Raw genomic sequence first — 144179 nt, forward strand, 5'->3', positions numbered from 1 at the left:
CAGCCTGTAAATGTCAACAACAAAAGGAGTGTGTAAAACATGTATATTGTAGTGATGGCAGTATACTGTGTATATTTATACTGGCAGTATGGAAAATGATTATTTGGAAATGCTTAAAATGGAAATGATCATTTACTGTGAGGTGAGGTGTGGTTGGGGTGTGGACAGTGGTTGTGCTTTTGTAACGTTGAAATACGGACAGCTACAGACTGAAGCCTCAGTCCTGCCTGTTCACATTTTTTTCTGTAAAAACTAAATTTTCACTGCTTTTATGACCTTTTTAGTGGGGAGAACATAGCTAGGATTGAATGATTTAACAAATCTTTTAAATCCTTTGTCCTCCACAATGCTAAATAGCTGTGAGTCCTCAATCACCATGCTGACCAGGTCTTCATCTATTTGAGATTGTTCTCCTGAGGAAAGACAATAAAGACAAAGCACAAATATAAATATCACATGTAACTTATTACAGTTGTATAATATTGTTATATCATTTAGTAACATTACTGCATGCTGTATTATCATTGCATTTGATGGCTCACCTGGTCTTGCTCCACAATCGGTGTTCCCCTTATTCTCATGCAAAGCTCTGTAGTGCCTAAGCACGGATGAGGTGTTGTTGTTATATCCCAGCTCCCTGGCACATAGCAAACACTTCACCTTGTACAAAAGTAAAGACAGCTTAACACAAATTATATTGCACCATCAGTATTATGAAAATACATCTTCTGTAGAAATTAACATACCTTGTTGGGAGGAATAAGATCAAAATGTTCCCACACAGGGGAGGACATCCTCCTCTTCTTAGCTGGCTCCATTCTCTCCTGACTTTCTCTCCTCACTCTCATAAACCTCCAAACTCTCACTAACCGCAGCTCTCCATCAAACACCCACATTTTGAATGAAGTCTGAGGGGTTTATATTGCTGTCATAGCTCGCGGCAAAGTTCGAACCACTTCCTGAACCAGTCACGTGGTACAGCCGGACAGCGAGGCTTCGGACGTCATCATTTTCAGCTCCTCCCATAAATGAAGCAAGCCTCGTTACGCGCATCGCGGAAACGCCCCCTCCATTACTCGACACAAGCTTTGAAGCCTCGATACAGAACGTCACATCACTAATAAAACCCCCTCTTTTTTGAATTAAACACCTGTGTCCTTTATGCTTTACTGCTTGGTCCCTGACATCGAGACTCATCAGACCAGGAAACATTTTTTTTTCAATCATCCGATTTTGGTGTGCTTGTTCAATTCTACCATCACTCCTGTTCTTAGTTGATAGGATGGGAACCCAGTGTAGTTCTGCTGCTGTAGCACACGAGGTTCAACGTCTTGTGCATACACTAGCTGTAACAAGTGGTGATTATTTGAGTTACTGTTGCCTTGAGCTCAAAGCATTCTGGTCATGGACACCCTATGTCCTTGTGTGATTGCACGTTTTTCCCAGCGAATAAAAAAAAATACTATAGCTGTCAGGGATATTGTGGATTTCATGGTGATAATTTCAACATCATGAGATCAAAGTCTGTATGTATCCATTGTGCCTTGAACAAACAATGATCCCATTCCCCTTGATGTGTTTCTTTTACGGCTCTATAGGTCGGCCTCTGTTCAAACAAACAAGCATAGCTTATGAGGAGCCATAAAAGCTGGTTCATGTCTTTGATATTGTCGCCACCCCCAATCGGACCCTGAACAAGTGGAAAGATGGATGGATGGATGATAAAAATAACAGCTGTGTTTTTAGGCCACAGATTTTCCCATAAGTCTAAATTCCCTTGCAAATGTAAACTCTCTTAATGAAATCAAACAAAGCCACACCTTTAAATGACAAAATGTCACACCAGCTCCTTAGAGCGAAGCAGTTCAGCTTACAGACGATAACTTTGTTTACACACTTGGACATTTGTTTACAGTGTTTGATATGGTTTACTTTATCAAGTCCGCTTGGTTACATAAGACTCTGTGCTCTGATGTGTGTTTGACTACGTTCAGCCCTGTGCTTCTTTCTCTGTTTGACAGAGAAGGAAATAATTTTTCTTAGTCACCCAATGTTCACAGGTCTAAGTATAAGGGGTTATGAAAAACACTGAACAGGGTTTGCCTTTATCCCAATGGAAACCACTGGGAAATCATTTGTGTTTAACACTTGACATTTGACTTTGCTAGATCATTTCATTGGATCATTTGCTAGGTCATATTTGTAAGACAGATGTATCTGAAACTGATATCAGTGAAACAAGGTTTAGTTAAAAATAATAATAATAAAAAAAACAGACAATGAAGTATAATACAATTATATATCAAATTGAGGCAGACAGATTGAGTTTATTTAGTATTAATTTACTGACAACATTACTGAGTACAAAAGATTCTGGTGTTCATCATTTCACACAAGACAGAGTTTTATTGTTAGTCTTGTAAAGCACATGTATACACTTACCAGCCACTTCATTAGGTACACCTATTCAGTTCTTAATTAATGCAAATATTTAATCTGCTAACTCAATGGCAGCAACTAAATGTATTTAGGTGTGCAGATATCATCAAGGTGACCAGTTGAAGTTAAAACTGAGTATCAGAATGAGGAAGAAAGGTGATTTAAGTGACTTTGAACGTGGCATTGTTGTTGGTGCCAGATGGGCTGGTCTGAATATTTCAGAAACTACTGATCTACTGTGATTTTCCCAGAAAATCATCTCTAGGTTTTTAGAAACTAGTCTAAAAAAAGAGAAAATATCCAGTGGCAAAAATGTCTTGTTGATGCCAGAGGTCAGAGAAGAATGCTTTGAGCTCAAGGCAGCAATAACTCAAATAGTCATCACTTGTTACAGCTAGTGTATGCACAAGACGTTGAACCTCGTGTGCTACAGCAGCAGAACTACACTGGGTTCCCATCCTATCAACTAAGAACAGGAGTGATGGTAGAATTGAACAAGCACACCAAAATCGGAAAACAGATGATTGAGAAAAAAATGTTTCCTGGTCTGATGAGTCTAAATTCTGACCCTACCAAATGTTACAGAAGAAATCAAGTGTAGACAACATAAATGCCAAATAGCCCATCTTTGCTTGTATGAGTGGTTCAGGTTTTTGTTGGCGGTGTAATGGTGTGGGGGATATTTTCAAGACACACTTTGGGCCTAGCATTTGCCACCAACTGAGTGTCGTTTAAAGCCACAGCTTACCTGAGTACTGCTGCTGGCCATTTCTGTACTTTTATGTCCACAGTGTACCCATCTTCCAGCATGATAAGATGCAGTGTCACAAAGATCAAATCAACCCAGACTAGTTGAACATGTTACTGAGTTCACCGTACTCAAATGGCTTCTATAGTCACAAGATCTCAATTCATTAGCACACTTTTGGAATGTGGTGGAACGGGATATTGTCATCATGGAAGACCAGCTGGCTCATCTGCATAAACTTGTCAAATCTGTGTCACAATAAAGTCAGGTATGAGGGAAAAAGTGGGTCCAATCTCGTATTTGCAATGTTGTAGTAAGTAAGGAATGTGTTATTTATATATCACCTTTCAAGAGAAAGATCCCAACAAAATACCAGAGCGTTAAAAAAAAGAAAAAAATAAGAGTACAGTGAGTCTTTCTGTGTTTTGTAGGCCCAAGCAGATCACATTTTTTGCTGTCTGCAACCCAGGATTATGGAAATAGTTTTATCTGAGTTAACTCACATTATATCAGTTCGTGGTAGGGTATCTTATTTGGATGTGATGTCTCACCAAAGCACCGCCCAACCTTCCTAGAAAAAAATGTGTGTGTGCATGCATATGCATGGGTGTATTCAAATAAGGAAAATATGTATGGGAAATTCCAAAGTGTTCGCTCACAGGGTGTCGCTTTATGGTTGGGATTTTCTCCAGAATATTGTAGGGTCTTTAACTTACAGTATAAAACACATTGAGGAGATTGCGGTTGTGATTTGGTGCTATATACAATAAATAATCCTGAATTGAACTGAACTAAATACTATGTATGCATGTACAGCAATTGTTAGTTTTGCTGGAGATGAGGAAGATGTGTCTACATGTCTCCACGCTTTTATTAATATGCATCAGTCTAGTGGAATTGAGCAACATATTAGTAAGAGAAATATGGAAAAGTAGCTGTAGGCTCTATGACTAGAAACAAAGTATTCCACCTGGCAGGGAAGCTGGCCAGAGGCTGACAGAAACATGGAGATAGGATGTCAGGGCAATTAAAAAGTCCACTCAAGCATCAGCTGTGGAAGAAGAAAGGGTTAACTTCTAGGTAGAAGGCACAGCCAGAGAACCAACAGGTTGTTGACAAGAAGAAATCCATGCCTTCCTTCTAACATCAGGAGATATGTTGGGGTTAATGGAGCAAAGAATTAATGAATGGTCGTCCCAGGCTGACAATGCAGTATGTCTGCCAGAGGCTAGTTGTCTGATTGGTGGAGGAGTGAAGATCAGAGAGTCTCAGGCTGAAAACTCTCTTTTGCTAGATATTAAAATGGTTAAACACGCTCAGACTCTCTTTCCCCTCCAAACATTCAAATAGATTTTTCTGCTGATGAATAATATCAGACACTTACAAAAAACACACTGTTGTCAATTTCTCATCAGGATTATGAACGCATGCTTTAGAAGATGTCAAACAGGTCTGTGTCAATAAAAGATGAATAGGTGTTTTAAACAAACAGACAATGGGAGTCTATTGTCTCTCCTTCAGTGGGGAGGAAACACACTCACTGTTTTCACAAGGAACACTGTGATCATCTAAGCATGTGTTGCTGACGTATGTTTCTAAAAACCCATGTGAAATTTATCTACTGATCCACGTCCTGCATGTAACAGTAGTTAGTTAATGTATAACTTGACTTGTCAATACCTTTCCTATTTGCTGTGGTTAAAGGGCACACAGATGTAAAATCCTTAAAATGTTGTATTAGGACCTGTATCACATTATTGCAAAAATATAAAACTCAATTTGTGATTTATAGTGTGTGTGTGTGTGTGTGGGGCGGGGGTCACATGTATGAATTATTCCTTATCAACATATGACACCTAACCCTAAGGCTCTTAGACGAGGATAACTCATTAAAAAGACCTCAGCTAGCCATTATTTTTCTGTCTTTACCCTTAAGGAGAGACAGATTCTAGTTTATCACTTTCTCTTCCGGGATGGATTTGAATGCCTTAAGGGCAGAAACACAGAACAGCAGCAAAGAGGTGTGGCCACACAGCTCCAATGACAGGTAGACACAAGGAGGAGCTACATTACCTGTGCAGAGCTGGCGGCCAGTGCACAGGGAACAGTACACCTGTTGTACTTCCCAGGCTCTAGCTCTTTTTTTTGTTTGTTTATTTTTTTTCGCTCTGTTTCCTTGTGTCTCTTTCTTTCCTTGCCTTTTTTTGATTTTAGTCTAATAGCAAAGCCTCATGATGGATCCCAAGGAGGGCGGTGGAAGTGAGAAGGAAAAGGAAAAGGAGAAAGTGATTAAAAGGAGGAACCGGCCTGTGTTCCTGCGTTACCTGGAGAGGAGAAAGACGGACACAATCGTAGCTGATGACACGGACAAAGGTGACATCAACCTGGGGACGCTGGTGAGGAGGAGTCAGTCTGACAAGACAGAGTACAGCGCCAAACTTAAAGGTACAGCAACTAATGATGTCCCTCAGGGATCAAAACTATGGCAACAACTTATACGCGCAACTGTCCTTCTGAAAAGTCTCTGCATTTCAAACATGGTGATAAAATGCTGTGTGGGAGAAGTTCAGACAAATAGATCTGAATGTAGACGGGCTGTAGGAGCAGCATCGATGGCTTTCGGGCAAATAGTGATCACACACACATACGCACACACAAAAGTGTGGGCCGCTCTGCACCCTGAACCTGTTGTGTTAATATGTGTTGAGCAGGCGATACTCCCACAGGGATGAAGCCACATATGCAAAGTGTGCTCCAAACTCAGGCACAGAGGAGTGGCTTAAAATTGTTCCAGGCCAGCTTGTAAACAAGGCCAGTGTTGTGCGATGGGGGGGACTTTGGATCTTTTTTTTTTTTTAATTTAAAATGTTGGGTCTTAGTTTTGATCACAGTGGCCGTAGCATTTAAACCAAAAACCATGGGAGGCATAAGCCAGCTGCAATAGGAAATGAGCTGTGAGAAACAATTGTCAATTCAGCTGTGTGTTGCCTCATTACTACTGCTGACACAGTCTTTTCATTCTAACACATAGTAGTAAGTAAAACTGGATTCCCCTGTCCTTAAAGTGCAGTCAGTGCCTGGGAATGCTCCCTGCCGATGACATCAATCATCAGCAGGGGGTTGATATGAAAGATTAGGTAAGTATGTAGGCTTTCCTGTGCCACTTGTTCTTTGTCTTCTTTTTCATTGAACAATGCTCATCACATGACAACATGACTGCACCGTGGTTCAAATAACTGTCTAATAGTGCAGTCTAACCTAGTTCCATCTTGGTGTTTTGTGGATAACAACACCTTTCACACACACACACACACACACACTTTTGTCTTTTCAGAAGATGTTAAGTTTATATGAGACATAACCACTCTTCATCCCTTTGTACTTTCTACTTTCAGAACCTGCATCATGGCAGGCTGAGTTGTACAAAAAACACTGTGATGTTTTGAGTAAACTATTTACCCGCGCCTTTTGACTTCACCCTCAGGGAAACCAGCAGCATTACATATTTACACCAATGCAAATATTGACAGAACGATGACTTCACTGAAAGAGGAAACATATGACTTGCTGCTAGAAAGTCTCTTCTCATATGCTTGCCAGACAGGTTGGTCAAGCCATAGAGCCATGGCAACAATGACATCAATATGTCTAATTATTTACCGCAACTAAATAAAATACTTCCAACAATGATTTACCAGCAAAAAACGCCACAGGACAGTAATGGAACAGATAAAACTACCTATTTGTTTGTAGTTTCTGAAGTCTTTCTCGCCTGTTTTCTAACTTTCAAATAACTTCAGGCATTTAAAAAACAATTTAATTTATTGTGTCCAAAGTATTTCTCCTTCCCACTGATTGCCACAGGGGCCTGTGCTATGCGGATAAGTCTGTCATGTCATTTTTCTTGATGGTGATACATGATACACTGTGGCCTTCATTCTTTCCTGTCCACTCTATTGGATCCCTTTCACTGGACTGAGCAGTTAAAAACGCCCTGTATTTGCTTTCATGAGAACTCCGATCCTAGTAACCATACCTCACCAAACATAATGCCGGCAGAAGGATAAGTTGAAATGTCCCGCCTATTCTTGATCCATGTTTTTTTTTTTTAAACTCTGTGGAGGGAACCTTTCAAGGTCAAGTTTGAATGAGACAGACGACGTGTTCAGTTCAAAGCTCTGGAAAGGAACCGGGATTCATTTAACACATTAAAACCTTTTACAGTGGCAGGAAAATATCTATTTATGACTATAATATATATATATATATATATATATATATATATATATATAGTATATGCTATACCATGTAATGACCAGGTGAGGTGGCTTCAGTATAGTTACTGTGCAAGTAGAGCCTTCACAAAGACAACCACATTTTAACCACATGTTAAAATATACTAAAATACTATAAAATACTTAAAGTATTTTAGGAAGGAAGAACTTTGTATTCCAATTAATTATATTCCTTCAGTGACTCTTATGTCACTGAAGGAATATAACTGAAGGAATTGTGTGAAGCTCTTGTTGAATTGGCAAAAAAATCAGTCAAATAAATCATGACTAACCACTGCAGATTCATTTTACAGTTTCACAAGGCTGGGAAGCAAGGTGAAACTGTACGCAGCAGATCTCTGGAGTCACTCACCGATGCTGAACACTGCTCCCATTCATAAGAGAGCAAGTACCGGCCAGAAACACAAGATGCATTCTGCGTAGCTTCAATAAAGGGCATCTGTTTCGTCATCTTCAGTCTGCACCAGGAGGCAATGGCCATGTTACTCAAGCTGCTGATATATAGATGTAGTCATCTTTTGCAAATGGTTCCTTGGATGCCCCCCCCCCCCCCCCCCCCCCCAAAATACAAGAAGCTTTTGGTAATATTTGGACACTAAGATGAACTTCAACTTTTTAGAGTTTGCAGTGTTTACTCTTGTGTGTGTAATGCGTAACCTGAGGCTGACGGAATACATTTGTTTAAATGTGCATGCGTGACTGTGTGTGTGTTTGTTCACCAAAAACATGTGAATCAGTGCTGATGTGTGTGTTGGTGTATTTGTACGTGTGTACTCATAACTACACCCCCCCCCCACACACACACACACACACGCAGCAGATGGAATGCCTGAGCACGCTGTAGGATTACATCAGTGGCACGATTAGTTTTGCAACCTGACACAGGTCTTGCAGCCTTCTGTCTCTCCCCCCCCTCTTTTCATCGTGCTCTCGCAGCAGAGGAGGAAGCAGTGTGTGGTGTCGATTAGGCAGCAAGGAAGCATCCCTCTTCCCTGAGCAGACACTCCTGCCTGCCATGCAAAGCACAGAGCAGCCACAGACTGATTAGGCAGCAGAGCAGTTAAAAAAAGAAGCAGAAGTCAGCCTGACTGGCATGTTAAGTGAAGTCTCTTGGCATTCAAGTCAAAATAATTAGATCACTGTGAAATAAAGAATGCTGCTTAGGCATCAAGAGGATGTGTTACAGTTTTTTCAAAGCATCGCACAGCTTATGGCGCCAGGGTATTTACCCAGATTTTAGAAAATGTCACATAGATGGCTTAAAATGGTAGAAAACATATAAAATTAGCTCATTAATGTTGTATAATCTGTGTGACTCATTAGGACAGATGCTACGATTGTGATGTCAAATAAAAACCTTTCGAAATTTTAACGTTTGACTGTCTTTTACTTTTAGAGAAAATGACACCACGTGGTCTGTCCCCAATCCCATCTCCGGCCGTTGACCCAGAGGAGTTGCGTGCGAGGAAGATGAAGCGCAGGGCAAAAGTCATTCAGGAACTTGTTCAGACTGAAAAGGACTTCCTCACTGACCTGGAGCTGTGCATTAGAGAAGTGGTGCAGCCTCTGCGAAATCTCATGGTAGGTGCTTTTTACGATCCTCACTAAAATCTCTTGTAACCTTACCGCTGACAGATATCCATATACGCTCATTGGCCGCTTTGTTAGGCACACCTGTTTAAGTCCTTGCTCGGGCATATAGCTAATCAGCCAATCAAATGGCAGGAATTCAGTGTGTTTAGACATGAGATATGGAGAATCAGAATAGAGAAGAAAAGTGATTTAAGAGACTTTGATTGTGGCATGGTTGTTGGTGCCAGTAGCAGGCCTGGTCTGAGTAATTCAAAAACTGCTGATCTATTGGGATTTCCCCACACAACCATCTCTAGGGTTAACTTAGACTTGTCCCAAAAACAAAATATTTTCAGTGAACAGCAGTTTTGAGTAAATAACATGGCCAGAGAATGGCCAGTCTGCTCTCAGCTGACTGGAACGCATCGATAACTCACATAACCACTCATTACAACCAAGAAGAGCATCTCTGAATGCACAGCGCATTCAACCTTAGAGCAAATGGGCTGCAGCATCAGAAGACCACACTGGGTGTCAACTAAAACAATTTTCAATAGACGAAATGAGTGTCAATTTCTGCTGCGATATTCAGATGATAGAGTAAGAATTAGGTGTAAATAACATGAAAGCATGGATATATCCTGCATTGTTTCAGTGGTTCAGGTTGGTGGTTGTGATATCAGTGTGGGGGAAATACTTTGGCTCACTTTGGGCTCCTTACTACCAGTTGAGCATTGTTTAAACACCACAACCTACCTCAGTGTCTACCAATTTATGACAACAGTGCATCCATCTTATGATCATGTCATTATGAATGTTTCCAGCACCTTGTAGAATCTACGCCAAAAAGAATAAAACACATTATTAAGGCTAAAGGGGATATTAGCAAGGTATACCAAAAAACCTGTCTGGTGTATGCGACAACAACAATGAAAATCAGTGCCAATGTAAACCTCAGTTCAAATTCTTAAACTATACGCTGAGCATTTGATAGAAGGTCATGAATCTCTGCTTAAATGTCAAAACAAAGCAAAGCCTGGTCATTTAAATAACATCAACCTTTGGTTTAACAATACTCAGTTTAACTGACGTGTGGGTAGAAAATGCACTTGTACATTTTGAGTCTGCTGGGTTGCAGGTTGTGGATGTGGATCGACTGTTCACCAACATGGAGACGGTGTGTGAGGTCTCTGCAGCACTCCTTCACAGACTGCACGAGGCCATGGCTGACCCTGATCCAGAAGCCGTTGTCATAGGTAACGCTAGTCTAGTTTCTGAGTGACTGACAAGCTGTCTGACTGAAGCAGTTTTGTCTTTGGCGATTGTTGCTGGTCACATCAGTAGTAAATGAAACATGTTGTCTCCCATTTTAATTTAAAGGAGACGTATTTATCCAGGCAAAGGCAGCTTTAGAAGATGTATATAAGATTTACTGTTACCATCATGATGAGGCTAACGCATCCCTCAAATCCTATGAGAAAGATGAAGAAATCAAGCAACATTTTACCACATGTGTATTAGCACTGAAGTAAGTTAAGCTACTTTCTCTAAATGATTTTCACCTTTATTATTTTTTTTTATGTTTATTATTATGTATTCCAAAAATTATCCTTTTCTGTTTGTAATCTTCTTTCTTTTCCTTTCAGGAAAATCTATGATAAAGAGTAAGTGTAGTTACTGGCAAAATTTTTGCACTATGTATTTTTTGTTATTACTTTAGCTTTGATAGCTGATTATTGGCTATTATGCACATTTGCACAGAGGGAAACCTAATTTGTTGGATATGGGTTCACTGCTCATCAAACCCGTTCAGAGGATCATGAAGTACCCATTGCTTCTTGGGGAGCTGTGGCACGCCACGCCTGAAGACCACACCGACTATCAGCCGACGCAGGAGGCATTCACAGCTGCCAAGATCATAAATATTAACATCAATGAATTCAAAAGACGCAAGGACATAGGTGAGATTTCATTCACACTGACATACGTGAGGCAATTTTTATTCATAATGTGTGTTTGTAAAAAAATGCATCTATATGAACGGCTTTAGCAAAACTGCAAATTTATTTTGTGTACCGGTATGTGTGTTTTATACACGATCCATACCAAATATATCCATACCAAATCTGATCAGACCTGTTCCCCGGCTTTTTGTTGATTCTCAGTTATGAAGTACAAGAGGTTGGAGGATGACGGCACACTGAGGGGAAAATTAAACAAGTTTAACATCCACTCCATCAGGAAGAAGGGAGACAGGTTTGCCGGTTATCTCAAAATCCTCGCGGGTGCTGATACACAGGTAAAACAAAGTGACAGCAAACTTTTTCCAGTTCATTCTCCACTCTTTATAGCTAATATGAGCTATACAGAGGAATAATTGGCTATTAGTATGTTTATGTGTAAGTGATGTGTTATTTCCGTAGGTGAGAGATGAAGTGTTTGACAGAGAGGAGAAGCTTTTCAGGAGTTTAGAGAAAGCTGCGAGGCAACTGGTCAAAAACGTTCAATGTTACCTGCAGTACACTCAGGTAAGTACATGTTTGACCATTTTCTTTTGCAAAATATGCATAATATATAATTTGGCTTATTTTAAGGTTTGTTTTTCCATGTTTCCTGCAGGAGATGGTGTCTGTAGCTGTTCAGAGTGTGCAGGATGTGAAGAACATAGTCAAGGATTCAAACAAAAATGATGGCAATGGTTTGGTCCACGACAATGGCTACGATCCCTATAAGGTCTTTGTAAGTGTGCTATTTGTTGTCCTTCAGTGCAAAAATGTTTCCAGTTTGCTTTTATATTTGTATCACTGCATGATATTCTGTGCCAGTGTCAAAGTACACTCTTCATCTCCACTTTGAGAAAACTGCTGGGCCTCAAAGATGCGTCATAGAAAAAGATTTTGCAAAAAGATCTCTCTCTTTTTATTTTTAAGGAGATGCTCACAAAACAAAACTGTTTATATGTACAAATTAAATAAGTATGTTATGAGCTACACAAACTAATCTTCATTTCTTTCCTTTTGCCATGTTTTTCCCCCAGAGAGACAATTTGGAGCACTTGGTGCTCACCCCCCTCTCCTCTCTGCACGGCATGTTCACAGCCCCTCAGAAGCTCATCCAAAAACGCTATGACAAATTACTAGATTACTGCAGTCGCCTGGAGCGCTCTTCCTCTTTTTCATCCTCTTCTTCCACCACTTCTTCCTCTCTTTCACCGGCATCAGAAGACCCACCAGGTCCAGCCAAGAGAGACTACGAAGCTCTCAATGCTTTGCTAGTGGAAGAACTGCAGAGGTTCAACACAGCTGCATACACTATCCTGACTAACAGTGTGGTGTTTCTAGTGGCGCTACTTAGAGGGCTGATGAATAATGCACTGATGGGTGCTCCATCAGTGCACCAGCTACCAGTAAGGATACATCTACAAATATCCCATTTGGAAGACTTTAAAGGTTTTTTTTTAAATAAAAGAACAATAAAGCTAACCTGTGTTATGTTTGCCTTTTCAGCCTCCGCTGTCAAACATTGCTGAGGTCCAGAACAGCATCATGGATGAGCTGAATAATCTGACTTTTGTCAAGGACAATGCACAGAAGTTAATGGAGCGAAAAGTCAGCTTTGAAAAACGAGACAGGAAAACTGCGGTAAGAAAGCTGAACAGACTAATCTCACCTTTACGTAAAGCCTCAAGTGTGTGATTTTAAAACCTCTGGTCTGAGGATTTTTCCATTCGTCACTGATCACAGGTTAAAACAAATGTGCCATAGTCTTCAGTTTTGAGAAAATTCAAAAAGACCTTTGTTTTTCCAAATTCTGACAAAATCAGTCGCAAGGCATAAATGCTCAGTTATACGCATCACAGATCCCAGGCTATGATGAAGCTAAGTACTTGATTCAGGAGATAGGCATCAGTCTCATTTGCAGGATTGTGTAAGTGTGTTGACCCAACCATCATTTCTCTATAATTTGCTTCAGAAGACCAGACTTTCTTTTTAAAGTGCTCTTGAGCAAAAGTTCTCCAGGCTTCTTACGGTCTTTCAAAGTTTTTCTTTGGGCATTGGCTGCTTTTTCCCTTTTTCCCTGCTATTTCAATTTGAGTGTAGTTCTTGTACCTGATCTTTTATTTTTTGCATGTTTACTCAGCAAAGACTGAACTTTGCGTCATTCAAGCATAAAAAACAAAACAAGTAAAAGGATGCACCAGCGTTGTGTCTGTTACCAGATCTAAATGGGGCTTGGGAGCACTTTTTTATTAGCAGCCTTTCACAAAAACACATCATTAGTTCCCATTTCTTTAGCCAACTCTATGAAATTGTCAAATGTAGCACAGTTTTACAGGCATAAAATGGTATTTTTGCACCAACAAGGTGATTTCCAAAAACTATTAGCCCAAAACTTGGCATATCTTGGGATGGTGTGCACTGTATCCCCAAAAACTTGAGGAAATTAAACAAATAGAATACAATAGAAGAAGTGACAGGACTAAAAAACGAAGTCAGTGAAAGTCATGTCCTTAAGAAATGGATGCCAAGAAGCCATTCTTACAGAAGGGAAACAGGGAAAAAAGGCTGAGGTATTCTAAATTACATAAGAATTGGGCTGAAAATCTGTAACAATTAGTCTTATTGGGGGAAGTATCCAAATTTTACAATACGTACAGAGGAGGTCATGAGAGAGATACAGCCATCAGTAAAACACTGTGGAGGCTCAAGACTTTTGCACAGTACTGTATATTGGCATGCTCATTGGTCTGCATACGCATATACACTAAAACATCTGCACCTATATTAGAAGGCTCTTTTTCTTGAGCACGTGAATAGATGTGTTTGAACGTCCTAGCTCCAGGATCATATTACCATTCACCCTCCCTAGATTACCCTTGTGTACTGTTACCTAACACTCCTACGTAAACCTGCACACCACATACCCGCTTCAAATATTTACGGCAACACTTCGTGTTGTGCTGTCCTTCAGGTGCCGGAGGTGCAGCATCAGACCGAGGAACAGCGTGCCTGGCTGCTGGCAGAATACCCAGTGAACCGACTGTACCAGTTGAAGAGGAAGTGCAATGGCTGCCAGGAGCAGGACCTGAGCCTGCTGGAGGGAGAGCTGGTAGCTCTGATTGAGGACACAGATCCGATGGGCAGCAGCAGCCGCTGGCTGGTACACACTGGAGGCAAGTGTGTGTGTGTGCGCGCGTGTAGTACTGTTAGTAAGACACACACCGTGGATTAAGTTATCACACTGGATCATCTGCAAGTATGGGTGCCACAGGTTTTATCTAATGCATTTTTCTCTGTGAAAACACTCACACCAAACTTTACTTTCTGGCCTTGATAAGTCAGCAGATGAGAATTTGTCCCAGGAGCTCCTGTGCTGTCATGGTTGCTGGTTGCCTCTGGAGATCGTTGCCTCACAACAATGCCGGCTCCATAGCTTGTCTCTATCTCTGCTTTGCGTCTCATAGAGGCACCTGAGATCCCAGCATCTTGCTTGGAACAAACTGCTGTACGCAGTTGTATGCAGTGTTACTTAGAGTACAAAGACTTTTCCCCTGGGGATTCAGAGACAAGGATGAAGAGATATCACTGGTGCTCATCTTTGTACTCTGAAATAACAAGTTCTTTTTTAAGAACACTAGAAAAAAAATAGTGTGTGTATGTTTCTTGGCGTAAAGTACATTCTTCACAGGCTTGTCTTTTCCTCAGGGATAACAAGCATTCCCAGGAAGTTGTTGTTCTTCCTTCTGTTGATATCAACACTATGAATATGCGGGCCTCATATTTACACACTCTTCAGTAACTCACTGGAACTGGATTCGAGACTTGTGTAAGCAAGTGCTCTGTGGCCTCTGGATGAAGCCCCTTAACACTCACTGTCATACATCTCTAAGATTGCTGCTTTGATCCCATTGTGATTTGAATGGATTATTTTCTTGTGCCAATCAAAAAATATGAATGAAAGACAAATGAAAAAAATCACAGTGGCTTTAAAAGATTACGTTTCTGGCAGAAGATGCCATATTGATATTTTTCTATAACATCCATAATAATCTGCAGGGCTACATATAAAGAGAGATTAAGCTTTTTTTTTTTTTTTTTTTAAATAAAGCTTAAAAAAAAAAAAAAAAGCTTAATTTTAGTGAACCTGACAAACTATCTCTGTGTCCCTTGTCAGGTATGCAAGGCTATGTCTACTCCACCTTCCTGAAGCAGTACAACCCTCTGAGGGACTCGCAGCGGGCAGGCCAGATGGCCAAAGAGCAGCCCCAGCAGCAGCCACCTGCTACGGTGGATGAGGACTTTGATGACCTGAGTCTGTTCGTGTCAGGAAGCGGCAGCAGCAGCCTGCGCAGCTTCAAGCTCAGCGCCACTGACAGTTGCTCAATTCTCTCGGGCCTGCAGGGGGAGCTGGAGAGCACTGAGGACACGGAGGACACAGTGGACTCGGAGGCTCAGCAGGTGTGTGTGGTGGTCTGCCAGCTGATCAGTACTGCTCTCACAGTGTCATATTAACATATCGCACTACTTAGCTCCATAGAGGATAACCTAACAGTTAAGGTCAGAGTAGCTGTATACACTGAAGTTAGAAAAAAAAAAAAGAAGACTGAAATTCAAGGTCAGAAATAAAACAACAACAACAACAACAACAACAAAACACACATCACATAGACCTTAAAAAAACTGATAAAAAAAAAAAAAAAAAAAAAAAAGGCTCAGCCAATAATAACTAATGGTTTACCCGAGCCACAGCTGTGAATTATGGGTTATTGCAGCGCGTAGGTAAACGAGGACCGCAGGTATATAGACTCGATCAGCAGAAGATGAGTCACTCTAAAATCACGTCTAATGGCTTCACCCTGTCTGCTGACATTAAATTTAATTGTTTTTAAAATAGCATTACATGGTGAGATTGCTGTCACTCAGCAGCACTCGTAGGGTTCGTCCTTGGGGCCTTTGACTGAAATACATCTCTGATCATCATCGAGTTAAAAGGTCTTGAAATACATAAAAGATTATAAATAAAAACTGACATAGGTTAATGGATCGCAGCGAGTGAGAATCAGTATTGGTGTTACTGCTGTGTTTTGCCAGGAAGCTTAACACTGCCACCTTCTGGATTAACAGGAGTGCCTACATATTCCTTCATGATGCCTTTTGTTTTAGGTTTTTGGATTGAATCTTAGCTTTTTGCTTTTAACACATTTTAAAAGCGATAATTGCATCTGCCTTTGCTCACACCTAAACTGGGTCTGTTTCCACAGTATTACGCCGTGTATGCATTTCAAGCCCGATGCGAACAGGAACTGACCCTGCAGGAGCACCAGCACGTTCGCATCCTTCAATTCTGTGACCTGGGAGGTAACAAGGAGTGGTGGTTGGCTGAGGCTAACGGACAAAAAGGATACGTCCCGGCCAACTACCTCGGCAGGATGTCCTACGCCTAAAACACCCAATTCTGAGCATCAGTTTACCGTTTTAACAAAATGTAATTGAACCAAGCTACATTTCTGCTTGGCGAGCATCCCAACAGATATTATTATCATACCATAGTGTTGATGTTGAACCTGCTTGGCCTTCAGAAGATAACAAGAGAGCTCACTAATGGAGCTTGACCAGTGATCTGTGATGAATGTGGAGAATTATAAAAGCACAGGGCACTGTGCTGAGCACTTTTTATACTTCAGTGTTGTCGAGTTCATATGAATAATGAAGTGATTTATTAATGAAGTACATTTTTATATATAAAAATATATGACGTGATTTATAGATAGAGTATATGTTTTATGTGAAATGATTTATATGAAGTTTTATTCACCGTTTGCCCTGAAATGAAGAAATACGTTCAAAGTCGTTGATAACGTTATGAATAAAAACTGCCTCTGTGGTTATTGCTGTTCTGGTTTATTCTCCATTCTCCGTTTCTCCCAATAAAACTGAATGACTGAATTGAGACAGTCACAATAAAGTCAAAGCTACTGCGAGTATGTAAGAACAGGATATTTAATGACACTAACTGATAAAAAGTGACATGACACTTTTTTCACTGGTTAGATTTGTAAGGACAGGATGAGGCACACGAGTCTAGCAGCATTTAAACAAAGTGAAATTCAAGTATTTAACTCAATGGTGTTACTTGATGTACAACTGCTCTTGAAATAGAAACGTAATGCTCTGGCACTCAACCGGCCCTCTTTGAACATTTATTTTCCCCTTTCCTCACAACTCTTCCTCCTTTCACTCAGTCCTCACTCACTTCTTCAGTTTCTTCTGCGCTGCTTTCTTCTTCACCATTTGTAACCGCTTCATGGCGTTAAGCTGGGACTCTTGGGTTGTAGGTAGTTTGTCCCCAGGTGCAGCCTTTGACCCATTCCCATTGTTTCCATTACCTCCTCCGTTACTGCCTCCATTGCCTCCAGTCTGGGAGCTGTTAGGAGAGCCGGCCCCTGACGAAGAGCTGCCTTTGCTTTGGCCTTCACCGCTCGATGACCTATTCAACGGCTGCTTACCCAGAGTCAGAGGTGGAGGCGGTTTCAGGTTTGCCTGACTGGAGCCGTTTCCATTGCCGCTCCCAGATATCTTTGCACTCCCAAGCCCCGACTTTCCTCCAGCTAGCCCAGATAACCCAACAGGCTTCTGTCCAGAAGGAGTTGTCAAGGTCTTGCTGCTCCCACTTGGGCCTGAGGAACCTAGTTTGGTGCTAGCAGGAAGAGATGGGCTCGTTTTGGCGCCAAATGCAGCCCAGCCGGTAAGACCGCTGCCCGAGGAGGAGGAGCTGCTGCTGGTGGGATTGGCTGAAGTGGCTGGTGGCTGCATGGGAAAAGGTTACTGTCATTATTAGAGTGTAATACTGACTAATAACAAACTACTAACTACTTGGATTTTCTTTTCATCTCTTTCATTTATGTTTTATTATTTGAGAACAAGTCCCTGTTGCTCCCACTTGGGCCTGAAGAACCTAGTTTGGAGCTTTAGTTTTCAAAAAACCCATTTGTCCTTCAGTGGCCACCATAGCTAAGATTATACAGTTGAATTAGGAGGGTTAGGAAAACAGTATTCAGCTGAATACAATCCATTTTTAACTGACGCTTTTGTACAGGACTTGAAGGCTTCATTGTCTATCGATGATGTGCTTGGGTCACCCCTATTCTTGTCACATCAATGCACTTTTGGCCCAATTCAGGAAGAGCTTCTCTGTTAAGAAAACTAGTTGTCCAAATGCATGCAGGGTTGTGTTTATGGTTCCCAACAGTCAGAGCTGACTGATTATTGTGAATAGTCCTGTGCCTCAAAATACAATTTTGGGGAAGAAGTCACAATGCCTTTATCTAACTAACTCCAAAAGACCATTCATCTATCTAGGACACCCAAGGCCAACAGTTTGGTAACAATGACATGACTGGAGCTTGTGCTATTTGACTGCTGGCGGCAGAGCTGACCACCAGACAAGTTGGCAGAGCAATGAACCCTGATTGCAACTCAACGAAAACACTGGGAGTTGAGTGACAGAGAGGTCACTTCTTTAGACCGAAGAAGTCACTTGGATGGGTGACAGAAACATTTCTCCTACTGAAAACGCTACGTCCAGATGAACAGAATCAACTTCCTGGGTGATCTTTTAACTGCTCCCAAAATCTGATCCAAGTACGCTTGAGGTGCTTTCAATTATTGTGGTCCTAATCTTGGGAACAAGCAGCCTGCTGACTCAAGTTCAATTACATCTGTGTGCAGATTCAAAAACGGACTCAAAACCTTTCTCTGCACACAGGCCTACAGTTAATATGCGTTATTCTTTTTTTTGTTCTCTTAAGCATTTTTCACTGATTTATGGTGTTAAGTCTTCTTTTTCTGTATTAAACACACTGAGCTTTAATATAATGAAATGTACTATATAAATAAAATTGTCGTTGTCACTGGTGCGTTAGTAAATTTATTACCAATAATCTCTGCAGGCACTTTTTGTGAGTTTCAACCTTCTTGTACTCAATTATAATGTGACTGAACATATATTAAAGAAGTTTGCTGGAGGCAGAAGGTGAACAGATGATTACAAAAATGAAAATGACCTATAAATGCAAGAAAAGGTTCTTTGCATCAGTCTGTGAACTGCAAAGCAGAAGCATCAAATTACCAGCCTCTGCTTTGTTACGGCATCTGATTAAAAATAAAAGCCTATAAGCAGGAAAAACAACAACAACATACAGCGCAGTTGCAGTTTCTTAAATATCAAGTAAAAATGTGATTCCTCAGCTACTCACGCCGCGTCCTGCTTGCCTGAGCAATACTTTTGCTGCAAACTATGAAAACTCTTACACCTCACGGTAGAAGTATTAACATAATCAAATCTGTGACTACAGGGTATCATGTTTGCTATCAAAATAACTTTTTGGTGAACTCCATTAAGTGAAAGCGCTCTGAAAAGTTTTAAACCCATTCCCTCTGGAGAAATGGCACCGTGCTGGAACGCTGATCCTTGAAAATAAGTTTACACTTTCTGCTCATTTTCCTCTGCGGGGATTTATGCAGACTTCCTTTCACAGCAGCTTTGCACTCTGACTGCAACTGCTGTTCTCTCCCTTGCAGTCCCAAGTAATTTACGGATGTGAAATCATAACTTTTTCTTGTCTGAGAAGGAGGAGAACGTGAGACGACACAAAGGCTGTGTATAAACATTCGCATTAACAATGCACGTCGATGGAAGCCATAACGAGTTAACACATACCTTCACTTCTGTTCTTTTGAATGCTTGGAAGGTGCTGGCTGTGTCAGTTTTGGGTTTAAGCTCCGTCTTTTTCACTAGTGTGTCTTTTACAACAGGTGCTGAAGATGCAGACGCAGGGGACGGCTTCTGTGGAGGTTTCTGGGCCTTGTGGACAAAAACAAACAAACAACTTTTCACTTAAAAACAAACCAAGCTCGCTGAATCCAAATACAAAGCTGATACTGGAAGATAATTTACTTTCCTCACCATACGCTTCATTTGCCTGGTACATCGGGCGCAGTACCACACAAGCCGTGGGTCATTGACTTCTTTGTCGGTCACCTGGGGCTTGTGGCAGTCCTGGTGGTACAGGTTATGGCATTCTTGGCACTCGACCAGCTGGTTCCCCATGGTCACGGTCATTTGTCTTAAGGAATAAAAACAGCAGGAAAGTAAAGACATATGGCAGGGACACATAATTAATTTGCTAACACGTTTACCTGTTTAGGTTGACGATGGAGTAAAATGAATCTCAATAATTTAAAGTGGAAAAAGTTCCAAGTACAATTTTTTTTCATATGCTATAATCCTACTGGATTTCTGATATGCTGTTGTTGTAATTAGCATTTATTCTATTTATCTATTTTGTATGTGGATTTTTTTAGGTTGGTATCTGTTGTGGACAGGAAAAGCAAGAATTTCATTGGCTCACTTTGGGACAGAAAAAACATGTTTCTTTACTCGGCATATGATAATAAAAGGTTAAAAAAAAATAAAACTTGGGACGGCAACTCAAAAATTTACCATATCTACAAATATTCAATATGTACCTGCAAACCACACAAGCCAGGCCCATTTCCATGGCGAAGTCATCGGCGCTGGTCTCATCATCATTTATGTTTGGCAGCAGGTCTTTGCTCGTCTGCACAGTGATCGGAGAAGAGCGATTCTCCTGTTTCTCCAAACGAGGCTTTTTCGGGGGGTCCACCTCACCCAAGTCAACCCTGATCTATTTTTTCAGGAAGACAGAAAGAGCACATTTTAGACATGGCATGTTGGCATCACTGACAAACATTTTCAAACTGGATCTACTTCACTGTAACACTAGTACTCTTCTATGTAATAGTACATACGTATGCTTCTCAGATTTGCAGGAAATTTCTGAACTCAAATTTATTTAACATGTAAGTAGCTCTGACCTACTCTGAGCTGGTTCTCTACCTTGATTGATTGATTACTCCTCCACTTTTCACCATAAAAAAAGGTTCATTGTTTTACTAAAATATCTATTCATTCCTTTTCCCCCCTCAGTATAAGGAGAGAAGCTCCCTTTGATTTGCCCGCTACAGCCATGCACTGAACTAAAAATAAATTTAAAAAGACCTGGTAGCCTGTCTGGCCTGAGAGTACACGTGCTTAAGGTCCAAAACAAATACTTATTCACAGGAGCCAAACAGGACTAGGACACAGCCGACTAAAGAAAGATTCATGTTAGGCATCTGGCATGCTGCTAAGCTGGAGTGAGAGCAGCTATTTGACTTGGCCTGTCACGACTTATTGACCTCTCCATCCTGAAAAGCTCTTTAGCCGTTTAGCTGCACGTTTACGATCATCAGAGAATATCAAAAGTGTCTGCAAAATGATTAAATAATGTTAAATATGAAGAAAAGACTGCTTAAATCGCAGAGTGTTCTTGACTTACTTATGTTTTCCCTTCTTTTTTTTCTTTTTTCACTACTTCACCTTACAAGAAGGATTGTATGGTCCAACGCAACACCTTTTGCGTTGGACTACCAGGTTGTCGAGATCTTCTAGTAGTTTTGCAAAATTCACACAGTACCTTCTCAGATGGTCTCTTCTCACTGTCTTTCTTGCTCTTCTCAGGTTTACTACTTCCACTGCTGCTACTTGAAGATGAAGAACTTGAAGACTTGGAGTCTTGCTTACTTAAAGTCATTTTTGACACAGTCCCCTTTGATACCTCTATGTCCTGAGGACACATGACAATAATAATAATGATGATAATAATAATAATAATAATAATAATAACTTTTAGTTTGAGAAAGGGAAATTAAGGTTTAACAACAATGAGATACAGCATAAAGAGACTGTATAAACATGTACGTCTCCAGTTTCTTACTTTTTGTAATGAACGGTATGATGAGTCACTTCCTCTTGCAAGGGATTCATCAAGGAGAGCTTTCAGTTTCTCAGCTGAGTCTTTACTTTTGGAGTGTAAATAACTCAGTGCCTTTAGAAAGATGGGATCCAACTCCAAACTGACAGGTCCAGCCATGATGGAAACTGAGGATCAGAAAATACAGTTTTTCGGGCTTCGGGGAACAAATAACATCCCTCTACTGAGTAAATCATGTGCAGTTAAACAAGTTTAGTTAAACTAAGGACAACAAAGGATAGTAAGAGTAAAAAAATTGTTGGTTTTTTCCCCCCATTTATTAGGGAAAAAGGCTATCCAAATCGACCTGACCCCATGTGAAAAAGCAGTTGCCACCAGATTACTGTCAGACACGTTAAATCAAGAAATCCCTTAAATAGAACCTGTTTAACAAAGTGAAGTAGGCTAAAACAATCAGCCCCAGACTGCAATCTAAAGAAAGTGACAAAAAGCAGAGAAACAAAGTCAAAGACATTTATCAATCTGGAAAGGGTCACAAAGCCAATTCTAAGGCATTGGGACTCTAGTGAACCACTGCGAGAGCCACTCCCAGGAGTGACCGACCTACCAAAATCATCCAGGTCACAAAAGAACCCAAAACGACAACTAAAGAACAGCAGGTCTCACTTGCCTCAGTTAAGGTCAGAGTTAATGATTCAACAATAAGATATTTATATTTATTTATGTTATCGTTAAAATTTGTTTCTTGAACAGAAACTTAAGTGCTAAAAATGTGAACAATTCAGGAAGGGGCAAATACCTTTTCACAACACTTTAAGTAACATGTTCTTTAAATTCCTTGAAACATCATGCATCTATTTCTGGTGCTCTTAACATTAATTATGCATAAGTCAATATTTTAGTAAGACTTAAATATTTAGTGAAAACTGTTTCCCATGAGTAAAAGCTCTGTCACAATAAACATCTTTATTACTAAACGAAGGGCACTTGAAGGGGAGACGACAGATCTCCGGGAAAACTAGGATTAATGGTGCGTTCCAGATTAAGTCGAAAATCTGAATTTCCTTGTTCCCAGTCAATCTGTAGATTCCAGTTAATCTGGAACATCTCCTCAACTCAGGTTCCCCACTCGGAACAGACCCATCAACCCCGAGTTAACTATCCAAGATGGCGGCAGTGAACGTAAACAGCAGTAAAACTGTAAAATGTATAATCTGTACTGTCACTTTTGTGTATTTATGATTCGCTAAATAAGCCATGCAGAGAGCACTGGTCAGATTCTACCCATGAATGTGCTGCGACGGTCATTTTAAGATTAAAAAACAAATACGATGCTGTACTGCTAGTAATAGCTAAACGGCTCTACCTTGCTAAGAACCGAAATAAATCATATTTTGCGCTTTTTTTTTTTTACCATTTTTGTTAGCACCGACTTCCAAGGTAAATGACATGCGTTTTTGTTTTGTGATACGTCATGTGCTTTTTTTTTCTGTGGGTTAAAACAAATATTTATTATTATCTTCCTTCTCACGTTTGTAGATTGAGTCCCAAATGTCTCAATTCCGTCTGTCGGGTGTAATATTTAAAAGTTCACACAAATTAAAAAAAGATTAACTTCGGCTGCTGCGTAACATATTCAGTCCGGACTAGCAGCAACACAAGGGACCATAATAGCACCACAACGGTAAAAGTTCTCGTTACTCGAAGCTGTCAGTTAGAAATTAGGATTTACGAATGAAATCGTTAAACTGGAATACCATACCTCACACTCTGCTTCTCGTAAGCTTGTCTCTCCTCAATCCGGTCTTTTCGATTTCATGGGGAAACTGACGGCAGAACAACACTTCCTACAAAGAAGCCGTTTCCTCTAACCTGTGCAACACTCAAATATGTCCGCAAGATATAAGCGCGGAACCTTATGAAGCAACTTGTGTTACTCCAGAATATTTCACATTACGGCTTCTTCGTTGAATAGTAAATTTTTTTTAAAAGAACCAGTTTTATGGAGCGGGCATATAATATATTATACAGTTTTACATGTATTTTTCCAGTGACACATCGTGTGTTGTTTATTCGTAAGTAGAAAACAGGTGAAGCTGTGGTAGCTTTAGCACAGGGGAAGAAGAAGAAGCAGCCCACACCATAACAACAACGTGGTTTTATAGAAGCTACTGCTGCTGTAAGTATCACTCATAGTGACATTTAACGTGTTAGATACAGCTGTTTTTCCATTTACAAACCCCACCTCGGAACACCTTACCGAGGCTACTTTTTAAACCTTCACATGTGTTTCACCCCGCAGTGCTGACTTTATTTACAATGAAGCAACAGCCCGAAAACCAGCAGCAGCCCTCTCTCTATTTAGAAGTTTGCTTTCAAAACGAGGAGCCGCGCCTTCCCCTGCACACCTCCATCGTCCTATTCCTCCTTTCTTACTGCGAGTGCAAGTTTTTTAAAGTTTACCTGGTCTTCAAGAAACCCAGCAGCTCCGAGTCTCTGAGAAGTCAGCTGCCAGAGCATCTGGACTCCTCTGATGTTCAGTCAGAGGCTCTGCCTCAGCTGGTTAGGGACTGTCGCCTCCCTGCTGTTTTGGATGAGACTGGGCAGCTCTGCAGGGCAGGACTGGCAGTGGTCCTTAGACATATTATCAACAAAACCATCGAAGCTGACCCCTCCAGAAATGATGTACTGGCTCTGCTGGGTTTCAAGAAGACTTGTCTGAAAGCCTGCGCTGAGGTTAGTGGAAAAAAGGGAAGCAAACGACAAAAATGCACAAAAGAAAATAAACAAGTGATAAGGTTGAAAAAAAAACTGGTAATTCTTTGTTTTTACATTCATCGGGCCCCAATATGCCCGAATATCAAAAAGAAATTAAAAATGCATGTTGTGGAAGAGTTCGGGTTTTAGGAGGTTAAATATGTCTAAAAGTAAGCACACAGTTACAAATCAGTTATAGTTAGCTGAAACCAAAGTATCCTTAGGCAAGAAATTGAACCCCAAGTTACTCTCCCGAGGCAGTAATTGGAATATGAATGTGTGTGAATGTTAGATAGAAAGCACTTTGGTAGAGAACGCATTGAAAAAAAAGACCTTGTGTGAATGACTGAATGAGGCATGCTTTTTAAAGTGCTTTGACCATTTAGTGACTTCAGGAACAAACTGAAAGCTGTTGTGAAGCAGTGTAATGCTCTCTCCATAAGTAATGATTTGCTGAAATCAAAAAGAACCATTAAATCTTTGAATGAAAGGAAAACCGAACCAACTTAATGCAAACAAAACCCCAAAACTCAGTCATTACAAAAAGTGACAGTTAACAAAAAATAAAGACCATCTGCAAATCTACAAAATCAAGTAAACCAAATAAATGCAAAATCTTAGAGATCATCATTAGAAATCACACAATTAACAACTTTTAAAAAGTATTATAAGTAAATAATGAACTAATTCTTAGTTTGCTTTAAAGTTTGCATGGTTTCAGATCTAGGAAAGCTCTTATACCTCACAACTTTGACCGTCTATTGTTCCCCATCAGGGTCCCAGAAGGTTATTTATAATAGATTTGAGCAAATGGTGGTTCCCAGTTGGCTAATGAAATTTAAAGCACTCTGTGGTAAACTAGATGTATTTCACATATACACATATTCCACTTGTGATCCTTTCACTCTTCAATCCAAAAGGGAACAACGACAAAAGGAACTGCCAAAAAGTCAAAAACTGGACAAAAACAAATTCTGACACCAAAACTTTTTTTCTCCTTTTTTTGTTTTGGAAATATGTAGCAAAGTTATGTTTTTTGTGTTTTTAATTACAAATAAATATCTGACAACTGCACAAGTTGTGCACAGTGCTATGATAAGGACTTGTATTTCAGCCTTTTTATTTTGAGTGCATTTACGGACAGACCTCAAACACCATGTTTTCCTCACTCTTAGGTGAGCCGGTGGACTAGATTGTGTGAAATTGAAATCCCCTCTGCTGTTGAAGAACATCTCCAGAATCCTGCAAATGATGATCAACAGGTGCCCCTCTCCATTCTCACTCTTGAGCGAAGGCTCGCGGAGCCTGTCAGAGTCCACAACGATGACAAAATACGAAGGCGGAAACTCCAGGAGCAGAGACGTGAAGAGTCTGCTGAAAGCCAAGAGAACCTGGACTCCGAGTCCGGGCTTGGACAGTCGTCTCAGGCCTGTGATGGACTTGAGCTTAGAGCAGCTTTGGCCAAACTGTCTGTGGATTCAGTACCAGCTTTAGCCACCAGAGAGAACTCTGAGATCAGGAAAGTGAAGACAGCAGATTTGCCTCCGTTGGAGCATGTGTTTGCCGAGGGACTGTACTTCACTCTGACTGATGTGGTGCTGCTCCCGTGCATCTATCAGTATCTGGTAAGGGCTTTTTGACATGTAATGAATTTTTGAGTGGTGTCAACAACCTCATTCTGATTGTTACTGTCTAATTAAGAATGGCACATACACATCAAAGCACAATTAATTTTATTAGCCCTTTTTTGTCAGTTTAAGCCTGTCGCTTTTATTTCACTGACACACTTTCTTTACAAATGCTCTTTCAATAATACACCTGTTACACAAACAGTCAAGTGCTGATAGGAAAGGCTTTGTCTCCGTGGATACAAAAGTGGCGCTGATGTCAGACTGAATGCTTTCATGCAGACCGGAGCGTGCAGTTACATGAATTTGCTGGCTCTTTAATACTTTTATTATGATGACTTGTCAAATTATGCATGATGTGTGGTTTTGACACTCTGGTCAGGGTGAACAGGTAGTACACCCAGTTCCCTTTTTTAAATCCAGCCAGGCAGAAACTTGGGTTAAGAAGACTCGCTGCATCAGACTTGGCACAGTTTTTGCTCTCAAAGGTGGTCTGGAGCCACCTGGCAAAGGCTGATAACACTGTACGGGGAGGGTTTTTATTCAAATGCAGCAGGTTGAAATACATTTTACTGACTTTACTTTGGGAACAGCTGACGGAGTTGGCAGGTTGTTATGTTGACCTAAAAAAACAAACTCCTAACTTGAAAATCTTTGAAGAATTTAGAAGCTCAAGTGCTCACTGAATATTCATTACGCCTCATTGTTTGTGATGAATTTGGTAGCAACTGCAGCGGCGAACCGAGAGCTGTAAAGTTCAGGCTTATGCTGTTATTGATCAGGAATGCTGCATTGTCTGGCAGTGGAGTGGGTCTCATTTCACCTTTCAGCTGTCTCCAGCTATTCCTCGACTGTGGGAAAGAACTGAAGTTCTCACAATGAGGCTTTTAGTAGTCAGCTGTGCCCCAGTGGTTTCCAGTTTCACACTCAGCCTAGCGTGTCTCCTCTTAACGGCCATCACTGTCCACAACACATGCAGCCACAGTGAATCCTTTCCACTCCACCCTCTTGTCGTGCTGCGGAGTGCCCCTTCTGCCTCCGTGCACCACTCTGTGTCCAAACACACACAAACACACACACTCTGTGCCCTTATGCTTCGTCTCAGATCATGTCTCTGTTTGTTTCTTCACCCTCTCCTCCTGCCAGCTCTGTTTAGATTTTTTTTTTTTTGCCAGTCTGTCGCACAAGTGTTCACCAGCGTGATGTGTGAATTCTGGTGGAACGTGGCATCTCGCTCCGCTGGCAGTAACATGTCAGTCGAGTCACTTAATCAATATTTCCTTGTTGTTTTCCTCTTTCTCTTTCATCCTTTCATCCTTTTCTTGGTCTTTAATAGTGTTCCCTCCAAGCACGCGCTGCCGCCACTCTACATCATCTCCCCCACCTACTGCGCTGGTACGGCCGTGTCCAGGAGGTACCGGGGGTGCTTCGGGCAGCCAAGGCTTGTGGGCTACTTCTGTCCATACCCCAGGCTCCCACGTCTGGACTCCCAATTCTCTCAGCAGAGGACAACCCAACCAGTCTACCGGTGGAAGAGGAAGAAGGCCGGGAGATGGCCCCAGAGGTTCCTTTTGTCGGCGGCCCAAGGCCCACAATGACTAAACTCAAAGTAAATGATTACTTTCCTTTACTTAATCCCCAGCATGCTTTGCAGCTATATGTTAACCAAACATGTTTTGTTCCAACACTTCCATCCTGACCTAATATCAAGGGATCTGCCTCCCATTGTCCCCTAACAGCACAGATTCGCAGCCTCCAGAGTGGTTGTTAAGTATTATCCCTGTAATTTCATGCCTCCATTTTCTGTTGATTGCACCTTCAAGAGTGTAGCTCTGAGTTAATGTTTCGGTTTCTGGCAGACTTTTGTAATTGTTGGATATTTAGTTTTTCTGCCAGATATTTAACAGTGATTGCTGTCACTCATAAAATTAACATTTTAAGTGGTCTTAAAAAAAAAAGAAAGGAATTCAAAGCTGTTATCGATGCATATTATTTTGCTCTTGTAGACATTACAAAAAAACAAGCTTTTTTTTTTAAGACTAACAATCTGTTTATGAGAAAAAACACTGTATTTGCCTGGGGTGCTTTTTTTAAATGCACATTTCAGTATTCTCAGTGGATCCTGTTACCACTTGCAGGAGTGCAGACAGTGCACATTCAGCTTATCTTCATTTCAGGTGCAATAAAAACAGTGAATCTGGTCCAAAACAAAAATGTTATAGCTTTACTTAGTTTATAGTTATGGCTAAAAATCTACATGTGCACAGGCAAGATACACGACCCAATGCAGGTCCCTTAGGAAGGATTGTCGAGAGACTTGCTCATTCGCACACGTTTATAGATTTCTTTGCTCCATATATTACCTCTGCAACAGCAGGAGATAAGCAGGCCCAGCTGTTTTAAAGGAGACTGTCTCCTCAACCCTGACTAACCTCTCGCCACTGAGCCCTCAGACTGTTTACTTGGCTTTTTTTGCTCTGCTCTCTTAGGAAAGATATTTCTGTGATTTCCTGCTGGCTACATTTCTATAACAATGTGAGCGAGGCGAGGAGAAAAAAAAACAAGAGGTTTGGAAAATTCTGATGAGGGTGAGTGAGCTGGGTGGTCAGGATGGGATGTGTCTTTTAGATGTGCTGTGTTGCCGGATGAAATTTAGTCAGGCCCACATGTGTGTAAATGACAGTTTTGCTGGCAGGTTAAAATCCGACATTAAAACCGAGAGGAATGCGTGAACACACACAGACAAACACACAATGGCCACCATTCTCTGCCTAGAGGGATTACAAGGATGGCTACATGTCGCCATCATCATGTCTGCAGTGCAGCTGTTGCGCTGGGTAATGTGCCTGTCTGTTTGCGTCTGTGTGCGCATATATGTCCTCTGTGTGTGTCCCACCAAGGTATAAACACACAGTCTGCCGTCTCACATGGTGACAGTCGATCCTTCACGGCGGCTAACCAGAGGCAGTGGGCTCATCTCGCAACACCATTCACATTACAAATGGCTCATAAACTCTGCCCCTTTATCACTCCAGTTAACACACACTCATGCATACTGTTCAAGCTCCCCATGCAGTGATCTGTGGAGCCCCAGCCTGTGATCTGTATCTATGGTAAACAAGCAGGCATCCCGACACCAGAAATTAAGACCCGGTATTATCACTGCCTAACAAAAGCTAACACAACTTGGATATCAAAAATAGAGTTTTTTTTAAAAGGAGAATTACTGGGTTTGCAGGAAGGAAGTTAAGTCTTTGATTTTATGTCTGATGAATTGGGTTCATAGGGGAGCTGTTGTTCCAGAAACAGCGATTGAAGACAGTCTGTGTGTGTTCCCATGAAAAACTCCTCACTGAAATCAACGAGCATTATGGCAGGATAATAACGCAGTCTTGTATTATTACCTATTATTTGTCATTTGGGTTTAAAGTTTGACCAGACATCCTTGTTGCAGGTGAACTATCAAACTTAAGAATATGATTTAATAGAAGAAATAGAGCTTTAAACAGAATCACCTTTTCATATTCAAAATTATTAAAGCTTTAAGGTGCATGTTTCCTTAGTGTATTTTGAGGTACCTCAAACATATTTACCCAGTGACCAAAAATGACCTTATCAGCATTTGCACTACAAGTTTGTGTTACTGTGGAGAGTGAATATAATTGGTTTTGGCACAGACTTTTTGAGCTTGAGGTTTGCAGTGTTGTAGACTTTGATTGGTTTGTATTATATAGTAGTATGTGTTTATATAAAGATGAATAAAACAAAATATTAGAATATTTTAATATGGCAGCGAGACATTGTTCAACCCCAGTGTATAACACACAGATCAGTTAGTGTCAACAGAACTAAGGGTTTTTAGTAATATAGTCTTAATTGCAGTGCTTTTATTGCATCATAGTGATGCACCTCACAGTGTATGTATTTTTCTGATGTCATTGTACATGATAGTCAAGTCTTTATTCATGAAACACATTTAAATGTAACAGACGGTGACCATAGTGTTGCACTAGGGCTGCACGATTAATCGTTAGAAAATCGCGATCTCGATTCATACTTATGTGCGATCTCATTTCCAAGTGACAACGATTTAAAAGAAAAGAAAAAGAAAAAGACGACGACGATTGTACCGCATTTTGATCCGGGACGTAATCTGCATGAAAACAAGCGCTCACTCTTCCTGCTCAACAAATGACAAGGGCGGAGCCTTATACCACGTGATACAGAAGCTGTGCCGTGTGATGCTAAAATTAGCAGGGAAAAAACAACGGAGAGCACGTCAGGGATGACGAGAAAGTGACAGGAGAAAATCCGTCCCGGTCAACCACCCAAACATTAATAACAGGAACCTTATACAGCGCTTCCCTATACACGTCGAACTCCCGCAGGCACAAAGAAATTACAGAGGCTATCACTTATCACCTGACCAAAGATATGGCTCCCATCAACACTGTGCAAAACGAGGGATTTAGGAAAATGATCAACACCCTAGACAAACCCTACACAGTGCCCTCCCGCAACTATTTTTCTATTGTTGCACTACCTGCTCTATACACGCAGCGTCGAGCAACGGTGGAGACGGAATTTCAAGCAGTACAACATTTTGCGGCAACGACAAAATGTGAGACATTTGTTGTTTTTATGTTTATTTATTGTTTTTATGTTCAGTCTCAACTGTTACGAAGTTGATGTGCAGTTAATAAGTGCAATAAATATTTATACTGGAAAAGAGAATCGTGAGAGAATCGTGATCTCAATTCTAAGCCAAAAAATCGTGATTCTCATTTTATGCAAAATCGTGCAGCCCTATGTTGCACATATTTAATGTTCCATGTTAGACCTTCTATTAAAAGGGTGTCATATTATAGTAAGATGAGCTTTTTTCCTCTTTATATGGGAAACAGCTCCAGGGATTTACTGAAACAAGTGCAAACGTCTATGTAAATACAGACAGTACAAAAGATGGACATAGCTACCGTGATGTCGTCCACTGATTTCTGAATTCGGTGAAACCTCTGCATGAGTGTTTCCATCTACGCTGTCCTGGTTGCATAAAATATTTTATTTAATATGACCCAAATTTCTTTGGATCTTGGCTGCCTTTTGTTCTTTTCTGTCAAAATGATCTAACACAGCTCTGAGGAAGCCAATCCATGATTGATAGAGTTTCATTTTTCATTTTTTTGTATCCACATGTGCTTTTACTGCATTGACAGTGAGTTCGGGATCATTGTCTTGCTGAAAAATTAAGGCTTTACCAATAGAGGCTATTGCATGATTGAGAATATGCCTTTCACGTTTCATTTTAAAACACCATTCAGATCGCTCATTCTACCATGCCTGTATACCTGCGGTTTCAGTCAATTTCAGAGTCTGTAGCAAATGAGCTGTTGCTACCCCAGACGCTGTGGTGAGAAACACGGCAGGAAAGGAGAACTGAGAACACAGCCTCATCAGGAGCTTCTAAATAGCGCTGCCTTCTAGCAACAAATATTGCATCTATCTAGACAAACTTTAGCAAAGCTAGTTAAATACATAGTTAGCCCTGCTGTCATCATGGAGAGAACTAAAAAAAAGTTTACCATGGTTTCCCTGGTTCTCTTGCTATTGTAGTTAATTGTACTAGATGTGCTGGAGTATGTTCTGTACTGGTGAAGCAATGTTCTGTCTTGAAAATTTAATAAGAGTTGTATTGTGTGCAAGGTAGCAGAGGGCTTGTACAAAATAAGTCACTCGATTACAACAAAGGCTGTAGGTTTCTATAGTAACTTGTATTTGTATATTTGTGTGTGTGTGTGTTTTCATGTGTGTGTTCTTCCCTAAGGAAAATGGCATCGAGGCAGTCTTCACTCCTCATCCTTGCCCTTCCTGGACCCTCCCATGGGAAAGCTTACCAGGAGCGATCAACCCTACTGAAGGTAAACTCTAATCTTGCCTCGAGGCTGTGCTCTTTGCTGGCTCCATTTTATTTTTGCCCTCCTGCCCTTGCACTTTTATCATTGCCCCTTTGGTTTGTTTTATTTTTATTTTCTTGTATTTATTTGATGTCTTCATCTCTCTTTGTCCTCCTTTCACTATTTTTACTTCCCTCATGTTTTGTAAGCCTGTATGCCTCTGCAACACTCCACAGCCTCTTTCTCCCACCTTATTTCTGGGTTGACTTCAAAAAACACAAATGTTACTATATATGGAGCGAGGAACATGAATAAATATTTGCATTATACCTTTCGGTACTACTGTGGCTGTTGGTGATTTATAGCTGCACCTAATGCTAACACATTTTATGTTAATCTGCAGGTGGATGCGGTTCCCCTTGAGGGTCCCCTAATGATTTTTAATCTACATGTGCTATCCTGCTGATGTTGTAGGGTGAAAGTGTGAAATAGGTCTGTGGTAGAACAAGAGTCAAAAACAATAAAAACACCTAAAAAGGTTCAAAGACAACTTGTACAGTGTCCCACTTGTCTTAGTGGATACTTCTTGCTGTGAGAGTAGTTTGTGATAGACAATGGGGGAGGTTTGTTGATTGCTGCCCCAGGTGGCATTGGAGCAACAGAGAGAGGGGAAAAATCTGTTTCTTTGCCTCTTTTCCTCACCTGCATTGTTTCTCTTTTTAGTGAGATGTCTTTGTTGTTAGCAACGCTAAATGATGCACATGCATCACTCCCAACATATAAGTGTTATTCCATCCATCCATCTCAATCCGATACATTTGAATCCGTCCATCCATAGAGAGATAGACAACCATTCACACTCACATTCCCATCTTTGGCCATTTTTGGAATAGACGTGCATGTTTATAGACTGTGGGAGAAAGCTGGAGCCCGGAGAGACCACCCCCACAGACACAGGGAGAACATGTAAACTCCACAGTCTGGCTTTGGTGGGACCTTCTTGCTGTGAGGTGAGGGCACTTGCTGCCATACGGTCACGTTGCCGCTTCAGTGTTATTGACACAAGAAATTGGGGAAGGTAGATGAAGGCACATGCTTCATGCATGTGATTGTTTAAATATTTCAATTTTCTTTAATATTGTGTAGCGCACTCGTTTCTTTCTTCCTTTCATTTTTGCTTATTTGGGAAATTGTTACAAGCAGGAGTTCATGCAGTGCCTATTTCCTCCAACAAAGAAAATGAGAAAAGGAAAAAAAACACCTTAATTTAAGATCTCTACCTCTTTTCAGCTTTTGTTTTGTGTAGGTCAAATTTCCACTTCATTACCATGATATTAAGCTTTTTTTTTTTCCACTCCAAGCAACTTGAATAGTAAATTGATTTTATCCATATCCAAACCAAACAGGTTTACAAAATGATACATTACCATACAATACAACAAAAACCCCGCAGGGAATGAGCAAACACGCTAAATAAACAGATAAACGAGCTGTTGAGTGATTTTGTTTATTTTGCGTCCTGAAGCCTTTGCTCTGTGATCCATCTTTTAACTTGCGCTACTTTGAAGCGTATTTTCCCGATGTATTTATTCCTACTTTTACTGATTCAACAGAAACTTTGATAACAAACGGTGTTTTGATTTGCTCATTGTTATTTTCTGTTTGTGTGAATATTCCAGGCAGTCAGTATGACACTCATCTAAATTGATGTGTTGCCCAAATAAGGGCCTGTTAGCACATTGACATATTTCTATTATCTGTCATAATTTTGAGATAAAAAATTAAAAAAATGTGTTTTAATATTTGGTCTTTACTTTCAAATTGTTTTCATTTGAAGCTGTATACAAATGTGCAGTGTAGGATTTATAAAAACATAAAGGTTAAAAATGAGCAAAATAAAAAAGCACCCAATCTGGACCTGTACATATATTCACAATTCTGGCAGCTGGGCAGTAGCAGATTTCAATAACTGTAGTATGTTTTTTTTTTCTTTTTCATTTATTTCTCTCATTATGCCAGCGAAATAAATACTTAATTATGAATATGTAACTTTAAAAGTCTCTCAACTCCTCATTACGTACTTTAAATATTGTAAAATTGAAGTAAAGTCATGATGCTAATTATTGTTTATTGACACTTACTTACTTGGCTTAGTTGGTTTGAGGCTCTTGCCATTAAAACAACAAGCATTAAAACCAATGGATCTTTGCTACTAAAAACCTGATTTAAGATCACTGAGTTCCTGATGCAGGCTATCTGTTGTTTTAGAATCCAAGAAGATGTTTGCCCTCCTTAATGCAATTTACATGATTGATGCTTAGTTACCACATTTAGACACCACACTACCTTTGCTTTCATCTAGGTGTAGACCCGAGTGTCGTCCATTGATCTGTTGCTGTTTGATAGTATCAAGATAAGGTTGGAAGAGTAGTGGGGAGGGGAGGTTAGACCAGACTTAGGAAATATCCGACTTCTGTTAGCGGGTCAGCTTTTTGTATTCGGCGCTCTCATTGTATGGGACTTCATTTACTTGGGTGTTTGTATCAAGTTTGATGACTGATTTAAGACTGAAGTGCACAGATAGTCTGTCATGTTCTTCACATGGGCAAAAAATGTAAATACAGTTTTTCTCATGTTTGTTAAGAAATTTTGATGAGAAATAATTCAAAATGTGTTGAGATATTTATTTAAAGAAAACAAGGTTGAGGTATAGGAAAGTCAAGGCATCTCCTAAATTAGAAGAGTTCATTGTATGTTAAATAAATCTTTACAAAATTTCTTTTCATGGCACAGATTAACCAAAAAAACATTATAGGGATCTCACCATCACTAAAGTCATCCTGGAAACTTGGATATCTTGTCTGTATGTTTGTTCAGCTCCATTGTCCTAAAATTGGGGGATTGTATAAAAAGAAGTTCCACACTGAACTCATTTTTGGCAGTTTGACTCCAGTAAAGTAAAAAACAGAACGAAGTCTCAAAGTTGCCAAAATGTCTGGGGGTGGAGCAGAGTTAGCAGATGGCTGATTGTAACTTTGGACAATGTTTTCAGAACATCCTGGATTAGGTGGAGATGCAGAAGAGGAAAGATGGACTTGGAAGGCAAACTGACATAATTAGCGTTGAGTTTTAAAGAGGGGATATGAGACCAATTGACTCGGTGAAGACGGCCAAAAAGATGATTGCATCAGAGGAGTAATGACAAAGCTGAGAGTGAGGAGAGTTTGGCAGCGTGGGAAAGCAAAAAAACAACAAAACGAATAGAGCAGCAGGAACAGTCCCAATACTCAGAGGTGCAGGCACAAAAAGCAGGAAACCTTTTTGAACCCACACGAAACGTCATTAGAAGATTATCGAAGCACTTTAACTGCATAGTCAATGTTTCATTGTTGGTCTGTTGTGCTGAATTAGAGCCAAATAAAACTGAGCTCATGTCATTATCCTTTTACTTTTGACTGCACTGTACTGGTTATATTGGGTCTCACTGATTTTTAGCTTATTAATGTGGTTCCACAGTGAAACTTTAGCATCAATTTCTAGCCTAAACCTCAGTGACATCTAGAATGCTCTTCCCTAAAACTCCACTGATACCTGAACTGAAGTACTCTATGTGATGTAGGCGGGGTGTCTATACCAAGAGTGAAAATCATGTAGAGATACTAAATTTCAGCTGTTCCACTTTTGTCAGCACTCTGCATGATAAACGGTGCTCTTGATGTCTGCTCCTGCAGAATTATCCTTGCATGCAGGTAGCCCCTGTGATTCTGTACTGTGTAATTAAAGAGGAGCAGAGACGAAAGGCACACAATTTGTACAGAACTCCAGCGCATGAGCCTCCCCATCTATCTATTCCTTTTGTGCGCACAAATGGCTCCACACATGTACACACGTACAGTACTACAGGGAAAATTTCAGTGTTTTCCCCTTACGTGTGCATAAATATTTCCATGTGTGCAAAACTAATATATAACACCCACAAGCCTTTGAAACATGAAATTTTGAAATGGGGTTATTTCTGCTCTGTACTCTAGAGCAATGGATTTGAAATTAATAAATGAGAGTTTGCCTTCATCCATTTTTTCTATTTTTATCCATTTCCAAGGTCGGGTACAATTTAGGTCTTACAGTATACATGGAAAAACCTCCAAGCGTCTGACTGCTAAAAAATAAACAATTGTCAAATAATAATCATGCTAGCACATCTCCATAAACTGTTTTGCTTTATATACGGACCTATTTGCATTCATTGATTAAAAAATTGTACACACAGGCTCCCAGGTGTGCATAATATGTAGAACAACAAAGTTGTCCTGCTTGTATGGAGGCGCTGATTCACTACGTTTAGTCAGGGTTTGTCTGCAAACAGATAAACAGCAATGTGAATAGAGGGGCCATTGTGTTAGAACAGCCAGTGGCTTGTCTCCAGCACTTCACTTAATAGATGGAGGAGAGGAGGTGCAAATAAAGCATGGTAGAATGATGGAGTGGGTGACAGTGGGAGATTGAGATAGGGGTGAGACAGCATGAGGGGAGACAAGGGTTATCAGTAGAAAACAAGGCAGGAACGAGGGGGTGAACAAGACAACGAGCCATTAAAGGGGAGAGCTGGTGAAGAACTGCAAAGTTGTCATGCTTGAGACATGGCGCTATTAGATCCTTCGGGGTTGTTTTGGTACACGCAGATGAGACGAGTTCCTTTGTTTTTTGTCGTAGGTTACAACAGCATGGCAGAAGTTGAACTGCTTGAATGAAAGCTGGCTCCATTTGTCTCCGGCTCCCTGCTTCTACTGCAAGAGAGATGTGATTGAGATTCCCCAAACTCCGCAGCTGACTGTGTATATTTCTTGAAAAGTACGCATAGATTAATAGAAAAAATGAGGAAGAGATTTGCTTTTACTGGAATTAGGAACTTGGTTATGTGGGTAATTTAACTGGATGCAGATCATGTAGAATATTTTGTTTTGTACATTAATAACTTGGCTTGTGTGTACTTAAAGGTGCTGTTTCAGATATTTTGAACAACTGAGTGCTGCACTAGAACACAATAACCTCACAACGTGCCTCATGACCTTTCTCCATTGAAGGGCTGTGTATGCAATAGCTAAAATACATTTTAAAAAGTAAGAAGAAAAATCCAGTCATTGTGGTACAGTAGCACTTTTTCCTGCTGGGTTCTCTTATTTTACCCCAGGTTTTAATCTAAAATTGTTTTTTTTAATATAAATACTCCGTTATCACCTAGTTGCTCATTGTTGACTAGTTGCTCTTTGCTGCTGCATCAGAAAGAGCACAGAGACTGAAGCAAAACAGTAAACCTGAGGTTGTTAAACCAAATCGGTGAGCTAAAAATGCTAAGTAGTCATTAAAGCTCGAAGGAAAGCTGCAGGCTTTGTATTAATTCTCTGTAGGTTCATGATTACCAATGGCCTCTGTCACGAATACGCCACTTGATTCATTTTTTGATGTAAAAGTTTTGATTTGCTTCTAAATCTGCCCATTAGTTTAGATATACTGGGGGAAAAAACAGTTTTGTTAATGTGGTGAACTTGTGATACTTCCCAGCCCGCGGGGCTGCTGATGCGGTGTTGTCAGGGTCGATCTGTAATGGCTTTTCAGTATTATAATATCCACGCAGTGTTAAGTAGTTTCACAATATTCCGAGGCAACATTAAACACATTAAACGATTTGAAATGGTGTTTGCAGCTGAGCTGGAACTTCCTATTCCCATAACTGACATCTTCCTGCATCACCCTCTTCTTTTTAATTTAAATCCCACTGGAAATATTAGCTTCATCAGAAGTTGTGACCCTTGCACAATTTTCAGTGCTTTGCTTGTTTTCTCCACACTGAGCTTTTAAACATCTGTCATGTTTAGCTTCCAGGTAAAATTCAGATGTTTAACATATGTGTTTGTGAGCTGGAAGACTTGCCTGTAAGATGTGAGATGGAATGTCCAAATTACAAGTGTCATTTATTTTATTATGTGGGTGGATTAATTTCTTTTTGTTTCCTGCTCTGCTTTTCCAGTGACTTGGATTAAGGTTGTAATATGTGCACATACCAGATTTGTTCCACTGTTAAATCAGTTTGGCTGCCTTTCATGGGTGTCGTTTTCCCTCAGGCATGTCATTTTACTATTAATGAACTTACTAGAAGATAATTAGCTGTATTTGATTGAAGTCTAGATTCATGAACTTGACTTTTTCTCATTAAAAAAAACAACAGATATTGGCTGGATACCCTGAGGGCATAATACTAATTCTTAAAGTAGAACTTCACTCTTTTGGATTATCATAAACTATAAAAAAAATAAAATAAATACTGTATGACAATTATTTCATCTTCCAAATGAAATCTTGCATCTCTGTGAAAGTTCAGTTTTTCTTCCTTTAGGTTATAGAAAAGTGAATCTTCTTATATTCAGTGTAAGTTATTTAAAATAATTATCATTGTCAATATGTGCTGGGTCCATGCAAACCAGGTTACTAATTCTGGCCAAGATGAGTGGTTAAAATTGGCCAGAATTTGGCCAGAAGCTTGTTGATGGCTAGTAAATTAGTGGGCATGCATGCATATGTGTTTGAGCCTTTATGCATAATTTTGACGCTACAAGCAGAACTTCCTCTTAACATTAGAGAAAATACGTTTTTGTTTTCAAAATCATTCCATCCTGGAAAAGGAACAGTTGAAAAAACTTGTTCAAAGCTTAAACTCAAACTTCCACTTTTAGTCACTTATTTTGCTGTCCAGCCATCGGGCTGAATGATGCTCTGCTGAGAGATTTACATCAGGTTCAGACACAAATGTATTTAACCGTTGATTTGTGCATTAACATATCAGCTTATTCTGAAGATCACATTGTTGACTCTCTGCCCGTGTTTAGTTTGTTTTTTCTGGAAACCATTAGTGTTTGGTCTGAGTTCAGTAATAGTAACGAGGGAAAGTTAAGGAATGGGGCTAAATGTGTTTTTTTCTGCCTGGCTGTCAGATAGTTGTCAAAAGGTGCTTAGCATCCTTAGGCTTTTGACAGACAAATGTCAAGGGTAATCTATTTGGAATTTTACTGAGTTGATGTATCCTTCAGACACTTGCCATGTATACAGATTTCTCTTTCAACTAACCCTGGATATCAGGCTAATTAAAATCTCCATCCAGTTTCCCAGCACTAAATGTAACTTACTGATCTTGACACCATTCAGAACTTCAACTCTCCAAATGCTTGTAATAAATCAAATATTCCTCCTGAGTCCAAAGTGTTTAATCTAAGAATCTCAAAGTTATTAACCCTCAGTAGGACCTACAGCCATTTTTCATCCACAGCGTTTTTTAATATTAGGCCATTTTCACTGTGTTGAATAGAATATAGCCAAACCTTCCAACCCTTTTTTTTTTTTCTTTAGAATTGCCGTCTCCGTTTATTCGATTAGCTTAAGGTGGCTAAGCTAAAAACCGCCATCCACATGAGGCGCTAGAGCCATAAATCGCCCCATTGAAACCCATTATAAACGCTATTTTTCACTGCAGGATTTATACCGTAAGCATCTCGGCGATGGCTTAAGTTTCATTTCCGTTTTGGAGAAGAGGCCTTAGAGTTGTAATTTTTTTATTTGGCCACCGGGTGGCGCCCTTGCTTCACATTTGACGACTGCTGGAAAACAGCGGGCTGCCTTAACAGACCTGCGGGAAAAGAAGACTCATTTGAGGCTTGCAGCACCGGCTTCGCCCGCTGATCGGGCGGGACCATTTTCTGTCCCCAGGTCGTTGAGAGGGTGCAAATTTTTTTTTGACTCAACCGGAAATGACGTATTTGTTGTCACGTGGTACCGGACGTGTGTGCTGGAGAAATGCGTTCCACGAAAAAATGCCCCGGTTCTTCGTCGCGACTTAGCCGGGAAGATGCACCTCTGTCGGCCTAGAGAAGGAGCATTGGCCGCCTGGAGAACATTTCCGGCTCCGGAAAAAAAAATTGTAAGTGGATCGAAATTAATTTTGGTGCCGATCTTTAGTCCATCTAAAGGCCTAATTATAATAACAAACGAATATTACTTCAAATGGGGTTTTTTTGAAAATATTTACTTTTTTGTTTTTTGGGGCTAAAAAAACGGCGCTCCTGTAATAAACCTGGGATTTAAAGGGTTAAAACAACGAAAATATAATTAAAACTTCATATGTATATTTCAAGGAGAAGTAGGTCTAAAATATTGGCTAATTTGAAATGGAAAAATATTAATGTATAATCTTTTTATAGCACTTTTTATGGCGTGGTCGATTTTTGCCTCTAGGACCTCATAAGGGGTACTTTTTTTTTAGACTTACCAAGGGTTAAGGTTGCAGGGAGGCAGAAGCCTATCCCAGCTCTTCTAGGACAAGAAGCGGGATTATACGAGATGTTACTAAATGTTATAGGAAATGAACATATTTTTGTTTTTAAGATCAAGTAACTATATGAGTAGTATGGTCACTTTTCCATAGACTTCTCTCAGACTCTTTTTCTTTTTCAAACCACAGGAGTCACCACTGCTGGTGTTAGAGGGCAAGTTTAAAACCGTTTCTCACTAGTGTTGCCTCAGACCTGGAATTCGATTCAATTCAATTCAATTTTATTTATAAAGCGCCAAATCACAACAACTGTCACCTCAAGGCACTTTATACTGTAAGGTAGACCCGACAATGATACATACAGAGAAAAACCCAACAATCATATGACCCCTATGTCGTTAAAATGAGAGATTGTAGTTTCTTTGTAGAGAATATTTTGATACAAATATAAATATACAGTATGCATGTGTTTTTAAATGATCTTATTATTTTAAGTGAGGATATATTTGAACTGTATCCCTACATTTGGTTAACATGCATCCCCGTGGGCTTACAACTCCAAACAGCAGGCTGTGACTCCCAAATCACTCCTCTCATTCTCAATTAATTGAACTCATTAGAGCCTTTAAATTGCAGATTTAAAGATATGCCGTAAACATGGGAGCCAGCACAACAGGCAGCTAGCTTTTTTATTCGTAATTAGAGGGATAATTGGCACTTTATTTCTACAATTCAGGTTCAAACACATCTAGACTCCCTGGAGGCTTACTACAGAGTTTCACTATTTGCAGTGATGTTTGAATTGTGCCCATTTAAATGCAGAGCCACTGACTGCCTCCACGATGAGCTCCTTGCAAATGTCATATCATGAATATTCATTTGTCTCCCCAGTTTTGTTTTACTCAATAATCTCTGGTGAGGGATTGCAGTGTGGGTATTGAGGAGGAAGACAATTTGCCTTACCTTCAGCTAGTTTTCAATGAGTTTTGGATTACATGTTTCTAACGCAGTTTCACTGCACTCGTAATTAATTAGTGATTAGTCTGTTCAGCCTGCGCAATCTCGTCTCTGCAGGCCATTCCTGTGGAGCATAGTTTAGACTATTGTATGTGGGGAAAAAATATCTTTTCCTTTAGTTACCACTATATTTTTCCATTGTAGACATTATAGTGTAATTAAATGATTAAATAATTTTTATGAAGTCTAAAATATTTGGACTTTTTACTTTAGTAGTTGTTTTTCTCCAATATTCAGAAGTCATATTTGTTATCATACAAAATAATCAGAAGCCATATATTCAATTTATTTGTTAAGTAATTATATTCTTTTATTCTTAATATTCTTTTCTAGAGACTGCAGTCTTGTTCATCCACACTTATGTGGATATTTTTTTTTTTTTATCATTTTTGTTAACAGTTTGGAAATGGTTTGACTAGAAATCCCCCCCCCTTTTTTTTTTTCTTTCAAATTTTAACAGTCCATCTATTTTATTTTATTTTTTTTACCCCTATGGTTGGACATTCCTGTCAGTCTCCCCCTCTACTCTTCCCCCACTTGCAAACAAGACCCCAAGCTACTGGAACTCCTCTGAGACCGCACCTTATCTCCAGCCCTATTGGACAATTCATCCTTTCCAAGATGACCACCATCACTGTAGATTTGGAGGTGCTAATTTTTATTCTAGCTGTTGATTGCAAGACCGACCATGTTCAAGCTGGTTAAGACATAACCAAGAAAAAAAAAGCCAATAAAGCCAAAAACCAGAATAGTCTGTAACAATAATCCATAATAATCTTGAAGAACTCCTCACAGGACAGCATGAAGTTATACAGTCATATGAATTCTCTAAATCAGGGGTGCCCAATCCCGGTCCTCGAGAGCTACCGTCCTGCAGCTTTTAGATGCATCCTTGTTCCCACACACCCGAATCAAATGAATGGCTTGTTATCAGGCCTTTGCCAAACATGATGGCATGCTGAAGAGGTAATCAAACCATTTGATTCAGCTGTGTTGGAGTAGGGATGCATCTAAAAGCTGCAGGATAGTAGCTCTCGAGGACTGGGATTGGGCAGCCCTGGTCTAAATCCATAAAACTCATATAGACCGGTTGGGCAAACCCTGTGCCCAACCGGTCTATATGTAGCTAGAGTAAGACAGACAAGATGTAGATAAGGTGAAGAGCTCGTCCAGTGTACAAAAAGACAAAGTCAAAACTGTTACATATCAGTTTGGAAGTTTTTACCATTGGTGTTGGTCCACAGCCACGTTCAGGTCGCTCCAGAGATACTAATCTGGATTTAGGTCCAGAGGTTTCCTGAAGCAACGGTTTCCTTTGTGACTTTTGAGATCCTTTGTACTTTAGAAAAGGTTTTGTCAAAGGATTGCTCGATATTTTCCTGCATCCATTTTTCCTTTTGTCCTTGTCCCAGACACTGTCAAAGAAAAACATTCCCACAGCATGATGTGACAGCCATTTATTTTAAACTGTAGCATTGCTCTGAGAAAAAGATTTAGTTTCTCGTAGTCTGGAAGCTATTTTTTGGCAATCTCCCAGTGGACTGTCATGATCTTTTTTTGGGAGAAATGGCTTCTGTTTGGCCAATCGACCATATGGTTACCTGCGTGACCAAAGTCTTTCGTCCCAAATTAGTCAGCTTGGCAGGTGGCACAGATCTAGGAGAGGTTTTTCTCTTGAAGAATAATGGAGGTCAACATGTTCATGTGCACGTTCAGTTCAGTAAAAATGTTCTTTTCTTCTTCATGGCATGGGATGTTTTCAGTCTTTCTTATTTTTAACAAATTAGCTAAACACTCCTTACAGTCTTTATTTGATTTGCCTTGATTAAGTTTTGTGTATTGATTAGTAAGGGGTGAGAAAGAATTGATTCCACATTAAAACACTGAACATAACAAAATGAGCAATGCTTAAATACTTTACCACCTTATGAGGATGTTTTGATGGTTTCCTTTGACTCAACATGTACGTCCACTACAAACATTTCACATATTATTATAAAATGTTGCATTCCACTGTGTTAATTTATAATTACAAGTGGAAACGAGGAGATGCTAATCTGGTTACCTTTATTTTGGGTTATGTGTGGAAAGCAGAGCCTCCAAAAATGAATGAATGTCACATAATTAATTGATTACTAATATTTTCCATAGCAGTCTTGAACTAATTGAGTAACTTAAATTAGCAATGGAGAGCTGAAATCTGCAGCTTGATACTTCATTCTTAAATATGGCATGCATCTGTCTTGTTGATTTACTATGTGAGCTGGCACATTTTGCAGTATGCACGCTCTCTCCTTCTGTCTGTTTTTCTTTTTCCATGTTTCTCCCTTTTCGCTTTTGTTTCTGTTCAGAGCCTCTATAATTTCAGGTCATAAGCATTGCTTTGACACAAAGGACATGTTTTCAACTTTATTTTCACAAACTCCTGACAGCAAAATTAAAGTATTTTGCTGTTCCCATCATTATGTGTCACCTCACTGGAATTTCTGTCTTTGTAAGCACGGGCTCAAAGAAAAGCTCAAACCTTTTTATTCAGTTCTGTATCGATTGAACTATAATAGATGATGTGTCATATTTGGTTTTAGTGAGTACCATAAAATGTGCTCTTTATATAGGAGGGACCTCCCCCATTGCCCACATCTAATTTGGCTCAAAGCAAGGTTGTGGATAGACTTTGGCATGCATGTCTCAGTTGCTTTTGTTCAACACCTTGTTGTTAGTTGTGTTTTCCCTTGTGTATTTTAGACCCTCATGGTGTAGGATTACACTGATAAAGGCGAGAATTGTCTTTTATGCACGTGTTTTGTCTGTTTCTGTGTCTGCAGATCTTTTTACAATAAACATATATCACCTAGGCTGCAGGAGCGACCTACCTTGATATTTTGATAACTGTAGATTCTTTTATCTACACTAATGTGTATCAGGCTATTTTTGGTTTGGAATTTGTGAGAAGAGGTTTGAGACTGAGTTTAACATCAGTGTTCGCACGATTTGTGCCTTTAGTATGCAGACAGCTCCGTAAGACAGAATAATGACTCGTAAATCCTCCTCTAATTATCCAAAGGGCACGTGTGGTGTTTGTGGCCAGTCTGTAATCCCTTGATTCTTGTCCCACATTCCTAAATAGGAATGTCTGTGTAGCGCCAACACATTTGTGGATATAACGAGGACGCAGATAAATATTGAGACAAAGTGTCTGCTTTCTATCACTTAATTAAAATGTGAGCTGGAGAGCCAAAGAAAGCTAAAGGAGCAATGATTTTTATTCCATCAAAACAGAGTATTTGTTGTTAAAATCTTGCTTTTAAGCTCCAGGAGTGTGTTTGTTTCTGCAGTGACAATAATAAGGTTACATTTCTCTATTTCTCTATTCAGAGGGGCCCTGCCTTTGACAACCCAATATTTCTGTAAGGACACAGAGAGCAAAAGGGACACCAGTTGGCTGGTGTCCAACTAGCCTTTATTTATACTTGAGTTAGCACTGCAAAACTAGGGCTAAAAGCCATTCTGGCTGGAAGATTTTACAAAGGTTGCAGGCCAAAAGACATTGACACAGCCCCCCAACGATGCCAGCTTTATGCCATATACTCCCTGACTTTGACAGCTCTGGCAGAGTGTAGAGTGCTGAGAGTGTGCGCTGAATAAAAACAAACTACTTAGTTTAAATGTACAACTGTGGAGGAAGACTTTGAGGAGCCGTAACAGAAAGAACAGGTGAAATTAAGCATTTTCTAGACTTAACATACTTGTAGCTCTTTGTAGCCTGAAGAAATGTTAAAAAAGTGTTTTTTATTTAATCTATTTTCCTCACGTCTTGAAAGTGCAGTTTTGAAGAACACAATCATTTTATTACATTTCATTTAAATGTGTTTCTATGTTGTTTTCAATATTGTAACGATGTATAGTGTTAGATGCTGTTACTGATAATAAGCTATTTTTTAAACAAAAGATTCCTACTTTCAAAGTCAAAATTCCCAAAATCGTTTTTTAACCATTCTGTTTACTAAAGTTTTCAATTAAATAAAAGCATTTGAATCATCTTCCCTTAATTACATTGTTCTATTCTCATTTACACAGCTCTCAAAATTCTTTAATCTACAGAAGTTTATTGTAGTGCTTTCTTTCCTTGAAAAACTCATAACATGTGACCTTCTTTAGGTTCCAGTACCTCATGAAATGGGACAGATTGATTTGCTGTGGTAAAAATATATATAAAAAACACATTTCAAGTACACAAACGGTGTGTTCCTTGTGAAGATAGTTTACCAGCGTGTCAGCCTTTGGATGGCCTCAGGTTATTTGTTTCTCTGAGCTGTGAATGTGCTGGTCCAGATTACAGCTCTGTGGTCATTGAATCTTCTGCAACAATGTGCTTGTGGCTATTACAGGATGGATCGATTACGAACGATCCGAGTTTTAAAGCAAAAGAATGTAGGAGTTTTTCCCCTGCCACATCCACTTTAAACAGGGCAGCGAACGGTGCCCAGGAGACCGACTGCAAGCCAACATTTAGACTATGCAATCAATGGGAGCCGAAAGGAGAGTTATTGATCTGTCTTCTTTGACGTGCCATTATTAAAATGTCACATTGTTATAATGATGGCTAAGATATTCAATGCTATCTCCATAAGTGTTGAAATGATACAGTAGCTAAGCTTGTCGTGGTGTTGCTTTTGTCTCTCTTTAACCATCCAGAAATCTTTGAGAATAAGCACTATGTATACTTTCAAAATATCAATATTCAAAACACACTTTCTTTGATGTGAATGGAAGTGATGTCAAGCCCAACGAGCAATGTCAGAAGGCTGAAATTACCTACAAATCACTACAGGATAGTTTAGTTTCTTATTGCCAATAAAGGCAAACTTTTCGTGTTTTCCTGTTTTTATGAAATCAATATTTTACTATTGGATAAATGTAATTCTGTCAATTTAGTCTGCCTCACTGTAGTTTCAGTTCTGCGTCCCTGATGCACCTTTCCCTTTTTAGAAGTTAAAGAAAACAGAAGAGAGCTTTTTTTTTTTTTATCTGAAGCTTTGATTTTAAATTGGAATAATAATTGGTAGAGATACTAGTTTATCTCCACTCATTTTTGTTTAATTTGGCATGGGTGATTGTCAGCAAGAGATCGCGTTGTGTGTGGGCTGAACATGGTGAAGATAAGCTATTTTATATATACAAAAGCTGATTGAGCAAGTTAGTAAAACTGTGAGGATACAAAAACTCAAACACCAGGAAAATGTTCTAACATTATTTAACACACAGCATTGGTTATGGAGGGTGGATAGCACCACTATAACAAATGGATGATACCGGCTGCAGTGGTGCGGGTTACTCATGGGAGGAGAACAGATCACCTAACCCCATATGCAGCCCACTTAATTTTACAGGCAGCTCATTTATAAAGCAGACTTAGGTCAGTTTTCATCCCAGTTATGGCATAAAAAGAACAATATGTGTAATTAAAAAAGTTATGATGTGGAAGTAACTGTAGCAAAGCAAAGTCTAGACACATGACTGGTGGTATGAAGTGTTTGTGCTCTGGTGCTGTGTTTGATTTGTGCCACATGTAGTGCTGTGCATTATGGCCAAATCCGACATTAGATCTAAATTGTGTCTACAGAGACAGTGATTTTTTTTATTGCTAAGGAAAAAGGAAAACAATAGATTGGAATTTATACATTTTTGCCAATTACTAATTTTTCAGTTGTAATTTATTAATAAATGGTTCCAACATAATTTCAGATGATAACTGGTGTATTTCAGGAAACACGTTTGTTATGTCTGGTTGAACGCTCATATTGAAGCAAGGCATTGCACACAGATTGGGAATGTGTCACGACCTGTTGGAGGGACAAAAGGAGTTCCATAATTTTCCCAACCTCTCGCCTACAGCTACGCGTACAGCTAGGTCATGTTTTGATAGACATTCCAGCACTGCTTAAGGATGCACAATGAGAAGTTTTTTCCTCGTGTTTATTTTCATTACCTTTTGTTTTTCTTGTCACTACAGTCTTACACAGATGTGCTGAAAAATCTTTGAGTGACGCCAGGATATTTTTTTCTTTGACAGCTTGACAACAATTGAAGCTTTCAGTGATCGTCAGTAAGATTTTATATCTTTACTGCTCAGCGTTTCTCCTCATAGCTTCAAACCTCTTGGCATGTGTTGTTAAAGCTTTCAGGATTTCCCCCATATTATTTACACAATGACTGGCAAACCTGTCCACCTCCACCTTTAACTTCCCATTATAGGCTCCAGTCTCCTTGCCCTTCTAAAGGATACGTGTGAATATATGGCGTGATAATTACACTGTTGGCTGAATTTGGATTTTTTGCCTGTCATTAATAACCAACATTCAACACGCTGCAAAGACATGCCAGAGCTCATTTCCTCATTCATTAGCTAGCAGATTTCCATAATGATGAACATATGGCCAAATGCACCAGTGCGTAAACTTATAAATGCCAACAATATGTTCAGCTTTTGAATTAGGGAAAAGAAGTTGACAAGCTAACAATTCTACCTGCCATATACAGAAACATTGGGTTCCTGACAGAATAAAAATATGTTGAATGTCCCTTTAACTCCACAGAAATTAATATTAGGGATGCAAATCTAACACTGGAGAGAGAACCCGTATTTGTGCAAAGGTTTTCCACCTTCCTCACCAGTCTCCTTCTGATGTCATAATTATAGATCGCAATGAACGGCAGCTACAAGTGCACGTGTCAGCAAACTGCACGAAAAAAGAACAAGTTAACAAAGACTTAGTTTGTGCTTTAAGGGGGACCTGCTTGGTGCTTCGGCGTTGTTAAGACATTACAACATGATGAAATATTTCCCTTTTAGAGGGAGGGTGTTTGCTGACAGGCAAAGAGCAAATGTGTAATTAGCTTTGTGAAATTAGAGTTTTAATTAGCTAAGTGACAAATGCCTTACATGAACAAAATATTTGGCGTATTTTCATTAGTTGCAGTGGAATGGCCATTTAAAGTAGACATTGAATTTTAATTACTATGATCATAAAGTCATCAATGATGTGGTTTTGAAAAAAGTACATGCAGGACATGTTTTTCTTACCCCGTGTGCTTTTATGCCTTTCATATCCTGGCAGGCATTTGTCAAAGTCTTTCTAATCCATTTTTACTTTAGTGACTGAGCTCCAGGCAGTTCATTTATTAAGTGGTCAGAAGCACTCTTTATTTGGGTCTGTGTGTGCAAGTCACACTCTTCTAGTACCATGTCGTGCCTGCAATATAGCTTGTTTTCTGTCACCCAGCAATGAAACAGGAGCTGTGGTTACATCAGCCAGTCTTTCACTGGTATGAGGCGCACAGACCTTTTTATTGTTATTATTATTTATAGAGCATTTTTGGCCTAGACAGTGAAAGAATTGAATATTTTATTCAGCAGTTATGACAGGCTGAGCTGCAGGACTTGGTGTTTACAGGTTACGGCTTCATATTAGTTTTTTTTTTTTTTTAAGGATCTTCGGTTTTGGCACTTCCAACTACCACAAGATCTGTTAACTTGTTTTTATGACACACACACACACACACACACACACACACACACACACACACACACACACACACACACACACACACACACACACACACACACACACTGTTGTGAGCAGCTGCCAAGGCAAGAAAACATTGATATTGTTTCTTTGCAAAACTTCCGCAATCAAACTTATCAATTGACACTCTGCCGTATTCATGGCTACTTAAGCCGGATCCAGGCGTTCACAGCACGTTCAGAAGAACTGCCGAAGTGGTTGTGAAGATGATCCACACTGTTGCCATTTCATTTTCTGAAACACTTGAGCACATTGGGTCTCCCTGTGCTTATATCAACAGATATATAACTATATCGGTACTTGGATATGACTTCATTATTCGATTTATAGTTATGCAAACATGTATTCAGTTGAATGCAACAGTTCCCTCTTCAAACTTCAGCCTTTCTTATTTCAAAATCAATATGTGCATTTCTCTTTTCACCCTGGTGACCATCATAAAGTCTCTCCTTTGTTTGTCTGTACTTTTCTGTGTTTGTTTCCTTCCAGTAGACTGTATGGTATGAAAAATATACAACATATATTTTAACTGAATGCAGTATTTAAGTTTCCTTCCATAGTTACCATGTCAAAGAATAAACCAGTGTTTTATTTACTTTATATGTACTGACACATAAATTACTCGTCTCAGACCATTAAACACCATTTACAGTCAATATTATAACATTTGTTCCTATATATTTAAAAAATAATCTCATCCTGTTATTACATACAGCTGCCCCAAATCATATTGTCAAAGCATTATTGTACATAAGCCTAATGGAGATAATGACTCTAAAATTGCCCATGCACTTTGCAGCACCTCTGTCAGATAAAGACTATTTAAAAATGGAAAACACTGAACCCACACAGAGATTTATATTTACATAATTTAGTATGCTTAGGTAAATATTTATATTTATTGCAACAATATCTAAATGTACATTCACTGCCACAATATTAAAGACATACAAAATACTGTATTCTATTCTTTATAGTTCTTTTTAGCCATATGCTTGCATGCCATGGAAAGCTGTCCATATGTGATTCGCATAATGAGTTTCTCTGGAAGTTGTCGCTTTTCTGGCTCGCCATCTTTTCACATGACATCCTGTGACTTCATATTTCGTGGTTGTAAATGGATTACTCTGTCAGGGAACATTGTTGCAGACATGCTCCACTCTTGGAAATTCATTTCCTCTATAGCAGCAGAACCAATAGCGTCATCCAGCAGATAGCTCCTGTAGGTTTTGGTACACGTCTGAGGCTGAGTTACTCTGGCATGTGCACGTTACGTGAACATATGGAAACTTTCTATCCCAATGGTGTTAGGGATTAAATGGAGCAGGATCTCTATGTAAAAGGTGGTACTTTTAACAGTTGATGGCATGCATGGGTATTTCTGGGCACACAAATGCGCTGTCCTAAATTCAAATGCAAATCAGACTCTGGGAAATAAAAAAGAGTTGGAGAATTTTTTTTGTTTTCCAAAGAGAACATTCTCCTACATTTTTGCCACTCTGGCAGTAAATAGTTAGCAATTTCTCCAAACAAACATGGAATCCAAAAATGTAAAATATTGAAGTCAAACATTAAATAATCTCAACTTTAAATCTCAAACCAGCCCCTTCTTATATTTGCTTTTTAAACCAGCATGTCCTCTTAGAGATGGTAGTTGGATCCTGCAGAATACAGAGGTCCCGTGTGCCACAGAAATGTGTTTACATTCTAATCTGTGTGATGGACCTCCCTGATAAGGAAGGCAGTTCTGCAGCATCAGGGGAAAAAGGCAGTAGATCGGGGCTCAGTGCCAGCAGCAGAAGTGCTAGGCACCTTTTAGCAGCAGAGGACACACATATTAATGGATCCTGTGTCTCCCTCCAGTGATGCTGCCACAGCATGTTTTCTCCTCTCTGAGCTTTGGGAGATGTCAAAGCAGAGTCAGCCTCCTACGAAAACAGAAAACTTGTTTCTGTGATAACAAGCCTCTTACTAGGTTTGTCATCTCTGGCTTTGTGCCTGGAGTTATCTGGGTGGGATGGCGTCCGTGCACCTGTTCATAACCTCCGCCAACATCAGTGTGCTTGCTTTCAGCTCGCATTCGCCTGTGGAAGGAGGTTAAACACAAAACTCTTTGAGAAGAAAACACCTGAACCCCATCAGATTCCAACCAAAGGAACATGTCAGCAGAATATACTGAGAGGTCAAGGAAACATAATCCGGAACAAAGAAGTAATTACGTTTCTCAACCGGAGACTGGGATTGTGGTTGTGTAGTATAACCAATGAATAAATATTTTCTCCCATGTAGACAGGTAAAGCAGAAAATCCAAAATTATTGTTTTGGTCTTACATTGTATTTAAGCATATATACAGTGTGTAAGCTATGGATAGCAGAGTGATTATAAATCCATCAATTAAACTTGCATTTATGTTTTGCCCGATTATACTGATTTTAGACATCAATCAGGCATTATGACACTGTTTATGACTTCACCTTGACATCTGTTAGTGAAGCAAACGCTGGCCTGTGTGGTCAAGACGAGCTGCCGTAGCTCAAACTGCCAAAGAGGTTCATGTTGGTTCTGATAGAAAAGTGTCAGAATACACAACGCATCACACTTTGTTGCACCAACAATGAGTAGGCGAGCATCAGAACTGAACCACAGAGCAATGGAAGGAGGTGGCCTAGTCAAATGAATCATGTTTTCTTTTATTTCACGTTGATGGCCGGGTGTGTGTGCATTGCTTACCAAGGGAAGACCGCACCATAATGAACTATAGGAAGAAGGCAAACCAGCTGAGGCAGTTTTGATGCTTGCAATGTTCTGCTGGGAAACCTTAGGTCCTACCATCCATGTGGATGATACTTTAACACGGACCTACCTGAGCATTGTTGCGGGCTATGTACACCCTTTCATGGGACCAGTATTCCTTGAAGGCTGTGGCCTCTTGTTTCAGGAATGGTTTGACAAGTTCGAGGTGTTGACTTGTTCCGCAGTTTCCCCAGATCTCAGTCCAATTGAGCATCTGTGAGATGCGCTGGGCAAAAAAAGTCTGATCCATGGGAACTTAAGGAAGCTGTGTCTGAAATCTTGGTGCCAGATACTACAGCACACCTTCAGCGGTCTAGTGGAGTCCATGCCTCAATGGGTCAGGACTGTTTTGGCAGCAAAAGGGAGACCAACACAATATCAGGCCGTAAAGTTATGCCCAATCAGTTATGATGTGTTTTTCTTCTTGTTTTAAGAAAACATGACATTCTTAATGAATATCTGTAAATGTGACAATTGTTTGTCTACAACAAGCCATGTTTCAGCGTTTTCGCCAAGCTTCTTTTTTTTAAACTCTAATTTCCTGTTTCAGGTGAATAGATTCAGTCCTTGCTGTCAGTCTTCTACCCATAAAAGATAATTTATGCATGGTTTTCTAATTACTTGGCATAATGCTGTAAAGGACAGTGCCTAACTAATGGCTGAAATGTTGGGTTAGTAATGATAGAGGAGAGTTGAGTTAATGTGTACCTGTCAAACAGCTCTGCTTGCAAGTGGATCATTTGGGCTGAGCTAGGTGGTAGTGGCAGGCAGTTTCTGTCATACTTGTGATTGCTCCAGCTGGTTTCACTTTATAAGTAAAGTGACTGAGGGATAGAACATCTAGTTGGGATGCATGAGGGGGGGAAAAGTGGAGAAGAAAAAAAATCTCTGTAGATGGGTCCTTCTCAGAGTGAGCTTTGTGTGAATTACATGGTTTGTGATTGGTTTTCTTTTGTAAGTTAGGGTTTGGATAAGACCTTTGAGGCTTCTGTGTCACAATTGCTATATTTTATTTGACCAAGCTTTATTCGGGCACAGTGGTTGTATTCACTACCCTTTATGTTATTATTCCTTAGCTAGCAACCCTGGCATCATGTCGTGATGTACTTGTGAAACTATTCATTCAAGCAGAGGGCCCAACCTCAACCCTCCTGTTTGATAAATAAGCCTCTGTATTCAATATAAGATGGTTGTTACAGAGCAGAGGTAGAGCTTTAAATCAGAATCTGAAACCTTTTGTTGTCATTAAACATCAGATGTTTGATTAAATTAGAATTATGTATTAATAAATGTATATGTAGAAGAAAGGTCAAATGAAAAATACACTGTTTATTCTAATGTGGTGGGGCGTGGTTTGCGGTGCCGTGCAGGGAGGGCGGACGCACCTGCACGGCATCCTTAATCACGCCCGCCTAGTTAAAAACACGGGGACTCATGGGTTTGGGGTGTTGTGGTGTGACGTGAATTAAATAAAGATGGCTCTGAACGTTGCTCTGTGGTCCCGCCGTGCCTTATTCACGCCACATCTATTCTACAGGGTTACATATAAGGATATAAAAAAAAAAAACTTAAAATGTGGTAAATACACCCCGAGATGCATTGTGATTATTTATAAAACACAAACCAAAGCAAAAAAAAAGCAGAAGCAGTGTGTAAAAAATTAAGTACACCCCTTGATTTAGTGGCTTGTAGAACCATCTTTAGCAGCAATAACTTGAAGTAATGGTTTTTAGACTTTATCAGACTCACAGAGTGTGAGAGTCTAAAAGTGTTGCTTCAGCACATTGAGATTTGTGGGCATTTGTTTATGTGCAGCTCTCTTAAGGTCCCACCACAGCATTTCAGTCAGATTGGGGTCTAAACTTTGACTTTTGACATTGACTGTTTTCTTTTTCAGCCATTTGCTGCTGTGAGTGGGATTATTGATGCATTTCAGGACTGCCAGTCCTCACATTTGACTCTAGAATACTTTGGTATACATAGAGGAGTTCAATAAACTCCTTGACTCGATGTGTTATGGGTGTTTTTGTTGCATAGTTTATAGTTTGGCCACCACTCTGCAGCATCCCTGCTGGAAACACATGTTTGGAAAGTATCAACCAGTGCAAGCAGAGTCAGGCATACTGTAAACAAGCATTTAACTACATATAGCATATTTTGTGTGTCTGAAAAGAAATTGTCCAATATATTGAAATGTTGTTGTTGTTGTTTTTTTTTTTTTTTGTAACCAAACCTTTGGCGTGCCATGGTCATGGTAAAAGTCTGCCTGTGTCTGTGCTAAACGCCACCTTGCACGTCCCTCACAGGCTCAGAGAGGTAGCGAGAGAGGCATCATAGATTAATGCCTTAATCTTATCGCAAATTAGAAACAGAGTCGATAAGATAAAATGCCAATGTGTTCATGTTATTGCTGTTAAGGGGATTCTCTAATGAGCTGAGCACCTCACAAACATGCACAAGAGGCATGCGCAGTCGTAAACTGGTGAGAGCCTGAGAGTTAACGTGACTGTATGCAGTCACACTCGTATCATGTTGAAACCAGTACTCGGTCTGACCTGGTGAGATTTCCATCAAGACTTTTGTGGGAAAGTGAAGTGCTAAGTGAAGTGCGTCTTCAGACTTGAAGCACACGGGCTGTCGGATTAATGGAAAGGTCTGTCAAAATGGGCCAAGCTTGTCTTATCAGCTTTATCAGTAAAGATAAGCTGGTGATGTTTTAAAGCTCCCGTGTCCTGCGTCTTTCACATCAAACATTACACACAGCTAATCTGCACTGCATTTTTGCATCCCTGGCATACCTAGTGACGCCCCAGACATCCATTCCTGCACCGTCAAATCTTATCATGCTTTGCATGTTAATTTAAAATTAAAATCTAGTTCTGTTCACAGCCTTCAGAAACCTTCTATTTTAAGGCCTTTTTGGAGTTGAGCTGTGCATATATAGAAATATCTGTAGCTGTGTAAATTACCCATCCAAACGAAGAGCAGTCTTCTCAGTATCCTGCCGATGTTTCTCTGTATTCACTTATGGTTTGTGCTCTCCCTATAACTGTGATCAGCTCAGTAACAGCCAGTGCGAGAGGCTGAATGGCTCCTTTGTGAAATTTCCCATTTGTGGCAGAATGAATTTTTTCTCCTCTCCTGTTATTGTATATGAAGCAACGTGAGCTAGATATGAGTATAGGAGTATTTTGATTTTGCTATACCAGTCGTCTGATTATGAGGGTGTGACTCAGGGGTAAATGAAACACTCATCACTCTAGATTTATGGACCAGAGATGGTGTCCTCACAGCGTGTCAACGGCTCACTGCCGACGTGACGTGCTGGAAAACGGAAGATGCAGGAGGCTGCAGTGCGCTTTGAGTTAATGAGGTACACACTGCTCGCACAGCAGCAGAAAACTCTGCCACCAACGAGGGGACATTTGAATTTGGCTGGAAGGTCCGCTTTTTATGATGTTGAAAGATTGTTCGCGGTCCCTGTTGGCCAGAAACATGCTGATGAGAGAGTGGAGGCCTTTTCATCTGTGTGCTATAACCATTACCTGAAATAGCTGGCTGTAAATCATAATTTGAGCAGTTGCGGGAAAAGCCCGTTTGTTCCCTGACAGCAGAAAGAAAGACGGCATTACAATAATGAAAAATGTGCTTTATTCGAAAGTCTTGTGCTTATTGTAAACGGCTAATGTTGACTCAGATCAACTAAGCTATAAAGAAGGCTTTTCTAATCCTCACAAAATGTAATTCATGTTTGATAGCTGTCGTCTCCGGGAGTGTAAAAACAAAAAAAATCCTTTAATTGTTTTTTGGGGGGTTTTGGATGAATTTGATGTTAAAGTCTATTTTTTCCCACTTTATGCTCAAATGAAATGAGTGTTTTGGTTTTTGGGTTTTTTTGCAGGGAAAATGTCAAATATCCGTGCAGTCAGGAAGATGCAACAGCTGAATAACTTGGTTGCCATGGTTACAGAGCTCGCCAGGCCAGGATACACCATCGTGGATTTCTGCAGCGGAACGGTACGAGTATTCATCCATCAGTCCGGCTCAGCATGCATATTTATCACTATACCTGACCACGGCTGCATTCGATAGATGCTCCATTAGGGACCAGCTGAAAGGAACCAGCCCTCACTCCCTCGCGTTTTTCTTCCCTTTTTAAACGCCTTTTGTTGCTGGCCGGTGCGCACAAGCAGACTGGTAATTGTGCTAATGAAAATGCAGGCCCGGAGCAGTGGCGCAGCACGGGTCAGGGCTGGAAAGGGAGACACTAATCATAACTCTGTCGATGCCCTCTTTGATGTGTGCTGTTTTCTTTTCATGCGTTTTCATATTTTTATTCTTTGTGCTCTTTCTCAGGGCCACGTAGGGATTGTTCTTGCTCACACACTTCCAGACTGCCAGGTAACATGTATGAAGATGTTGTGTGTGTGTGTGTGTGTGTCTGTGTGTCTGTGTGTTAGCTGCGTGTTAAGTAGAGTTCGTGAGTGGTATGTGGTGACTTTTGGCAGGCATTTTTAAAAATGTTAGGGATGGGAATCGATTCCGATTCCATTATAAATATCACTTATCAATTTGACTCCTTATCGATTCTCTGTTATCGATTCTCATTAGGATCTCGTTAGGATTATAATTAAAACAACAACAACGTGCAGTTTTGATGGTGCTAATTTTATCACATGCAGCAAATGATCCTATCGGAATACAGGACACACTCGAGTCGCTGCTTGATGACATTCATTTAATTTCGCCTCAGTCATTTTACTCTCCTGTTAATATTAATCTCAATTTTAGTTACATTTTAATGATATAGTGCCAAATAATAACAACAGTTGCCTCAAGGCACTTTATATTGTAAGGTAAAGATCCTACAGTAGTAGAGAAAACCCGAACAATCAGACAACGCCTTATGAGCAAGCACTTTATGACAGTGTGAAGAAAAAACTCCAGCAGGACCAGGCTCAGGGAGGAGCAGCCAGCCACCATGACCGGTTTGGGGGGAGGGGAGGAAGACACGTCAAAAGACACAAGATCAACCAGCTAAACCCTCAGGCAGCTGCCCAGCTGGGAAACCGCTGGGCTGGCTGTGTGCACTGGGGGCTACTGAGCCTTTGGAGCCCATATGGGCCTGACGAGTGCAAAGCTTTCCAGAAGCTCCAGAAGAAGTCAACTAGCACATGCAGCAGGGAAAGACCCGGTCCTGAGTGGACCACTTCCCTGCCTTAATGAAAAGGCTAGCTAAACATCTGCGAGACTCTGATCCAGCCTCTAAGACAAGCAGAATAGCAATTCCGAGGAATTGAACTACTGAAAGAAGCAAAAGCGGGTACTTTACAAGAACCCCCTCCCGCTTCTCCATTCCCATCCCTCTCTGTTATTATGTGTTATTATTCCTAATAATTAAATGCATCTCCATGAAATGCTTTAGTTTTTCACAAAGCATATGGTTTGTTTAAGAATTTTTAATATTTGTGATGTGTTTTAATATTGTTAAGGATATGTAGACGGATAAGTTTAAATGCATTTGTGCTTGTTTCAGGTTTTTTTAAAAAGAAGCAGCTACTCACAGTGGGGATTTTTCTGTCATTGCTTAAGGTCATCCTCATAGAGAACAAAGAAGAGTCCTTGGTCAGGGCTCAGAGTCGCAGTGCTGAGCTCGGTCTGAAAAATATCGGCTTCATTCAGGCCAATCTGGATTACTTCACTGGACCTTTTCACATCGGGGTGAGCATAGCAAGTTACAAAAATCGTTTTTGCACAATTTCTTTCATTTATTTGCATGATGATCTAAAGAGTACAGTACTGTAGACCAGCGGTCCCCAACCTTTAATGCCCGACATTATTTTCACGGACCGGCCTTTAAGGTGTCGCGGATAAATACAACAAAATAAAACCAGTACCGGTGCCGAAAAAAAGAAGATTTATTCATAACACACGTGAAAAGACCAAGGAAAACCGAGTTAACGATAAAAACGATAACAAAATAACGCTGAGAACCAATAAAAACCCTGAAAACCATACATTTCACACCTGAGCCTCAACTCTTGCGGCCCGGTACCAAACGACTCACGGACCGGTACCGGGCCGAGGCCCGGGGGTTGGAGACCGCTGCTGTAGACAGTGTGGTTAACACTTCAGATTCCCAGTGTGTGAAAAACAGAAACCAAAAATGCAGCAAGCGCATGTGATGTCAAATCTATTTGTCATGGTAAAAGTCACTAAATTACACCAGAGCCATGAAATTAAACCCATTAAGAGCAATTATTATATTATCTGTTCTGCAGTTTTATTGTATTGTAAATTGTAATTACTGTAATATTGCAATCACAGTATCATGAATCATAATGGGGTTTTTCAAAATACCTCTTAAAGCTAATTGTTTTTCTCACAGCTTAGCTTTCTAAGAGAATCTTAAAAATGTGGAGAATTTAATCAGTAATAACATTTGGGATAGAAACTTTTCTCTTATAGAAATATAAATAATCAGTGCACAGATAATTGTCCCACTGCTTCTCTTGTTGCACTATCCTGCAAAGGAAATGTGATATTCTGTCTTTGACTGAATTAAAAATTCAAACATTTTAATTATGCAATAACTGACAGAACTGTAGCATCAAAACAATTGTTGTTATCTGGCTTTTTGACAAAATGTGCATACGTACAGTGCTGTGCAAAAGTCTTGAGCCAGTCCTCACGTTAATATGTTTTCCTTCCACTGAGCCTGACGTTTTTGTAATTTTTTAAAAGTGGTCTTGAGCAATAACTCCCCAGGATTTTTGAAGGTCTTTCAAACTTTTTTTGGTGACACTGGCTGCTGTTCACTCATTTTTAGTCCACTCTTTGTATCTGATCATTTTCAGCTAAATGTATTTTTTTCTGGAAGGCCAAAAAAACAACTCTCTGCAGCAGATGAACAGTATCTAAAAGCGATGTCCTTAAAAAATGAGGTGAAAAAAATGCAGCATTGACCTGATACAAGACCTTAAAGATGCATCTGGCCTGTAGGTTCATCCATTTACTATTGACTAAAGGCTCATCAGAAATGGTCTCAAGGAAGGGAAACAGGGAGGAAAGGCTGAGGTATGGAACAAAAGGGAGCCAGAATCCATAGAAGAGCTTTGAATGTCCTTCAGCCTGGAGAACTACTCCCAATTAGAGATTATTTAAAGAAATTAGAAGAAACCTGCCTACTAAGACAGTTCAGACTGTGTTGAAGAATTAAAATGGTAATACCAAATACTGACGTTCTTTTTATTGAATTGTGCACGCTCTTTTTTGTCTTATTTTACTGTATTTCCATGTATGTTTACATGTGCTGCACTCACTTCCCACTTTCCTATCTAAATATAGAGAAATGAGGGGTAGCTCAAGACTTTTGCACAGTACTGTACATTGACAGGGGTACGACCTGACCTTTTCTGTGGAAGAGAGTGTATTAGTTCTCTACTGATGGACTGAAATTGAAACATAAGGATTAACGCTGCATAAACAAAGTGCGATTTTCCACTTTGCCACAATCACCTCTTCGCTTTAAGGTGTCTGATCGCTGTATTTTTATCGCATCACATTGAGAAATGTGTCATTCATCTCTTCACTGAGCTTGAAAATGTCAACTTGAAGTTATTTTTGTTAGAGCAACCAAAATAACTGTTCATTTCCTGAAGTGGAGCTTTTAATCAGAACAGGGTACGTCGGTGCTCCCTGATTATCAGGAAGCCAAAAGGTAGTTTCATCCAGGAAATTTAGGACTTTGAGTTTAGAGATCTCTTCAGTGAGGACTGGTAATTTCTTGCTTTTCTTTCTTTGTTCTCATTTTCTGTATCCAACAATGCTTTTCATTTGCTTTATACTCTGAGTTTCACAGAAGGAATCATGTTTGGAAGGGAAAGTATAATCATTGGAAAGTGTTTTCTGCCAATTCAATTTAATTTATGTTTCTTGTACAAGAATCTTGACTGGCAATATCTCCTTTTGAATTCCTAATGGACACTGCATTTCTCCAACTTGTGTTTAAGCCTAAAGATTAAACACAGTAAATGTTTTAAGTAAAACTAAATATTTAACTGGCTGTCAAACTTTATGCTAAATGGGGTTAAAACAAACAAAAAAAATCATTACTGAGGAGGACTCTCCACCAAAACCCTTGTCAGTCCTGTTTAACACCCACCTCCATCTGCAGAGCTCTTGACTTCTCGATGCGATAATTATCAATTTAGCGCAAATAGGTACTTAGCTGTGGACGTGCACTGGATGTCTGAATTTTTCAAACAAGCGGAACAAAAGCACACAAGTTAAAACTTTTCTTCTTCTTGCCTTATTTAGGCTCTCTGAGCAGCCTGAGCTAGATCAGTGATCTGTCTTACTCTTCTGTGTTAAAGCTCTGTGGTCACAGCTGTCAGAAAAACCAGCTGTTCTTGTAGCCTCACATTAACTTCCACCGAGACAAATAGAAAAATATACGTACCTCCTGTAATTAGAAGTAGCTTTTGTTCCAGCATCCTCACTCCACTGAGACTCGTTCCACTTGGCAAGAAACAAACAGCACAGATTATTCATCTGCTCGATATCTGAGTGTCTTTTGCAGGGTAGCCTGAATCTTTCCTCACACACACACGCACAGATTCATTTCACCTGATGCATTAATTTACAATATATTTATGTATAGAACAATTTTTATGCTTGTAATTTTCTGCCCCGCTTGAGTTTCTTACTGTGGCTAAGCTTCTTCCTGTATAACAAAGCAATTACTACCTGTTGGAGCCACACATCACATCAGTTTTAATCCTGCTATGTATAATACATGGTCCCATTTTTAGGCACACTCACTTAATCAGGCTAATTAAGTTGAGGTGTCCCTGATGTTAGTCAGTGTCTGCTCACTTTATGGCCTCGGTGTTAAACTTAAACCAACCTCTGTATGACGTGTCTTATCAGACGTTCTTCAGTCTACAGACTATAGAGGCATGAAAAGTTGTGGAGCTTGAAGCAGGTTTTAATTTTATTGGATGCAAGTCCGTTATTGGTTCTGCTAAAGAGTCTGATTGTTTGCAGTTGATTCTTTCATTTGCCTCTATGTTTGCATGTAGAAAAATGCACTAGCTGGTCTTACTTTGGGCTTCATGTAAAAAATCAGTATTGATTAAGTGCCAAGTGTCTTTATCTGGTGCAGCTCTAATACTAATGGTGTATTAGGACTATTTTCTACTCTCCTTATAGTCTTGGTTGTTTTCAAAAGAGTGAGTTAAGATTGAGTTTGATCACCTCAGGTAAAAGGCATCATTACATCCACCTTTGAGAGGAAAACAACTCTTTGGTTCGGTGTAATCATACTTAATATAGGTTGGTCGACACATCTAAGCATTCATTTGTCCACATGTAATAAAATTAGTGAAACAGACAAACCTGAGCATTTAAAACTGCACCGTATTGAGAAAAAGTTCCCAAAACTATTGCACAGGCTTGCAGCACAATTTTGCAAATGCGTATGATGTTGATTAAGTATTAATTAGCTGTATTGCAGGAACTTGCTCTGTCTCAGGCCCAGATAGACCTGGAGAGGGATACAATTTCTGGAATAAGAGTGAATAATGAAACCTCGTTATTTCTGTGATGCGATTGTTGAGAGAATAATGCAGCCAGAAACAGCTTTCTCTCTCCAGAAATGATAGCTCAGTATGAACATAGTTTTACTTGTGCGCATTAATTTAGGGTTTCTTCTTCCAGACTGTGTCTTGAGGCAAAGCTCAGCAGGATATGCATGTAATTCGGTAGGACTGTGAGATTTAAATTGGCCTCGTGTTCATTTTCACCTTTCATTATGCATTTCTAATCAGCTGCACTCAGAATGTGAACATGTTAAGTTGGGTCCATGCTTTGTCAATACCACAGTTATAAAGCAGAGATGACTGTGTCATCAGAACTTGTAAATACAGCATTAGCTACGAAGACATATCACAATGTGTTTCATTCCAGTTGTGTGTTTTTTATTTAATTGATTGGCTTTGTGTTTGCGGTAAATGGAGGCTAAAGGTTATAAAATGTAATTAGGATTTAATACAGCATGACTAATGTACAGCATTAAGAAGCTAGGAATGAGTGATAGTGTTATTTTGGTAATTATTTTTGCCTTAGATGTGAGGAGGTGTAACATCGTGTAATTTCTGATAGCAACCCTTCCTCCTAATCATCAGTCTAAAACATGCTGTTAAGAAAAGCATAAAGCTTTTTCCCTGACGGCATGAATAAAATGGAAGATTAGCTGTCAAATGGATACAAGGTAATGGACGTAATTGAAGTTATTCTTTTAAATCGCAGAGTCTCATTTAATGGGTTCACGTTTAAATCGATACAGATCTTAATGGGCGTGAATCTTTTTTTAATCAAACACGCAAAAGTTCAGTTTCTAGAAAAACGTAAAGCCGCTGTAAGAAATATACCCTCCGTTCAAAACCTTCACTGACCTTATGGGTGGGTGGAGGTTTGGCTCAGAGCGTCTGTATGTTCTGCTCTTTGTGTGTGGTGGTGCCAACAGTTCTGGCTCAATTCTGTCCTGATCAGCTCTGACCTTCTGCTTTGTGGCACTGCTGTCAAGGCAACATGCAGTTAATTCAGACTCACAGACGCCAAGTGACAACTTCTTGGAAAACACAAATAGACTTTGGAGCTCGCTGCTTGAGTCGAATGGGGTTCATTCCAGAGAGTTCAGGAGCTATTGGGACATCAGGCTGTTTAAAAAGGATTTTATTTGGGCCATTAACATGGCATGTGGTTTGTCACTGTACATATGAGAGGAAGTTATGTCACGTCTGGATATTAAACTCGTTGTCCTTGAGAAATCATAATGCATTTTTGCAGATGGACAGGGCCAGGAATGATGGATATTGGGTCTCTTAGTACCATTCTGCAATCCAATATATAACCACACCATTACTAATGCATAGCTAGGTGTTCATCACCACGCACAGTTTACCCTGTCAATAGGAATCCTGATGCATCCGTGCCTGCACTCTAAACGCACTGATATATTTTGTTTGCTGCTACTCCCGGCGTCTGCACCTTTGAGAGCATAGATTTATTTAATAGCAGTGGCCATTATGAAGTAATCAATGGAATTGAGTGCATGCTCTCAGTTTTGGTTTTTGCTGTTGGAAATCTGAGGGTTTCAAGATCATTTTGTTGGTGAAAGTAACACTTTTTTGTGTTTTCTTTCTTTTTCTGTTCTAATGCAGGTCGCCCTTCATGCATGTGGCGTTGCAACAGATATGGTAATGGAGCATTGCATCCAGGCCGGAGCCGCCTTTGCTATTAGTCCTTGCTGCTACGGCTTCATCCAGAATGCTGTGAAGTTCAGCTTCCCCAAGAGGTGTGTGATCCAGTGTCACGTCTGTGGGTTACTGCTTTTAAAAATGTCGTTCTAACCATGATGTTTTCTTGTTAGATAGATGTTGCTTCCCTTCGTTCCTGTTCCCTCGCCTTTCAGTCTTTATGAGTCACTTTCTCCATTAGTTTCTCATCTCGTCGTCACTCACAAACACACAGTCTATATCTCTTAACTACATTCTGTTTGCCTCCTTTGACTGCTCATAACCATTTGCCAATTCGGGGCAGCAGCATCGCATCACCTTCTCGAGATGGTCCGCCAGTCACAGTGTGTTGTTATGTGAACTGAGAATTTGGTTCTTAATTTAGACACTGGAAGGAATGTGTCAGACAGATAGGCTGGCTGGAAAATTTAGAACGAAATGTCAGCGACGACTTTATTATGTGGGGTACGAGGAAATTAACCATTTAATCCAAACGTCTGGTGATCATGCAAGCCGTGACACGGTGCTGTTTGAATACAGATGGAAAACAGGGTGGAGGGAGACGCTGTTGATTCTGTTGCTATGCTCACTAATGGTACATAAGATGCAGCAGTTTGCTACTAAAACAACTTTTGGTGACTGATTGCTGCAAAACAAGGCTGTTACGCAGAGTTGCTGTTGTAGCAACAAGTCTGGTCACCAGCAAGTGAAGCTGGAGATTTTATTTGTTTTGTTGTTAGGCCAAGTCTGTTCAAGTCTTCAGGTTGGCGAAATTATAGTGTAGAGTGTTTACAGATCCTATCATTTGCTCTTCTGCTTTATTCGTTGTCCAGTGTCCATCCGCTTTAAATCTTGTTTAAACGTTGCACGATAAATCATCAGATTTGTTTGTAGCTACTCTAAAATGGGAAGCAAACAAGAAAAAATTATGCTGTGTGACCTAGAGTTATATTACAGCTATCAGGATATCAGATTTTCAGGTGCTCAGCTGGAGCTCAGTTACCTCCTGCTTTACATGCAAAGTCTTTCTTGCCCTTAATGCACTCTTCAGTGTTCTATAGCACAGCGGTCTCCAACCTTTTTTGCGCCACGGACCGGTTTATGCCCGACAATATTTTCATGGACCGGCCTTTAAGGTGTCGCGGATAAATACAACAAAATAAAACCAGTACCGGTACCGAAAAAAAGAAGATTTATTCATAACACACGTGAAAAGACCAAGGAAAACCGAGTTAACGATAAAAACGATAAAAACGATAACAAAATAACGCTGAAAACCAATAAAAACCCTGAAAACCATACATTTCACACCTGAGCCTCAACTCTCGCGGCCCGGTACCAAACGACTCACGGACCGGTACCGGTCCAAGGCCCGGGGGTTGGGGACCGCTGCTATAGTGAGTAAGGCTTCCTTGATACAGCCTCAAAACCATGTGTGATATTTCAAGGAAATGTGCAATAATGATATTTCTGATGATATTAATTAAATACTGAACAGTGTTTTATTGGTGATTGTAGCTTGCAGGCAGCATTTATTGACGCAAACAAAATGAAGGGCATTTGCTGTCCTTCTTTTCCAGTGAGCTGCTTTCATTGATGACACACTGTGTCAGTCGATTGATATAAGGGGCTACAAGACGGAGCATTATAGCATAATAGTAATAGTAATGTGTTTTTGTTGGAAGTTTTAAGTTTAAGTGTAAGATAAGTGCATTACTATTGAGCTTTACCATGAAATAATAATATAATGTAATATAACCTTTGAAATCTTCTGAAACCTGCAAAATATTGTTACATAATAAAATTTAAATAGAGACATATTTTATTAAGTTGAGTTTCCTAAACCTGCCTAATCCTGTACCTTCATGTAACTGCATCAAGGACTTCCAGCCACTGTTTTCTCTTCTTGAGTCATTTTTTGTAACATTTAGTTTGCACATCGTCAGCTGCTAGCATCTCCTCCTTCTGTGTTTTTGTACCCTGCTTGTGCTTGACATTGTATTTATGACTGAAGTGGTGAAACGAGTTTGTTGTTTCCACTTTTAGCGGGCGCAGCAGTTCTTTATTGGGCGTTTGACAAGCTGCTCTCGCTCTTTTTTTTTTTTTTTTTTTTTTTTTTTTTAATATATCAAGTAAAATTGTATTCCAGTGTTATCTTGGATGGTATTGTCTGATGACGGCACGGCCGTGTTCCATAGCAACATAGCATTTCGTCCTGCGTGTTGTTGTGTCACTTTATATTTTGAAGAGAATCGTACAAGAATCACAGGCTGCCAACCGAGTGTTGTCTCCGTGTTTACTGTGATTCACACGAAGCTTCTTCAAGTCTCTCAATTCATTATAACACTCTTTCTTAAAATAGCTTTCATGTGAGAGATGAGCAGCATATTCTCATGTAGGTTTTCATTAACGTAACCTCTTGTATCCAGGAATGCCGACTGATAATGCCACAGAAGACTGTAAATACGCAGGTTTTCCATTTTGCTTTTATCTCACGCACAAAGATGCACAGACAGGAGTATGCAGGAGATGCGGCGCACATACTTGTAGATGGTATCACCATTAGTGAAAAGAAAGGAAATGTAGCAATGGATCATAAGGCAAGGTAGAACAAGTCTGCAAGAAAAATACAATCAGCGTGGTTTTTAAAATATTTACAAAACATTTTATGCTTGATTTATGGGGAAGAAAACTCATTAAATCTTAATAGGCACTCTAAATGTTTTGATTTTTATCATATGTAAATGTAAGTACTTGGAAAGCACAGTTCCTCCTTTTAAATAATCTGTTGGATATTGCTAATTATTTTGTAAATATTGCTATCATGATTATTTTGCAGTAAACTTTGATTTTAGACCACTTGTTAAAGTTTTTAGGTTGCTCTCTTATGCACTGTTTAGCAGCACAATTACATGCTTTTCCCACGCTCTCCTGCCAAGAAAGATGCTTCATTTTGTAAAACTGACTCTACATGTCAGTCTTTAAATTGACTGTTCTTGTTCTCCACTTCCTCCCCAATGTAAGTTGGGATATGCACATAACAATGTGGAAAGTCCAATATTTTAGATGTTTTTAATCGTCACTAACCAAATGAAGATATTTGCACGACGTTGCTGTTGTTGGGCTTTAAGGAATTTGCACTGATGTAGAGCAACGATTAAACGGTTGACTCCTGCTATGTGATTTTCAGTGTACGACATAAATATTTTACATTTTTCACATTTCCCGTGACATTTCAACCCTCCCAAGTCCTCATAAAATATTAAAGAATGACACTAAAAATGACTTTGCAGCTGTGATAGATAACAAGAAGCTTTGTTTCTGCGGGGTATAAATGTGAGGAGGACTAGCCCACCTGACTCTGTCAATCTTCATCTTGCTACTTTTAGAGTTTTGCCCTCAGGTCGTGTTCCAGGTACTCGTGGATATTTTGCAGGTGAAGACATTCCAAGCAGTCTGTGGGTTTATGAGCTGTGAAGCTCTAAACTGCCCGTTTCATTAAGGCCATGAAAGTTTGTGCTAAACTTTTCTCCATGTGACCGCACTGGCCCCTAACCCTTGAACTGTTTCATGTTGATTTTTAATTAGCATGAAGCAAACCAAACCATGTTTAACCATCTCAAACAAACTTTACTCCCATGTCAAAACAAAAGTAATGAAAGTCCTTCTTTCCCTGCTTTGGAGATTATGCACATGGGTTTTGTTTGGTTTAGGACTTTGATTTTGTTGCATATTCATCTTGTTTGTATAGAACTTATCCATTACTTTTTTTCTCTCAGCAAACTTTTTGTGTTTTCTTTTTTATTTACTTTTTCTTTTCTTTTTACAGCAAAATGTTCCAGGATACTCTGACATCTAAGGTATGCTTTTAAATATGATTAATTCTCTTTATTGTGTTTAATACAGATTACAGGTTTACAGCAACTTTTTACAAGGAAAGTGTCACATGCAGGTCAATACATGTGAAAAGCAAGGACTCTGTGCACGTATTACACCGTGTCCTTATTTATATAAGAAAAAACAAACCCAAAATGAAAGAAGCAGTAGATTAAAAATTAAGTAGCTTCTTTAGAGCGTTGCTTTGGTTCATTGGGTTTTGCACAGCTCTCTTAAGATCGTTTCATCAACCACAGGGTTTCAATCAAGTTCAAATCTGAACTTGTGATTCTTTCCTTTTGCAGTCATTCTGTTGCACATTTGCTGCTGTGTTTGGGATCATTGTCCTGTTACTTGACCCATTTTCGGCCAAGCGTTAGCTGTTGGACAGATGACCTCACGTTTGACTCTGAAATACTTTGGTAAACAGAGGAGTTCGTGTTTGACTCAATGACCGCAAGGTGCCAAGGTCCTGTGGCGAAGCTAAGCCATGCTGCCATGTTTTCCTTCAGAGATAAGAGGCTTTCTCCTGACTATAAGACTACAAACAGCCATACTGTTTGTAGTCTTTCTAAATCTGTCATGAGCCTTAACGTAACACGCTAACCGAGATCTGCAGAGTCTGAGATCTAGCTCTTGGCCATCTTTACAAGCTTTGTGGGGGGAAAAGAAACATTATACGGTCTAACCTTTAGAGGGAATTTGCAGGGACATCTGCTCCTGGGAAGTGGCATTAATAAAAAATATTTTTAAATAAAATCTATTTGTGTATTCATGATTGAGATTACATTTAGGAGCAACTCGCTAGCAACTACTAGCAACTTTCAGATGACTAATTTTAAACTGTTGCAGTATTAAATATGGAAAAAAGTCTTTGAGGACAAGACTCAGTAGGTTAGGGTAGAATTTAACAAATAATTTCCTATATTATCTTCAAATGGTTCATACTTTAGGAGCAAAAAAACAAGCCAAATTATTGTGAGTTGGCTCAGTTTTTGTCATAGCTCGTTTACATATAGTGCATTAATGTACACTTACTGTGTGTACAGCTTTAAAAGGTTTGACTTTTATCCACCCAGTCTAAAGGCAACAAAAATCTAACAACTCTTCCAATTCATTCATAAAACTGGATGAAAATCTTTATTTTATCAGAAACTTAGAAGAACTGATGAGATCTCTGCGCTTATCAGTGTCTCGCAAACAAAGATTCCCAAGTCACTTCCCTTATCACTCGGCACAGACACGCCACTGTGCTCCGGGAGGGCCTATCCCGCGATGATATATGGGACCTGTCAGGGCCCCTGGGGAAAATCTGTGCAGGAGAAGCTGCAGGTCCTAACCATAGCAACCTCAAGAGTTGACATGTCACAACATTGGACCACCTTTAACTTCTTTGTGCGCTACAAGAATCAGATTTTTTTTTTTTTTACATGGCCCAAGAGGCACAAAACATAGTATTATACTTAGAAGCCACTGAGCAATTACAGTGTTACGTGATACTGAGTTCAGATTTTTCCAAAAAGCTGAGTGAGAGGAAAAAAACACACAATAAGGAAGACACTAAGCATGCAGCCACCCAGCAGGAGAAATCTATATTCTGTTTATACCAGCAGGCATATTATCCTCCACTTTAAACCTGAGCTCCAAATCTCCTCGGCCTCCCTCCTTGGTTTTCCTTTCGACAAACATGTTTGGCATTTGTTATTTATTTGGGCTCAAGGTAGGGAACCCCACTGCTTTCTGTTTCTTTGCCCCTCCGCACCAGACATCCCAGGCAATGTCCCAGACAAGAGTCACAGAAATAAAAGCTGCATTCGCTCGTTTTACAGCAGAACCAGAGTTGTTCTTTCCGAACTACAGTAGTTAAACAGAATGACAGCACAATGACAAATAGTGTATCACTGGAATAAAGGGCTAATGGTGTGAGATATTGGTGCTCACACGAGCTTTAAGCACCTGTTCCATGGCCTTGCATTCAGCGCCGACCCCGCAGAGTGAAGAATAGAACCAATTAAAGTGGAGGCAAGTTTCAGCTGACTTAACGCTCTCATGAATCACTTGTTCCATGAACCATAAGGTAGAAACTAGAATTACTGCCTCACGGCTGCGGTATATGGTTCTGCAAACCAGTCAGGGTGGTTTGCTGCGATTGCAGACTTGACCTTTGAACTTTTACATATAAGATTTCATCAGTTCTGACTGTTATCCTGTGGTACATACATACGTAATAATGTATCATTTTCATCATAAATGCCGTGTATGATTGTTTGAGTTATAGTCGAAGCTTTGTGAGGTCACGGTAACCTTAACTGTTGACTGCCAAAATATTATCAATTCATCTGAACAAATGAACATAAGTGCTCAATTTGAAGACATTTTTTTTAATTCATCCAAGGGAAATCTTTCACAAAGTGTAAAGTTTGTACCGCTTCTTAACTGCGGCCACTTTGAGAATAATTGGATTTTTCTTAAAGCACATTTATATATTTACAAAGATACTTTAATGTTATATTACTCTGATCGTTATCCGGCTTTGGAAATCCCAAACAAATCACCTCCATTGTGTAATATATAGTGTGCCATGTTGTGTAGTACATTGTGTGCTCAGAGCTGCATACACAGAAATTTTAAGCCATGCGATACTCAAGTGAGAATGTTTTTGACCCCACTGCTGTAAGCAAGGGAGAAAAAGGATGAATCGATACAAATAAGCTACAATGGTATTAGTTAAACTTTTATACAGTGTGTGGACATTTTCAGATATACTTGATCTTAACGCAGTGATGAACGGATCACTTGCACCACATCCACGTAACAATAAGTGAGCAGTAACTGTACTCGTTTTTTGTCTTTGTTTCAGGAACACATGATCCTCTGTCGCTTCGCAGACCAGACGGCTGTCCAGCTTCCGCCAGACAGGAGACTCATTGGTGCTGTTTGCAATCTTCTCTTTAGACCTGAGCTATTATTTATGTTCAGTCCTTTATTACTTTTTTAGGCTAAACATTCTTAGCAGTATCTGGTAACTGCTGCACATAGAGACACAGCATCGAGTATCATTATCAAAACTAATTTAAAATCAAATCATCAGTATTTGCTGGGACCACACTTTGCCTTTGAAACAGCTCCAATGTTCCTGAATATTTCTTTCGACATTACTTTGTTCAAATTATTTTGTCATTGCGCTGCTGCAGAATGAATATGTAAACTAGCTGGAACCAGTCTGACGCCTCCATGATGATACTGACTGATGAAGTCCAGTGTGATGGACACAAGCACCTTTTCATTGTAATATCCTTTGACATACTTTCTTCATACACTTACACTGTTCGGTAGCCCCACTGCTGCGGGTTCCTTAAAAAGTCTAGACTTTCAAGATGTGAGAAACATGTTAGAGCAGAGATTTGTACAGAGTGACAAAACAGCTGCGGCGAACAGCTGCTAGATCAGTGTTGTCAGATTCAGAGGGAAATGTTTTGTCAGAACCCCTACAGGCCCCTGCTGAAGCTTCACTCTACAGGGTTTCATTATGTTGAGGACTCTCTTCGCCCTGATAGCTCTCCAGTTTATCAAAGCTTCCGAGAAGGCTCCCCAAAGTCTCGTCAGCGTGAAGCCTTTTCATATGTACCTGACACCACCTGTCACACTAGTTTCTTCTCTATATCAGTTAACAGGGCTCAACCTCTCCCACTAACATTTTCTAACTATGTGTGATCTCGTCCCTCTTGAGCTTGCTGGTAAGACTTCGCCCGTCAAAGCAACACGGCGGAGCAAAGCTCACGTGTAGTGTGTCTGCCACCTGCTTCCACACACTGCTAAATTACATTTGAAGTTTGTGTTTTTAAGGAAATCCTAACAGATGAGGCTGGATAATCCATGTATATGAATTACTGTCTTCTGACACACAATATTGAAAATATGCAGAAATGGTATATAAAGCAGTACAGCTTTAGAGCAATAAAGACCTTAATGATGGGGGATTTGCTGATTTTCGCCTGACATGTAATAAGTTATAAGAAGAACCAACATACAGCCTTCGTATAGTGTTGAGCCTCTATGTGTTGCCAGAAGTACAAGATGTTTGATTCTCTAGTTGGAGGCATTGAATGTCGTTGGTCCCCAAATAAGTCTTCTGGTGGTTGGATGGTGATGGTCACACATCTATGGATGTTTAATCAGGTTGAGATCTGGTGACTGGGATATGATTGACTTCATCCTTATGCTCATCAGACACATCGGTGATCCCTCCTGCTTCCTGGATGGAGACATTTGATCCTGGAGGAATCAAATGTCTTTATGCAAATGTTTCCTCAAAAACATAAAGAGACTCTTATGTCAAAGTAAAAGAGCCAATCTGTTATGTTTTTATTGCCTAAATTTTAAGTGATTAGTTACCTAATTAGCAACACAGTCATAATAACACAAATGGAGCGCAAAAGTCTGTTTAAAGTCCAGTAGAATCCAGTCTGTGGCGTGAGCGGTGAAATGATTCATGCCACCACCATTAATGTTTAAATGCAGACTTTTACCATTTCAAATGGGAAATCTTCACTTTGTGTGCTTAATTTCTTTTTTTCTGTGTGTGTTTATGTTCATATAACATTAAGGGAGGAACATTTGTGTGGAAAAAAAAATCAAACTAATAGATTAAGTGTTGCTTTTGACAAACTGTTGTGAAACTGTGTGGGGTCATCGCTCACACACAAAACTCTGACTGTGCCCACGGAAAAGTTTCTGTCCTGTTAGGAGCAGCAAGTTGGAACGAAGTTGCCAAAGTTCTTGCTGCAGTGTGCAGTGAACTTACAACCTTATTGCCTTTGAAAAAGTTACTCCTAATACAGGAACCATACCTGCCACCACTTGCAGTCAATTGCCATCTCTCGGTGCATAGAGGTGGCAATAAGACGAAGACAGTCTACTATTAGTTTGCGTTAGAATTGGGTCAAATTGGCACTGTGATATACTCCTGAAAATCTGCAGTCTATATAGACATAGATTCATATTAGTCTCTTACATCCTCAGAGGTGTGAAACAGGAAATTTTGCAATGTCACAGGTGCTCAGCAACCTTGCTTTTATTAGAGCAATACAAAATACAGTCATTCTGCAACCAGGTGAGTCGAGTCCTGTATTGCAGATGAGCTGTGCTTATCACATTGATTGCAGCGTGTAGGCAGTCTCTATACATTTATAAATTAGACAGCAATTGGTCACCAAATGTGAAAGATTCAGTGCAACGACTGATTCTTTTTTCCCACCCAGTTGCAGGGAGGTTGCCAGCCTGGTTTTCCTCTGTGACTGATCCATCTGGGAGATGAGATAAAATGACATGTTTCAGTCAGTGCGTGGACTGAGGGGGCAGCGTTAATATATAGTATAGTATAAATAAAAAGATTTTAAATATTGTTTTTTTACACATTAGTCACTTTAGGTAAAAGTATTTTAGTGTCTGATTATAGAACAATAATAATAATATTTCGATCCTTTTTTTTTCCTTCTGCAGGTAAACAGTGTATGGGCTTGGTAGACTTGGACCGGTCATGGGCAGCAGAGACTCATGGGTATTCGGTTCAAGTAATGACTATGGAGCCCGAAAGCTGCTCACCAAAGAACAACATGCTGGTGGGAAGGCTGCTGCAGAAGAGAGGACTGGAAGTCACCGCTGGCCAACTGGAAGAGGCAGTGCATAATTAACACTCGATTCTCTGGAGTACAGCAGAGTGTCTTTAGCATTGTAAGGGTTTGATAAACTATCCGGCTTCTGGCTGTATCACGAGTGTTTTTTAAACCACCCTCAACAATTTACTTTATTTATTTTTTTACAAGCTCAGCCTTAACTGCAGAAAATACATGTTTATTATTTCTGTACTGTCAAAGGTCATCTGGCTTTGTGGCTCAAGAGTTGGGAGTTCGCCTTGTATTCAGAAGGTTGCCGGTTCAAGCCCCGGCTTGGACAGTCTCGGTCGTTGTGTCCTTGGGCAAGACACTTCACCCGTTGCCTACTGGTGGTGGTCAGAGGGCCCGGTGCCGCCAGTGTTCGGCAGCCTCAGCTCTGTCAGTGCGCCCCAGGGTGGCTGTGGCTACAATGTAGCTTGCCATCACCAGTGTGTGAATGGGTGGATGACTGGATATGTAAAGCGCTTTGGGGTCCTTAGGCTAAAGCGCTATACAAATACAGGCCATTTACCATCTTTTAAAGTTTCTTTCAGGCTAAACGTTAAAGCAACCATGCCATTCCCGGGAGTTACACACTTTAGTTGATCATCTGCTCAAGCTTCTCCCCAACTGCAATGCTATGTTTTTGTCTTTGCCTAAACTGCGTGACTCAAGCTGTCAGCGCACACAGACGCAGCAGGACTTGGCACACCCATATTGTGAATGAAGTATGACATACGTCCTCATGCTGTTTTCGCAAATAGTCTGTATACAGCCTTCTGGGATAGCGCTCAGTAGTCAGCTACTTCTGATTAACACAAGAAATTCAGTGCTAACAGCTCGTGTGCATTTAAAGACGAGGTGAGGAATCGCCTCGCTGTCATCTCACCTACGTTTCTTCTGTCGTTTTCTTTTTTCTTGCGAGAGACAATCAGAGGTGGATTTAAACTCGAGTCACATCGGGTAATATACAGTGTCGCATTTTTCATGGTTCTACAGAGGAACCTGATTATTCCTCATAAAAAAGCAATGCGAGTATGGTATGCATTCTGGAATACTTTCAGCAGTAATGAATATTTTATGAAGCTGGTGAAAAGGTCAGCGCGCTTGATTAGACGCACGGTGTTCAGTGCCTCATAACTGGAAATCACACAGCGCGCTCCGTATTTCCAGTCCCGGTTACTGTTGTCACAGTGAGGCACCTTAAGCTCTCAGTCTTGCATCTGAAACTATTCGTGTGTTTCTCTGGGAAAAAAAGACGAAAAAAAATCCAGTGTTGTCACCTTTGACAGTCTGATGCAGCTGCTTGAGAAATCTGGGGAGGTAGCCAAGGAGCCAGTTTTTCCCACTCCCACTGAAGGGATAGATGTGAGAGAGATGCAGGCCTCGCAGACGTCAGGCTCATCTGAATTCAGTCAGCAGAGTCAATCTATCCCGAGGTAAATGGCCACAGACACAGCTCCTTCCGAGGATCGGAATTATTTCAGAAGTCTACTCCCTGTTCATGCTTGTGGCAAGTGCACATTACAGAAATTCATATACATACAAAAGAGGGGAACAGTGGCACTACTTAAAGTGTGCATCGGAAGGAGAATGCAGAGGGTGAAGGCAGTTGGCTTAGAGTAAACATCAGAACAGTAACAGTGGATTCTTTGCTTAGATAAAACAGATGAGCTGTTATTGGCTCATTTTCATCTAAATGCAGAGATGTTCTTTTCTAACGATTCACCTCCTGAAACCTTTCTGCGAATGCATTGCAGAGTCGCTCACATATTTAGCTTAATGCATTTTTTATTTGCGTAATTAGAGGGCTGACCTCGATACAAAAGTCAACTACATGCGAGTTTCTCCAATGTACAATAACCTGTGACTACACAGACGCTGTATGCATAGTTTATTGCTATTTAATCTGTTTTCTTTATGTAGTTGCTCATAATGAGATTTAGAGCATAATTTTATACTTAAATTGGGATCTGAATTTTAACCATTGGGTGATGATTTTTATTTTATTTTATTTTTTTGGGGGGGGGGGGGCAAAATCCTCTTCCAGGAAATGATGGAGCTGGAGTTGTTTTGCTAACTTCACCTTATTAGTTAATTAAAAATTCTGCTCATTTCTTGCGTTTTTGCCAACAGTTTTCCATTTCATTATGCTGCAGAGTTTGTGGCTGGTTGCCCACAACAGCTCACTGCTCCATATTTGGGTACACTCTCTGTTGGTGTCAATTATCCTCTTTGACAAACACTGACCTTGTTTATGTGTCTTGGGTTAACACAGCAGCCACTCATAACGAGTCCATGTGAAAGGTACAAAGGGATTTTTCCTACGTCCTCTGTGATCTTAAATATCTCACTCTCTCTTTTTTATATTTTACCTGTGTGAACTATAAAATGTGTTTTTCGGTTGACTTGCATAATTTTCTAATAAACAGCACTGAGTTTAATTATTGGTGTCCACAGTACTGGCAGTTAATTATGTATAGTATTTCCTTTTTGGTCGCCTGGTAGGGCTCAGCTGCTGTTATTTTGCACACCCTAATAATCCTGTAATGTATTCTCTTGTGCTTCGCGTGCTACTTGTCACATTGTCACCTAGGATTTCCATGCTTGCTTTCAGGTTCAGCATTTATTTTCTACTTTGTGTCTGTCGTGGCACAGCCTGTTTAAAATGCAACAATGACTCACTCTCCCCACGAGCTTGTTTAAAGACCGAGTTCACCCAAATCACACAGATAGATGTCTTCTTTTTTCTTTTGGGGGGGGGGGGGGGGTGTTCAGATACCCCTGACAGTTGCAGTAAATTAAGATTAATCGGTCGCTTTAATATAATTTCTGGAATATGTCGACACCTAGAGGTTTGTTTTTTTTTGTTCAGTGATTTTAAACAAACAACGAAATTAGGTAAATCTTTACTTTAAAGGATGCTGATTGCTGTGAAGTGTCCTGCTTGGTTTGCACCATTCGTAGCATGTTGTCCATATAGTGCAGTGGTCCCCAACCCCCGGGCCATGGACCGGTACTGCTCCGTTAGTCGTTTGGTACCGGGCTGCGAGAGTGGAGGCTCGAGAGTGAAACTGATGGTTCTCAGGGTTTTTATCTGTTTTTAACATTATGTTTCCCTGGGTCTTTTCCCGTGTGCTATGAATAAATCTTTGTTTTTTGGTACCGGTACTGGTTTTATTAAAGGCTGGTCCGTGAAAATATTGTCGGACATAAACCGGTCCGTGGCACAAAAAAGGTTGGGGACCGCTGTTATAGTTGGAGATTCATTCCTCTTGAAATGAACAACTGCGTCTTAGATCCAAATCTGGAGCTACAATACTGTGCAAAAGTATTGAGTCAACTCTCATTTCTTTATGTTTTGCTAGGAAAGTGGGAAATGGGGCAGGGACTTCAGGAATAGTTCTCCTGGCTTCTTGAAAGACATTCAAAGCTGTTATTGGATGTTGGCTGCCTTTTTGTTCTGATTTCTGTCAAGATGATCCCAGAGTGATTCAGTCGAGGTCTGGGCTCTGGGGAGGCCAATTTATAACTGACCATGTTTCATTGTTTGTTTATTTTCTATCCAGGTATACTTTTACTGCTTTGATGGTGTGTTTGGGATCATTATCATGCTTAAAAATGAAGCTCTCGTCAATGAGACGCTTTCCAGATGGTGTTCGTGGTGGATCAAAATTTGACCGTTCCCACGTGTTCATAATTCCATCGGTTTTGACAGCATCTCGCAGCTCCAGACCATGGTGGAGCCGCCGTTGTGTTTTACAGATGCCTGCAGACACTCACTGTTGTACCTCTCCTGACCTCCTGCATACATATTGATACTGATTTGAGCCATAAATTTCAAATTTGGATCCATCACTCCATAAATCCTGTTGTCACTGATTTTTAGTCCAGTTCTTGTGTAATTTGGCATACTTCAGCCTTTTCTTCCCGTTTCCCTTCCTAAAGAATGACTTCTTGGCAGCCACCTTTCCACTGAGACTATTTCTGATGAGGGTTCAATGAACTTTAAATGGATCAGATACATCCTTGTTTAATGTGTGGATGATTAATAAGTCAGCGTTAAACAACTAAAAAAACAAGTAAAAACAAAAACATTTCTCTGAAAGTTGTCAAGTACAAGGACTGGACTGAGATGTCTGAAGATAAACATTGAAAGAAAGCCTGGAGAGCTGTTATAAGATCACTTCAAAATATTACAAGACACTCTGGCCTCTTGGAAGCAAAATATAAAGAAATGAGGGGTGGCCTAAGACCTTTGCACAGTCATGGAACTCAACACATAACTTCTAAGTTTGGCTGAGCACCACATCTGGTAAAATGTTCATTAAAAATAACCCCACACATCCTGAGTATACTCCTGCTAACAAACACAGATGCGCTGCGTAAGTGACCCTTTAAAATCCACACAGTGTCTCAGTTTTTCACAACATATGAATATTACCGGTAATGAGACGTGGCCCTTGCGATCGGCATAAACCATTGCTCATATTTAAATGCAATGATAACACAAGGAATCACGTTCTTACAGTCAGGTCAATACTGTGATTGATAGTCTAATTATACACAAACCGGGACACCAGCCTTTCTGCGACCAGCTGAGGTCAGACCTGGGTGCCACCACAGATTCATTACTCAGTCAGTGAAGGCGAAGAGTTGCATGAATCAAAAGAGACTCTGAACTACTAGCAGTAATCACATGAACCTTCCCGTCATTCATCGCGTGCTCCAGAAGGCTGTTAGGCCAACCGGGCACTCCCTCTGGTTGGTTCACTGACAGAAAGCTGTCACATCAGGAAATGAGGCAGCCTTCATCATTCTGCACCCAAACAGGAAGCGCAGTTCAGGAGACTTTGAATGTGGAGTGCCGCTTAGGAATCAGACAGGTGATGAGGTCTAACAGGATCCTCGTGTGAAAGAATAGAAAGACAGCAATTACGCATGCGCAGTGTCGTTCAGAAAAGCTTTTTGGCTTGTTGAGAAAACAGAAACAGTCGGTAGTTGTAAGCGATTTTGATTAAATGCATCCACTTGTGTTTGTTTGCAAAAATTATACATATTAAGGTTGTTTTTTTAAATAAGTATTTCCACCTGTTGAGTGCGCGTGCGCCTCAAACTTTAACAAACCACTGATTTTCTATTTTGCGCAGCTTTCTTTTTATACCCTCAGTAATTTTCACTGCTTTGTCTTTGCTGCGTGATCAACATCTACCTGGGTGGCCAACAATACACCTGCGTGTCTCAGCAGGTTCATTAAGGCATTTTCCACAGCGTGTAACGGAGCCACACGTGGAGCCTCTTCTTTCTCGTTAAGGTTCCGCAACTGAGTGGCTGCACACCACGGCTCTGTTGAGACTGCAGCGAGCGAAGGTCAGACTGCAGTGGGTGCTGTTGGTTGAGAGCCCGCTGCCTGAACTTGTGAGGGGAGGAAAGAAGAGAGAGGGGGGTGGGTGGGTAAGGGGCGGCTGTGCGCGCTCTTCCCGGCAGAGTGCGTCCCGCTCCACACGCGCGCGCGCGCGCACACTCATCGGAGTCACTCTGCTTCCAGGCATCGGGCTGCCTTCTCTCCTCCTGAATATCTCAGATGAACAGTCTGAAGGACGCCGTCAGACCTCTCCTGCCCGCGCACCTCCAGGAGGAAACAAACTGTGTGTTTGTTGTTGTTGTGTCGCTGTTTACTCCACAGTTTCCTACCCGGTGATTCTGGATTTACGGAGAATTGGAAACAGCGTGGGCGCGTAACTCCCGAAATCATGGAATTATGGATAAAGTTGATGTTGCTGTGCAGCTGCAGCTTTGGAGCAAGTGCAGACTTCGATGGCAGGTAGGGTCACGCAGGCTGAGAAACGAAGGCTTTTTGTGCGATAAGGCTGATTTTGATAAAGAACCCGTCAGAATGCGATTCATCCATTTGTGTGAAAACTGCGCCTTCGCTTCGAGGCGACACTTTGGTTGCGAGCTGCTGTGGATTATTTGAAGCTCTCCAAAACTGAAAGCATGTTGCTCCCGTGAAAGTGAGTGTCGAATCATATCAAGCGTCTTCGCTTTATTTATTTATTTTTTTAATTTCACGATCACAACTTTTATTTTCATTCAACAATGAATCCAAGTGCACCCCAAAGCGTCTTGTGCTTTTGCGCCTCTGAGCTTGGATTCTTTTGTAGCGCTGCAAAAAAAAATTGAAAACTGAAAATCGCATCTCGCCAAGCGATTCTCGTCTTGTGCAGACGTCAGGCTGATTATAAAGTGATGTGACAGCACATTGCCCGGCGATCATGTTCAAACACGAATCCCACGAAGTGTGTGAAGACGTGCCAGACCCCAAAGAATGCACGTGTCCGAGATTTCCATCTGCCTATAGGTGAATCTGAGTTTAGCGTGAGGGATAGTGGCTGTTTCTTCTTCTTCTTTTAGAAAAAAAGCAGCCACGCATATTGAGTTGTAATGGGTCTAACCCTTTGAACCACAGCAATTCCATCAGTCAGGATACTTATTTGCTCCTTGTCTCTGATCATTTATTAGAGAGGATCTTAACCGTGTGAAGAAGAAAAAAAACATTTTCCATCTCTTATTTTTTTTGTCATATTGAGATAGATTTCTGGAGCTCAAGTAAAAAAGCTGGACTGAAGTCCGTCCAAATGGTGAGAGTTACACAAACAAAGTGCTACTGCCAAATTTCCTACATCTCCAGCAGAGAATGCTGCCAAGTACTTTATTTTTCCTCATGTATCTCTGTCAGCCAGGCTGAGCTCCAAAGCCGAATCCTCTCCCGTGTTCAGCGTTTGTTCAAATAAATGAAAAACTTTGAAGCTTATTGGAGGTAATTGTTACTGAAACAGTATGCATGCATTTCAGAAGGCTCTGTCAGACTAACTGCCATTCCACCTGCTTGTTAATAGATTTTGACATTTGAAGTGTAGCCGTTTTTCTCTCTCTCCTTCCCTCTCCTGAGCTCTTTCAATTCACTTTCCGTCTATGTTCAAAAAGTATTGAGGAAAAAAAGCAATTTGGAGTATCAAAGGTTTCTGCAAGGCTAAAAGGGTGTCTGTGTGCGAGACAGAATAAAAGAGAGGACAGAGAATAATGCAGAGTGGTAGATTTCAGTATTTGCCACCACACATAATATTTTTATTTAGGAGATTTTTCTTCTTTCAATCACTATGGCTAATGTCTGTTTGACATGTTATGGTCTGATGAGATGTGGAGGGCCTTTACTTTAGCTCACATATTTCCTTGGTGTAATAATCATTTACTTTAACCTAGCAGCAGCATATTGTACATTATTAACATCCCTGCTGATGGAGTGGCTCGTCACCATGACCATAATTTGCAGATTTTTATGGGTATAAACTCTGGCCTGAGTCCCCGCTTCAATATTAATTCATTGAGACAATATCCCCCGAGACCGAACGCAAGCAAAAAAAACATTTATTGCCTAGTCTTCCTTACTTATTACCTTTTAGAGAGCGTTCCTAACAGGCTTATCCATCTAGTCCTGAAGGGTCCTTCACGGGCATCGTTGGCAAAATAAATTTGGTCTCCTGTAGCTGCGCGTAATGTGTTTACCCGCCTTTCTGTCTCTAAAAACTGTTTTTATTGCCACTTTTCTATTCTGCACACTCGGGAACATGTCATACAGCAGAGGAGAGTGCCGAAGTGAAAGGCAAAACATACAAAAGAGGATATACTTCCCCAGTGACATCACTAAACTGTGAAGTCTCACGCAGCACATACCAGACCTACTCAGTAATAATCCAAAGCATGGACTGGTGCCAGGTTATGTTGGTATTGTAACATCAGGCGCACATTCAGGCTTCCACGGTTTGAAAATAAGTGTGAAAACACTGGTGGATTCACCGTGTATCAGGAGCTCAGCAGGTTTCTCAGTGTTTGCTGCTGTACATGTCAATGAACGTGAAAAAGAGTGGGGCATTGTCTTTATTGCGTTCTAGCGAAATGATAAAAAGAGTCCTCTTGCTACATTTTGTATGAAAGAAACCTGGATTAAACTAATGCTGTCACACCTAACATGACATATGAGAAATTAAAAAGCTTGCAGTAAGAGAATACAGCTGATGCAGACTTTCTGTTATTACTCATATGACTGCTCCACCTGGTATTTAATCTTCTTGTCATTTTCTTAAAGCAAACAGGACAGCGTGGGAGTGGAAAAAACTTTGTATTGGAATAAGTGCTCCACGGGCAGTGAAACCCTTACAGATTGCTGCCACTTGTCTCGATAATTATAAGAAATGAAAAAAAGGTTTCGGTATATATAACTCAGGTATACGGACCAATCAATGTACAAAAACAGAAGAGAATAGAAAATAGTTCCAGCAAGGTTAAGCCCCGAGGTTTTCTGTTGGCAGAGTCTGCAGCACAGTAGACCGTGTGAACAGCCAGTTGTACAGTGTAACGCAGTTTAACATTGATAAATACATAAGTATATATTGTTAACCAGCAAAGAGAAGTCTTTGACCGTTTTGACATCACTTGTAGCAGATAAAATAATCTGTTAAGCTCTTTTTTCTTTTTTGCCAAAGACTGTTTGCAGTGTTTGAGCTTGTTTCTGTGAATCCTTACAGAATTTACTGTAACAAAAGTGCTAAATGAAGTCCGCGTTAATAAGGAAAGAAAAAGAGTGAGCTCTATCACATTTTAAGATTGAGATAGATATTTGTAATTTTAAGGTAAATTAATGCTTTCAGTCATAAGCCTCAGTCACCTAATCACACACACATTCCTGCAGCTGTTTTTTCTGTGCCTAAGGTACGGTGGCCTTGAGAGGTCAAACGCACTGCAACTTAAAAAAATACCAGCAAATAGAAAAATACTTCAAAAGCACACAAAACACAATTGAAGTTGAATAAAAACACAAAGAAGCCAGTTGCCCTGCGACAGACTGGAGACCTGTCAAGGCTGTACCCGTCTCTTGCCCTATGGTAGCTGGCATAGGCTCCAGCCCCTCCCCCGCGACCCTGACTTGGATGAGCAGAAGAGTGTGAATGAAAAGCTCACAACAGAAGATACGTGAGCTTTGGGAAGACAATAATGGAAAACTAATAATAACAAGGATACATCCACAATATTATCATGTGATCAGAACAGATATAACCTTCATCTTTTTCTCCCTCACAACACAGAAGAGTCCTCTGTTTCTTTTAAGCACGTCTCAGTGCGATGCTTTGCATCACATTTCCTCCACAATCACTTCCTTAATTATTTGTGTGCTTTTGCAGCATTTTTCTTTAATTCGCTGGTGTTTTCTAAAGTTGGAGTCGATCCCTAAGGGCCACCGTACTCAGCACTCTTTGATTTTCACACTCACACCTCCTCGACACACATCGGGGGCAGCTGTGGCTTCAGTACTTTGCCCAAGTTAGACAAGTCAGGGATCAAACCACCAACCGTTTAACTGGTAGATGACCCTGCCTACCATCTAATCCACAACCACCCCACCCTCTTGTAAACAGCATCATTAAAGGTGGTAGAGTTTGATTTTTTTTTCTCAGCCACACAGTGAATACTGTCCATTAGGCTTTTAATGGCAGATGGATAAACCGACTAATTGCTCATTCTAAATATAAATCTTTGCCTCAGATATGAGTCAATGATGCCGCTGATAGGTTGGGCTGAAGCGGTTAATTAAGACAGCAGACTCCTTTTGACTCCACAAAGTCCTGCTTTCATCTGAGCTCGGCAGGTTCGAGCAAGTCTCTAATGCTGATGAAGAATTCAACATCTGTGGTTGTTTGTGATAAAAATCCAGTCAGAAATCCTGCATTGCATACTTTAGGGGTCACGGATGGATGATAGCTTGATTAGATTATCATCGCTATGAATGCAGACCATGTAAGTTCATGGACCTGGATTATTCACGCTCTGTATTGCTCCTCTGTGAGCCATAGACTGACTCAGCTCTTCGCTGTCAGGAAAAGGATAGTGGCCAGCTATGAATCCATTTGTAAAACAATGGAAGAAGGATGGTGTCACCACAGTGGATATCAACCTGTCATGTTCTGAAGGAACAACCTTGTCTTATACTCTGTACTTGAGAAGAGTTGTCACACAGCATGCATGAAGGGTAATAATTATCTGCTTGAGTTCCTTCAAGGCTTAGTGCAATTTGGGATCATTATTCAGGGCTTCAGGGTAATAAATGCAGGTATTATGCTCACGTCCATTTGATATGCCAGCTTTTCATTCAGTAGAATAAGGCAGAGGACAAGATACATATGAGAAAAAAAGGTCTCCTCTATTGTGCAGTGTTACTGTAGTTCCCATTGTTGATTGTGGTAAGTCCTAATTTGCAACCCATGAATGTTTCAGAAAGTTCAAATGTGACATTGCCGTGGCGTTGCGATGATTAAACAGGGTGCTGATGAACTGCATTAAACCCTCAGTTTCAAGTTCAGATTGTGTAGAATTGCACAACTGCTGTAGAGTAAATTCATAGATTAGTGAAAACACGAAATATGTTATACTAATTCATATACATATACTGTATCAGTGTGTAGGAAGAAAACATTTGAAGGGAGATGGTTAATTTAATAATCCTCAACCTGTTGCATCTCAGCAGATTCTTGTATCATTGCTCCAACTGCACTGAACAAGCAGCCCACCATCCTCGTAGGAGTTAATACTCATAATGCACTTTTGTTCATCATTTCCTTTTTCTTTTTTCTTGTGCGTGTGTGGTTGCATCATCTATCTGCTGTTTGCATAATGTTAATTTCACATTTCATTGACCTCTATCTCCTTTGGATATCCACACACAGAAATGAATAGTGCTTCAGCTAATGATTGTCTACATTATTTATCTGTTTCTTGATTAAATATTTTGGTCAAAATGTCAGAAAAATATGGGGGGGTTGCAGCGGCTTTTTAATTTATTTTGTTAAACCAACATTCCACAACAGAAATATATTTACTGTCAGACAGGAATTAGAGAAAACCATTAAATGTCCACTTCTCTTGGCTCTTTTGCTTATGGAAAATTGAATCCCATCCATTATAAAAATGCTCTTCCAGTCATCTGCTGTAATTGATTATTCAATACCAGAGAATGCAAGGAGACTCTAGCCAGTGTTTGCAATTGAAACAATCAGTCGCGTGCACCATATAAATTAAGAAGTCTGCCAGTCATTTCCCCCACATCTTCTCTCTGTTACCTGGCTGCATTTTATTACTGACTTTCTCATCCTGCTCCTTAAAAACATTAACAAAAACAAAAGAAAAACGCTACAGACCTATTTCCAAATTTTAAATTATTTATACAATTTTTGAAAATGTTACCAACTTCCAGTTGCTCCAGCTATTTTTTTTCATTAACACTCGTGGGTCTTTGTGCAATACATACAAGAGGAATGAACAATCTCTAAAATGTTGATCCATGAACCTGTTCACTTTCACAAATCAGGTAAAATGCAGTTTTCAGACATAATTACATAAGAAATAGTCATTTGTGAAATGAGACTTCCTAAACATCAGTTAATTTACATGAAAAAAAAATGTCGTTATATTTACCTTTATCTCTAAAAACATTGTCCTCTAAGGTTCCTAAATTACAGAAACATTAATTCAACACAGCAGCACGTGGTAAATGGACTGGTTCATACATAGCACTTTTCTACTCTACTTAAGTGCTCTATACAACATGTCTCATTCACCCATTCACACACATATTATAAAACTCTTTTTTCTAGATCACAGTGCTTTCTATCTAACAGTCACACCACTCTACTAATCTACTGTATAGATTAGTGGTATAGATTCATTTAATCATGGACATTAAATTGAACCTTTTTTCAGATTTTGAAAAAAACCATACAGGGTTTAGAATCAAACATGTTTTAGTAGCAGCTGTTGTGTTTTTTCTTCAAGCTCATTCTGGGTCAGTGGACTTTTGTGTGAGAGGAAGAATACACTGAGAATCTAAATATGATATTATACATACTTTAATAAATAAGATATCACACAGGAGTTGTGAAAAGTTTGTAAAATCTGCAATCTCTTGAAATAAGTAGGATAAATGCTACACAATGTAATATTTTAACAGTAAAAATGAAGCTCAAGCAGAGACTGATACAAGGTTAGAAGAGCTTCATTTGGGAAAAGGTGTCTCCCTTTGAAAAATAAATCAACATATTCAGATTATTTCTTCATTAATTTGTCAAAAAGCCTCTTAAAATTCAGATATTCATCAACATCAACCACCCAAAACCTTTGTAAATTTTACCCTCTCGACAACCCTACCATGTATTTGGATACATTAATTGGGTTCTCGGTTCATCTACCCACTTTGTTCTGTTTATCCATTTTGGGGTCACGGGCGGGAACCTATCCCAGCTGCCATAGGGCAAGAGGGGGGTACAACCTGGACAGATTGCCAGTCTGTCACAGGGATAACACAGTGAACCAGGAAATAATTCACACTCACATTCATACTTGTGTGCAGTTTATTTGGTTTCTGCTTGGTTAAAATATGTTTGTTTGAATAATATTTAACAATAGTTTATTGCATTTCAACCAGGTGTCCTAGTTTATAATATTTTGGAGACTCTAGAGTTTTATTTTTATTTTATGAAACTAGGTTAGTTAACAAAATAATTGATATATAAATGGAAGAGGAGTGGTCCTAATATTGATCCCTGTGGGACTCCATATATAGTGTTACTTTGCATATTGCATATTTCATTTAGAGTTTTTCCTTTCTACTGATCATTACCAAAATCTGTCTGTACTGCACACTGGCATTGCCCATTCTTCATGGATCCGAGACCTGGGACATCCTCAAGCACGACGTCAACAAGCTCGTGGTCTTCCAAATGCACTGTTTGCGTCATATTCTCCGAGTGGCCCTCGTGACTGTTTCAACAACAGCGCAATACGTAGTCAATATCACCAGAAGCTCTCAATGGAAGAGCTGATCCAGAAGCGACGACTGCAGTGGTTTGACCACATCTGCCGCATGAGGAACCATCGCCTGCCATATCGCCTCCTGCTGCAGTAGCACCCTGCCCACTGCAGAATCAAGTGTGACGCGCCCAAGAAGATTTGGATCAAGCAAATTGAAGACGATCTTAAACAATGACGTCTAAACCTTGAGCAAGCAAAGGCCAAGGCCAGAGTCCGCAAGGCCTGGAAGTGCATCGTTGACCAAGATGGAAACCCTACGGCACCCACAGAGACGTATTGGCTTTGCCAACCGCCAGCTTGTGAGAAAAGAAGAAAGAAAGATACATATTTTTAAACCAAATATTCAAAATCTAGGAGTCTGAAGTCTCGGAAATATTTTGCAATGGATATGAAATCAAACACTTTTAAAAAACCAAGGAAGAATGTGCCAGTTTTATCAATAGATCATTGTGGGGTTTTTTTTGGTTTTGTTCAAGAACAGAGATACAAGTGCTTCTGTTTTTTTCTAAAGCCATATTGTGGTGGTATTCAATCTGTTATACATGTACACATATATATTGTTTTGTCACCATTGACAATCTTTGTATCTCAGGTACAATTTTACTATGAATACCATCCATATCCACTGTATGGGAACTTTTCATGCTTGTGATGCTTTGAAGATGTATTTTTATCAGCTGGTGTCAAGAAGAAAGACTTTAAATAATTTCCTTGAAGATTTGTTTACAAGTAGGGCTGGGCCATATCATACCGTTCACGGTAATACCGGTATAATGTTGGGCAACGACAAGAAAATGAAATATCGCCATAGAATATGGGTAAAACCCGCATGCGCAGTGCCTTTGTTTTCATACGCACATGGCGGAAAAAGCATGGCGGCGACGGAGAATGAGAAGGTCGAAAGCAGATCGTTGAATGAAACGAATGAACCAGAATTGGTTTGTAAAAATGCTGCAACTTCAGTGGTGTAGAACTGGTTTAGCTTTCGTCCATCAGATACACAACAAAGCACTATTTTTGGTAGAGCATGCTAGCGGGCCGTCGTTATTACCCTGTTTTTGGGAAAATACGGCACACTTAAAATCAATCCTTTGATTTTTCTGAAAATCGACAGTGCCCCTTATAATCCCGTGTGCCTTATGTATGAATTCTGGTTGTGTTTACTGACCTCGAAACGATTTTATGTCGTACACGGTGCTCGAAAATCTGTCAAATGTTCCAGTACGACTTTGCTAAGCTACGAACCCGCACCGCTTGATGGATTGTCGGAGCATTGCGGCTATCGTAGGCAGGAGCCTCGCGGAGTGATACGTACTGCTCTTCAACATGATGTTACTGTATTGTGTGTGTATAACCTCTTTTTAAGTTTTGTGGATATTATACACGTTTATGCTGAGGATATGTCGGCCAATTTCCACTGGAAATGCCTTTTGGTTAAACTGTCAGCAAGGAATTTGCATTTGCACTGTTACATTTTTATATAACTTTAATGCACATAAAAAACAGCTGCTTGTTTAAGTGAAAATACATTGATGGGTTTTTTGCACTAATAAAATTGTGGAGTTGTAAAGCATTTTGTCTAGTGTCAATTATATCGTTATCGCAAATTTTCAAATGTATATCGTGATAAATATTTTTGGTCATATCGCCCTGCTCTACTTACAAGTGTTGCCCTCAGGAGGATTAATAGCTTGAGAAAGATTTTCTCCTATGAAGATAAAATAGTCAAAACTGTTTGGGAGATTTTCAATGTTTAAATTATTTCTGGCATTTTGCTCGACTCTGGTGTGAAGGAGCACATTTATTTTTGTGATCCCAGCTGAGGACTTCAAGCACCTTCCAGCATCACTTCTGATCGCTGTGTGAAGATATAATAAGCTCAGTATAATGTGTTAGCTTACTCGTATGTGTGTTTGTTTATTTTTGTTTTAATTTATTTCTTTGTTTCTATCTCTTACATTTTTAAAATAGTGTATGTAAATTATGTTCTTTAAAAAAAAAATCAGTTTTAAAATACCCATTGTTAGCTGTTTTTGTTCAGATTTCCTCCATCATGTCTCATGATCATTTCAGATATGATAGAGATTATAGAGTCAGTTATTTCATCAATTACAGTGTTACATGTAGCATGCAAATCTTTTTGTAACTAAAGTATGAATCCCACATTTTAGCGTGAGGACATTTTTAACAGGTTTTTTCAGTAGTATTTAGCTTTTTCACTTTTATTTTTAGCTCTAACTTGTCAATCTTTTAAAAAAAAGATCAGTGAAGAGTAGCAGAGGAAAATGTTGTGCAATATTTCAGAGGATTACACCAGAGTCAATACAAGCATTGTGAATATTTGTGACGATATTACTGATGGTTGACTTACTAAATTCAGTTTCTTTAGTAGGGAAAAGGGATGAAGAATATTTTAGGATTTATATTTAACTGTGTGCCAATATTAAAATCTCAAGAATAAAACAACTTTCCTTTATGTAATGTAAGAGTTCAACCAGTTTCATGTTAAAAATGTGCAGATACTACTGCTACTATTAGTTTTTTTTTCTCCAATTATTACATTGATCTTGATATATAAAGCACATGAATAGCCATCACTGATGTCACATAAGTCAGTTATATAGGTGTATAGGCAGACCAGCTGCTTCTGACTGATGTCAAAGCAATGCTCTTCAAATACTTGCAACATATATCATAAAGGTCCATAAAAAGTTTGATATGATAGGTCCAGTGGCTGTTTTTGTTACCTTCCTCTTTGTCGCTTACCAGACCATCAGACGTGCATATTATTATTTATGCCACCACACACAGCTGGACATACTTTTAAACACATTTCATTATTGTCTAGATTCTGTTACAAACATTTCCTCAATCTCTATCAGTGAATAAATAAATAAATTGCCATTGCTTTCTGCCATCTTAATCTTCTCTCAGTTACACTTCTGAAGCTCGCCTTTTACTCATTACCTTCTGGCTCCGTCTCCAATTACAGCAGCTTGTCTGTTAACAGAAACTAGTTATGGATCATTTACAACATTCACATTAGCCAGACCCTGCACAGAGCAGAGGGGTTGAGCCTTTACTCTAGTGATTGGCCCTTAATCTCCCTTTTCCCATTTGAAATTTAAAAATGACTATCATTGTGTGTTTTACAAAGCCCTGTATATCTAAAAAATGTCGAGTTTTTGCTCTTGTCATCTTCATCATGGCACAACGCGTGTGTGCTGAAGATTATGACGTGAACATGAAAATATGCTTTTGTAATAAAACTGTCAGAAATAAAAATGAAAACTGTTACGATACTAAATCTGCACATCCACGGGAGTCATTCGATGTGATAATTACTTTGCAGGCTGCAAACGAATGTGAGGCCATTAGGTTATATGGGAACAGGTGCAGCCGAAGCAGCATAAATGCCTTCCACTTGATGCCTCCATATTCTAAGGTGGTGATTGCCTTGTGCAGCAATTAACAAGAGCTTTCAAAACATCAGGATGAAATCCGCCTCCAGTCGCCAAATCCAAATATCACTGAAATGTCAAAGGAGGTTGTCAGATGTTTTGAGAGGTGTCAACGAGCAGGGTTTTTGCCTCATGCAGAAGCATCTTTAATTTGTTTTATGCAGCAAGCTTCTAGTGTGGAAGGGGAGGCAGGTTGAGAAATGTGGCTGCTGTCCAGACCGTTCCTATTCTTTCCTTTCCTCTTTTACTGCTTTCATGCAATTCTTTTCATTTGTTTCCTCTCTTCTGGTTTTGCTTCCTTTTCCTTCCCCTCCTCATTTCCTCACCCATACTGTGTGCTTCACTGACTGACTTCCCGCTCACCAGGCAGCAGACAAACATTTTCCCTGGATCTGCCACTCTCACTTAGCATCCGTCTGTTTTTTGTTTTTTTTCTCCAAAGAGGTGATTGGCAGCAGGGGCAAGCATTAGCATTTCCTCATCTTGGCATAGAGGCACTAACAGGCAGGGATAGCAGCAGAGGATGTGCCTTGAATACTGAGCGACAACCTCACTTTCTCATTGAGAGACAAAAAGAAAGTGTCTTTTGTGTGAAGCACGTAAAGGAAGTGAACTTCTCCTTTGTTTTGTGCAGGATTACAGCGTTTTCCAGCTCTTCTGTGCAATTAAAACCTTCTTATTGTATTGGATTTACTCAGTGATCTGTGCAAACCTCCTCATGTGCTTCACACCTCCTATAAATGACGATAAAAATGTCCCACTGGTTAAAAACATTGTCATCTTTATTTGAAGAAAGAGGGAAAAAACAGTCAGCTGCAACAAATCTTCCCTATCCACTGATTCGTTTATTATTGTTTCAGATTTTAGGTAGCATATGAGCGCCAGGCTCTTAAAGAATGTGCCTTGGATTTTCTTCAGTATCCTTAAATGGGCTCATTCCTTCACTCTATTCTCGCCATAAATATGTGGTCGGCCCTCGTACAGATAAAAAAGGTAATCCACATACGCGGTCTGCCAAGAAGCTATTTCTTGCTCTGAACAGAATGGAGCAGAGTGTAACAAAAATATCCGGCTCTAATTTCTCATAGAGGAACTGTTGTGTTTGGGGAAATAACCTACTTTAGAATGTGTATAAGAACTAATACCTACCTATCATCTCTGTGTAGCAGAGATAATACCATCTTCAAGTGTCATGGAGTTGCCATTTTGGAGGCAAATATTGTATTTTCAAGGACAACCGGAAGCGCGTAGTCCCTAATCTTTTCCAGGAGCTCCCGAAAGCCAAGTGAACACAGCAGTAATGTGGTGTTGTCAGATGTGCGTGTCAGCGGCGTAGCGATGCACGCACTGAAGGCTAAATTCAAATCGGGCCTGGCAGGCTTTCAATACAGGTCTCCAGTTTGACATTAACGAAACCAACACGAGCTGATGTGCTGTCAGTTTTGTTTCCATGATTCGGAGATAATCTGCTATGGCGAAGCGGTGAAAAGTCAGTCTTCGACTTTCTGACACTTGTCACTTTCACCCCCTTCAGATATTTGAGAAGCAAAGTGGCAAATGTTTTCTGTTTACCACTTTTCAAACGTAACTCTTTTGCTGCCGCTGTTTCTTTGTGTTACACAAACAGAGTATCTGATTTATTTTTATAAAAAGGGAGTGAAATTGAGAGACAGCACCCCGGAGTCCTCAATAAATGAGATTTGTCATCACATTCTGACATTAATAAACAAATAGACATCACTTAAAGTGGACTGTTTTAGGATTGTGATTGATGCATAATCAAAGAGCTGTTATGCACTGAAACTTTTTTCTCCCCACATTAGTCAAGCGAAGCCAGTTTTATTTTTCGCCCTAATGAATTTAAATCATAATAAAGGGTTTTAAATCTGTTCAGAAACCTTATCCATCTTCATGCTCTACATTTAGATGAGGAAATTAAACATTAGAAAAAAATCTATCAAGAAAGACCCGGCTTTCTTTATTTGTTATTATTCATGCATTTTGCAGTAGTGCTTAATCTACCTGATGTGAACATAACTGTACTCGTTTGTTTCGTGTGTGTCTATTTTCATTGCTGTACCTGCAATTAGTATGACTGCCATAAGTGCTCACTGTACCTAGTGGTTAAAAAGCCTTTTTTTTATTTAAATAGTCTTTAAATGTATCTTCTGGTTCTTTTTCTTTGCAGCAGGAAAATGACTCATGAAAGCTCTGAATCACACACCCTTCCCCTTCCAAACAATGTAAAAAGGCTTTTCATTAAGGTGTTTTAATTGGCTGTGAACCTATTATGTTATCCACTCACAGGTGGCCACGGCAGATGGCATCATCCAATGGCCTGTGTCGATATGGGGCCCGTGTGGACTGCTGCTGGGGATGGACTCGTCGCTCCTGGGGTCACTGCCAGCGTGAGTGCCACCGTGCCCGCTGCTGGTGCTGCTCGGAGGGTGGGGAGCAAAACGGGAGCTAACAAGGTTGCGGGGTTTCAAGCTAGAGGGAGGAGGGAGAGGTCATAGATGCTGTTAAACTGTGGATATACTGCAAAGGCTTGGGGAAACGCGCAGACACACATACACATGCAGATTGTCTCAACGGAAACACATGCAGCTAATGGAGCATTGCACCTGGAACAATCTTTGAGTAAAGATTGATGATGATCGCTGGTGGAGCGGCAGAGGTTTACATTCACACTGCGGGTGGCCTTAATGAGCGAGACTATAGCTGCAGGTGGACACATTCAAAGGGGAGATAGGAGATTGATTATAGATTACAAGTGTGCAAACATAAGCTTGCCGGCAGTGCATGAACAAGTAAAAAAAACCAAACAAACAGTGATGTTAACATAATCCATGGTGTTGTCAGGTGCACATAACTTGACTCATCAGGATTCAGAGGATGTGTCCTGTCATTGTGTAACACTGAATGCTTCATCTCACATTATCAACATATTTACTCCATGCTACTGAGGGATGTGTGAATATACCAGTGGATTTTAGACACTGGCTGGGTGCCTCACAAATATCAGACCCTTTGCATGGCTTGGTGGCTCTGATGGTACGCCTGCTGCTTTGCTGTGGACATTTAATAAAAGAAAAGGGGTAACACATCAACAGGCCTTTTCCACGGCAAGAATTTACCAAGCGGCTATTAAAAAGGTTAGAGAAGTGGGTATGCTTATTCGCTTCCTTGCCAAGAGAAAATCAATAGCGCTCTCATCCTGTGTGTGTGCTAAGCCAACAGCTGGCTAGTTTAGATAAGCAAAAAGCCAGGGCAAAAGACCTCACATGGGCCATTACGAAGAAGTATACGCTCAAGCCCTGGAGATGAAACCCATGAGGTACAATGTGTTAATGATGATCTTTAAAGATTCTAGATGTTTCTTAACTAACTGGAGCAATTTCATCCATGTATTAACATGAATACGCTGCCCGTTAATTACTACAAAAGCTTACTGTTTACATTCATGTTATGTCCAGCCTTTTTCGTGCTTTCACATTATTGGTGCCTATACAGCATGTACATATGGCTGATTCTGCTGAGCTGAGCTGAACTACTGAGAGGTTGCACACTAGCTTTGTGTTGGCCCATTTGAATGGTAATTTGAGCATACAGGTCTTCTGGAATTCCCCCAAATTAATGACCAAATGGATCAAATTCTGATAACACCAAGGATCTCTATATTGGGGGAAAATCCATTTTGTTTCCAGTATGTATCACATGATACTAACGGAAATTGTGCGACATAGTTGTCTGGCCTTGGTTTCCTTCTGTTGTCCAGCTTTATGAGAAACTACACTAACGTTTTTGGTTACAGATATGTGAGCGGTGATCAGGGAGGCACCGATCCAGCTACTTCCAGCTCTCATCCAATGCAGTCACCTTGGCTTAAGCCACTGCTGAGTTAATAATGATAAATTAATAAGCTGTCAGGAAGAATAGTAATTTTTCAGGCAACGCTCAGCTTACAAAAGTCAGATGAAGTGAAATAACAAAATGTTACGTCTCCATACGTTCAGCAAAGGCTTCTAAAGACGCATTCTGCTGAACATAACCGCAGAGAGAGCAAGTCAGGGAAAGAAAACATCTTCATCTGAGCTTCTCAGTCATATCAACTTACTCGATCGTAGTTTGCTAGTAAATTAAAAACCGATGCAAATATATACAAATAAATAAATATAAATAAAAACTGTTGTTGTGAAATGCCTCGAAATATTTCACACTTTGCTGTTAGCTTCCTCTAAGCTAAGTTAGCTGCACCACTAGCAACCTGTGTGGTGCTGGAGATGTCATAAAACTAAACTGATTGGATCTGCCTTAAATCAGCTCGTTGTCATTTAAAAACAAATCTAAATATATCAGGGTGTGAATTCCTAGCAGCAACAGTCTTCTCAACTAAGAAAACCCATGTTAGCAAGAAACAATGTCAGTATTTGCTACAATGTTAGCTGCTAGCTAAGCTTTTATTTCTCTAATCTCATCCGAATTTTGGAAATGAACCGGATGCGGTACAAACACTAAATCAACATTACAACAAACATAAGGCAAGTTTTTATTTTTGATATTCAATATATGTTTAGGTTCCCCCCCCCCCACACACACACACATATTTATTTAAAAGACTTAGCCTGATTTTCATTTGGTTGTGTATAAAATGAAAGAAAATAAACATAATTCTTTTATATATTGCTGTCTTTTTATTGGCATATAATATTTCAAAATTATGCCTTATTTTCAAATAAAGAATAACATTACAATGTTTGTAAAATAAAGTGGAAAGGAAAGGCAGGACCTCACACAACTTGAGATTGTTAAGTTCCTGCTGTGGAAAAGGGCCAAGAGATGTTTCTAACTGGGCACATATTTATTGCTTTTTGAAATAATGTTTAATTCACTCAACAGTTGACTCATTTTGTGTTTCTCATTGCTTAAATTACCATATTTTGATGTGTTTTCTCATTTGTTGAAGCTCACCATGCCATGCTAATTTTATTCACTGTATTTTGTGTTTTTTTTGGTTTGTTTAATAGAAAATATGCCACACGCTGTTTGTTGAGTCCAAAGGTCCATTATTGCTAATCTGAAAGATTTTTAAGCCTTTGAGTTTAGCAGCTGTTTTTCACTCCCATTACATGTAAAAGAGTTTTTGTTCTAAAGAACACGAACAGTGTTCCTTGAGTTCATCAATGCACTGTTTTTGTATTCCTTTGCAGCCTAGGCAGATTAACCTAAGGTCTTTTCTTTTATCCACCTCTTTCTTTGCGTCTATTAGTAACAAAATATGATAATGTTGCTCTTACATAAACACTTGGAGCAAGTCATGATAATCGTTTAGAGGACGGAACTAAACTCGCAGCTTGAGGGGGTTTGATTTCACGGCTGGAATTTGAAATAGTTTTTATACTGTAGCTGACCTTGTTCAAAAACACCTCCTACCTTTTCCCAAGGCCTTGACACTTGAACTAGAAAATCTGTGCTGGAATGATACAGGAAAAATCACCACTGTTTCAAATGTATTTGTTTGAACACAGAGCCAAATTCAGCAGTAATCCTGGCAGGAGTGAGCCATCTCAGTGCCCAGTACTTCCCAGTGCATTTGTACTGGGCTCTCTGCCTTTACAGCTTCCCATTTAAAAAATAGATATTTGTTTTTGCTGAGGATGTAAAGAATATGAAGATAACTACAGAAGCACGGAAGCTTCAAACCCTAAATAAACCAGTTACGTCACATTAAAGTCCTGTTTGCATCGGTTACTTGACCAGCCAAACAGCAGTGTGTGAGCATGTCTTCTTTGTTGCTCTGGAATCCCACATGTTCCATGTTCGGCCAAAAATATCAGCTAATTTTGAACTTAACCACCATATGAAGCTGCTGCTTTACCACTTTCCCTTCCCAACAAAACCGTATCTGTTCCGTGAGTTAAATCACTCGGTGAGTGCTCGCCTTAATGCTTTCAATGCTCCTGAGTGGGCACAGCTCAAATCCATTCACTTGAGACTACAATCAGCATTCCATCAAGTCAGTAAGGTGCTGATTTAAACCTAAGAGGAGGGAGGCGGAAGGTTTCAGAAAGAAATTGTGGGTAATCATGGATGTGTGCATGTGAGCGTACCTTTTTCTGCATGTGTGTGACGGGTTGCAGTCGTCACAGATTTCAGGTCTTGGTAAATTTTAGTGGAGATGGAAGAGATTAGGCTGGAGCTATCGGATTGTGGCTTTTCAGACTCAGAGCTCAGCAGCCGGTTTGCGCGACTTCTCTCAAAGAATGAAAAACTTAATGGATCAACCCTGACTTTTTTTTCTTAGCTCTTAGATCCAAGTGCGGGAAAGAAGAGAAAAAGGAGTAAAAGTAAAAATCCTGGGGTGTAGAGGAAATGATTTAAGGGGAAGGAGTTGGAGGTGATTGCTCTTGTAGTGGAGGTGAGACGTTAGGATGGGAAGACAAGTGAGAAAATCAGGCAGATGGGGCATGTGTGAGAGAGATGAGCTTTAGATTTATAGCAGACTGAGGCTGCACTCATAATGTTCTGACAGGCCATCCAGCAGGCAAAGCCACACTTGAAGCTACTTATTCCAACCAGCTGCCATCGCGAACATTTCACTGCCACTGTGAGCATTCGAACATTTGCATTTCCAGTGAAATGCATTTCACTTTGGTCACATGAAAGTGCCTCCCTTTCTGTTTCACTGAGGACGACGCTTAAAAGCCATTTTTTAACAAGTTGATCCCGGCTGCGTCAGTAACCACACGGTCCTCTCAGTCAGTCACGGTCTTCGGTTATTCATCAAAGATTTTATCAGGTGATTCGCATCTGTATCAAATACGAATCTAATTCCATTAAAACTTAAATATTCATGGTTAAAAAACATCATTATTATATTTGTTTGAGGGAAGTTTGTACTGGACAATTCTGCGTGCTCATGCAAGTGCTAGGATTCAAGGTCAGGGCAGGAAGTCATTGCCAGTGTCAGGAAGAATGAGACAAATAAAAGTCCAGCTCTCATCTTTCGCAGTGCGAAAAACTCATCAATATGGAGAGTTCAGCTTCGATACACCCAGTGTCTAGATTTTCACATCCCAGTCTGTAAGCGTTCAATGGGAACCGTCTCACTGGCTCGAGAAGTTCTTTGTCGATGATTTTTGCATGACAGCTAAAGCATTCAGCGGGAATGAGCCACGAGGGCGTAAAATCTGAGTGGCTGGACAGAGCAGACAGAGGTCTGTGCCCTACCTAAACTCCATTTTCACTGATCAAATGATTTAATTGCCTGAACATAATCACACCCTAGCCAAATGTTATCATTAGTCACATAAATGTAATGCACAGACAGGAACATTTGCATGGATAATCTCCTTTTTTTCAGTAATTTGGATCTTCTCCAAAGCCTCATACTTGTAAGAAAAAGATGTAAAGGAGAAATTGTGAAAAGGCTAAAACCTGAGTTTTAGTACCTGCTGTGGTCACTCTGAAAGCCTTCTCAAACTGCAACCCGGCAATGGCTTGCTTGACCCTTCAAACTCTCAATCCATAGTTCATAATAGAGGTTTCTTATACAAAAGGAATCCTTAACCCTACACTGAGAACATGTGTCATTGAGAATAAAGATGGGTATTTGCAGAGCTGTGCTGTACTAATATAAGCACACTTGGCTCGCCTTGATAATATTATCAGGGCTCGAATCTACAGTCATATTGAAATTAGGCCCCTTAATATGTGGATAAGAAAAAAACAACTCAAAAAACACTGTTAAAGTGTTAAAAGGTAAATATCATAGTAAATGGAGGCTGGGATACTGTAATACACCACACACTCCAAATAATACTAGTTAATTTCTCACTTACCACTAAATGCCATTAAAGTCTTCATTAAATAAAAACGTATTCAGATATAATTTCTGTTTCCTTTCTTTTACAATCCCCAGAAAGTGCCCATAACTTAAAAAATAATTTGTTTCTTCGTTCCTTTAAAGCTTCCAGTTGCCAGGCCCTCATGTATTTTTTAGGAGGAAAAAAATTACACCTTGATTTCTGTAAAATTACACGGTAATTGTTGTGAAAATTGCACCGTAATTACACAGGGCTTATTATTAAGTGCTAACATTTTTTATATTAACTCGGATAGTCCTGCGAGCGCTACGAAATTCCCAGGCTCGAAGACGTGTTCTGATTTTCTCTGCATTTTAAAGGCGTGGGTTGAATATCATCTCCATATTAAATAGATCACACATTATAATTTCCTCCGAGGTCCTTGCGGGGTTTTCAGATTCACTGAGGCCGGGATTTTGTTTGATTGAGTGCAGTCTTTGTTTCTTCAAATGGTGCGCGCAGGATTAAGGCAGGAGCCTAGAATTGGTAATGTGAGCTAACAAGCGAGCGGTGAAAGGAGAAAAGTGATACCTCAGTTTAAGTAAGATCGTTTAACGGGGTTGTCTGTGTGGCTTCCTTGTCTGCTTCGCTGTTTTCATTATCGCCGGGCTGTAAAGGCTCCGCTAAAAAAAAAATACATCTTTTCGCCCGTTTGAGGTGAAAGCGAGGCAGAAGGGTTTGCTTGTTAGAGGTGAAGGCGAACCATGTTCACTTGAGTGATTTAAAGGAACTTAAAATGAATAATCTTTGCAGTGCAGTCTTGTATTTTTCATTTGGAGCCATAATTTCGCTGTTTCACATCATGTTAAGGAACACTGCTTCCACCTTCAACGCTTTAAATAAGAGCGATGTCCTCCTTTAATAATAGGACATTTACTCGTTTTTCTAGTTATTCTTTTATTAATCATGTATTCCAAACGTCCCCAGAGGCAACAAGTCATATGTGTGATTCCAGACCGTGTGCGTGTTCCAGGAATGTTTGCTTGTCCAATGACCAGACTGTGCCCTCTAACATCATGTCTGTTTGTTTGCTTGTTTGTTTGTTTGTTTGTTTTCCTTTTTTTTGCTCCCCCAGAGACTAAACAATGCCTGCAATCTTGTTTATTTGGCTATTTGTTTTGCAGCTCTCTTCGCCTTAACTCACAGGGTAGTCGGGATAAGGTGCCTGCCCCAAGGTTAGCTCCACATGTTTCTTGAAATAATCTTGCTTGACATGTACTGCTGGGGGCACATCCTCTGAATCCTGTGCTCACTCACTTATTTATAGAGCCAAGCCCACACCCGCTTCCAAAACCAGTAACACCTCTCCACCCCTTGGCAGTAACCATCTCCTTCCCTCTGGCCTCAGTTCTGCGCACACAGCTTGCACTCTGCAGACCCTGTGTCAGCTGAACCCAGTGTCTAACAGGAATTTTTCCCAAGTTCTTTGGTAACTTTTTAATATTCAAACACCCCTCTGGTCAATCCATTGTAATACTAATGAGCCCCTTAAAGCTTAAATCCATAATGTTTCTTAAATTTGATATCAGTAATAGGGCTCTTCAAGCATTTATGATGCAGCGTTATTAACAGAACATGTGCCGCAACTTGTCAGTGTAAGAACTTTGGATGGGTTTATATTTCCCTAATAAATAGGATTCTCACCACAGCATCGCCTAGTCAATTATCCCAAGGTTGAGCGGAGTGAGATGCTCCTTATAGGAACGGTGAACTTATTAGGCAAACGGATAGAGTTTGATCATATACAAAATTAAATTTGTATATGTATTATTTGTAGCGTCTCAATTTTCAGAATTGCCTTTCCTGATCTCAGTTGGCTTTATATGTCATTAATCAAAAAGAAACAAGCCGCAAGTTATCCCTTACTTGCTAGTAATTACTTCCACGTTAGGTTGATGAACCGATGTGTTACACTAACACGAGGCTTATTCGCCATAAACAGTCCACACAAGGATCAGTAGCAATTCTCTTGAGTCCGGAGGAATGGCTGATGTAAACCAAAGTGAAAGTGTGTCATCACTTGACGTGTTTTGATGGCGTTCAAGGAACGAGGATTACACTCACTATGTTTGGCCTTCCAGCTGGTGGGGCCATTTTTAGTGCTCCCTGTCCTTTGCTGTGGCTAATGAACACCGGTCATTATCCTGATCTCTCTGCCAGGCCAGAGGCTTAAAAATACCCTCAAAGGCAAAGCCTGTTGATGGTTGCCTCTGATCTTTCCAATCAAGTCCTCCTCCTTGGAGGGGAGTAACAACACAGAGCATTCACTTGGCTGCTCTCTAACGAAGACATCAGTAGCTGCTTTCCTTTAATCCGCCGACCAGACCGGTCTAACAAACTTCTGCTTCCGGAAGAGCGCAGCACGTTTCATGTCCTCCAACAAGAATGGGCCACTTTTAATTTGTAAATGTGAACTTTGACTGCTCGGTGTGTTAACAACCCGACTCATATCACAAGCTCAAAGTTGGCTTACATTGCTTTTCATTCTGTTCAGTCACGGAGCCTAATAAAGTGGAATGAGTCGTGAGTAGTTATCTAGATCAGTTAAAGGAATCATATCATTACCTTGTTCTCTTTGAATTCCTGCACCTGAGTAACTAAAGTTACTGTTTTTTATGAATAGGCCAGGTTAGCTGCAAATTCTGAAAGATGTAACTGAATTCTTAGCATATGGATTTCACTTAGAGAGAGTCTTCAACCATTTCTACGTTTGTATCAGGCGTCAGTCGGTGCGCTGAAGTTATATTTATCTCATTTGAAACAGAGAGCAGTTAGATATTTTCAATCAAAAGATATTTTATGTTAAAATATACATACAAATACCCAGAGTCACTGGACTTTATTCCATTATATTTTAAAGAGGAAACACAGCATGGTGGCACAGGCTAACCTAAATTCAGCTGATCTGCCAGTTTTTTTAACTTGTAATATCACAGACAGCTACAAGTATTTCAGTCTCCCACTGAGCTTTGGAAATTCCAGATTTATCATGGAATTTATTTTTATCAAAACCTGAATTTCGGGATCACTTTCTTCTGTGATTGTTTTTAAAAACATACTCACTGATACCCGAAGAAACACATACATAAACAAATATATGTGACGTCTTTGGTCTTTTGTCCGACCATTCAACCAAACTGAAATCAGTTAAGCTGTGTTTGAGCTAAAACTGTCAGAGATCGGACTGGTTAAGGCGAGAGGTAAATCCTCCTTGATGCAGGTTATTTGCTGGATTCAGTGCGGGGTTGCCGTGCTGTATGCAGGACATCACCAAAACAAGCATGCCCTGCATCTTTATCAGCACAAATAAGCTCAGTATACCATCACATCCTTCCAGATAAACAACAGACTGGCTGGTGGGATGAATACTATCCAAAAGAACATCTCTCTCGCTCCCTAAACACGCACACTCACAGACTCGGGTGTACTGCTTCTTCTGCCACACTGGTAATTAAGTCCTCTGATGGTATTGTATTATGACATAATTAATGAAGCTTTTAATGAAAATTAGTAACACTCGGTGTATCAGAAGTGCTTAGCAGCAAGCTGCAGCAAGCGCAGTAAGATAAGCAGGGCAAGCCTCCAGCTCACTGAGACAGAACAGAGCCAGGGAAGCTCTAATTCCACGTCTCTGTACACAATCAAAGTATCAACTATCCACGCACTATGTAGGATCTCTTTAATGAGAAACTAATTATAATCTGCTATTTTGGTGCTTAATTGTTTCAGTTTCGCTCTAAGAGGGAAATATTATTCACCTAGGTAATCCTTGTTGGCGGCATGCCAGAGTAAATATCAGCGCTGCATTTTAAAGCCACGAGAATCTAAATTTTGCCGGGTGTAAAAAAGGTCAAACGTCTCATTTATTTTCTACAGTGGGAAATAATTTAATATCAGCAAGGACAATAAAACTTCTCCCGAATCCTGCACTGTGCAAAGTAAAAAAACAACTACTATGTGGTTAGCTGAAAATGGCTTTTCCACTATCATTAGTCAATGATAATATGACTGTCACACAAGGAGAAACACACACATTTCCTATATGAATGAGGCATCACGCTGTCTTTTTGCTGTAACTTGGGAGTAAATTTACAGCCAAGGGGTTGTGGAAGTCAAAAAGCAGTAGGATTAAGTGCTTTGTCATCCTGATCTGGTACACGTAGTCTTCCAGGGCGCTGCGCTGATCTGTCTCTTCCCTTCTGAATCCCCCTTTAACCAGCTGTGTGCCAGCCTGGCTGTAAGCATGGAGACTGCGTGGGACCCAATAAGTGCAAGTGCCATCCTGGTTTCACTGGGAAAACCTGCAATCAAGGTGAGCTATCGACCGAAGCTTGCAGCCGCTTTCGTAACTCTGACCGTGATGTTGTTTTGCCATTTGACGTGACTTATCTGTTCCTCGCAGTGCACTGAAATAGAAAGATAAACCACAAAGAAAGCAGGGAGAGTCGGGAAATATTGTCCCCACCCACTAAGCAACGGGCCTGCTGACGTGCGCATCTTTCCTAAAGAAAACTAAGTGAAGGAGAACCTCTGCCTTGAGTGATGTCAGCGTAATCACTGTTTATTGCAGCCAAATCTCCACAGTAGAACATCAGCGCTGTAAAGCTGCCACAGGAGCGGAAGCTGGTTTGCATCAGCTGACAATAGTGAGGTGCTTTAATCACAGGGCAGGAGGTGGACCGCGGGGGCTGATTCAGCTCAAATGGAAATGAGTGGTGAAGCTGTGTTGAATGATCCCTGGAGTGCATCCTCTCCTGTGAAGATAACATCTCAATTACTGACCTGAGATAACTTGGACCGACTGAGTGCAACCAATGCTATTTGAAGGCGTTTGTTTGTTTGCGTGTGTGTGTGCTGGTCGGTGGATGAGAGTGGGCGGGGGTGGGGGAGGTCTGGAGTTTTTGTGCCTTTACACTTTGGGCACGTTGAAAAGCATTAAAGCTTCCCCAGTTAGCTTGACCTGCATCCCAGCAGCTTGAAAATACTTGTGGAATTCACGCCCTGAGACGGGAATAGGATAGTGTGTAATTAAAAACAAGGGGGAGGGAGGGGGGTGGGGGTGTTGAAATCCTTTCCGGAATGTTCCAAATGACTCATCCTGTATTTCAGGGCTATAGGTGGCTCCTGTCTGCCTGGGCCAGACGGGTCTACTTTGTCTCAATCTGCAACAAAGAGGAGGAAAGTAAAAGGATACGGTATCCAAGCGAGGCAGACTTCGCTGCCAACCATTCAGACAGACTTATCTGACAAAAGCGATTCCGAGACCTTTCAAGATGAAACTGTACTTTCAAGCGTCTGCCGAACTCCCATTTTTCCAATAAGCTCGTGACGTTTTACTTAGCTCTGAGTGGCAGACTTGACCTTTCAGCCTGCGTAGGTGCTGATAACCCCGCATTCTCTGCCGCGCTGCCCCATGCTATGGAAACCAATTTAATCATTCAGGGACCGGAGATTAGATTTTCTCATTTAAATGCAGCGTCGGTCAAACATTGATTTGAGGTGTACTATTGATGTGCCAGGTGGCCAGTGTTTTGAAGCATTCTAATATCCTGTCCCTCTGGAGTGCAGTATTTATCTCGAGGAGACAACTGGAGGAAAGAAATAAGAGCCCCGAGCTGCTTCTCTGACCTCGATGTTGCTAAAGGTCAAGCAGTCTCCCCGAGAGCTTTTAAATCAGATTATAATCTGTAAATTTGTTTTGAGGAAAACGGCGTCTCCTGGGGAGTTGCACGATAAGTGCAGCCGGTGGTCAAACTCGTTAAGAGGCTAAATACTCGACTTAAGTACCTATATTTGAATAACTCAATTTTATGCCCTGCTTGTGCTTCTAAAAGGAGGTGAACATTTATCTATATTTATCTGTCTGCAAATCGCTGATAACATTTTAAAGAGACAAATTTAACACTTAGAAAATTGAGCGACTTTTTAAACTTTTGTCCAGCAGTTTCCTAGTTTGTGTCCCTTAAAAAGGTCATTACCTCACCTTATCACACCAACAAAAATTCACTGACTGCAAATGATAGGAGCTACTATTTTATTTTTAAAAAAGAGATTACAACAGGAAAATGTGCACAAGTGTGGACATCAGTGGTGAATACACAAATTTATTTTAAGTGGGATGTGCGGATGAGTTTGCCACCCTGGAGGCTCGGATTGATTAACAAGAGTGTTGAACACCTTAGAAACACTGTTTGTGTGGAGCAAAAGCAAACCACAGACAGTCATTGTTTACAGTAAACACGATCACAGCAGCTGCCGTATTTTCACATGTCCAATATTTTTATATTTTTATATACCTTGTTTGTTTTTGGGGGGTTTTTTACTACCAAATTCTTTGGCCTTAACTCTCGTCGCAGCTCCTATACAGAAAATATCCCACGATCTGAACGGGATATAATTTAAATGAATGTGATTATTTTTCACCATTAACTTGACTCTCTGAGAATCCAAACAGAATCGTTTTGAGAACGCGCCTCATGCTCGGTGCTGATGAGAATCGTTGCTGTCATTCAGCGTAGTGATAGATGAGCATGCTGTCGCTGCACAAATAAACTCATTATAAGGATAATCTGTTTAACAGTTTGGCAGCAAACTCCCCCTGCTGATCCAATCATTTTAATAAGATGATTATTCCATGCAGGTGGATTTAATTAGGTGTAGTTGACCTGCTGTTAAGACACTATTAAAAGATTTTGCTGGAGGATCCATGTCTCAGACATCAGAAGGAATACAGCTGCGGAGATGCTTCCAGATGCTCCTCGTCTGTCAGCCAGATACGTAATTAATACCACTTTAAGTGTGATAGCCTAATACTGCTGCTGCAGCATGTATACAGTTTACTTCTAGATCTGTTTTCAGAATATTAGCTATTATCTGGATCTCTCACTGCTTTATCTTGGCAAAGCCACAGAAAAGAGCATGAACACTTTGACTAATCTCCATGCGAATTTAATTCAGTGTAGGTGTAGACAGATACTTCAGGGCTGTTGGTTTAGAAACCGATCCCTCTCTGTCACTGTTTGTCTTTCTGGCTGTCTGCTATTAGCAGCCAAACAGCTGCAAGTATTTAAAGTATTGCATGCATGTCATCATACTGTGTATTTACACTCAGTTGTCTGGCTATTACTCCAGATTCCTTTTATCTGTGTTCTCTTTAAGGTCACCAAAGAGGCAAGAAGTAATGTTTGACCTGAGTTAACTCCTGTGAGTTTGAAGTATATGTGATTAGAAATCATCCCCCTGCTAAGATTTCCTTCTGATATTCATTGTAATGATAAAGATATTGTTCCATTAAGAATGATGCAACACAGGTTGAACACATATGATTGAAGACATGATATCACATCACACAATAAAGCAGCCAGATGGTGGCTTGCAGAACTGTCCTATTACAATTAACAGCGCATGGAGAATGGAAGAAAATTATCACACAGAGACAGCAGAGAATGAGCCTTGAAATCACAGTGGCTGCTAAAGGATCGCTCACTGATCAGATCGACCTCCAGAGTCTTTATGGATATTTTCATTTACTTAATAACATTTGCAGAAATACTTTTTTTCTGGTACTTTTCAGGTAAATCCACTGATTCTCCCACTAAGTTGAACTTTTTCCACTCACCATCAACTTTAGGTACACCTGTTCAACTGCCAGCTAATGCAAATATCTCATCAGCTAATCACATGGTTCATTTAGGTAGGTATGCAGACATGGCCACGATAACTCATTGGCGTAACTTTGTGCTGAACATCGGGGGGGGGGTGTCAAGATCTCTGTCTAAATAAATAAATAAATCTGGGTAAATTCCCAGATTAGTAAACATGCAACTATTTTGCTGGTAATACTTGAAACGAGCAAAGAAAATCAACAGCCTCTTTATTTAAGATAATTCATAATTTTATTGGGGGGTTATATTGGTTGGGTCTGATTATTGGGGGGGGGGGGGGCATAACCCCCCTGGAAGTTACGCCCCTGCGATAACTGCTGGAGTTCAAAGCGAGGATCAGAATGGGAAAGCAAGACAGAAGAGAAGAGCATCTTTGAACATAAACACACTGAACCCTGTAGCAAATGAGCTACAGCAGCAGAAGCCACTCAGCTAAAGGTTTGGAACGGAGGGTACAGTTCATGCAGGCTCACCAAATTTGGACATGAGAAGACTGAAAAACATTGCTTGGTCTCAAAAGTCTTGATTTCTGCTGAGACATTTAGATAATTGGGTCAGCATGTGCCGTAAAGAACATGAAAGCATGGGTCCCGCGCTGTATCAATGGTTCAGGCTGTGGGCGTAATGGCCTGAGGGATATTTTCTTGTTACACCGTGATCCTTAGCCTACCTGAGTATTGTTCCTGACTGCGTCCATCCCTTTATGACCGCAGTGTACCCATCTGCTGATACCTATTTCCCAGCATCACTAGATGGGTACACCATAATGATTTGTCACAAAACTCAAAGCATTTCAAATTGGTTTCTTGAACATGACAATGAGTTGCCTGTACTCGAATGACCTCCACTGTCACCAACTCTCAATTCAGTACAGTGCTTTTGTTATGTGAACAGGAGATTCACATCGTGAATGCGCAGCCGACAAATATGCAGCAACTGTGTGATGCTATCATGTTAACCTGATGTTTGCAGCACCTTTTTGAATGTCAGAAAGCAACAGGTCATCCAACTCAGTACTAGGAAGTTGTACCTAAAAATGTGGCCAGTGGGTGCAGTACAGGCACCTACACCCTGAGGTGGCAGCTCAGTAGCTAAATTGTTCGTGGGTTTATTCTTCTTGTTTTTCCCCATTTTATGACTGGACCCACCCACTGTGTTCCTGTCCAGCACATAGTTACAGCCTTATTAGAGATGTATTCTCCATAAACTTATGTAATGATTACTATCAGTAATAATATATCTCTACATCTCTAGTTCCAATAAAAACAGCTGCATGCCATTTGTCTATAAATGAAGACAAACTGAAAACAGATTGTTTTCATAGTGAAGGTTTGTTTCTTCTTCCAGTGCCCGTTCATCGTGTCTATTTACAGAAAAGTTCAGCTACAAATGCTTCCGTCTTAAGCAGAGTTGGCAGTGCGGCTGCTTGCGTAACCTCTCAGTTTAGATTTTTGTATTCCTCGGTCGAAAAATGCTCGGATGATATGGAGCATGCAGAAACAGTCGGAGCTAGTTGTATCATCTTCTTGTCACTTAACAATAGCTGTTGTTAGCCCAGTGCCGGAGGAAAGGTTGCTTGAATGATAGATGGTTAGGCAGGAAGGGGAGGGGCTGAAATTCCTGAGGCTGAAGCATTTGCAGTCAAACAGTGATTTGTCTCTTTAAATGTAACTCCTGCCTACTTTTGAAACTCCGGGCAGAAATTGAGAAGGGATCCTCTGAATCTGTGCGATACTGTAATTCTCTCAGATCCTATTTCACCCTTGTGACAAAAAGGGAATGCAGAAGAGACGAGCGGGCAGGAGGACAGGAGATGCAAAACCACTTTTTGCTGTTTCTCCCATGTGCCCTTTTTTTTTCCTGATACTCAGCTCATGTCCAATTCCCACAAGTGTAATCCTCTTTGCTGCATAATGTTCCTCTTTACTTTCCAGGAATGTAGCGTGGTCAGAGGTGTCCTAATCCATTGGTTGGTTCCTTTTTAAAAAATTCTCTCTCTCTCTCCCTCTCCCTCTGTTCTCCTCACTCACTTTACTACTTCATGTCAATCAAACCCTCCACTCCCTTTCCTCCCACTCCCCTCCTCCTCTCTAACCCATTTTCTTTTGTCTAAAGAAGAGGCGCTGGACTATTTAACCCCACCAGTGTGGGCCAGTCACCTTCCTATCTTTCTTCCCGTGGACCATCAGCCGGCGAGAGTTGTGATGGAGGGTGAGATTCGATCGACCTCCCCTCGGCAGCTTCTCTTCTTCCCCCTTGGCAACATGCATGGTGCTGCACAATGTGACCTAAGGAGGACTAAATGTCACTCCCAGTTATTTTCTTCCTGCTTTCGTTCTGTCCCTGGCAGAGGAGGCACCACCCAAGAGCAGCTTTTCAGCAGAAGAAAAACAGCACGAGTGCCAAGCATGTTGCAGTTTTTACCACTCTCCCCTCCCTTTCTTTATCCCTTCTACCCTGAATACAGTTTCTCTGTGCAGAAGAGCCATCATGAGTTTCTCTTCCCTGCTTCTTCTTCTTCTTTCTCATTTGCACCATGACTGCCTGGAACAAATAGCTCTTCCTTGCTTTTCAAACCATCATCGACATGGACACAGCACTCGTGGCTTCTCCATCGCTGCTAGAACAAGGCCTTGAATTCCAACCAGTGTTATCTCCTTTAAAGATGAGCATATGCCCAAGAAAAAGGCCCCTGCTAATCCCTGTCAGTGATAGAGGTGTGTCGGGAATGTAGCACACCTCAGTGGAGCTGACCCAATAAATCACTCCATTTTGCATCACTTCAAATGTGTCTTAGCAGTTCATTTACCATACAGTGAACACCCCAGAGGGGCTCTCCACCTCTGCTATCTCACAGGTTTCTGCAGTCCTGGGGCCATGTCGAAGTATGAATTGGTGGTCATATCTGTGCGTTATCTCTCTGTTTCTCTCTCTCTCTCTGTCTGTCCTCTTGGTCTTGCCTGTAGATGAGAGCCTGGCTGTATCTTGCGCGTTGCTTGTGCTGATGCTCTACTGTCTGAGAATGTGAGAATTTCAATAATCCCTCATTTACATTTTTAAGCTGTTTTTCAGTGCAACGGACAAGTGGAGACCTTTTTCCTCTTTCACGCTGACAATGGACAGTGTTGCTATGGTTTTCTGTTATCGCAGTAATGAGTGTGCAAAAGCTGTGTGCTATGAAAAAAAGAAACAGGATTGACAGTGTTAATTGTAAAAATTGGACAACAGTGATGTGCGTGCATGCACGTGTGTGTGCAGGTGTGAGTGTTTTGGACAATATCTTGTGGGTGAAGTAAGCGGAGCTAAGCCTCCTGTCTGACAAAGGACAGAACAAATCATTTTGACGTGGTTCCCTCCATAGAAAAACTAAGAATAATTTATGTCGCAGCGGAAAGACTGTCAGTTTGTACAGGTGTTTGAAAAGTGAGGGGAAAAAAGCAGTGAGCTTTATGCTCATGTGGTGAACAAAAATAGCAGAACAAATTCGGTTTGCAGTGGGCAGCAAGACCTGCTGTGTGCGCTGTGTAATAATAAGAGTCATCACACTGCACCTGTGTCACTTTGTTATGCACGCAAATGAAAATCTTGTTATCTCAAGAAGACAATCAGTTTATATTTGCAAAGACATTTCATTCATATCAGAAATCCTGAAATTTCAAAATAAAAATTCATTTTAGGGCAGCACGACTATGAGCAAAATTATTATCACTATTATTTTAAATGTCAACGTTTGTTGTTGTGATTATTCACTGATTTGACCCCCGAAATGATCATGTAAGCTTACATCCATGCTCTGCTGCATTCCTGCTAATGTTTAAAATAAAACCAGTCCTTCTTTAGTTACCTAAATTCGGTGCATATCTTAGAGAATAAATATTCATATAATTTTTTTTTCTTTTTTAACTAAGCTAACACAAAATGTAGTCCACAGGACGATGCTTTCACCTTTGCCTTGTGCTGCATTCATGTTAATTAAAACATCTCTGCATACAAATGAGGTGTTTGTATCCAAACGCCTTATTCATCTGACCCGAGTGCATTTCCTAGAAGGAAAGAATATAAACCAACACATCTATTCTTCATCAGGGTCGACTCTTAGAGCAATTATGCACTTGTTCGTCTCATACTGCTCCTAGAATAAACTTGTTGTATTATTTTGCAATAAAACCAAGTCCCCCATGAAGTCCTTTTTGTTGGTCCTGAGCTTGCATCTGCCCCACTGAAAAGCACTTGTCAGTTAAGCCTTTGGAGCCGTGGAGCACTTTTTTTTTATTCCATTATGGTTACCTACATGACAGATGTGAATAAAATGCATATAGTAAAACTCTATTTCTCTCTTTGCCTATAGTGCAGGTTTTGCCACTTTCATACAGTTGACCAGTTTCCTTAAGCCTTAATGGGTAGTGGACACATATTTTTGGCTAAATGGAATTTGACTGCATTTGTTGGTGACTTCAGTTTGTCTTTTTGAGCTTGATGGACGACCAGATGCGCTGCACAGGCCTGCTTTTTTTATGGACTTCTGAGTCTGTGCTGGATGATTTCCATTAGGTACGACCGCACTGTTTGTCTTTACATTCATTGTAGAGCAGATGTAGATGTGTTTTGAATAAGTTAGTTGTGTTGAGTTGGAGCACAGACCCAATAATACAGGACTAAATCACTAAAATGTATTTCCAAACAACAGCTAATGACCTGCTTTTAATGTGATCCTGTACATTGCAGGGAACAGGATTTTATTGCCAGAGCACAGATTTTCATTATCAATCAGTGATGCTGATTTAATTGTGGGAAACCAGACTCGTGATCGAGATTAAAACTGGATTAATCGTGCAGCCCTGCTTAAGTCTAATAACCATTTAGCTTGTCTTACATGTAGAAGAATGTTTTTATAACTGTAAGTAGTCTGCTCCTTGTTATCTCTACTCATTCAAACAGTGAAAGTAATGTTTTAAATGATTTATATATCACCCCAGCATGACAGCTGCTTTCACAAACTGACCCCTATATATCTAAAAGAATTTATGGTCATGGAACATGACTTGAAGTCTGGCAGCACTTCCTAAGGTTAAGCATGCTGTCCAAATTTCTGACACATTTACTGATCACTTAGCCAGTTTGGCTTTAGTAGACCAGAAGCTTTCATTAATAGAAGACAGGAGTCTGTACATATACAAACTGGGCATCTGCTCAATCATTCATCCAAATTAAACTGTGGCATCTTTTAAATGCAGGAGGTATGTGGCTCTCAAAGAATGTGCCCTACATATGTCCATAGAGCTAAACACGGCGCCATTTAAAGTGCAGTAAGCCAAGATGAACGCTCATGTGCCACACGGTGAGATGAAATCTATTTTATGATGCTTCTACTGTGTCACAGACACAGAGAGTGGTATTCATAGTTATTTATATTGCTTGGAGTGTGTGTCATCGTTCAGGTGTGATGGATTTTTGGTACCGTTTCAAGTTGGATTTTTCCTTTTATGGTTCTGACACTCCAAACTTGTCACATTTAAACGAGGTGCAGGTAATATATGAAGAAACATTTGCCCCAAACATAAACCCTGTTTCCATCAAAATCCATAAGTATTTCAGCGATATGCACATGCGAATTTATGCTAACCAAAGCAGAAGCAACCTGTTTGAAAAGCTTATCTAAAGATAGTCTGTCTTCAGGCAATAACCAGTGGTTTTAATATTACATTTCACTAAATGCAATCCCTTTTTCACTTCACACGAACTGTTTACCTGTATACAACCAAAGCCTGTTTGGTCAATAAAACTTAGACTTCAAACAGAATGTAGTCTTCCTTGTAAGCACTGAAGTTCTCCAAGTTATTAAAAGGATGTAAGCAAGAGCTGGGACTATCTGGTTACTCTAACCAGACAAGCTGTTCAGTGATGCTCTGAAAGAGTGACACAGTTTCCTTTATGAGACAACTCTTTCCTAAAACTTACTTTAGGTGAAAAACATGATTTAAAGCAAACGCTTTGCACATCTGAGCTGCATGACTGCAGGCTAGTGTAATCCCTCTTTCTAAAAGTGGGAGCGTAGAAAGAATTTCTTGCATAAATTATTGAGCGCACACAGCAAATAACAATTACAGCATCAAAGTCTGAAACCACCAAGAAAGCTACAAGAGGTTTTTCTTGCAGTGAACATTTAACGCAGCATAAAAAGCACTTGTGTTGCTAATAACATTAACAGCCAGGTTAAGACAGAAATAATTTGGCCTTTTCATCCAATAAGTTACTGCAAATATTATGTTTGAGTTCACTGATAAACTGTTGGTGGCAGTTAATCTACAGTCTGCTCCCACTAGCTGTAAACTGAGGAGCTAAACATCAAACCGCTAAAAAAAATAAAAAATGATGAAAACATGATGTAATTATGACATTTCTGTTTGTGTTTCACGGTTCAGTAATTTCATCTGCCATCATTTTTATCCTCTTTAATGGAGTGAAAGCTTGAGTGCATTACATAATTGTTATGATTGTCACTTTGTATCAGATAATAGTTATTCTTTGTTCAGTGGACTAAATAAAAACAGACCTTCCTTATTTAAGACAGCTGTTAAAAGCCTTTGCTTGTGTTTCATTTGAAAACTTTTACTAATAGACTGTGGATTTACTTGCATAGTCTATAAATTTTACCAATGTAGTGCCTCAAAATGATGATTATTTGACCATCATTGTTGTGTTGGCAATGCACTTTGCAAAATTTCTGACCAAAACGTAGCACCAAGTTTTTAAAATAATGAGGGTGGTAACCACTGAATAGTGCTGCCCCAAGAAGCATAAAATGCTAGCTAGCTAGCCAGTTATTGGCATCACCATCCTCCTACTACTGGCTGAAAATCCATCCTTTCTGCTGTGTATTCCACCACAAAAGGTGGCAAACATATAGTACTGTTCAGTCAGCTTCTGACTGTAATGAGCACACCATTGGAGAATGTCTGGTGGAATGCATGTGCCCAAACTTTTAAAAGTCACTCTTCTTATGCATTCAAAAAGACAAGTGTTAGTGCAGAAATGTACAATTTGAGACACAACACTTGATTTGATGTTAAATATATACAGTTGTGGAAAAAAAAAGTTTTCATGCAGCCCTATGTAGTCCTGTTAAAGAAGTAAGTGCCCCCCTTACTGCTTCCACAGGAGTTAAGAGAACAAGAAGCAGCCTGGTCTTTGCCGCAAATGTACTAATTATCTGATGACTGGAAAGCAGGATCACTTTGATAAAAGCAGAAGTTTTGGCAATTTGTTGATCTGGAGCATTCAGGTATGTGTTAGCAGTATGCTTTGGAAGATGTCACATTTGCTTTGACACACACACTTCAGACCGCACAAAGGTCATAAAACACTCCAAGAGCCACGACTCAGACTCTACTGAGACCTGTTAAATGCTAACAGTACATAATAGTACGATCTAAAAGGCTGAACAAGTATGGCTTTTTCAAGGCATCTTGAACAACGTCCTTGTGGAGTGGAGATGTTTGACTGTAATGCACACCAAACATATTGGCAGAAAAACCTCATACCAACTGTCGACCACAATGGTCATGATTTGGACTCGTTTTTACAGCCAAAGGACCTGAGCACCTTGCAGTCCACCATGAACTCATCTGTATAACAAAGTACTTTTGTCTCAAATATGAGGCCATCTTTCTGACAGCTAAAGCTTTTCTCAAATTGGGTTATGCAACAGGACAGTTTTCCCAAGCATAACAGCAAATCTGCAACAGAATGACCGAAGAAGAAAAGCACCAAGGTGTTGCAATGACCCAGTCAAAGCCCAGACGAATGAGCCTGTCAAACCTCAATGAAGTGAAGCACCAAGAGTGGGTCATTCCTCCACTGTGACAAGAGGGTCTGATAAAGCCATAAAGAAAACAATTACTTTAAGTTATTGCAGCTAAAGGTGATCCTACAAGCTACTGAACCATGAGGTGTACTTAGTTTTCACTGGACTGCAGAGAGTTTGGGGAAAACTTTCTTTTCCAGCTGACTGTAGGTGTTACTATATTAATCATATCCAACTAAGTTGTTCTGAAGTTGCAGTGTGTGCAATGACCTGAAACAGACTAATGAAAACAAATTGTCACCTTTAATTTTTTATGCGATGATATGTCAAAATATGCCTTTTAAAGGTAATGTCGTGGCTGTCTCTTTGTTTTCCATCCATTTTAATGAATATAAAGACCTAAATATATTCACTTACCTGAGCCACTGTAAACTTTGCACGTACTTTGCACACTTTGTCTTATCATAACAGGAGGTACACAAGTGTAACCAGTGTTTTAATGGTTTTGGCAATGCTCTGTTACATTTTGGAGTGTCAGTAAGTCATCCCAGTGAGGCAGCATGCACCAGAGCCCTGGGATTTAAAATACATGGAAGAAAGGAAGACATCATTAATGTCATTAGTTACAGCTCTGTTTGACTCGTCAAAATGTCTGCTCCGAGAAAAGCATAATGACTTGAATTTGCATAAGCATTTGACAGGTGTTGAGCTGAGAGCATATTCTTTTCTCCCAGGGGTGCTCCTTACTCCGAGCCCAGACAGCATCGTTTTCTAATAAGATTTTCATGGGCTACTGTGGGTGAGATTTCTCTACTTTCACGTCCACATAAAAACACCAGAATTAAACGTATCCATCAAAGAAAACCAGATGGAGAACTGGCAAACCTCACAAAGTGGTGGAAAGTCATAGGGTTTAATCATATCCTTCATCGCATGCAGGTGATGCAAAGGTTTAATGCTGTTACTGGCTTAACCATCAAAAGGGCGATTTCTGGGCCTGTCAGAACACAGAAACGCTTCACTTCCTTGAAGATACCCCCACCCCATTTAAACAACGACCACATTAACACGCAGTCACCTCAGAGGGAGCCTGCATACCTGCACGTAAATGGACAAGCGATGTCTGACATGACTCACCTCTTCCACCTTTGCCCCGTGACTAATTTCACCTCTTTATAGGACCTCTGTCTCTCTGTACCCCGGGTGATTTAAGTTGTCTTTCTCTCTGTCTGCAGACCTGAATGAGTGCGGGCTAAAGCCAAGGCCCTGCAAACACAGGTGCATGAACACGTATGGGAGCTACAAGTGTTACTGCCTGAATGGCTACATGCTGATGCCTGACGGGACCTGTGGAAGTAAGCCTGTTTCTCTTGCACACACACACTTTGATTGTTAACACTCTTTGTGTTACAGCCTGAGAGGTGGAAGTTTCCTTTCCCTGTCTGTGTTCTCCTCATGGAGGATTCCTCTTTTCACTGAATGTATCCATCTGTTTCTACAGGACACGGTGTTGATATCATTAAGAAATGTATTTCCCACTCGTACCCCTGACAGCAGCCTCACAATCCTTTGATAGACTGTTTTGATTAAAACACCGTGTTGATCTGCTTCATTATAGTAGCTCTGCAGACTAAAGAACCCCTGTGAAGAACCCTTTGAGGGCTGAAATGAAAAATATGAAAGAAACACAATCTACAGACCCTTGAGTGAATGTGCACATTTTCTTTTAGGGTTTTTTTTATTGTTTGCCCCGAGGTAGTCCACAGAATGTGAGCTGATGCCTGAACATGTCTCCCTGTAAATTCTGTTTCCCACCTGATAACTATTTTCCCTGCACGTTTCCACTTGAGGACTGTATGACTCCCGATACCTCTTTTTAATTAGTTCTTTTGTACGAGGGGAAAATTCACTCCCCACCTTTTAAAGTCTAAATCGCGTAACACTTGAGGCAATCTGAAATTATCCTAGATGTTGTTGTCTAATGATAGCATGATGCCGTTAAACACCTTGCTGCTCCTCCTTTCTCCCCTTTGATCAATAGATCACTGTAGCATTTAATCAGCCCGGCCTGCCTCAGTCATCAGACTCTACTCCAGGGTGCCGGCAGCAGCTGAAGTAGCAGTGGCAGCAAAAGCCTCACTTTTAATTTCCTTTTTAGAGACCACTGTTATCAAGACAGGCCGAAGAAAATCTGTTTCATTACGTTATTATTTTTGGAAGTTCTTGATCTGCCCGGCACGTCTCAACAACACTCACGCCTCACGCTGTTGCTTTGATATCGAGGGGGGGAGATGGATTATCAATCTTTGGGTGTAACAAAGGATAAAAGTGGGCAGGGGGAAGATTGCTGGAGCTAAGGTGTGAGCACATGGCAACTGCACAGCAGAGAAGTCTAATAATGGCAGAGTGAGTGCTGTGCCGCTGGCAGCACCCCAGGGTCAAGCTGGCTAATATCAGAAAAGGCAGGCGAGTGGCCTGGCTGTTATAAATTGGCTGGAGGAAAAAGAAGCGCGCGCGCGTGTGTGTGTTGGTGTGAGGAAAAAAAAGTGTAGGTGAGAATGGCATAAACTCTTCTCCCTTTGTACTCCCCAGTGGCACCAGTGTGTGTTAATGTGTGCCTCTTTTACCCATCAGACGCTCGCACTTGTGGTATGGCCAACTGCCAGTATGGCTGCGAGGTGCTGAAAGGAGAGGTCCGATGTCAGTGTCCGTCGCCGGGGCTACAGCTGGCTCCGGATGGGAGAACCTGTGTGGGTACGTCCCGGTCTTAAAATATCTCCACATGCCTGAAAGCTGAGCTACTCTTATCTGTGAGCGACTTGCAGCGTGTAAATCCTCATAAATATAACTTTTTTTTTGTTTGTGTGTGAGTATGTGTTTGTGTGTTTTTCTCAGCCTTTAAATTTGCTAATCAAAGGCAACTATTTTGGCAAAGGAAGAAAAGAAACTGGCAACACAATTTGCAGTTTAGCCACTCGAACGCAAATCCTCAAAGCAAACAACTCATCAAAGTTGAATTCATCCAAATTGTTTCACAGCGCATCACTTTGATTTCATCGTCGGTCCTTCTCGACCAAGTTGTTTGCTTCCTGTTGCTTTTACAGCAGGAATGCGATCGAGGGAATCCCACATGTCTGCCTTTACTGCCAATTTTATGTGACACTGCTCCTCAGAGGGGTACCTTAACAGATGAGGTGGGCAGTTGAGGCAGTTAACCTGTGTCAGGTTTAAACACAGGGTGTTCACTAGAGGCTCTTCCCCTTTATGCTGCCTTATAGGGCCACTTAACTGCTGGGCAGCTAAAGGGGTGGTTTTCTAAAATAGCACCGACATGAATCATGAAGAATTATGAAGGGGACAGAACCCTTTGCCTACCACAGGTGTTACTACAGTAAACTCTGGACGTGGAGAGTTTTATGGAAGCTGTATAATCATCCTCGTGGACGTGATTCTATGTAGGAACCAGAGACTGAAGTGAAGCATCTGGCAGCTAATGAGGTTAATTAGTAGCATGACTGGATATAAAAAGAGAGGATGAGTCTGTCAGATGTAAAAATGGAGAAGGGTGTGAAAGTCTGAATTTGTAAGTGGTTCAATAAGTTAAGAAGACCCTTTCTTAATGTAAAATTAAAAAATCTGATGTAAGAGAAAAGGTCAAAAATGAACGAAAGGTGCGTGAGCTTCAGGCCCTCAGGCACCACTGCATTAAAAACAGACACTTTTATGCATGGACTCAGGAACAATTCTGAAAAGCATTGTCAGTAAACACAGTTTATCGCTGCCGCCCCAAAATGCAAGTGAAAACTGTAGCATGAAATAAACAACCCTCTGGGCCTGAGCTCATTCAGTGTGGACTGAGGTAAAGAGTAAAAAGTACCCTGTGGTCTGTGGATTCAAAATTTGAGTTTGGAAATGACGTGTCCTCCAGGCTAAGAAGGAAAGCAGTTATGACGGTATGGGGTGTTGGCATTAACGCATATGTCATAAATAACTGAAAAGGCACCATTAATACAGGACACTGTTTTGAAACAATATTATGCCGACATTTGAAGACATTTTTCAGCATGAGGAAAGTGATAAATAAAAATAAATAAATTTCTTATTTCAGCAAGAAAATGCTGAGAAACATTTTGCCAGCAGAAACCCACTGAAAACATTTGGCACATTACTGTATGAAACAAAAAAAAAACCCTAAACAAACAAAGAGGCCTAAATATCAACATCATGAGAAACATCTCACACTAAAAACTACAGTTATGGGTTTTTAATGAGGAAGAGATGATGAAACGCTGTCGGTCAAATCTGTGTTTTTTAAGCACATAACATTCAAAATGAGCGCATATTCTTAAAAAGTCCATTTGATATGTTGTACTTGTACTATATTCAATAAAATATAGCACTGGGATGACTAGAAAATCTTGCATTCCCTTTGTACTACTTCACACAGTGTTGCAACTTTTGTGGAAATGGGATCGTAGCGCACTGCTGCTCATATCTGTAGCTTTGCTCTCATACATGTTTCAAAGTGCACGAACGCTGCGATCGGACCATCGTAGTGTGTCGGATGTTTTAGTTGAACTAATTCTCTGTAACCTTAACAGGAATGAGTACAAGTTTGTATGAATGAGTCATTATAAACCATATATATTCATCCCATCGGCCATTCTGGGTTTTTTTAATCATTGGAAGCGACTGAAATGCATGAATTGGTACAAAATGTAAACATAATAGCTCCAGCAGGACTACTGTAGCTTTTTTAGGAAACTCCACATGCTTCAGTGTTTGTTTACTAAAAGTGAATTAGGCCGGGAATCCTTGAAGAAGGATGTCTCACGATTCACTGGATGAAGGTATCGACTTGTTTTTGCTCAGTGACAGAATTTGACTGAAACACCATCTGATTAAAGTCGGCTTCTCACAGAAGCTGTCACTTTCAGCACATTTTAAAACATAAACATTGCTGATATAGAATCTGTGAATGTGAAAATGGGGTAAGCATGATTTGCTTTTTACTCTGTTTAAAGGTGCAGTTACTTTACTTTGTGATTTCAAATATAATAATCCACGTCTGCCCTTGCTGTGACGGCAGTGATGCATCCACAACTGTTGGCCATTAAGCAGCTCCACTCAAGCAGTTTGGGATTAAGATCCTCGCTGATGAGACCCTCAGCAGTAGTTGTTAATGGGATGGGAAGAGCTCTGCCCACTAACCACTCTCGCTTGTTTTCCCAGCTGGTCCAGGTGACTTTAGTGTTGTTAAGGTTATTTTAAACAACAGTTTCTGAGCACCTCAGCTGCATTATGCTGCAAATAAATTAAAGATTTTAAGGCGAAGCTTTCAGGCTCCCAGCGTCTAAATATTAATGATCACATGCCTGTAAAGGTGATCAACAGAGACACTTGGAAAAAGTATTTAAATAATGAAACAAGCTAGTGTGTGTTGTTTTCTGCTCGCTGAGCAGAATGTAAAAGGAGCTTTGTTCATAAATGAATACTAAGCAGGGATGAAGAACATGTGTTCCGGCATGAATAGTAATGTTTAGTTTAGATTCAATTATGCTTTCTAATCTCAAATTTTTTTTTAAATCACGTCGTTTTATTTTGAGTGCACTTCTTATTTAATGCATTATAGACATTTATCTGAGCATTTTCCACAATTTCTCAATCTTCTTTCTTTTGCAGATGTGGATGAGTGTGCAGCAGGGATAGCAGTGTGTCCCAGGTTCAGGAAATGTATCAACACCTTTGGTAGCTACATCTGCAAATGCCACGAAGGCTTCGACCTGCAATACATCAACGGAAAATACCAGTGCATAGGTACTGTGGCAGCGCCTCTGTTGTGAGGCTTCGACTGGCAATACTCACACAAAGGTCAAAGATGCGCTGAGGTGGCTTGAATTTAAGCCGAGGTACTTTTAGTGATGCGAGTTTTGTTTTTGAACTGCTTATGAAGGAGCCCGATGAAAAGAAAAGAAACACGCATGCAGAGATGAGTAGCAGAAATCCATGTTTGATACTACAATGTGACAAACTTCTGCTTTGCTTTAGTATTTTAATTTAATGCTCTGATGCGGTTTTCAACCAATCTCTCATTTAACAGGCCCGTTGTGATTTTCTATTTGTAGGTTAATTGGTTGTAAAACAATTAGTTTAAAAAACACGATTCAGTGTAACAACTACATCAGTAGATACTTTGCAAAGGGAAAACAATGCAGTAACAAAAAACAGGAAAATTGCATTTTAAAATGTAACTTGTACAAGCAATTAACCATATCTCACATGGTTATGGAGGAGTCTTACCTTTGCAACTCTGGATCGTATTTCCGTTGCATCTTTCAGCTTTAGCCATCAGACAGATGGCCTCACATTTAACTTTAGAATATTTTGGTACACAGAGAAGCTCATGGCCGACTCAATGACTGCAAGGTGCATGGATGCAGTAAGTCCATACTTTCTTTTTCACATGACTGTATTTTTCAACTAAAAGAAAAACAGAGATTAAAAAAACTTAGTAATATGGCAATTTAATAAACTTTTAACTTTCAAAAGGTGGATTTTTAATTGTTAGTATCATGCTCATGAATTCTAACCACCAAAAATGTGAAAAACAAATACAGATTAGCTTCTATTGCAATTCATATCCTATTTTATCTGCTTTTGAATAAAATTATCAAGTTGATTAGATTAAAGAACGGCCAAGAGCAACTTGGCAGGTGCTCTTTAAATGTATCACAGACACATCTCTGTATCTTGGGGAGGACTTTTACAACAACCTTCGTGGTGATTTTTCCTCCGGTATTCATAAAAGGTCGACTATTATCCACTTAAACTCTTTCACTAACAGTACGACATAAATTTTGAAGCTTCCTTTAAGTGGATGTGAAGCAATTAGCGTTTGATATTCTGCTTTTACGTTTTAAGCTTTCTGCACTTGCACCCAGGAGCTGAATGTTGTTATGCTTCCATTATCTTTCAGATATGGATGAGTGCTCTTTAGGTCAAAGCCACTGCAGCAGCTTTGCCACCTGCTACAACACGCCGGGCTCGTACAAGTGCAAATGCAAAGACGGCTACAGGGGGATGGGCCACGACTGTAAACGTAAGTCCCGAGAGAAAACCGCAGAACTAATATTCAGTTTATAAACAAGTTTATCTTTGCCTGTGTCTTTAAAAATGTGCTGGGGGGGGGAGCAGGAGAGAGGGAGAAATAGGCTTGCAAGCACAAAGCTTGGACTGAAATTCCTTTCTTTGTAATAGCTGTCAGTCATTACTTGACTCACCCTGCCCCTTTATCGCATGTTCCCAGATTGACTTGGTTTTTTGACATGCGGCTCGGGTAATAAGGACACAAAGAGGAGTCGTCATCATCTGTGATTTGTTGTGATCTGTTAGTTGGTCTCATTCTGCTTACTGACACAGAGTTCATTACAGTGTGCGTCGGCACTTTTTTACAGCAGCTCAGTAGACAAAGAGTCATTTATTCTCCACAGTTATTTAACCAATGGACGGGCGCAACTCATGTGGCATTCCACAGAGCAAAGTTGGAACCTGCTGCATATACTTCACCCCACCGTCCTGCCCAAAGGGTGTGAGCCGCAAGTGCTCAGGGAGTCACGTTGCAATATCCTATTCATGTATCACATATCAAAGTCGCCTGCAACCGGAAAAGGCAATAACAGAGTTCAAACCTTTTGCCTTTGTCCACTCTCATTCTTTACTCATGAAATCCTTAGGAAACTGCCACTATCTAAGAAAAAAAAAAGAAAGCCAACCCCCCAATCTGTGTCTCTGCTCCTGGACAATGTGTGCAGCCACAAAGGAAAAGGCGGTGTAGCTTTGATGACATGAGCGAGGGTGATCTTCGGGGCACAGCAGCCTGACTTAGTGCAGAAATCATTCCATACACTTCAAGCAGCTCTAGACTTGTGCTGCGAAGCCTCTGGCTATGAGCATACAAAGAATTACTAATCAAGATGACCGCACGGACAGATAAAAAAGACATGATAAGAAAGCAAGATCGATTTTCAAAGAGCAGGAGTTCACTGAACGTGGGCTGTCTTAATGGTTCAGCTTGTGAAGTCCTGTAACTGTGAGTGAATGTGAACTTATGAGCTTCGTTTGCAGCTGTGAGCTTTTGCTTTCAGTGTGATTGGAGACACCCAATTTGTTTTAGAGTGCTAACATTTAGGTAATGGTTATCAGAAGTCTCAGTAGATGAAGTAAAGCCCTCTTCTTCAAAAAAGTGAGGCTAATAATTGCAGTTAGTCTGCAAATGTATGCCTCATTAACTCTTAAGTGCTCATATTTCAGTGCTCCATCTGCATTTTCTCATTATTTCAGCCATCCCTAAAGTGGTTATTGACCCCCCGAGACCAGGCAAAGTGCCTCCAAATCATCACAACCACATCCCAGACTTGGATCAGCAGAGGACCACCACCACTCGCCCACCAGTCACTCCAAGGATCATCTTCCCTAAATTGCCGCCAACCGCTACAACTACAACCAAGGCACCCCGCCCGAGGGTGACCCCATCGCAACACAAGCCGTTGGTCCCCACCCGAAAGCCCTTCATACCCACCCGAAAGCCCTTCATACCCACCCGAAAGCCCTTCATACCCACCCGAAAGCCACCGGTACCCACTCGCAAACCCTACATTCCAAGGCCAGCAGTTCCCACCAGACCACCCTTGCCACTGCCACCGGTCACACCAGTGGACAATACCATCCAGAAGGAGGTCACCAAGCAGAGAGGGGATGTTCACAGTAAGAGGCTTCTTGCTTTACTACGGTGTTGTTTTGTTTCAACAGGTGATTTAAAGCCATTGTGATAGCTTCCTCCCCTTTTCAGATACATACTTATAACTCAAAGTTTTTGAGTCATAAGTATAGATATTGTTTTTTCTTAAGTAAATACACATGAAATATTAAAAAAGCAACAGTTTGATGTGCTTCCTCCAGATGTTTACCGGAGGAAGCCGTAAGCACAAAATTTACATTTTTACCTCGTACAGTTGTTAGCAGGCAGCTGTTTGTTTACACATCTGGCACACAAAGAGCAACATCAGTATTAACTTTAAGTGTGTTTTTCTTTTTATCTGGCAAACAAGTTCAGTGCTCCCAAAATGAAGAAGACATCTGCTTATTAAAATGTCCCCTTTTACACTTCACTATCCAAACATAGTCATAAAACGATTGATGTTGTGTTGTGTGAGGGACACTTTCATCAGGAAATCATGTGACATAAGACATATTTAGATCCAACTGTAGAGTCTTATAAGGTGTTTCTTTGTCTGTTCCACATGCGTCCACTAATCTGTTTTGATGTATATAAGAAAAAAAATCTGGCTCCTGAGCTGCTAAATGCTCTGCAATGTTCAGCAGCGAGCTGCTATTTTGAGTGATTGCTGCTTGTTGCAGGGCAGGTAGTGTACAATGAGTGTTTACAGCTTTTTCACTGAGAACAGCTGCTGTGTCTGGAAAACAAGGCTGACTAGAGGCAGTAAAAGTGAACCAGAACAGTAAAGCTGTGGGCTGCAGAACAAAAACAATGAGCTTAAACACTCCATACAGGTGATGCAGTCTTTCACATAGCAGCTATAGAACTACACGTTGTTCTTATAAATGTATTTTTTGGGGGGATGGAACAGCTTTAACTGCTCTGAACATGTAGGAAAGCCTTGTTTGTTACCTTGGGGTTGTGGCTCAGGACGATTCAACGTGTTCTCCTGCAATTGTAAGGTCAGTGGTTTGATGCCCGGGTTCCTCCTGTCTGTATATTAAAGCACCCTTGGTCAAGATAAGCATTAATCAGTATGTGAGTGCATGAATGTGAGACATGGGGCTCAGACACAGAATAAAGCTCTGTGTGAATATATTGTGTATGATTGGGTACTCTTGTAATGAAAAGTGCTTTGAGTGCTCAGTTCAGAACAGCACTCTATAAGCACCTGTGCATTTACATTTACAGCTTCAGCTTTGTGATTATGAAATGAACCCTGTTTTCTTTTGGTTTCCTTATAGCTGAACTGTTCATTTACACCATGGGTCTTAATAACATCTGCATGAATTATCTTTTAATTTGTATCACATTTGCTACATCTGGTGTGTTTTTAAAAAAAATTTAATTAGTTTTAGTTTTTGCAGTGTATTGTTTAAAAATGTACTGTGCAATTTATTTATTTTTTTCAGGGGGGAAAATTACACTGATGATGTAGATGTCTCAAAAACTCAAAACTCTAAAACAAAAACTCACGTATCAAATGCGACAAAAACTCACGTATCAAATGCGACAAAAACTCACGTATCAAATGCGACAAAAACTCACGTATCAAATGCGATCCACTTGGCATTAAGGGGTTAAGTTGTTGCATTCGCACATCCAGATTTCATATATTACCATAAACAGCAGCTGGCAGCTGGTGTATAAAGTTCATCTTCCAGCTTTGTTAGCTCAGATATGTCAGCAAATTTGAATCTCAAAGTTTCCATTTGCAAAGTCTTCAAAATGGTTCAACTCAAAACTCAGAGGTCACTTTCAAGACCAGTTAAGATACACTGGAGCAGGAGTTTGTTACCCACTGTTTCCCCCCCTTCCCACATTTTGGACAATGTGCCATATTTTGACTAGTTCTGCGGGACATGCACTTTTACGCAGTCTGTATGAAGAAAACACTTCTTATTATAGTCAGAAGAAGAAGGTAAAGTTAAAAGTCCCCAAAAAAGTCACAAACTTTGTAGATTTTCTTGAATATGACAGAAGGTGCTGCAAAAAAAGCGGTTTTGTCTGTTTTTGTTAAAGGTAGTTTGCCATTTCCCACAGGCGGAAGATATGTTGTGTGGTGACGCAGGCTGTGTGGGTCATAATTGGATAAAAATTGCTTAAAGTGTCATCCTATCTATAGATACATCCAAACAGAAGAGCTGCTGAAATAACAGTGAAATAAAAGAGAACACAGGAGTATATAAAGACTATTGCACGAGTCTATAAGAACAAACTGAAGCTTCCTTTTATGATCACTGTATATTTGTCCTGTATTTGCTAAATGACAACCCAGTGACCTGCGCAGTTTAGTGTATTTTTAGTTTAAAATTGGATATGAACATTTCAGAAAACCTCTCAGTGTTGTTGACGTGTCCCCCTTTGTCCCACACAAACACAGTGTTTGCTCCACATTCACTTTATTGGGATCTGGTCACCTTAATGTGTTTTCCAGCTAGCCTGTAGTGGCAGCCAGTTTTCAGTTTTAAAGAAATCCCCTGCCTCATCTTCAACAGTCAAACTACATGCCACTTGCTTTTTTTCTTGAGTAAACAGTTTATAATTTCTGGGAAAAGAAGATCGATAAAACGCACTACACACCAGAGGTAAAATATGTAAATTTGATTCTGGCACGAACGCTCCCTTTAAGTCTCCTATATAGGCGAATTCACAGTGATTTCCATTTGAATAGAGCTACACCCACCTTCAAAATGCAGCTATTGTATGGAAATAATGTCCAATTTTTTTTGCAAGAAAATGAAGTATTATGAGCTCAGTGTCACAAAGCTGTACAGTGAGAGAAGGAATGTCTTTCTCTTCTCAAGGTAATTATCTTTTTGGCTTCAAGTGACAAACACAAACTTAGCCAGACCGTTTGTTATTCACATGTCACGCAGTGCTCTCGGCCAAGCATCAAACTCTGACACCAATTACCTTCAAAATGAATCACATTCTCAATCAAACCAAATAACAGAATGAATTATAAATAATGTTAGGTGGTAAGACTGCTTTTTTTTGGCTTTAACAAAGGAGCTAATCAGGCCAATCGTGTGCTGCACCTTTTCAGAACTGTGAATTGTTTCTTAATGAGAAAACTCGCCCACTGTTAAGTCTGAAATATGCAGTTCAGGGCTGAAATCACGATCCTCGTTTTTATGTAACAGATGAAACGGGCGGTTTTCTCTCTCGAGCTACATGATAGGGCTGGTTGGAATTTTGTATTTTGTTGACAGTGCTCAGTAAATCCAACGATAAGACAAAAAAAGCAGCAACGAGTTGATCCCACTAACAAATACTGTCTGTGTATCAAAGACCCGATAAAGCTTATTTCCAAGAAGTGTCTCTCTTTTGGCGTTTTGCTTGCTTGTAGCCACAGCAAATTACAGTGTTTACTGAAAACTCGGCATTAAGCTGTTCTCCCTCAAAAATATGTATGCCGAGAAACTAAGTACAGAATAAGAGGTGAGATACTGTGGTTCCTATTCACCTTGCCAGATGGCATCACATAATTAGAAAAAGGGAAGAGGAGAGAAGATTACCTTAACACCTGTCTGCCCTGCTTGAGGGAGACATCAATCTAATAGTCCGCACTACGGCAGAGCAGCTCTAGAAATCAGAGCTTGCCGAGGATGGCTTGAATCAGATGAGAGAGAGAGGGAAGGAGGGGAGGAGAGACATCACTGAGTGATTATTCAAATAATTAGACGGAAATAGGGATGAAAATGAAGAAGAGCCCCGTGGCGTGAAGAATACTTCAGCTGCTTCTCGAGTGCAGGTGTGCGTTTCAGTCGGAACTAATTCAAAGGTTTTCACAGATTCCTTTGGGTCTTGACCCGTGAAGTGAGCGGAACCCGTTTTTGAAAACCTCGTCTCTATAACCTTTTAATCATTAAGGAAAAATGTGAAAGCTGTGATCACCTCACAGTAAGATAAGGAGCAGAGGCTGAGATGAAGTGATACGCTTATCTGAATTGTGCATTTTTGTTATCGACGTGTGTTAGAAAAATGACAGTGTCTTTGGTTTTTACTACAACGACAGCTTGTCCTGCGTAGCATCTCTGCTGTTTGCTTGGCAAAACACCATGAAGTCGGCTTCCAGCCAAATAATGATGATAATGCTACACAAATGCCTATAAAACAACAAATTGTTATGACTCTGTCTGGATAAGGTTTAAAGACATAGTGCCAGAACTGCCAATTAGTAAGCTTTTGAAATGCTAATAGTCACATTTGTTTAACTACAGAGAGAGGCAGGCTAGCTGTGTCTCGCTGCTTCCCCCTCTTCATGTTAATGTTGTTGCCTGCCACTTCTACCTCCATCGAAGTCAGCAAGAACTCCAATAAACATATTTTGCAGAATATAAACATGCCGTGAATTGTGTCAGGAATTCTTGTAAATTAGGCTTAAATAAGGCTCTTAATCTCTGAATGCAAGCTGCAGAGATGTGAGGCTTTCACTGAGCGACAGTGATGGATGGATGATGAAGTGCGATGTTTAACCTGCCGGTTAAAAGATGCAGCTACACGGTGTCTAGAAAGGAATAAGTACACTGCACTTGTCTCTAAACCTTAAACTCTTTCTTTCTTTACTTTTTGCTCGGCAATTGGGCAGAATGTAGAATATCAACTCTGCAGCTTTTACTACCAAATAACTGGCTTGAAACACACACACACAAACACGCACACACACACAAGGTCAAGAGTCAAACATCACAGCATATTTCAAATTATTGTTTACATGTTTTTCTCCCCCCTCTACCCCACATTACAAAGACATCCTTAGTTGTTAGATAGATAGATAGATAGATAGATAGATAGATAGATAGATAGATAGATAGATAGATAGATAGATAGATAGATAGATAGATAGATAGATAGATAGATAGATAGATAAACCGGGACTCTGGGTAGTTGAGTCTAATATGCAGCTTCTGGGTTTTTTGCAGTTTCTCTTAGAACTGCACAATCTGACCTTGGAGTGAATTTGCTTGGACGTCCACTCCCAGGAAGACTGGGAGAGTCTTGAGTTTTATTCACAAATGTTTTCCTTTGTGAGTAATCTTTCTCACTGCAGAATAACAGACTTCAAATTGTTTAGAAATTACCCTTCTGACCATTCTCAGATTAATGGAGAGCAACAGTTGCTTCTCTAAGGTCATTGCTGTGGTCTTTTCTCCTTGCTCACACTTGCTCATGATGAATTAATTAAGCGCATTTGATTAGCAGGACCGAGCTGCTACTTTACCCTCCTAATTCCTCTGGAAGCAGTAAGAGCGTGATATGTTAAACCTTAGAGCTGAAAGACAATGCCCTTTCTTTTTTACATCACTCATAGGTATATACTCTACAACCAAATTCATAGGGATGCTTGTTCCTTAAAAGCACAGACACACAGAGAGACCTGGATTAATTAATTATTCAATTAAATTTTATTTATATAGCGCCAAATCACAACAAAAGTCACCTCAAGGCGCTTCATAGATACAGAGAAAAACCCAACAATCATATGACCCCCTATGAGCAAGCACTTTGGCGACAGTTGGAAGGAAAAACTCCCTTTTAACAGGAAGAAACCTCCAGCAGAACCAGGCTCAGGGAGGGGCGGGGCCATCTGCTGCGACCGGTTGGGGTGAGAGAAGGAAGACAGGATAAAGACATGCTGTGGAAGAGAGACAGAGATTAATAACACATATGATTCAATGCAGAGAGGTCTGTTAATACATAGTGAGTGAGAAAGGTGACTGGAAAGGAAAAACTCAATGCATCATGGGTATCCCCCGGCAGCCTACGTCTATTGCAGCATAACTAAGGGAGGATTCAGGGTCACCTGGTCCAGCCCTAACTATATGCTTTAGCAAAAAGGAAAGTTTTAAGCCTAATCTTGAAAGTAGAGATAGTGTCTGTCTCCCGAATCCAAACTGGAAGTTGGTTCCACAGAAGAGGGGCCTGAAAACTGAAGGCTCTCCCTCCCATTCTACTTTTAAATACTCTAGGAACAACAAGCAGGCCTGCAGAGCGAGAGCGAAGTGCTCTAATAGGGTGATATGGTACTACAAGCTCATTAAGATAAGATGGGGCCTGATTATTTAAGACCTTGTATGTGAGGAGCAGGATTTTGAATTCAATTCTGGATTTAACAGGAAGCCAATGAAGGGAAGCCAAAACAGGAGAAATCTGCTCTCTCTTTCTGGTCCCTGTCAGGACTCTTGCTGCAGCATTTTGGATTAGCTGAAGGCTTTTCAGCGAGTTTTTTGGACATCCTGATAATAATGAATTACAGTAGTTCAGCCTGGAAGTAATAAATGCATGAACTAGTTTTTCAGCGTCGCTCTGAGACAGGATGCCTGGGATTGCTCGAGAGACTGGTGTGTTTTTGTGTGTGTGATCTCCACACTCTCAGATTCCTACGACTGACAGACTACATCACAGTCTGCCAGGTGGTCGTGACCCAGCATGTGCAGGAGCCCTTTCAGTGTTGAGTGGGAAGGGGCACACATTAAGGACTCTGGGGGGGGGGGGGCTTGACAGTTCAAGTGCAGGTTACAGTTCATTCATAGCAAACGCACACGAAGCAGCCTGGAGGGCTAAGAATATTTTAATTGATAATTTGTCTCATTAAATTCCACTGACAAGTGCAAACCCAGTATATATCAAAATAAGGATGTCTCTGTACTTTATATATTTTTGACATTTTCAACCATTTTCAAAAGGCATTTTAAAATCAGACAGTGATCATTCTAACAGAACAAAAAGGTCAAAACATTGCTCACTAAAAAAAACATGGGTTTTTTTTCTCCGGCGCACACTTGACCTTTAATGACTCGGCTCAGTCTGTGATATTTTGGTCAGGGTGACACCATCGGACAAGGAAAGAGGCTATTTAAGGAGAGGCCGTGTACCTCGTGTACGTTCGTGTACTGAAGCTGCTAGGTGTGCAGCCGTAACATTTGCTCAGATGTTGCATCAGATGAGCCATCTTCCTTTTCCTCTTTATGACTCACATTAGACCTCTAGTGTTGCTACAGGTTTTTCTCAGGTATTCCAGTCTCTGGAGTCTTGCCTGTTATTAATTGTGACTGACATTGGTTATGGAGGTGCTAAGCCATGACATTGATTTTGCCATGTAAAATCTTTGAGTAATGAAACAAAGGGATATAACAGCCACAGGCAGACGTTAGTGAACAAACATAATACCTTTGTTAATCCTTTATCTAAGCCTTTGTCTCTGTTTCTCTGTCTCTTTCCTCTCAGTCCCCCGGAACCCCAGTGGCAACACAGTCCTCGACATCGACTTTGACATTGAGCTCGGCAACACGGCAGACGAAGCCAAGGATGACCCAGGTAAACAAAACACATTTGACAGAGACAATCAGCAAGAGCCCCGCTCATTGAGCTCGAATGATGATGGACGAGCCGCATTTACCGTGACCAAAATGAAACTGACAATCATCTCCCGCAGTGCTGCTGCAGAGGGTGAAGGTATTACAGTGACCAGATGTGTTTTGATAGGGCCTTCACCAGGGGGTGACACATGACATCTGGTCGTTTCGGTTTAAATAATGGCTCGCAGCCCAGAAAGCGGTGCAAGACTTTTCCCACTTTTTGCATTACGCCAGCTTGATTGCTTGACTGCTTGAATGATGAATTGACCATTTTGAAGCACATCACAGCTTCGCCCAAAACCTTCGTAATACTTGAGTTATTAAGGAGGTTCCCACAACAACAAGCTTTTGTGAGGAGATGGCTTCTCCTGTCATGTTTGCTCAATGTGATTTATTGATGTCAATGGTATGCAGCAAAGATTGCCTAATGATTTAGTTGTGTGTTTATTGTGGTTTGGGTGTATCATTTGATACGCCGTGTCACAGGCACAGAGCGTTTTCATTGGCTCAGAAAATGAACTGGCATTTTTTTTTCTCTTTCTTCTTGGAAATTTTGTTTCAGGGACAAAATGATGGATGTTATTTTCATCGAACCAATTTGTACCGCAGCGCCTGCATGCTACAGCAGCTGCTTTGCCTGTGTTGCCTTAATGTTATTGTCTGGGCATCATCACTGGGATCTTAGAAATCATCAGTCACTGAATATTACAGCTGTGTTGTAACCACGATGTATTTTAATTACAATGCAAGGCATGCAAACAGTAGTCTTTGTGTTCACTTACAAACACAATGACATCAGCAGTTCCTGCAGCTCATGTAAATATTTATGATATTTTTCTCTTATTTTTATAGATGAATGCACTTCTGCTCGTAATTTGTGCAGCTCCATTTCCAATTCATTTTTCTCCAGTGCATCAGATCTCTTCAGAGAGATTACAACATTACAACAAATGTTTACGCTTTTATTGTATCATCTTGTTCATCAGAAGAAGCTTCGCCAGTCCTCTCGCTCCTGGGGAAGTTAGAGGCAAAAAAAAGCAAGGTTACTGTGAAGCATTACAAAGAGCAGACTGACGCCTCGTGCAAGTGTGTGCATTCTCCACTTCTCTGAAAAGTGTGTGTTTTTTTTCTTCTATTCAGAGTCGGGGTATCTCAGCTGCTCCTTTGATGATGGTCTTTGTGGCTGGATCAGGGACAAAGACGGGGACCTGCACTGGGAGACGACGCCTGATCCATCAGGTAACTGAAGGGCAACTTGATTCTCCTCAGTCACGCGTTTGTAATACGGCAAAGTGTTTGTTTTATTGGCAGGAACTAGAAATAACACGAGCCGTGCTGCTTCACACGCGCAAACTCACACTCTGGCAATCTAAGTAGCTTCTACTCAATTACAGGTCAAGGTGAAATCACTCCAGGGAAGTCGTTTGTCTCCTCTGGAGATTAGCGCTTCACTCTGCAAAGCGATGCAAATGAGAAAGTAGATTACGTGACCCATCAGGGATACCTGTGGCTCACATTAAATAGGAATACAACACCGTTACTTTGTGGGTTCAGACGAGGAGAAGACATAGTGAATTATGTTAAGAGGACTCTCTACGGGTAGTGAGAAGGCTTAAAGGTGCAGTGTACTGGAACTGTTTAACTAGGTTTGGTTTCCTTTGGCAAATCGTTTAGTCTTGCAGTTATTAGTGTTTTCAGACATTCCGAATGAGGCCTCATTTCAGCTAAAGTCCGAGCTCCTTCACAAAGGCAATAAAGGTTTTTTCTTTCCCCAGACCTATAAGATCCCTGACCAATCATTTAGAATGAATCATAAGCTAAGTGCTGACTTAGAGAAATTCCTTTTAATGGACAACATTTCAATTTGCAGTAACCTCTCTGTGCTACTAATGTTAATCAGAACACTTAAATAATCGCTTAGCTATACTGTACATATATGTGTGCGTGTGTGTGTGTCTGCCTAGTTTTTTGCAAAATCCCCAGTGTGTTATGAAGCATGTAATTATTTACTGTTCATCCCTTTAAGTACTTTGATCGACAGCCACGGGCAAACACTCATGCCCATTAGAGGATTGGCATAGATTTGGAGAGCGCTCATAATTTATGCAGAAAGCTTCTGTGGGCCTGCAGATACTTAATACACCCCCTGCAGTTAACACCAGCCATACATGCTGTATAAGCAAAATACATCAGCATTAATCAGCTAATACTCAGAGGCTCTATCGCCTTTAAATTTTTAAAACTGTAGCTCAACTATCACTAACTAATGCATAAATTAAAATCTCCAAAATACATCTAGTTGCCAGGGCCACTACATGTATTTTGAGGGAAAGAAACATAAATGGGTCAAGGGTTTGTCTAGTATCTATATACTGTATATGTATTTTGGAGATTTTGATGCACAGAAACATAAGTATCAGTTATGTTTATATACCATGTTTGTTTTAAATGATAAATTAACCACAATTACAGGAAAACAAAAATTAGTACACTACAAAAACATGACAGCATTGCACAGTTGATGCAGTTTTTTGGCTACACATCGATGATGTGAATCTCTTGTTCCAACACATCCCAAAGGTGCTCTATTGGATCGAGATCAGGTGACTGTAGAGGCCATTTGAGTACAGTGAACTCAATGTCATGTTCAAAAAACAGAAATCATTTGAGCTTCGTGACATGGCGTGTTTCACTGCAGGGCAACCTGCACGTGGTGAATAAAGCCTTGACTGATTGATTGACTGTTGGAAGCAGACATTAGAAGATGAGCACATTGTAGTCACAGACATGGTCAGCAACAATATGCAGGAAGCCTGAGGCTCATGGTGTTACCAGAAACTGTCCCTCAGACCATCACACCATCACACCGAGCCTGAACCATTGATACAACACAGCATCCATGCTTTCATGTTTGAAAGCATGGATGGATGTTCAGCCAAATTCTGACATTATCGTCTAAATCAGCGGTCCCCAACCTTTTTTGCGCCACGGACCGGTTTATGCCCGACAATATTTTCACGGACCGGCCTTTAAGGTGTCACGGATAAATACAACAAAATAAAACTAGTACCGGTACCGAAAAAAAGAAGATTTATTCATAACACACGTGAAAAGACCAAGGAAAACCGTGTTAACGATTAAAAACGATAACAAAATAACACTGAAAACCAATAAAAACCCTGAAAACTATACATTTCACACCTGAGCCTCAACTCTCGCGGCCCGGTACCAAACGACTCACTGACCGGTACCAGTCCGAGGCCCGGGGGTCGGGGACCGCTGGTCTAAATGTCACAGCAGAAATGGAGAGTTAAGCGACATTTTTCCAGTCTTCTATTGTCCAATTCGAATGAGCCCTTGGGAATTGTAGCCTCGGTTTCCTGTAGTACATCTACTTCAATGTTCCACATGTTGTGCGTTCAGAGATGACCTTTGCGTTATTTTGATATGACTTGAGTTGCTATACCGTCTGAGTCTGGCCATTCTCATGTCATCTATGACATCAATAGAGCTTTACTTTACACAGAGAACTGCCACTCTCATGTGTTTTGATTTTATTCAGACCATTCTCTGTAAACCCGAGAGATGGTTGTGGAGAAATATCCCAGTACAGTAAATCACATGCAGCCAAGAGCAGCAAATATGGCATCAACAAAATGCCTCGTTTAAAATCACTTAAATCTCATTTCTTCCTCATTCTGATCCTCAGTTTTTTTTTTTATTGTTTTTTTTATTATTGAACTTTTAATTGCAAAGCAGGAAAACAGCAGTCACCAGCATATACATATACAGGACAAAGATGCATCTACATGTATAGCAGGACCTGGGAGGTAGAAAGAAAAACCCAACAGCAATAGTAATAGACAATGAAAAAGGTTAACAATTGTCCCTTTGTTGCCAGGCTAAATCCCGTAAGCCCGATTTCAACCTCTGAGCAGAAGGAGTGTCCAGATGGGCCAAAAAAGGGTCCCATGTGCGATAGAAAAGGAAAGGTTTGTCCTTAAGTGCTGTAGAGAAGGCTTCCATTGGCACAATACATATCACAGACTGTAGCCACTGGTTGACAGATGGAGCCTTATCAGAAAACCATAATGCACTTTCAAGCGTAGTGTAGCAGTATGTGAAGGAGATCTTTGCTAATCATATAGTCCTAACAAGCAAGTCCTTGGACCCAGATTCTGATCCTCAGTTTGAACTTCAGCAGATCATATTGACTATGTCTACATGCCTTAAAGCACTGAGTCACTGCCATTGATTGGTTGATTAGATATTTGTGTTAACAAGCAGTTTCGAAAGTGTACCTATTGAATTGGCTGGTGTGTATATTTCTTTTTACTATTCTTCAAGTGACAGCAATAAAGTGACAGGAAAACACAATGTGGCTTTCTAGAAACCACTAGGGAAACATTGTCATCAGAAGTTTGCATTGGGATTCTAGAAAATAACGCCAATAAAAATGTTTTTAAATGACAGGTATGTGTGATGGTATACATGGTGAAATAGAAACCAGTTTCTGTGGCAGTAAAAATGCACATGCATCCCAAAAACAAAGCTAAAGGAAAGAGAGTTTTGTCCATTTTTTTGGTCATTTTAGTTCTTCTGGTCTGTTTCAACAAATTTTCTCTCAGATCTGTCTTTCAACTTTGTTTGGCTCAATTGAAGTGCATTCAAACCAAATCCCTGATTCTTGCTTATATATTTTTCTGCACTGTGTACAGACTGATGGTGATATAGGTGATAAACAACATGACATTTAGAAAAAAAACGGCAAAGCCACAAACATTGATTATTTTATTAAGTAGTTTCAGAGTACAGCCTTCTCACAGAAAGCTCATGCAGCTTAATCTTATCAACACAACTCAGTCTTTACTTCTTTTTTTTTTTTGTGAAAATTTAGATTACCATGTCATCACTGACTTAAAATCTGTGACTTGCATCCGCAGGTGGACGCTACCTAACGATACCCGAAGCAGGAAACAAGAGGACTGGACGAGGAGCGCGGCTGGTCCTCCCCCTTATCCCTCCCTGGAATGACGGCAATCTGTGCTTGTCATTCCGGCACAAGCTGGCAGGTCACCATGTGGGAATGCTCCAAGTGTTTGTGAAGAAGGGAAAGCAGTACAGTCCAGCAGTCTGGGGTCGAACAGGTGGAAATGGCTGGAGACACACCCAGATCACATTATGGGGCACAGGCCTGGAAAGTGTAAGTATAACAATAAATATAAAAAAATAATGAGTCTCTCATAAAGTAAAAATATTTAAACATCTAACATCATTTAATGTTCATACTTTATGTTCCTGTTCCTATGTAAGAATACCTCAGTGTGCCTCATTTTACTGCTGTTCATCAGGTGATCCTGAAGGGGGAGCGCGGGCGAGGCAGGAGCGGAGAGATGGCCGTGGACGACATAACCTTGAGGAAAGGCTCCTGCACAGAGGAGCACAATCTGAGGAGACTTTGACTGACAGAACAGGGCGAGGCAGAAAGTAAACAAGAGAGAAACTCATCTCAAAGAGAACGGACTCTGTTGTGACCCCCCCTCTCCCCGCTCTCTCTCTCTCTGCCTGGGCACTCACAGATCCCTCCCTAAACCCCTCAGCCGTCGTGTAAACAAAATCCCCCCAAATCATGCGTCTGCAGAACAGTGGGTTTCTCTCACTCGGCTGTCCGTTAATAAAAGGACCGAACCTGTTCTCGTGGGTGGATCCCAGCAGCACATCCCCAGTCCTCTCAGCTTCCATCTCACTCCATCACCTTATTACTCTAAAGTGTGCATGTACCTACTCACCATGGAAATGTCCTCCACCTAACAGCACTGGCAGCCTTCCAGCCGCACCGCTGACAGGCCCACGCTCACTTCATTTCTTCCCGGAGAGAGGATTGTTCCTTTATTTAGGGAGCCCGCTTTTGCTTTGCTTTGATCCTTTAACCACAAGCCATTGCTTTTTTAGTTGCTTAATGGTGAAAACATGTGGCCAGGGGTGCATTTTGTGACTGTTTTGATCAGAAAAAAAGAAGAAGAAACAAGCGGTAGATTTCTTTTGGTTGGAGATTTAAAAAATGTACATAAAATACAAATTTTATTTGTCAAAATTGAATTGGTTCTAATGCAGATTTCTTTCAATCTGATATAGGCCCACAGCATAACACCAAAAGTCAGTTTACCGCTAATTTTGCTGGTCAAATGTGAGTTGTTTTTCGTTTTAATTACCGGCTACTGTTCTATAGCACAGCTTTGTCTGAAAGGTCCTTTTTCTTGCCACAGCATTTCAAAGACCTGCTTGGTCGCAGAAAGTTCAGATATTTAGCATCTTTTCTATCGTGTTATTGCCTGTTGAGGTTGGTAAAACTCTGCGATCATGTTCTTCAGATACTTGAAACGTGTAAAACAGAATCATTGTACGATTTTCGAGTCAACCGAAAAGTTACTTTTTATTATACACTTTGTGCTTTGTTATATTAAGTGCAGTTTGTTATAAAGATGATGACACCAACACCTTTTTATGTTTTCACAAATTGTATTATTGTAAATGTAGTTGTGTGTACATACTCTAAACAATCCCATTTGTTGTGTGATTTATATGTTATGTAAATTCATACGTAGATATTGATTGGATTTCAGCTGGTTGATATTTCAACTTTTAAGGAAAGAACGTGTACACAGATCAAAACCTTGTGTAGTGCAAGGCTGTTTAAAGTGTCCAAAAATGTGTCTTCATATGGTATAAAGCTCTGTTTGTAACTTGCTAAGCACATAGTTGCATATTGTATGATGTGATAATGAAGGGCATTGTAAAGGTTTTCTGTGTGCATGGTTGCATTCACCAAATTCAGAATTATCCAGACCAGTATGTAAATAAAAAAAACATTTGAATGGTGTGTTTACAAAAAAACAACAAAAAAACAAAATTGGCTTACTTCCAAAGACGGACATGCTAGGTGATTGGTGATTCTAAATTAGCTGTAGGTATGGATGTGTGAGACAAATAAAGGTTTTACAGTGCAATCAATAAAGTTCTGAATGTGTGTGTGGGCGAGCATTTGGGTTGTGAATGTGGCTTGTATTGTAAAGTCCTTTGTGTGGTCTGAACACAAAAACACAATATTGTTTAAGCCAGTTAATTTACATTTCCAGTCCACCTAGCCCCACAATCCTTACAAAACATGGTAAAATGTTAATATTTGGAAGAAAAAAAAAAACACGATTTAGCCCTCTGGCTTCCACCCAGGAAGGATAAGTAGAGGCTCAGAAATTACAACATGTTGGAAATATCAAAAACTGCAGATCCAGAAATGCCTGCTGTTTCCAAAAGTGAGTCAAAGACATCAGTGTTAAAATGCAACTTTACAGCCTTTAAAAAAAGACTTTGGTGTCAGCAGCTAATTTACACCTTCATCGCATATCAAAGGGTGTTGAGGGTGTATTTTTTTAACACACAAAAAGTTCTGGAAAATCATTGGTGACATAGTCACTTTGATTAAGAGGTAAGTGCTGAACACCGAACACCAGCTGTAATTGCTTCATTCAGCTGTGTTTCATCTCCTTTAATTGTTTTATTTATATAGCACCAAATCACAACAGCAGTTGCCTTAAGGCACTTTATTTTGCAAGGGAAAGACCCTACAATTACACAGAGAAACCCCAACAATCAAAGGATCCCCGTGAGCAAGCATTTGACAGTGGGAAGAGCGAACTGCCTTTTAGAAGAAGAAACCTCCAGCAGAACCAGGGAGAGTCAGCCATCTGCTGTTGGGTATGAAGGAAAGGAATTTGGACAAAAGACATGGTGTGTAAGAAAACTTTAGATTAATAATAACCAATAATTAATGCAGATGTGTGTATGGTGAATGAAAAAAAGCAGCCGAGAGCAGACAGGTGACCCTGGATTCAGAGTCCAAGTATATGCTTTGTCAAAATGTAACATTTTAAACTAAACTACTTTTAAGATTTAAAATAATCTTAAAAGTAGAGAGGATGTCTGTCTACCAAATCCAAACTGGGAGCTGGTTCCACAAAAGAGAGGCCTGAAAGCTGAAGGCTCTGCCTCCTATTCTACTTTTAAATACCTTAGGAACCACAAGTAAACAAGCAGATATGTACTATTACAGGAGTCCAGCAAGCACTTCTACATATTTGCTTGATATGCACACTGAAGGACATATCCTGGTGAAAACAATGCCAAGATTCCTCACAGTGTTACTGGAGACCAGGGTACTGTCATCCAGATTAAGTATCTGGCCAGACATTATGTTTCTAAGAGTTTAGTTTTATCTTAATTTAGAAGCACATAAGCAGAGGTCATGCAGGTCCTTACTGATGGATGAAAAAGTATCTATGAATTTGAGTCACTGAGCTCGATATCTTGTGTTTTTTTTAGAGAATTTCTAACGCAGCTGATGTGACTAACTGTGCAAAACTGTGTTAACAGCCTGTCCAGTGAGTCTGTGCCCCACTTGTGTTTAGTGACACTTTTGTATTTCACTAGTATGTCACTTACCACTATTCAGTAATTAATAACTGCATTTTGTATAAGTATATACTTTTTGTGGGGCTCCATACTGTCTGTGGCTTGCTAATTAAGCTTAGCACTTCACTCTCTCTCATACAACTATTATCAGTTTGGGCATCAAAAGACCAACATACTGATATTTATAATTCAGGCTTTAAAAGGATTTAAAACTAGAGGGCAGCATCAAGGTGGCTCTCTTTCATATACAGGCCATGACCCCGGTGTTGTTGATATTGTAATATATGCAGCCACACAGTTCAGTTACAGCTCTATCAACAGCAGGTCATGCTATAAAAATGTCAATACTCCAGTGAAATAAAAGAGAACGAGAGAGTGTAACAACTCAAAGTGCACATTTCACAAATTTGAAACATCTAAGGAAGTTTTAAATACTTTTATTGTGATTGTTAAACGGTGGTAAGAGTGGCAGACGGGTTCAAGGTGGGGCGTAATTACATCAGGGATGTTCTCTCAGCCCTACTTGTTTGCAATGGTGATGGACAGGTTGACAGATGACAGATTTTCATTGGAAGTGAGCAGAAGAAACAGATGTGAATACATCGAAGGGACAGCTCAGGTTGAGGAGTTTGGAGACAAAGTTAGAGATGATTTGGACATGTGCAGGCTGGAGCTAGTCGTTTTAAAGTATTGGAGAAAGGATGTTGAATATGGAGCTGTCGAACAAAAGGGAAAGAGGACGGACCTCAGGGAAGGTTCATGGATGTAAGTGAAGGAGGAGATGGAGAGAGTTTGTGTGACAGAAGAGGATGCTAGCGATAGGATGAGATGCAAGTAGATGATGGCGACCTCTAAAGAGAGCAGCCAAAAGGAAAATAGGAAGAAATATAACAATATACAAACAAAGGACGTTTGAAATACGAGTGTTATGATTGGCTTTTCTCAGGAATAAACAAACCTGTGTTTGCTTAGTGTAAAAGCTCAATGTGGTACCTTTAAAATAACGATGTCCCAGAATTTCAAACTATTCTGGAAAAATGATAAAAATATGAAGATCACACCACCTTCACACTAGCATCCAATTACTACTGCAGGTCACAAACTTCTGTCTGGAATCAGTTTGTTTACTTTCTTGCAAGCTTTACTTTATTTGGCTTTTCTATTTACCTTTGGAATTACTTTTGTAAGACATGAAAAAAGGAAACTTTTTAATATTTATCCATCAGAAAAAAAGTCTTTCAAGATTCATATACAACAAAATGTAAATTAAAAGATTAAAGGATAACCAATCTGATTCAATCTAATACTGTGGTGGTGTTGTTGTTGTTGTTTTTAAGAAATCGGATGTTTAAAAAAATGCATCAGACAAAATAAATTTTAGATGAAAGGGAGAACAGAGTTTCTTACTTTGATGAAGCAACTAGTTAGTTAGCAGATGGCTAAAAGGAAGCAGAAGGACATGTTCTCTGATGTATTACTTCAAATCCCCACAGACACTGAGGGATATGTTCTCTTTTTTATGATACAGCCACAAAGCTTCATTATAGCTGTGTGTGAAGGCTGGCAGGTTTCAGATAAAACTGAAGACCAAACCTTGTACATAGTTACAGGCATTAATGCAAATACCATTGTAAATAACTGTGTCACAGAACTGTGAGAAACCACACACTTACACTTCATGCTGCACCTAGTTAATTCTTACCATGAAGTAAAGTGGGTCGATCTGCTTTGATATAAGCTTTTAAGTGTTCTTTGTGGTAAGTAGCCTTAGAGAAGTTTAATCACAATAAGCAGGCAGTGGAATTTTTTTCCACCTCCGCCCGCTTGCGTTTTCATATTTCATTATTTCAATAGCAGCAGTAACTGAAGCCACCTTGAAATTTTCACAACTACAGAGTCGATAAAGCTTTGATTGTGTGCTCGCTCTGGTAGACAACAAAAAAATAGTCTGATGCCCTTTAGAGGAATGGCTATGGTGGATAATCTCCTTCAGTCTCCATAACTCACACACACCACCACACAGCAGAAAACAGCGAATGATTCAAACTTTTGTTTGCTCAGATAAGGCCTGCGATTTCGATATTAGATCAGTTCATCTTTCAGATCACTGACCTGTTATGAGATATCTAAAGATCTTCATTTCACTTCTTGGCTGCTTATTTGGGGGCCAAGGGGGCAAGCAAACAAGCCTTTTATTGAGATAAAACATCAAGACAGTAAGAGATCCACAGGGAAGTGGAAATAGCCAACCCAGACACATGTAGGTCCCTCTGTGTGTGTGTGTGTGTGTGTGTGTGTGTGTGTGTGTGTGTGTGTGTGTGTGTGTGTGTGTGTGTGTGTGTGTGTGTGTATGTGTGCGCGCACGCTAGAAACTGTTTAAAGCCAGGCATAGTTTGTCTCTTTTCCTCTTTTCTCACATGACACGATGAAGCAGACAATAAGAGAAGGACACCTCTGACTGAATGAAAGTGAAAAACCCTCTGAGGCTGTGTTGTGGTTCTTCTTTGGAAACCTGTCACTGGGATCTATCAGTGCTGAAGTAATATTTTGAATGTCATGAATGAAGAGATACATAATAAAATTTAATATGAGGGAATATTTGTGTTTCCTCTAAGAATTCAGTTGGTTAAACAACTCCATAATTAAAGGGACATCTCACTTCCAAATGTGGTAGTTGCCCAGCTTTGCTGATACAGGCTATAGAACTGTTTTGTGGCGTGTGGCGAGGCGTGGTCTGTGGTGCCGCTGCAGGGGAGATGGACTCACCTGCACAGCATCTACAATCACGTCTCGCCACCATAAAAACCTGTGCTGTCGTTGTTGTTGGTGTGTGGCTGGCAGTTGGGAAGCTACAGGCAAGTATTTGTAACAACAACAGCACTTAAGAATAAAGTATGCTGAAAAGTATAAAAATGTGGACCGGTCCGCTCTAAGGACCAAGGACAGGGAAGGAGCTGGGCCAAATGGTGGCAGAGCTGGTGGCAGCGCAGACCACACCCTGCCACATTATATCAAAAGTGTAATGAAAACAGCAGCAAGGATAGACAGACAGACAGACAGACAGATATTGTGGGAAGTAAAGAAGAACAAATAATTTCTCACTGTGGGGTCAACTTGGTAAACTGGGCCATCAGTTAAAATGGGCCATCTTAGGTTTGAGTATCTCTTTAAAAATTAACAGCCAATACTCAGCATTCAGCATTTGATTTTACTGATCCAAGATTGACACTGGTCAGCCTCACAGCAAGAAGATCTTTCTGTGTGGAATATCTATGTTCTCCCCATGTCTGCATGGGTTGTCTCCAGGTCCAAAGACACCCAAATAGTGGGGTTAGGTTAATTGGTATTTGGTGAGTGGTAAATTAGTAAATTGCTCATAGGTGCGAATGCTGTGCAATAGACTGGCAACCCGTCCAGGGTAACCCCCCCTCCCCATGCTATGCTAGCTGAGATAAGCTCTAGCCTGTCTTTGTGATCATGAATTGGATAAGTGGAAGAAAATGGGTGGATGGTGTAAGATTGGTCAGGGAGGTGGGCCAATATCTCATTCTGAGACTGCTCCAGAAAACTTCACGGTGACTTATCCAATCTCATTTGATAAATCAATATGTAGAACTAATGATTCACAACACTTGTCAAGATGGACTGCCTCAGATAAAATGCTGATAAATGCTTTTTCATGAAAAAGCTTTTTTTTCCATTAGGGGCGCAAATTGCCTTTATGTGTCCGATGAAATGGCTATAATTTCGGTTAAATTATGTCACCCTCTGAACTGAGCTTAAGAAGATATTCTGATGCTTCTTCTCATTAAAAAAAGATGTATAATATTTATAAATTTTATCATTGCATCCAATTCAATTTAATTTAATTTAAATATTGCCAAAAAACAAAAACAGTCAGCTGAAGACAGGTTATATTGAAAGGTAAAGACCTTGCAGTAATACAGAGAAACCCCAACAATCAGACGACCCTCTACAAGCTGTTAGGTTTTCCACGCTCCCTTCTAAGTGCATTTGTATATGTTTATGCCTGTTTATGTCCCCCCCTCTCCCCGACACACACACACACACACACACACACACACACACACACACACACACACACACACACACACACACACACACACACACACACTTTAATAAAAAAAGGTTTTATTTCACCTCATAGTGATCATGGCGGATTTCATTCTTCTTACTTTATCACTTACAAGCTACAGATTTGTGAAAAATCCAAATCAGGCTTTAGACCAGTATGCCACAGCTTATACAGGCACAGTGTTGTTATTGTTTTGTTCTTTCTGTGCTTGTTATTGCACTGACATCCTTCAGAAGTACTCATGTAATGAAAATGCAATACATTATAACTTACCCTTCTCCTGTTGGAGATGCTCCCCGCTGCTGTAACAATGCAGCATATGAAATACATGAGGAATAAATAAAAACATGCAGAAGCCTGATAAACAATCCCCCTAAACATTCGCACAATAATATTACGCTTATTTAAAAACACTGTTATTTTGTGGGAATCCCCCCCCCCCTTTGACTTATTAAAGAAGGTTGTTTATTGCTCTTAGAGACTTTCCAAACTTTTTTTTTTCCTGTGAATGTAAAGCAGTACCTCTAGAGCAGCGTGTTGAACTTAGCTCAGCTCAACTCTGTGAGCACTAAGAATTTCTGATACAAGCTGTCCTTGTAAATGAGGAGAGAGATGAAGTTAACTGGCAACCCTGCATCAGAAGTAAGATTTTCTTCCATCTCATTTTCTTTATTCTTCTAAAACCAAGTTATATGCTGTGTGTCTAGGAAATGTTCGCATAATAATAATAGTAGTACAGTTTTACGTTCTAAACCCTGTGCAGTCCATATGAGTGTAGCTCATGCTCCCACTAGAGGAAGCAAAAATGTAAAAACGAAAGCTAAGGTGGCTCCATCCTGGCCATGAACAGTGTTTGCAACAGCTCTGAAAAAGTCAGAGTCTCATGACTAAATTACCACTAAGTTCTAAACAGACAAAATAACCAGTGATAGGATGAAGCATCAAATGGAAATAATCTCACCTAGACTAAATGATTTTTGGTCTGCTTTGGTCGATGTATTGCAGTTGTCACACCATATTTAGCCAAGCTGGTGATGAACCACCTGTTCCCTAGTTTCCTTTCCTGTCCCAGTGTAAAAATGTTGTTATGGACATATAGGCCAATGGCATCAGTGATTTCTCCAGAGGCTTCATTTAAAAAAGATGTAAGATGTTTCTACCTAGTGCTTTTTCTAACTGCATTCACACTCCAATGGACGCATCGGAGAGCAACTTGGGGTTAGCACCTTGCACAAGGATACTTGACATGCAGGCTGGAGGAGCCAGGGATTGATGTTTCTACCCATGTCCCACCACCTCTTCAGAGAGCAGTTTGCTCTATTTCCTCGATGTAGCTGACAAACATTCCTATCAACTTTGGTTTTATGAGAATCAACAACAACAACAAAATAACCTGTTATTATATGAGAGACTGAGCGTTACATTCTAGTCTGCTGTTTGAGGTTTTGTTTTGAATTTTAACCACTTGTCTAATTCAGGTTTGGGGGTGGGGGGTTGGAGCTTATCTCAACTGTCATAAGGTGAAAGGTGGGGTACACCATGGATAGGCTGGCAGTCCATCATAAGGCTAACAGAGAGAGACAGACAACCATTCCCACCTACAGTGTGGCCAAATTAAGTAGTAAATGGACTGGTTCTTATATAAAGCCCGTTATACAGCATGCCTCATTCGCCCATTCATATAAGCACTGTTTTTCTATGACGAAGTGGTCTTTTATCTAACATTTGAACACATTCAGAAGTCAATGAATGCATCAGAGAACAACGTGGGGTTCAGTATCTTGCTCAAGAATATTTTGGCATGCAGACTGTACAAGCAAGGCATCAAACCACCAACCTTCCAATGAATGGATGACCTACTCAACCTGCTCTTGAGCAGGAGGTTGGACAGTGGTTAGAATCAACCACTTAGCTGAACATAAATGTCAGCAGTGCTAACCACTGGACCAGCATCCCACACTATTTAAGGTTTTCAGTCATTATTTCCACTTTGTTTTGAAATACTCACCAATTGTCCCGTGCTTCTCGTGTTTAATGTTTTTGTGACCCATCCTATTTAGTTTCACTCACCATTCTCCTCTCTGTACACTTCTGTACACTTCTCTGTTACACTTCGTGTTCGTAACTTTGTTTCTCACAGTTCTCATGCATTTCCGATGCCATGTGCCCAGGCTCACTCTGCCAGAGTCTTGTGATTTTAATAACTTCGCCTAAACATTGACTGCTTTGCTTCTACCAACGCATGACTTAAATAACATTCTTTGATTTTTATTTATTTTTTTACTCTTGAGTCATGAATTTCTGTTAGAAACTGCAGCTAGAAACTCACTTCAGAATTACACTTTAATAAACCTGTAGAATTTTTGGCATTGAGGGTTTTGAAAAATTCAAAAGGCAGTATTGCACACAGGCTGACAGAGGCTCATTTGGCTGACTTATATTTGAATCATGATTTGAAAAATTTCCATGGGCCCACTCAACTCCATTTAAAGGAGTATTCAACATGAATTGCAGACCTAACTGACATTAAATGTTACCTAACATATAGCATTTCTTTTCGAGACTTGGAAACTATAAACCTTCTTTGCTGGACAGTCATGCATGTAAGCTGAGTCTCAATTAAACTGAAATGCATAATTAGGTTTTCTAACACCAGTAGACTATTTTCACTAAGATTATCTATTGAAGAATGTTAAAATCCATACAAAACTCAATAAGCTCCATCAAAGCGACAGATGTAGTTGAATCTCATTAAATAGCAAACATCTAGACTTGTCCAAAATATTGCACATAGATTATTTTTTGCTGCCTGACTGAATATTAATTCAGAAGTTCAGATGATGGTGTGAAAAAGAAAAGTTTAAGTGAAAAAAAATCGAATTAAGCCATGAATGCTTTATAAACATATTATTTCCCTTCAGTAAATCTGAACTGGTCTGCACGAAACAAATAATGCATGTGTCGTATCATGTTAGCGGTCACGTCTAAATCTGACTAAATTTGTAGGTCAGCGTGACCTCCCTGACTAGCCATTTATGAGGTTCTAT

General features: G+C 40.2%; 4 protein-coding genes across 9 annotated transcripts; 3 read left to right on the forward strand and 1 right to left on the reverse strand.

The window, feature by feature from the left end:
* Window positions 1–5273: 5273 nt before the first annotated feature.
* Window positions 5274–16942, forward strand: arhgef38 (Rho guanine nucleotide exchange factor (GEF) 38). 2 transcript variants are annotated; one of them, XM_026171207.1, is made up of 14 exons: window positions 5274–5632; window positions 8879–9063; window positions 10193–10310; window positions 10435–10582; window positions 10701–10718; window positions 10816–11015; window positions 11220–11353; window positions 11478–11582; window positions 11674–11793; window positions 12092–12460; window positions 12561–12695; window positions 14026–14227; window positions 15229–15512; window positions 16316–16942. In XM_026171207.1, exons 1-14 carry the CDS (start codon window positions 5419–5421, stop codon window positions 16496–16498), a joined length of 2415 nt encoding a protein of 804 aa, XP_026026992.1. In that variant the 5' UTR covers window positions 5274–5418; the 3' UTR covers window positions 16499–16942. The 2 variants fall into 2 exon arrangements, with proteins under 2 accessions (XP_026026992.1, XP_026026993.1); XM_026171208.1 differs by lacking the exons at window positions 10701–10718; window positions 10816–11015; window positions 11220–11353; ... (5 more) ...; window positions 15229–15512; window positions 16316–16942 and having other exon boundaries at window positions 10435–10586.
* Window positions 16943–17036: 94 nt separating this feature from the next.
* On the reverse strand, window positions 17037–24416 carry ints12 (integrator complex subunit 12). Of its 2 annotated transcripts, none has more exons than XM_026171211.1 (7): window positions 24353–24416; window positions 21893–22056; window positions 21593–21742; window positions 20583–20761; window positions 20020–20179; window positions 19774–19917; window positions 17037–17861 (listed from the first exon to the last, which is right to left on the reverse strand). In XM_026171211.1, exons 2-7 carry the CDS (start codon window positions 22046–22048, stop codon window positions 17304–17306), a joined length of 1347 nt encoding a protein of 448 aa, XP_026026996.1. In that variant the 5' UTR covers window positions 22049–22056; window positions 24353–24416; the 3' UTR covers window positions 17037–17303. The 2 variants fall into 2 exon arrangements, with proteins under 2 accessions (XP_026026996.1, XP_026026995.1); XM_026171210.1 differs by lacking the exon at window positions 24353–24416 and adding an exon at window positions 23652–23746.
* gstcd (glutathione S-transferase, C-terminal domain containing) lies at window positions 23867–72828 on the forward strand. The gene is made up of 12 exons (XM_026171209.1): window positions 23867–24068; window positions 24192–24625; window positions 25822–26271; window positions 27611–27883; window positions 32099–32192; window positions 55787–55902; window positions 56242–56286; window positions 57478–57606; window positions 63111–63244; window positions 67015–67045; window positions 69922–69991; window positions 72564–72828. The coding sequence occupies exons 2-12, from the start codon at window positions 24209–24211 to the stop codon at window positions 72752–72754; spliced, it is 1950 nt and encodes a 649-aa protein (XP_026026994.1). The 5' UTR covers window positions 23867–24068; window positions 24192–24208; the 3' UTR covers window positions 72755–72828.
* Window positions 72829–78320: 5492 nt separating this feature from the next.
* npnta (nephronectin a) lies at window positions 78321–135594 on the forward strand. Of its 4 annotated transcripts, XM_026171216.1 has the most exons (14): window positions 78321–78539; window positions 91402–91502; window positions 98084–98134; window positions 101179–101271; window positions 106739–106834; window positions 113663–113782; window positions 115062–115181; window positions 118110–118244; window positions 119404–119526; window positions 120768–121190; window positions 128437–128526; window positions 129708–129806; window positions 133511–133770; window positions 133919–135594. In XM_026171216.1, exons 1-14 carry the CDS (start codon window positions 78469–78471, stop codon window positions 134027–134029), a joined length of 1893 nt encoding a protein of 630 aa, XP_026027001.1. In that variant the 5' UTR covers window positions 78321–78468; the 3' UTR covers window positions 134030–135594. The 4 variants fall into 4 exon arrangements, with proteins under 4 accessions (XP_026027001.1, XP_026026999.1, XP_026026997.1 ...); XM_026171214.1 differs by lacking the exon at window positions 106739–106834 and having other exon boundaries at window positions 78406–78539; XM_026171212.1 differs by lacking the exon at window positions 98084–98134 and having other exon boundaries at window positions 78406–78539.
* The last annotated feature ends 8585 nt before the right edge of the window (window positions 135595–144179 follow it).

This window comes from Astatotilapia calliptera, chromosome 6 (assembly GCF_900246225.1).
Source record: "Astatotilapia calliptera chromosome 6, fAstCal1.2, whole genome shotgun sequence".
In the NCBI taxonomy this organism is placed as follows: Eukaryota; Metazoa; Chordata; class Actinopteri; order Cichliformes; family Cichlidae; genus Astatotilapia; species Astatotilapia calliptera.

Coding starts and splice junctions, on each gene's coding strand:
- ints12 (XM_026171211.1), bottom strand. CDS start 22,048: ATGGCTGGACCTGTCAGTTTGGAGTTGGATCCCATCTTTCTAAAGGCA. Junction 20,180..20,582: donor CTGGCTTGTGTGGTTTGCAG/GTACATATTGAA, acceptor TTATTCCTTAAG/ACAAATGACCGTGACCATGG. Junction 17,862..19,773: donor TCAAAAGAACAGAAGTGAAG/GTATGTGTTAAC, acceptor TTTCCCATGCAG/CCACCAGCCACTTCAGCCAA.
- npnta (XM_026171216.1), top strand. CDS start 78,469: ATGGAATTATGGATAAAGTTGATGTTGCTGTGCAGCTGCAGCTTTGGA. Junction 98,135..101,178: donor GATAAGGTGCCTGCCCCAAG/GTTAGCTCCACA, acceptor CCCTTTAACCAG/CTGTGTGCCAGCCTGGCTGT. Junction 119,527..120,767: donor GATGGGCCACGACTGTAAAC/GTAAGTCCCGAG, acceptor TCATTATTTCAG/CCATCCCTAAAGTGGTTATT.
- gstcd (XM_026171209.1), top strand. CDS start 24,209: ATGAAGCAACAGCCCGAAAACCAGCAGCAGCCCTCTCTCTATTTAGAA. Junction 27,884..32,098: donor CCACAATGACTAAACTCAAA/GTAAATGATTAC, acceptor TTCTTCCCTAAG/GAAAATGGCATCGAGGCAGT. Junction 63,245..67,014: donor AAGTTCAGCTTCCCCAAGAG/GTGTGTGATCCA, acceptor TTCTTTTTACAG/CAAAATGTTCCAGGATACTC.
- arhgef38 (XM_026171207.1), top strand. CDS start 5,419: ATGATGGATCCCAAGGAGGGCGGTGGAAGTGAGAAGGAAAAGGAAAAG. Junction 12,696..14,025: donor AACGAGACAGGAAAACTGCG/GTAAGAAAGCTG, acceptor GCTGTCCTTCAG/GTGCCGGAGGTGCAGCATCA. Junction 15,513..16,315: donor TGGACTCGGAGGCTCAGCAG/GTGTGTGTGGTG, acceptor CTGTTTCCACAG/TATTACGCCGTGTATGCATT.